Genomic DNA, 126,973 nt, shown 5'->3' with positions numbered 1-126,973 from the left:
TGGCCAACAAGGTGCAACCCCGTCTGTACTAAAAATACAAAAATTAGCCTGGTATGGTGTCACATGCTTGTGGTTCCAGCTACTTAAGAGGCTGAAGCAGGAGAATTGCTTGGACTCGGGAGGCAGAGGTTCAGTGAGCCAAGATCACGCCACTGCATTCCAGCCTGGGTGACAGAGCAAGACTCCGCCTCAAATAAATAAATAAATAAAAAGAAAGCCTATTGGATAGATTGAATATGAAAACATTAACTGCTCAAATAAATAATTCAGTGGTATAGGTTGGATATTAAAACTGATAAAGTTGAAAAAGCTATTACTGAGTTGAGGAAATAAGCCTAAAAAATTCATAAAAGTAATCAGTAATGGATAGAGAAGTAAATGAAAGAAAAGTTAATTAATATGGAGGGCAGAAGAATAAATGTCAAAACGCATCTAATAGTAGCCTTATAAGAAGAGAACATAGTTATTAAAAAGGAGAATGTACTTAAATAAGTAATCAATGAGAATTTCTCAGATTTTAAAAAATGACTTAAGATTTTAAGGTATTATAGTACACACACAGGAACAGGGACATATAAAACTGTGGAAGACAAGGAAAAAATATTTTAAAACGATCAGAAAGAAATAGCAGGTTACTTACAGAGGAAAAGTAATTAAACTGACATTGGATCTCTCAAACACCACACTGGAGGCAAGGATACAATGGTGTGTAATTAACTCCAAGGTGTTGAAAGAAATTTTTTTTTTTTTTGAGACAGAGTCTCCTTGTCACCCAGGCTGGAGTACAGTGGCATGACCTCGGCTCATTGCAACCTCTGCCTCCTGGGATCAAGCAAATCTCCTGGCTCAGCCTCCTGAGTAGCTGGGGCTACAGGCGCACACCACCACATCCGGCTGATTTTTGTACTTTTAGTAGAGATGGGGTTTGCCATGTTGGCCAGGCTGGTCTTGAACTCCTGACAGGTTATCTGCCCGCTTCGGCCTCCCAATGTGCTGGGAATGCAGGCGTAAGCCACTGGATCCGACCAAAGAAAGGAATTTTTGTATCGAGTGGAGTAAAGACAATGTCAGGCATGTAAGACTTCAGGAGATTGAAGACACAGGGAAATGTTAAAGGAAACAAGTATTTATTGCACTTATTAAAGACTGTAAGGAAGGGCCAGCTGCAGTGACTGATGCCTGTAATCCCAGCACTTTGGGAGCCCGAGGCAAGAGGATTGGTTGAGCCCAGGAGTTCAAGACCAGCCTGGGCAACATGGAAAAACCCCGACTCTACAAAAAATACAAAAATCCACTGGGCACATCAAGTTCCTGCATCTGCAGGGAATTAAAAAAAAATAGCTGGATTTGGTGGTACATACCTGTAGTCCCAGCTAGTCGGGAGGCTGGGGCAGGAAGATTGCTTGGAATCTGGAGTTTGAGGCTGCAGTGAGCTAGGATTGGGTCACTGCACTCCAGCCTGAGTGACAGAGTGAGACTTTGTCTCTGAAAATAAAATAAAATGAAAGATCGTAAGGACGATTTTACACAGAGGGGGGACTATTGTGATATGTACAGGGACCACTGCAATGGGATCTTGTGGTGGGAGAATGATATTGGGATCGACTTTAACTTGTCCACCAAGGACAAGTGGGGATTTGTAGTCAAGGAGTAGGAGCGGGCGGTCAGAAGATGGGAAATTACTTGGAGGAAACCTCAGGGGCAGGGGGATTCTGGCTAAACTGACTTGACAGGATTTTTGCTGAAACAGGCTAAATGGGCAGAGTCTGTGGATGAAGGACAGAGCCTGAGGTTAGGACCTAGTCAGAAACAGGACTCAGGAGCCTGAGTCAAGTTTGGTCAAAGGAGAGTGTCTGTCTGAAAGCATAAGCAATAAAGTCAACAGCAGTAAAATGAATGGATCACAAAGGAGAATTTTTGTGCATTACTAAGCAGGACTCTGCTTTAACCATTGTGAAAGTTGATTATGTGAAGTGAGTCATTCTTTTTTTTTTTTTTTGAGATGAAGTCTTGCTGTGTCACCCAGGCTGGAGTGCAGTGCGTGATCTCGGCTCACTGAAATCTCAGCTTTCTGGGTTGAAGTGATTGTCCTGCCTCAGCTTCCCGAGTAGCTGGGACTACAGTCATGTGCCTCACACTGGACTAATTTTGTATTTTTACTAGAGACAGGATTTTGTCATGTTGACCAGGCTGGCCTCGAACTCCTGACCTCAAGCCATCTGCCTTCCTTGGCCTCCCAAAGTGCTGGGATTTCAGGCGTATGCCACTGAAACCAACCTGTTTGAGTCATTTTTGACATTTTCAGAGTTGAGTGGCCAGGGGAGAAAGCACTCAGGGCACATTGCACCTGCTCCAAGAACTGAATTTTCCTCAAGGCTGGTGGCTGAAATGGCCTACTGCCACCCTAAGAACACTTTTACGTAGTAACTGGTGAAACAACCTGCAGTGACTCTAAGGCTTGTTTTACCTATTGTCTGCACTCACCAATCAGAGCTTCCAGCTCCCGAAAGCTTCTCTGGTGCCAATGGACTTGCTTTAAAAAATATAGGTAACATTTCTGTTTCTAATAAAACTCTCAACTTTCTCTTTGTTCTTTGGACATACCAAAGACCAGCCAGTTTGTTTGTATGCTTCAGATTGCAATTCTATTATTCTCAAATAAAATGTTTATAGATTCATGGCCAGGCGTGGTGGCTCACGCCTGTAATCCCAGCCGTTTGGGAGGCTGAGGCCAGTGGATCGCTTGAGCCCAGGGGTTCGTGACCAGCCTGGGCAACATGGTGAAATCCTGTCTGTATAAAAAATGTAAAAAATTAGCTGGATGTGGTGTTGCATGTCTGTAATCCCAGCTATTCCAGAGGCTGAGTCGGGGAGGCAGAGGTTACAGCGAGCCGAGATTGTGCCACTGCACTCCAGGGTGGGTGACAGAGTGAGACCCTGTCTTAAAACACAAAAACCAAAACCATAATATAACATCCTTAATATTGTAATTAAAAAAAGAGATTCATCTCCATAGGTTTTGACTTTGACATTTGTGGTGTCACAAGTGGGGTCCAAAGCTGACTCACCTTGGAGACATCAATGACCTCTGGAGCTATGGCGTGAGGTCTGCACACTTGGCCCCCTTGAGCCTTTGGCTTTTTTGGTTGCCTCTTTCACCCCTGGTGAGTCTCCCTTGGATCAAACTGCCATTTTCTGGGGGGTTGAGTAAGTTTTATTTGGGAATTTGTTAGGAAGGGTCTTTCTCTCTCTCCTGGTTATGAAACCTCCTCTTTTCTTTTCTTTTCCTTTCTTTTCTTGTCTTGTCTTTTTTCTCTTTTCTTCTTTTTTTGAGACAGTGTTTTGCTCTGTCGCCAGGCTGCAGTGTAGTGGTGTGATCTGGGCTCGCTGCAACCTTCACCTCCCAGGCTCAAGTGATTCTCGTGCATCGTCCTCCCGAGTAACTGGGATTATAGGCGTGCACCACTACGCCTGGCTAATTTTTGTATTTTTTAGTAGACATGGGGTTTCACCCCGTTAGGCGGGCTGGTCTTGAACTCTTGAGCTCAAGTGACCTGCCCGCCTTGGCCTCCCAAAGTGCTTGGATTACAGGCGTGAGCCACTATACCCAGCCAGAGACTGCCCGTTTAAGAGGGATTTTCTCCCTCCTGGTTATGAGGCCTGGTTACAGAGATTTTTCTGTTAGAGAAGGCTTCTCATGCTTCCTGATAAGTTTGCACTTTATTTTCAGAATCATTTGCATGCTTAGAGTTTAATTTGGCTTTTGTGTATTAGGCATTAAACCAAATCACCTAGATTAATTTGTTCACACACGGGCTCTCAAAGTTCAAAGGCATGCCAACATAGTTCCCTCTTTCTGGGACGTCAGCTGGTAATATGTGCCAACATTATGGGGATCATTCATGCAGTCTGTTTTCCTCAAAGTGAACTAAAATAATACAGTCCATATGGGACTCCTGTCTCGGTATCTTGAGGCTCCAGAACACATTCAAGACTCAAAGACTGCCTCACTGCAAAATACTGTCTAAAGCTAGCTGAGATTTTCTTCTCCAAAGCCTTCCCCTCTCCTTCCTTTACCGCTTCCTCTTTATCCTTCTTTAAGCAAAACTCTTTTCCCAAAACGCCTCAGCTACTCTGGCATACTGACTATTAAAATAAAGACAGTTGAAAAACATCAGATACAAATAAAATCACTGACCTTTGTAGTGTTTCTTAAAAGCAAAAGATGAAATTCCATGTAAAAGATCTCCTTCCTATAGTAAAAGGAAAGACAACACTCTTATCTTCAAGGATGAGGAATTGAGACCAAGAGAACACTATACAAAGCTTATGAGAATACCTCTTATCTTTTGGGCCTCCTCACATAATTCAGTCACATTTTACCGTTAATAATTCTTTGTCTAATTCAACATGTTGGTAACTGACTCAAACTGCTTTACCCAAAATTTGTGTCACCACCTTCATAAGATTACCTATTGAGGAGAAAAATCTTAAATAAAGTTTAGCCTTCTTCCATTTTGTCAGAAATTAGGTCCAACGTCTTTTATAAATTGGTGAGTTTGTATGTTTTACTGTCCCATAATCAAAATTCTAAAATGAAAGCTATCTTTGTTTATGTACGTATCCGTGTTTGGGTGTATTCATACATATGTACATGTGTTATGTTAAATGTGTCTACATGGTATAATCTGGAATCGTTGGCAAACAATTATTTAAAGAATCCTATTCAGATTGGCTTAAATAGGTGCTCGTATAAATATACAGTAATTAACTAAAATGCATTTAGTTCATGCAACTTCAATTAAATCTTTGAAAAATAAGTTGGTTTTAAAATTGTTGGTAAAATAAAATGATAAATGTTTTCAAAATTGTCAATACACATTTTTGGCTGGGTTTACTGGTTCTATATTTGTCTCTGTTAGATGTTTTAAGGTTATGAAACATAAACCTAACCTAAAAACAGAATGGTCTTTTATGTGTAATTATTTGATAAGTAAGACTAATTTAATATTGTGGGTGTAATAAAACAGCTGTATTTTCTGAGTTATTGGCAAAATACTCATATATTTAAGGTTTTTGCTCAGGTGAACACCTGACATTTACAGGCTATAAAAATGTTTTAATAGGAAAATAACTCGAAATGATGACTAGCTTTATTTATTTATTTATTTATTTATTTATTTATTTATTTATTTAGAGCAGAGTCTCCCTCCGTCGCCCAGACTGGAGTGCAGTGGTGCTATCTCGGCTCACTGCAACCTCTGCCTCCCAGGTTCAAGAGATTCTCCTGTCTCAGCCTCCCAAGTAGCTGGGACTCTAGGCATGCGCCCCCATGCTTGGATAATTTTTGTATTTTTAGTAGAGATGGGGCTTCGCTGTGTTGGCCAGGCTGGTCTTGAACTCCTGACCTCAAGTGATCTGCCCTTCTCAGCCTCCCTAAGTGCTGGGATTACAGACGTGAGCCACCACTCCCGGCCGACTGGCTTTGTTCAATATGTCAGTTTTCATAAGTAATCTAGGTATAATTGTTAAAATGAATAAATGAGGTAAATGTGAGATACAAGTTTATAAGTGAACTTTTCATGTAATTTGAAATTTTTTTTCACTTGCTCTTACCATATGAAGATGAAGATGAAATATTAAAGTCATGTTATGTTAGATTAAGTAATAGGTACTCACTAAATGCTGGGATTATTTCTAACTAAAAAAACAATGGATACAAATTGCTGAACATAAATACAAATTTGTTCTTGGCCCTTAAGTTTTATAAAAGACAAAAGGTATTTGGGTCTGTTAATAAAATGCCCTGTTCCACATGGAAAATTGTTCTCTAAAAATATTTTTAAAGATTATAAAATATATATTCATGAGATGTTAATATATAAGAATTCCAAACTTCTTCCTAGGTTTTTTCTAAAAATAAAGATTACTGAAAATTAAAAGTTCTTAGTATATGTAATTCTATATACAAAATGTGCAAAAAATAATTTTTATATGACAAAATTTTGTGTGGTCTGAGTGACAATACGTTTTTATCCTAACATAAAATGATTGGTTGTTTTAATATAAAAAATAGTGTATGGCCATACCACCCAGAATGTGCCAAATCTTGTCTAATCTCAGAAGTTAAACAGGGTTGGGCTTGGTTAGTACTTGAAATGGAGTCCAATATAAAAATGAAAATTTATATGGCTAAGGCGGGGGTAAAAAGTGATGGAATGTCTAGGCAAGTTGCTGAGGGTTTATGAAGGATGAACCTTGGGAAGGAAGTCTTATATATGATGAGACAGGTTGGGATGGAAAAGAAATCGTTTATCAGTTTTTCTAAAAATTGAACATTAATGTCAAGGGTGCACTGAAGCAGGGCGAGTCTGCTCCTCTCTGAGATAGGTTTTCTTAACATGTTGATCTGTTTTTCTTTACCTTTTAAATAATCAGTCTATAAAAACAGAGATTTTGCATTTTAAGGTAGTTTCTTAACTGTATTTATTAAGTTTTTGTTTTTGTTTATGTTTTCTGGAGTCTCGCTCTGTCGCCCAGGCTGGAGTGCAGTGCTGTGATCCAGCCAGTGCAGTGAGCGAGGTTGCTCACTGCAACCTCCACCTCTCAGTTCAAGCGATTCTCCTGTCTCAGCCTCCCGAGTAGCTAGGATTACAGGGACCCACCACCATGCCCTGCTAATTTTTGTCTTTTTAGTAGAGATGGGGTTTCAACATGTTGGCCAGGCTGGTCTCAAACTCCTGACCTCAAGTGATCTGCCTGCTTTGGCATCCCAAAGTGCTGGGATTACAGGCATGAGCCACCACACCCAGCTATAATTAGCAATAGTATAATAAATTTAGTTTGTACAATAGTTTTGAACCAAGATCCTAAGCCTGGGGGCCACCAGCTAAACAAATCAAAAGACTGTGTCTTTGAGCAGCATTTTAGGACTGGGTTGAATTAAAGCAGAGTGCCAACTCTATAAAAGGGAGCACTAGGTGAATTAAAGGATTTGGGGGTCAGGGTCTGTCAAGGGAAAAATGTAGACATTCAGGGGGTAAGAGTCTCATTGTGCTATGAAGACTTATTCTGATGTCTTGGGAAAAGCTGTCTACAGTGTGGAAATATCGTCTTCTCACCCTGATTTGTCGTTCGAATGTCTCTGGTTATGGCACTGGACAGTTTGGTGAACTTTTTATATGGTCCATACATCAGGCATAGGACTTGTTCCTTAAAATTTATGCAGTTTTATCTTATAGGACTTGTAAACCAAAAGTAAAATCCTAAGCCCCCGTGTCCCCGCAGCCATCTGAATGGACTTCCTCCTCAGCCAGGGCTCTTTCAAAATTTAACCTGAGAGCTGGTTTCAGGGCACGACAGGGAGTGGGAGTCAGACATGCCTCATTATACCTCTCTGGCGTCAACATCAACACAGACTTGAAGTCTGATAAGAAACGTTACGGCCGGGCACGGTGGCTCACAACTGTAATCTTAGCACTTTGGGAGGCTGAGGCGGGTAGATCACTTGAGGTCAGGAGTTCGAGACCAGCCTGACCAATATGGTGACACCCTGTCTCTACTAAAAACACAAAAATTAGCTGGGTGCGGTGGCAGGTGCCTGTATTCACAGCTACTCAGGAGGTTGAGACAGGAGAATTGCTTGAACCTGGGAGGTGGAGGTGGCAGTGAGCTGAGATCGCGCCACTGCGCTACGGCCTGTGTAACAGAGCGAGACTCCATCTGAAGAAAAAAAAAAAAAAAAAGAGAGAAACATGTTACAACCTATTCTCTCTGAAGCCTAGTACCTGAAGGCTTCCTCTGCAAATAAGAACTTGGCTCTCCACAATCCTTTATGTTAACTCTGGCATTCCTTTCTGTTGATCCTAGGGTTTTGTTTTGTTTTGTTTTGAAACAGAGTCTCTCTCTGTCACCCAGGCTAGAGTGCAATGGTGCTATCTCGGTTCACTGCAACTTCCATCTCCCAGGTTCAAGCAATTCTCCTGCCTCGGAGTAGCTGGGACCACAGGCGCAGGCCACTGTGCACAGCTAACATTTTGTCCTTTTAATAGAGATGGGGTTTTACCATGTTGCTCAGGCTGTTCTTGAACTCCTGGCCTCAAGTGATCCGCCTGCCTCGGCCTCCCAAAGTGCTGGGATTCCAGATGTGAGCCGACATGCCTGGCCTATTAATTAGGTTTCTGATTGCTTAGGAAAACTGAGCTTTGGAAAGGTTATGTTTTTAAGTCCATGTAACTTTCTGTATTGCTGTTGAAGTCTGTTGACTATCACTCTGGTTAAATGAGTGACTATTTTCTTTTTTCCCTTTTTCTTTTCTTTTTTTTAGAATTTATTTTTGGCCTGTGACACAGCACTCAGGAGGTCCTGAGAACATGTGCCCCTAAATGAGTGACTGTTATTTCATAGTGACCCGTGATCCTGTTTTGAACAAATGTTTTGAGCCTTTTAACATCTTTGACAAATTTCCCCCAAATCGAATTCTGTTTTAATTTATCTGTTGCTGTTGAACAAACTAATCAAATTCTAATTTAAGTCTTTTTAACCTGAAATTGACTTTGAGATTTACCAGTGAGGCCCCTGGAGAGCCTCAAAGAATGTGTCTCTCATTAGGCTTATTTGATATGCTAGATTATATGAAAAGCAATTTCAAATAAAATAATACTAATTGCTGTTTACACTTATGTAGATATGATACTGATGTTAATGTTATATGTTTACACTTATATAGATATGTTATTGATGTTAATGTTTACATGTTCTGAAGATCATATAAAATTTATAGAGGTCTGATGGTCCTGGTGTGATGCTATCAGTCATGATTCTGGTTGTTATCTTAAAATGCTGTATATAATAGAAATATCTGAACTTTCTTGTCAGTTATTGAACTTTCATCAGATTTTAGTCATCGCTCTTCTAAGTTTTTTCGTCTACAGTGCTGATTCTTCTCTAAAGGCATCTGGAATCAGATTCATAAAAAAGATTCTAGCCGGGCGTGGTGGCTCACGCCTGTAATCCCAGCACTTTGGGAGGCCGAGACGGGCGGATCACGAGGTCAGGAGATCGAGACCATCCTGGCTAACACGGTGAAACCCCATCTCTACTAAAAAGTACAAAAAACTAGCCGGGCGAGGTGGCGGGCGCCTGTAGTCCCAGCTACTTGGGAGGCTGAGGCGGGAGAATGGTGTAAACCTGGGAGGCGGAGCTTGCAGTGAGCCGAGATCCGGCCACTGCACTCCAGCCTGGGCGACAGAGCGAGACTCTGTCTCAAAAAAAAAAAAAAAAAGATTCTAACAAGTACTGTTGAATATAGATTTCTAATAACTTTCACATCAATGAACTGAATAATTGTTTTTCAAAACTCTAACAGAAACTGATGGGTTCATGCAACTGATCATCAAGATCAAGCAGAACGGCCGGGCGCGGTGGCTCAAGCCTGTAATCCCAGCACTTTGGGAGGCCGAGATGGGCAGATCACGAGGTCAGGAGATGGAGACCATCCTGGCTAACATGGTGAAACCCCGTCTTTACTAAAAAATACAAAAAACTAGCCGGGCGAGGTGATGGGCGCCTGTAGTCCCAGCTACTCGGGAGGCTGAGACAGGAGAATGGCGTAAACCCGGGAGGCGGAGCTTGCAGTGAGCTGAGATCGGGCCACTGCACTCCAGCCTGGGCAACAAGAGTGAAACTCCATTTCAAAAAAAAAAAAAAAAAAAAAAAGATCAAGCAGAAAAAAATTAATTACATGAGACTAAATAACTGATAAAGTTAATGTATTTTTGAACTTTATTTAAAACTTTATTTGTTCTTGGGCTGGGCACGGTGGCTCACACCTGTAATCTCAGAAGTTTGGGAGGCCGAGACAGGATGATCCCTTGAGTTCAGGAATTCAAGACCAACCTGGGAAATATAGGAGACTGGGATTCTAAAAAAAAAATTCACAAAATAAAAACTTTGTTTTTTACTTAAATGTTTTATTTGCCACATATAAGAAAATTTTCTGATGGGGTGTGGTGGTTCACTTTGGAAGGCCAAGGTGGGAAGATTGCTTGAGCCCAGGAGTTCAAGACCACCCTGGGCAACGTCGCAAAACCCTGTCTCTACAAAAAAATCAAAAAAAAAAAAATTAGCTGGGCATGGTGGTGCACGCCTGTGGTCCCAGCTACTTGGGAGGCTGAGGTGGGAGGATCACTAGAGTCGAGAGGCAGAGGTTGCAGGGAGCTGTGTTTGTACCACTGCACTCCAGCCTGTGCAACAGAACGCAACCCTTTCTCAAAAAAATGAAAAAAAAAAAAAAAAAGAGAGAAAATTTTCTCTGTTAAACTATCTATAGTTTGTAACAATTTGGTATACTTTTGTAAACTAAGATGGAAATGTTTGCTTTTTCTTTCTACTTGATTCCTCCAGAATTAGAAAACTATTTGCAAATATTCTTATGGCAATATGGTTATTTACACAGGTCCAGTAAAAACCTGCTCTTGGTGCCTCAGTCAACTCTAACATGGCAAAAATCTCCAGCCCTACAGAGATGGAGCAGTGCATTAAGTCCCTGATTGCTGTTTTGCAGAAATAGGCTGTAAAGGATGGTTACAACAGCATTCACCCCAAGATGGAGTTCCCAAGCTTCATGAATACAGACCTGGCTGCCTCCACATAGAACCAGAAGGGTGCCAATGTCCTTGACCACATAATGAAGAAACTGGACCTCACTAGTGATGGGCAGTTAGATTTCCAAGAATGTCTGCCTCTGATGGATGGCATGACTGTGGCTTACCGTGACTCTTTTCTCAAGGCTGCCCATTCCAAGAAGCAGATCTGAGGATCCCTTGGGCCTGGTTTCCAAGCCACCCCTTTTCCTTCCAGCCTTGCCATCACCATCTTCTCACAGCCCACATGTCCCCTGAGCCCAGCACACCCATCACCTCATGCAGGCCCTGCCTGCAGATAGTAATAAAACCATTCCCTCCCCCTGCCCACTTTCTTCTCCCCTCCTCTCCCCTCCTCTTCCCTCCTCTCCTCTCCTCTCTTCTCTCAAGCATATCCACCACCTCATGCAGGCACTGCATGCAAGTATACAGGTAGTAATAAAACCATACATCTCTTCTTTTCTCTTCTGTTTTCTTTTTGACATGGGGGTCTCCTTATGTTGGCCAGGCTGGTCTTGAACTCCTGGGCTCAAGTGGCCTCCCAAAGTTCTGGGATTACAGGTGTGAGCCATTGAACCTGGCCCATTTTTTTTTTAACACACACACACACACACACACACACAGAGAAAGACAGAGAGACACCTCTACTCGCTCTCTCTCTAGAGGGATACAATTATAAACATTGGTTATAGCGCTGGGCGCAGTGGCTTGTGCTTGTAATCCTAGCACTTTGGGAGGCTGAGGTGGGTGGATCACCTGAGGAGTTTGAGACTAGCCTGGCCAACATGGTGAAACCGCATATCTACTAAAAATACAAAAAAAAATTAGCCAGGCATGGTGGCACACGCCTGTAATACTGGCTACTCAGGAGGCTGAGGCAGGAGAATTGGTTGAACCCAGGAGGTGGAGGCTGCAGTGAGCTGAGATCTCACCACTGCACATCAGCCTGGGTGACAAAGCAAGACCCTGTCTCAAAAAGAAAAAAAAATAAAACATTGGTTATATTACCAAGGCTTTCATCAAAACGCATGGAATGGCTAACTTCAAGTGTTTTTAGCTTTACAGTGACTAAGTAAAAACAGCCACTTTTATTATTTTGAGATATGAACCATCAATACCTAGTTTATTGAGAGTTTTTAGCATGAAGGGCTGTTGAATTTTGTTGAAGGGCTTTTCTGCATCTATTGAGATAATCATGTGGTTTTTGTCTTTTGTTCTGTTTATGTGATGGATTACATTTATTGATTTGCATATGTTGAACCAGCCTTGCACCCCAGGGATGAAGCCAACTTGATTGTGGTGGATAAGCTTTTTGATGTGCTGCTGGATTCAGTTTGCCAGTATTTTATTGAGGATTTTTGCATCGATGTTCAGCAGGGCTGAACATCTAAAATTCTCTTTTTTTGTTGTGTCTCTGCCAGGTTTTGGTATCAGGATGATGCTGGCCTGTAAAGTCAGTTAGGGAGGATTCCCTCTTTTTTCTATTGTTTGGAATAGTTTCAGCCTCCTGAGTAGCTGTTACTACAGGAGCATGCCACCACGTTGAGCTAATTTTTGTATTTTTAGTAGAAATGGGGTTTCACCATGTTGACCAGGATGGTCTCGATCTCTTGACCTCGTGATCCGCCCGCCTCAGCCTCCCAAAGTGGTGAGAATACAGGCCTGAGCCACTGCGCCCGGCTGAGTTCTTGTTATCTACATATAGAATAGATCCAACTTTTTCCCATAAAATTACTAAAAACAGAAACTGCTCCGTTCCTGAAGTCTGCTGATGAAAAGAGACGAACTCTGGAAAACATTTGAAGAGATTTATTCTGCGCCAAATAGGAGTGACCATGGCCCATGACATAGCCTCAGGAGGTCCTGAGTTGCCCAAGGAGGTTGGGGTGCAGCTTGGTTTTATAGATTTTATGGAGACTCAATCAAATACATTTAAGAAATACATTGGTTTGGTCCAGAAAGGCAGGACAACTCCAAGCAGGGGCTTCCAGCATATAGATAGATTTAAACATTTTCTGGTTGACGATTGGTTGGGTTTATCTAAAAATCTAGGATGGGCCGGGCACAGTGGCTCATGCCTGTAATCCCAGCACCTTGGGAGGCCAAGGCAGGCAGATCACTTGAGGTCAGGTGTTGGAGACTAGCCTGACCAACGTGGTGAAACCTGATCTCTACGAAAAATACAAAAAAATTGTCTGGGTGTAGGGGCGGGCACCTGTAATCCCAGCTATTTGGGAGGCTGAGACACGAAAATTACTTGAGCCCGGGAGGCGAAGGTTGCAGTGAGTGCCAACGTGGTAAAATCCTGTCTCTACTGAAAATATAAAAATTAGCCTGGATTGGTGGTGGGCACCTGTAATACCAGCTACTCGGGAGGCTGAGGCAGGAGATTTTCTTGAACCCAGGAGGTGGAGGTTGCAGTGAGCTGGGATCATGCCACTGCACTCCAGCCTGGGTGACAGAGCAAGATTCCATCTCAATAAAATAAAATAAAAAACGATTGCTAAGTAGTTTTGTATTATGATCTCTGAGCTCCGTTCTTACTGCCTGTCTAATATTTGTTAAGCCAGTTCTCCAAACAGGATTAGTTTGGCCCAGTGCGTCAAGATGAATGCTAATACAGATGGGACTAATAACATGGAACTTGATGCTGAACTCCAGACAAACATGCCTGAATTTTTTTTTCCTTCTCTCCTCTTTTTGGCTCAAATGTGGCCCATGTCTCTGATACCGACTCCCTTACCTTTCCCTTGACATGGGACAAAGACAACCGGCCCAGGTCCATCCTGGCATGGAGTGACAATGAAGCCTCACTTTAAGATGGCTGATCAGTGAGGTTTTCAAAGAAAGATGCTGATCAAAAGAGGGAATGTGAAAGCTGATTGTGAGGATGAACCAGCTTTTCCAGGGCCAATGAGCCTCATTTCAAAACAATATGTAACATTTTTTCTTTCTAATAAAGCTTCCAACTTCTTTGTTTGTTGGACATACTGAAGACCACCTCAGTCCATGTATATGTCCTGAATTGCAATTTTGTGATTCCCGAATAGAGCATTTGATTTCAGGATTTGTCTCTATAATTTATTTTGACTTTGACACAATTAACCAGTATGATGTGTTTAAAGGTCGCCCCTCACCCTGACAGGGTGAGTATTATACTGAATTTAAAAACTCATTCTAGACTGGGCGTGGTGGCTCATGTCTGTAATCCCAGCACTTTGGGAGGATGAGGTAGGCAGATCACCCAAGGTAAGGAGTCCAAGATCAGCCTAATCTAATCTCTACAAAAAATACAAAGTTAGCTGGGCCTGGTGGCACATGCCTGTAATCCCAGCTACTCGGGAGGCTGAGGCAGGAGAATCGCTTGAACTCGGGAAGTGGAGGTTGCAGTGAGCTGAGATGGCACCTTTGTACCCCAGCCTGGGCAACAAGAGAGAAATTCCATCTCAAAAAAAAAATCATTTTGTTATAATCCTGATAATTGCTCTGCTTTGCATCTTACTATGGACTTGTTGGATAACTAGGTGGCTGTAAACTACCCAGAGAAAGATAGAAACAGCAGTGGAGATAATTAGAAAATTGTAGTTTTACTATAAAAGAATAACAATAGGGGGAAATTATAAGGGTAACAAACATAAAATTGAGATTTTTCCTGTTGTCAAAAGGGCAAGAAGAGACCTTTCCCCATTTCACTTTCCTTGGAGCATTTCCTTGAAAAATTTGAATTTGTAAATTCTTCCTTTGTTTGTTTTTGAGACAGAGTCTTGATCTGTCGCACAGGCTGAAGTGCAGTGGTGCGATCTCAGCTCACTGCAACCTCTGCCTCCTGGGGTCATGTGATTCTCCTACCTCAGCCCCCCAAGTAGTTGGGATTACAGGCATCCACCACCATGCCCGGCCAATTGTTGTATATTTGCTATAGACGGGGTTTCACCATGCTGGCTAGGCTGGTCTCAAACTCCTGACCTCATGATCCACCTGCCTTGGCCTCCCAAATTGCTGGGATTATAGACGTGAGCCACCGTGCCTAACCTCTGCTACCACTTTTGGATTGTATGAAACACTACACTTCAAAGTGTGGGATCTGGCTGCCCAGACAGCTGCCAAAGGGGCAGATTATGCAATCTAGAAGTGTGTGGGAGTTTGTGCCTGTGGGGTAAATTTTGACCAATAAGAAAAGGAACCAAGAGTGAGAGCCAGGTATGTAAATTGCCTCTCCTCTCCTCTCCTCTCCTCTCCCCACTGCACCATTCCAGGCATGGTTTCTCAGTATAGTCTGTCTAGAGGTGTCCTGTATGGCCCAAAGCCTGTTTCCTTGGGAACCTGAGCTAAAACAATGGGAATTCAAACACCCGAAGACAGTGTTAAGTGTTGTGGAGGACCTAGATCTGGGCAGAGGAAAATTATCCCAATAAGAAAATGGACAATTTGAAGATTTGGAATACAGGGAAGGACTAGAAGAACCAGTAGTAGTATAGCGTAGGAGTAATAATTTTGGAGAAAAAGGCAGTTCTGGTGATTTTTGCTGTGAACTGCTCAGCTCTGTAAAATATATATTTCTTTCTTTCCATAAGCCTCCCCTATGAAATCTTTCATAAAGTATCCTTTTAAAGCTCTCTATTGCCTGTGATGTGAATTTTCTTTTCTTTTTCTTTTTTTTTAGAGATAGAATCGCTGTCGTCCAGGCTGGAGTGCAGTGGGGCAATCTCAGCTCACTGCAATCTCCACCTCCCGAGTTCAAGTGATCCTCCTGCCTCAGCTGCCCTCATAGCTGGGAATACAGGTGCGCGCCAACAATGCATGGCTAATTAAAAATTTTTTTTTGGTAGAGATGGGGTTTCATCATCTTGGCCAGGCTGGTGTCAAAGTCCTGACCTCAGGTGATCCACCCGCCTCAGTCTCCCAAAGTGCTGGGATTACAGGCGTGAGCCACCGCGCCCAGCCTGTCAATTTTCTTTTGTAGAATAAAACAGATTGAGTCTTGTGCCAAAATGCAGGGTAAGCTGCACCCAGACAGGTAACAAAATATTATATACAGTAATAGATAAGGCCTACCAATAATAACCATTTAGAAAATCAAATTGAGAAAAATTACACGTTTATAGTGACAAAAGTACATAAAATATCTAAAACCAGATGATTGGAGCAAGATGACAGATAGATTCCGTGCCCCACTCAACATTCCATTGAACTGGGAAGAAAATGTTTTCAAGGGTCAATTCTTAACAGTAGAGGAAAACAAGAAAGCGTGTCAGTGGTCCACCAGAAATATTGAGGCATTCCAGGGAGACAGAGTAGATGGGATCAGACTGATAGAGAAACCCAAGGAGAACAGACCACAGCTCAAATCACTGTAGGTAAGAGATGCTGTTTGTTTTCTGAGACGGAGACTTACTCTGTCACCCAGGCTGGAGTGCAGTGGTGTGATCTCGGCTCACTGCACCTCCGTCTCCTGTGTTCAAGTGATTCTCCTGCCTTAGCCCCTGCATTAACTGGAATTCACAGGAGGCTGCCAGCACAGCCGGCTAATTTTTGTATTTTTAGTAGAGATGGGGGTTTCACCATGATGGCCAGGCTGGTCTCAAACTCCTGACATTAAGTGATCTGCCTGCTTCGGCCTCCCAAAGTGCTGGTGTTACAGCATAAGTCACCGCACCCGGCCAGGAGATGCTCTTTGTAACAGTCTCTGAAAAACTCCAAACCCTGAATCAAAAAATCACGGAGCAGGAAACGGCCTTAGGATAATCATCAGGTAGGTTAATTTAAAAGTTCATTTGAAATGTCTGAATCAGCCAGATTCCCCTCCAACACCACAGACAGTTTGGCTGGCAGTAGCCACTTTTGCCTCTAAGATGAAACTCTGCTAATTGCTCATTAAAGAAAGTGAAGGCCTGGTGAGGTGGCTCACACTTGTCATCCCAGCACTTTGGGAGGCTGAAGCAGGATTGACTGAGGCCAGGAGATCCAGACCAGCCTGGGCAACATACTGCATGCCGTTTCTACCAAAAACACAAAAATTAGCTGGGTATGGTGGCATGTGCCTGTAGTCCCAGCTAGTTCGGAAGCTGAAGTGGGAGAATCCCTTAAGCCTGGGAGACTGAGGTTGCAGTGAGCTGTACTTGCATCACTGCACTCCAGCCTGGGTGACAGAGTGCGATTCTGTCTCAAAAATAACACAAAAATGTGATGTATCAGGACTTGGTGTATCTTTAGCCCTTCACAGTAATAATGAAGGAGAGAAACACATTTGTGGAGAGGGGACCATGTTCACTCTTTATCCATGATAGACAGACAGTCAGGAGCTTTATATCCTCAAGGAACCTAAGGAAAAATGTTCCCTGTCATGACTCACAGTCTTCCAGCTACCCTTCCTTGCACCTGTCTTGTAGGGTGGGGAACCCAACTTATGGATCCCATCTTCCCAGGGAGAAAGAAAAATCAAATCCCTCAGTATCTCTTTTAGGGTATCCTCTCCTCTATTTGCGTGGAGGATAAGGCACTCAATATCTAGTATCGGAATATTACATTTGTGTAATACAGAACTATATTGGGATAAAATAGAATTTGTTTTCTGTGAGTCACAGGTAGAGGTACGTCCACACTGACCTGGGTGGCAGCCACCTCTTCCTGCAGTGCCAGGCAGGGCATGCTCACAGATCTGGGGAACCTCTGCTGCTCCTGGAGCCCCACAACCTCCTTCCTGGCACCCTGTCCCTCTGGTGGCTCTGACAGCCCACACTTGGCCTTGGGTCTCCCCTGCTTCTTTGCCTGCCCCTCTTCTGCCCACCCTGCATATCTCTGTCTCCCACTGTCCCCACTATGACCACGTTTGCCTCTCCCTCCCTGCACTCTCCCTCTCTGAGTGCTCCTTGTCTTGGGAAAATGAACCCAAAACCTCTACCTTGCAACTGGGGACAGAACCCGGGGCTTGTTCAATTCTCCCTCCCTCCATCACACACATCTGTCCTCCTTAATGTTTCTGAAGTCAGTGAGCTCCAAACTCAGCCCCTGGTGCACCTGCCAGCTGTGGGACCTGTGACAAGACGCCTACCATCTGTCTGGGACTCCGTCTCTCATCTATCATATAGGCATAATGATGATAGTGTCCTCCTTCCAAGGCTGGGGAGAACCAGGAGGCCTTGATGTCTTCATTCACACGCAATGGTTTGTTCGAAAACAGACTCCCCTCTGCCCTTCCCTTCCCCACATTTGTTTCCCCTCTGCACCATGTAACGGTACCTGTGAGAAAGAGCTGTCACATTCCAAATCATTGTCCCCACCCCAGCTCCCAGGCCCTTGGTTGGTGAGACCCTTGATGGGCAGTCTCATGCTTCTGTCCAGGGGACTTTCCCACCGTTGCTCCCCTGCATGGAGACTAGTGGACTCTTCTATTCCCTGTCCATCACAGGGTTTACCGTGCACGCATCTTCCTCATTCCTCCACATCACCCAGAGGACTATTTCATCTGTGTCTCCTCCCCCATACTCCCAAATGGGCCGTCCCAGCCCTAGAACCCGAAAATTGTTCAGAGCGTGAAGGCCAAGATGCCCAACCACCTGCTGCAGAATCCTGCTCCAGGACTGAAGTGTTTAGTCTCCATCAAAATAAAAACTGGAGGCCAGGCACGGTGCCTCATGCCTATAATCCCAGCACTTTAGGAGGCCATGGTGGGAGGATCGCTTGAGCCCAGGAGTTCAAGGCTGCATTGAGCTATGATCATGCCACTGCACTCCAGCCTGGACAGAGCAAGACCCCATCTCTAGAAAAAACAAACCAACAACTGGAAACATCCTCCTCTAGAATGGTGGTCAGGAACATCTGTCTGCCTTGTTCCCTGATGTCTCTCCAGCACCTAGAACAGCGCTCAGCACGAGGATGCACTCATTAGGGTTTTGTTGAATAAATGACTCCTTTGATACAGCCATTCCACTTCTAAGAATCTTTCCTAAAGAAATATTCACATACATGCACAGAGCTGTGTACACAATAACGAGAGCAGCAAAAACTGGGGAACGTTTGCAAATGTTTATTAACTGTCAATGACTGATAGAGGGGAGTCGGATGAGGGGAGTACATGCTGAACAGGAAATGGAGTGAGGGGGGCTTGAGCAGGATGCATGGCAATGGAGAAAAGCAGATGGGAGATGCTTATAGTGGTACTTGGTGTGTGTGTGTGTGTGTGTGTGTGTGTGTGTGTGTGTGTGTGTGTCTGTGTGGTGTAAATGCAGAGGAGAAAATCAGAAATTATACACTCAGACCTGACCTCAGTAGTCACATCTGGGGAGAAAGGAGGGTAGTTCTGTTCTATGGAGAGAATACCTGACTATACTTGTTTTCTGAGGTGGGTGCATGGATACACAAACCGAAATATGCATTAAGTATGTCTTGCTCATCAATGAAAACGGTAATATCTAACAGGATGGCACACTGCAAGAAAATACAACGGAAACGCTAACATCGAACTCTTGGCACACTAAGAAAAATGATGCTCAACTTTTCACTGTTGTGAACACTTGCTTTGACTTGCTATACACCTGATGACGAGGGGTCCACAGCCATGCCCATGTTCGTGAAAGGTCACCACGTTCTGCTTCTCATTGTGGGCATGTGTCATATCCCTGAGGCTGAGGCAAGAAGAGAGAAGGAAAGTAAGTGGCAGTGAGTTCCCACCGTGTGACAACTCAATCTCAAGTCCTCCTGACCTGCAGACCCTGCACACTCTGATTCTGCCCTACCTCAGGACCTGCACACGCCTTCCACGGTTCCTCGAAGTGAACCATCTGCTCATGCCACAGTGACTTCCTCTCCTGGGTTATCAATTCCTAGGCTAGAGGAAGGTGTGGCCCGCGTATCAGGGCTGACCTGGGGTTTGGGAACCCACAGCATCCTGGGTAGGGAGCATCCCTGGATATACAGAGCAGGGAGTAGAAAGAGTATGGGAAATCGGCCGGGCGCGGTGGCTCGCCCCTGTAAACCCAGCACTTTGGGAGGCCAAGGCAGGTGGATCACGAGGTCAGGAGTTTGAGACCAGCCTGACCAATATCTCTACCAAAAATACAAAAATTACACTGGTGTGGTGGTGCGCACCTGTAATCCCAGCTACTCAGGAGGCTGAGGCAGGAGAATTGCTTGAACCTGAGAGGCACAAGTTGCAGTGAGCCAAGATTGCACCACTACACTCCAGCCTGGGCGACAGAGCAAGACTCCCTCTCAAAAAGAAAAAAAAAAATAGAAAGAAAAGAGCATGGGAAATCTCATCATTCAGCCTCAATGCTGTACCCTAGAAAATTATGAGAAGGGAATGATTTCGGGAACAAGAGACAAGATGGGACACCGGTACCGTAACAGAATAGCACATCTGCAGGGATGTGGGGGATGAGCTGAAGGTTCACTTACGGAGTTACTCGTCGTCTTCCTCAGGGTCGCTGATCTCTTCATAAATCACCGGCTGCTTTCTCTCACGCAGTCTGTGGGTCCAGGCATGTTTCCCCCTTTTGGGTCCTATGATGGAGAAGAGTTGGAAGATGAGGGTTGGGTAGGTTGGAGAGTGTTAGGCTTTGTTTTCTCAAAAGGAGATGCCTCCCCGCTCCCAAGTGCCCATGGGCCTTCTTTACCCAGGTTTTCACATTCTCTGGCTTAGAGAGGCTGAGATCTTAAAGCCACACCAGTACAGTGCAAATGCCAGTTAAAGTTTTAGCTTCTGGCTCCTTCCGTTGTGAGGTTTAGATTCCCAACCTCTTCACTTACAGGAACATTCAACCATACCTCCTTTCATGCTGCATGTATTTGCTAAGGGCACACAGGCATACCTTGTTTTATGGCACATCGTTTTTATAGTGCTTTGCATATGCTGCAATTTTTTGGGGGGAATTCTCACCAATTTTACACTTTTCCATTATTATTATATCTGTTATTGTGATCTGTCATCAGTGAACTTTGATATTATTACTGCAATTGTTTTGTTGTTCTTTAGTCTTTTAAAATAATTTTTGTTTTTTATTTTTGTGGTTCCACAGTAGGTGTATATTCTTATGGGGTACATGAGATGCTTTGACACAGGCATGCCATGCGTAATAATCACATCATGGAATATAGGGTCTCCATGCCCTCAAACATTTATCCTTGTGTTACAAAAAATCCATTTACACTCTTTTAGTTTTTTAAAAAATGTACGATTAAGTTATTATTGACTATAATCACCCTGTTCTATGTAATTGTTTTGGGGGTACCAGGAACTGCACCCATAGAAGATGAGAAACTTAATTGACCAATGTTGTGTGTGGTCTGACTGCTCCACGGATGAGCTCTTCCCTGCTTCTCTTCCTTTTCTTGGGCCTCCCTATTTCCTGAGACATAGCAATACTGAAATTAGGACAGTGAACAACCCTACAATGGCCGCTAAGTGTTCAAATGAAAGGAAGAGTCGCATGTCTCTCACTTTAAATCAGAAGCTAGAAATGGCTAAGCTGAGTGAGGAAGGCATGCGGAAAGCCAAGACAGGCTGAAAGCTCCGCCTCTTGCACCAAACAGCCAAGCCGTGAATGCAAAGGAAAAGTTCTTGAAGGAAATAATAATACTAATACTCCAGTGAACACAAGAATAAGAAAGCAAAACTGCGTTACTGCTGAAATAGAGAAAGTTTGAGTGGTCAGGATAGAAGATGAAAACAGCTGCAACACTCCCTTAAGCCAGAGTCTAATTCAGAGCAAGACCCAAACCCTCTTCAAGTCCATGAAAGCTGAGAGAGGTGAAGAAGCTGCAGGAGAAACGTGTGAAGCTAGAAGAGGGTGGTTTGTGAGGTTTAAGGAAAGAAGCCGTCTCCATAACATAAAAGTGCAAGGTGAAGCAGCAAACCCTGATGGAGAAGCTGCAGCAACTTACCCAGAAGATCTAGCTAAGATCACTAATGGAGGTGGCTACACTAAACAACAGATTTTCAATGTAGATAAAATAGCCTTCTATTGGAAGGAGATGCCATCTAGGACTTTCATAGCTAGAGTGGATTGACTCCAACTTTGAAAGAAGTTCCACTGTGGGTAAAATGCTATCCAATAGCATCACATACTACAGAGAAATCCTTCAAGAAAGGGAGAGCTAATTGATGTGGCAAATTTCATTGTTGTGTTATTTTAAGAAACTGCCACAGCCACTCCACCCTTCAGCAACCAACACTTTGATCAGCCAGCAGCCATCAACACTGTGGCAAGACCCTCCACCAGCAAAAAGAGTGTGACTCACTGAAGGCTCAGAAGATTGTTAGCATTTTTAACAATGAATTATTTTAAAATTAAGGTATGTACATTTTTAGACATAATGCTATTGCACACTTAGTAGACTGCAGTATAGTGTAAACATAATGTTTTTATGCACTGCAAAACCAAAAATAAAAAATGTGTGTGACTCACTTTATTGCAGTGGTCTGGAACCGAACCTGCAATATCTCTGAAGCACATCTATATTGGGTATCAGGCATTGAACTGAGTAAGATATGATTGCAGGTCATCACAGATAGAATTGATTGAGCACCTTTCATGTCATCAGGCCTTCTAGATTAAATGTAATGTTTCCAAACAACTTATGAACTGTGATTCTTTATTTCCATCTTATGGACTAGGAACCTGGCGCTGAGGAAATTTGGAAGACTTGCCCCAAGTCACATGGTTTTTGTATGGGTGACAACTCAAGTCTATGTCTCTGGAAGTCATGTCTAACATCTCATCTGGAGCTGGGCGAGCTCCTCAGCCCAGCCTGGACCCAGGCTTGTCTGGGATCCATGCCACACACCCAGTCCCCACACCTGAACATAGCCAGGGAAGCCAGAGGGGTCGTTCCCAAATTGTTTCCTCTTACCAGATCTCTTGTTAATCTTCTCAGAGGTACTTGGTTTCCTCGGGGGGCACAGCTGTTTCCCACCATTTCGTGGGCCAGATGCCTCTGCCACTTGCTTCAAATCATTTTCTTTCTCTGCTGGCTTCTTGGGCATGATCTTTATAATGTGAAGGTCACAGATAAACAGTATCAGTGACATTTCTATAGTGCTTTAGAGCTTACAAAGCGTCTTCACATGCATTACCTTAATCAATGTTCTCAACAACACTGGGAGAGTTACATAGCCCTATATTAGGAGAAACCTGGGAGGTTAGAAGGGAAAGGAATGGCCTAAATGAATGGGCTTTCCAGGGATAGAATGCTTATCTTCACAGTCTTTTAAGACTGACATTCTTGCAAACAGCAAAAATCTCCATGTAATTGAGAGCGTCATATACAGAAGATTTGGAGAAGAATAGCATTCTAAGAATTCACAAGGTCTACAAAAGGAAGAGCTTCTATAAAATACAAGGGATCCCATATAAGCTTGTAGACAGCTACTGGGAGAGTAAATGTAAAAACATAGAGGGGGGACAAAAAACTGCTGGGAAAGATAGTGTGGGGAGATGAATACAGGGAAGGGAGAGAGAAAGAAATGGTTTGCTGAAATTAATCTAGGCAGCAAAGAAAGCAGTACCAGATATGACATACCACCCCACAGAGGCACCAACATTGAATGTGGAAATAAGTAAGGTGGTACCCATACCAATTTTGGTTACATTGGGATGTGTCACTGACCAACAGTCTTAACCTACTTTTTTTTTCCTTTTTTTTTCTTTTGACACGGAGTCTTGCTCTGTTGCCAGGCTTGAGTGCAGTGGCACGATCTCGGGTCACTGTAACCTCTGCCTCCCGGGTTCAAACAATTCTCCTGCCTCAGCCTCCAGAGTATCTGGGACTACAGGCAGGCTCTAACACGCGCCGCTAAGTTTTCTATCTTTAGTAGAGACGAGGTTTCACCAAGTTGGACACGTTGGTCTTGATATCTTCACCTCGTGATCCACCCGCCTCAGCTTCTCAAAGTGCTGGGATTACAATTGTGAGCCACCGCACCCGGCCCTTAAGCTACTTTTTATTCAGCTTCCTCACTTACAAAATAGTCAACAACACATGTAAAATAGGCTAAGGGAAAGTGCTCTCTGAGCTTGTAAACACTGTTTAAATGCAGTAATAATAAAAAAACTAATACTTTTGATGATCCTCTTTGAATTTGGTCTCCACACTGGCAACCCAACTCCCAGATTCCTTTACCCTCTAAACCAGAGTTGAATCTGCACTTGTGGGATCACTCATTCAGGAGCCTCCGAGGGATCCCCTGGGCTGGGACTGGGGCTTCCTGGATGCCCCAGGTGCAGACAAGGCCCTCAAGGAGCTCACAGTAGGGAGGGGCCAACAGTCAAAGCAATTCCTAAGCCATGCAAGTGGCCCCAGTAACAGATCAGAGGCCAGCTGGTCCTTCCTGTTGTGAGAGTGGGTGTCTCAGCTGAAGCACCAGCAGGCTCTATGGGGTAAAGCCCTAGTGAGCAACATCTGAACTTCATAAAAAAATGCAAACGTTAATGAGCTTTAAATGGCTTGGAACTCTGAATTAGACTACCACTGCCACTGCGCCCCAGGAAATTCTTTAAAATCTCTGTACCCCGATAGCCTCATTTTATTATTATGTTGCTGATAACTAGGATCTAAAACATGAACTATGTATGATTCTTTACTTCCATTTCATGGACCAGGAATCTGAAACTCAGAGAACTTAGAACATTTGCGCCAAGTCACATGGCTTTTCTATGGACGACAACTGAAGTGTGTGACTCATTATCATCTGGAGATAATAACAGAAACAACATCATAGAGGTCTTCTTAAGGATTAAATAAATTAACCCATGTGAACTGTTTAAAATAGTATCTGGCATCACTATGAAAACAAAAGAAGTATCAAGGATCACAACTGTTAGTATTATCAAGCTGTCGGTGCTACATCAGGTGTTGTGATACACATGGGGAGAAGGAGGCAGTGAGGGCATTTTTTATATTCTCCCACTGTTACCAGTGTTTGCATCTGTGGAGGGACAAAGCTTCTCTGGTCCTTTAGATTTGAGAGATACTCACCTTTGGGAAGATTCCCTGGAGCCTGCCGGAAGTCATCTGAGGATGTTCAACTGAAAGAGAATACATCAGAATTTTTCTTTGTTGGTAAAGATTTCCAAACTAGAGAGACTTCTGTAGTATCAGGGTATGCTGCAGCAGAGGGTTATGAGTCCACTCATTGTTGAGGAGTTATTTGAAATTTGCTTCTGAATTATGTTTAGTAATGGTTACTGCATTTATCTGTGGCATCAGCTCAGAATTATCCATCTTATGGTTTATCAAATGGGAACTAAATCCCATCACAGTCTCATCTTATTTCATTACGTGTCTTTTACTTTTTCCCAAATAGTTAAATTGATTGTTTAGGAATCTGAACTGTATCCACTCAAGATGTGCAACAGCTGAAAATCTCTCTACACTTGAAATGGGTGAATCTTATGGTATGCCAATTAAGCTGTTAAATGTGTGACGAACCCATGGATGACTTAGTCCAGTGGCTCTGAAATATTTTCAGTATAAAGACACTCCTTTAATGTCAAAAACTTGGCAGATACTCAAGCACTGGATTTTCAGACCTCTTATAGTGATTGTGGGAGATGGTAGAATCTGGCCTGTTTAGTTGGGGAGTAATAGGTCTATTGGAGACAGTTTGGACATTTTGACCTCGTCTTATAACTGTGTTCTCAGAGCAGAAGAGCAGGTAAACACATATGTCCCCTTTATATTGCTGAAATGCACAAAGATCTCTACTCAAGAACCCGTCTGTTTTTCACCCTATATTATCTCTGCTCACTGAGAAGTGGGAAAGCTCTCTGTGTGTTGGATAAGGGATCACTCTTTCAAACCCTCTTCCAAGCTCAACACGGAGAACAGGGGTTGTTGCAGAATGTGAGGACTATTTGGTTTTGATAAAATACAGAGAAACAGCGATCTTTATTACATAATGTGTTCATCACCCTCTCTTAAGATACTTATTCAATACCCACATGCTGTTAATGAAACAAACTCTGGAAGTTTTTGGCGGATCTACAGTTTTAACATTTTCTTTTTTTCACCTTTAACATTTTCTTAAATGTCCTTTGATTCATTAACAGTGCTTAGGAAGAACAACACGTTCTTTAAAAAAGAAATATTTCAAACCCACAGAAAAGTATGGGGAATAAAATTGAGTCCAGTCGGGTCTCAACATTACCTCACAGTTATCTTAGATCTGATTTATTTATTCAGAATATTAGCAATAGTATAAACAGTCCAGGAGTGGTAGCTCATGCCTGTAATCCCAGCACTTTGGGAGGCTGAGGCAAGTGGATCACCTGAGGTCATGTAGTTTGAGGTCAGACCGGCCAACATGGTGAAACCCTGTCTCTACCAAAAATACAAAAATTAGCTGGATGTGGGGGTGGGTGCCTGTAATCCCAGCTACTTGGGAGGTTGAGGCAGCAGAATTGCTTGAACCTGAGAGGTGCAGGTTGCAGTGAGCTCAGATTTTGCTATTGCACTCCAGGCTGGGTGACAAGAGCGAAACTCAAAAACAAAACAAAACAAACAAACAAAAAAAACCCAAAAAACGCAAAACATACTATCAATAAGTCACAGCTGAAGCTGTCTGTGCAGCACTCACCAATCCATGCCCTCCCTCCCTCCTCCACTACAGCCAGTCACCTTAATTTGATGGCTTTTTATTCACATTCAGGTTTGTATACATTTACCATTTACTTATTATCCATAAAAATATATTTTCTTGTTTTGCATGTTTTAGAATTTTATATGATTGGCCTCTGTAATTAATTTTCTGCATGCAATTTCTTTTTTCACTCAGCCCTGATGTGTATGAGGGAACAAACGTCTGAGGATCTTTCCCAGGTCGCTGAGCTGAAAAGCAACTGGGCTTGAGGAGACCCTTTCCAGCCCCTTCCCATCTACTCACCCTGATTCCCGCGGTTTCTATCGTTATCAAAATCATTCCTGTGGAAGTCTGCAGCCCGTTTACTACACATGAAAGGTGGGAGGGTGACCTTGAAACCTAGAAAGAAGCAAAATGTTTATTCTTTAAGAGACAAGCTTAGGCCTGGCACGGTGGCTCATGTCTGTAGTACCAGCACTTTGGGAGGCTGAGGCTGGAGGATTGCTTGAGGCGAGGCACTCAACACGAGCCTGGGCAACATAGAGAGACCTCTATATCTACAAAATATAAAATAAAATTAGTTCCGCATGGTGGCACGTGCCTGTAGCCTCAGCTTTTCCACAGGCTGGGCAGGAGGATTGCTTGAGCTCAGGAGTTCAAGGCTGCAGTGAGCTATGATTGCACTACTGCACTCTAGCCTAGGTGACAGAGTGAGACTGACTCATAGAAAAAAAAAAAGAGAGAGAGAGAGAGAGAGAGACAAGCCAAGATACGGAAGGGAGGGTATGTGTGTTGGTTGAGGGGATGGAGGGATGCCACAGAGACAGCTGGGCTCATCAGAAAAGACGGTATGAGCAGGATACAGGTATGAGCTCCACTGTGGCCAGTCCCTGCCCTCAGCCCTGCAGGATACAGAAGAGCAGAACACCCAGAAGCTGCCTTGCGATTTTTCCCTACACAAAATGAAAATGTGGGGTACTTTCTGTAGCCTAAGAAGTAGCCAAAGCAGGAAAAGGGATGCTCATGTGTCCCCAGACTTCTGTGTACCTAGAACTTTCTGTTACCTAGTTTAGTCATGACCTCATAGTTTATCTTCATATACACATAGATGATTTTCTCTGAGGCTTTCATCTTTTCCCACTCTTTCTTAGAGAAGTACTGGGCAATATCATCGAAGGCCTGGAAAAAAAAAAAAGAAATTCTGGCGGTGACTCAGCTAGGCATGTCTGCCATTCAGCTGGAGCCACTTCCTGTGTGCTGGATCTAGGAAGTGGGGATGATAATCCGTCCTGGTTGATGCCATGGTTAACCGAGAGAACATGGGGACCTACCCTAGCTTCTCCCCTGTCACACAGTAGGGCTTTAATGCTGCTGGCTGACTCTCTTCCCACCTTCCAGAGTGGACTGAGAGTCACCAAATGAAGTGCAAGATCACAGACTTGTCTCCAGGGATGCTAGGTGATGACAGAGCGAGGGTGGGAGGCTCCCAAGGGTCCAGATCTCCCCCGAGACCCTGCTCCTTGTCCCTAGTACCTCTGTCCTCTCCCCCTCAGAAACCTACTCACCCCACACTGTCCCCTGGGCCACTACTCTGCCCCCTCCAGGTCGCCTCACCTTTTGTATCTTCTCTGATATTTGAGCATCATCCCTGGGTCTCCTTGCAAAGGTGTTGTCTCCGTTCATGGCACCGGGAGCAGTCTGATCTGCAAGAGAAACAGCCTGAGTCTTTCCAGCCACAGGACCTTTGGTGCTCCGGGCAGGGTGGTGTGTGCCTGTAGTCCCGGAGCCAAAGGAATGATTTGAGTGAGTTTTTTTTTTTTTTTTTTTTTTTTTGAGACAGGTTTTCGCTCTGTTGCTTAGGCGTGTTGCAGTGGCATGACCCTGGCTCACTGTAACCTCCACCTCCCAGGTTCAAGCGATCCACCTCCTGTGGCCTCCAAAGTGCTGGGATTACAAGCGTGAGCCACCGCGCTCCGCCCAAATTTCTTAAGTTACTACAGAGTTCCTAGGAAAAATACCATACCTGAAAAAGTTAGAAACGGACAGGAAGGAGTTGAGATGGCGACCTGCCTCATATAAACACATTATTAACGCTAGATAAGAAATGCACCACGGGGGAGGGGATGGGTAGGAAGAAGGGAAGGAGAAAATCAGCGCACGCTTACCCTGATTGTGGAAGAATCAAAAGAGCAAATCAGAGCATGCGCACTCTGAACTTAAAGTAGCCAATCCAAGGGGATGCTTTTGGCGGGAAAATCAGAGTCTCCGCCCCGCTTTTGAGAAGGTTCTTTCCCTGGAGCCTGGACTGATAGACGCCAAATCAGCTTCGCTTGTTCCGCCTACTGTCCTGACTTCTAATTGGCCAGATGGAGTTCACTAACTGCCCTGATTGGTCCATCATCCTTGGGCAGTGACATTGCAGAATATTGTTGCCTCCTCCATCCACACTTTGTGTGACAAAGTAGGTGGTCCTCAGGTGCCATCAGGAGATTTTGATATCTCTGAAGACCGTCCCTGGATCTTGCGTTAAACATCTGTATTTTAGTCTGAACCATGGGAAGAAAACAATAGTCGATTTGTGATTTTTCTACTTGAAAGACACAATGTTTTCCAAACTAGCACATTTGCGGAGGTTTGCTGTGCTTCGTCGTGACATTCATTCTTCAGTGGCTTCTACATCTGTTGGAACTAAAAAATCCGTCCAAGGCCCTCCAACCTCTGATTGCATTTTTGGAAGGGAATCTAAGTATGGTGCACACAATTACCATCCTTTACCTGTAGTCCTGGAGAGAGGAAAAGGTATTTACTTACGGGATGTGATTGTGGTATTGATTACGTCCGCCTTGGCCAATCCTCCCACCTCGTTCTCAGTACTATAGGCATGCGCCACCTTGCCCACGTTTTTTTTTTTTTTTTTTGTAGTTAAAACCGGGTTTCTCTATGTTGGCCAGGCTGGCTTCAATCTCCTGGGCTCAAGAGATCCTCCCGCCTCAGCCTGGGGTCTACAGGCATGCACCACCTTGCCCACGGTATTTTTTTTTTTTTCAGTAGAAACCGGTTTCGCTATGTTGCACAGACTGGCCTCAATCTCCTGGGCTCAAGCGATGCTTCTGCCTCGGCCTCAGGACTACAGGCGTGTGCCATTCTGCCCTGATAATTTTTTTAGGAGAGACAGGCTTTCGCTATGTTGACCAGGCTGATATTGACCTTCTGGGCTCAAGCAATCTTCCCACCTCAGGCTCGGAACTACAGGGGTGAGCCACCCTGCCCATGCTATTTTTTGTTGTCCTTGTTGTTAGTAGAAATGGGGTTTCACTATGTTGGCCAGGCTGGCCTTGACCTCCTGGGCTCAAGCAATCCTCCTGCCTCAGCCTCGGGACCACAGGCATACACCACCCAGCCCCTTCTAATATTTTTAATTTTTCTAGTAGAGACAGTTTTGCTATGTTGTCCAGGCTAGTCTCTACCTCCTGGGCTCAAGTAATCCTCCCCCCTCGGCCTCGGGACTACAGGCATGCACCACCCTGCCTTTTGCTATTTTTCCCAGGCTGGTCTTGACCTCCTGGGCTCACTCAATGATTCGAACCCGGGAAGGGGAGGTTGCATTGAGCTGAGATCCCACCACTGCACTCCAGCCTGGGCCACAGAGATAAACTGTTGAAAAGAAAAGGAAGGCAAGGGAGAAGGGATGGGAGAAGGGAAGGGAAGGGAAGGGAGAAGGGAAGGGAGAAGGGAAGGGAAGAGGGAAGGGAAGAAAGGGAAGGGAAGACGGAAGGGAAGATGGGAAGGGAAGAAGGGAAGAGAAGAAGGAAGGGAAGGGAAGGAAAGGGAAGGAAAGGGAAGAAGGAAGGGAAGAAGGAAGGGAGGGAGGAAGGAAGGAAGGAAAGAAAGAAAGAAAGAAAGAAAGAAAGAAAGAAAGACAGACAGACAAGAAAGACCAGCTGAATCTCTGTAACAATAGTAAGCTTTGTGGTATTTTAACTTACTCTTGTCCCATCTCATGATCCCAGCTTGGTTCTGTTTATTGTTGATGAAATACATACAGGAGTGGCCAGAACTGATAGATGGCTAATTGTTGATCATGAAAATGTCAGACCTGATATAGTCCTCCTTAGAAAGGCCCTTTCTGGGGGCTGACAATCTGTGTCTGCGCTGCTGTGGAATGATGACATAATGCTGACCATTAAGCCAGAAGAACATGGGTCCACATACGGTGGCAATCCACTAGGCTGCCAAGTGGCCATCGTAGCCCTTGAAGTTTTAGAAGAAAACCTTGCTGAAAATGCAGAAAAAAATAGGTATTATCTTGAGAAATGAACCCATGAAGCTGCCTTCTGATGTTGTAACTGCTGTAAGAAGAAAATAATTATTTTATTTATTTATTTACTTAAGTCACAGGTTCACTGTGGTTGCCCAGGCTGGATTGCAATGGCGTGATCTTGGCTCACTGCAGCCTCTGCCTCCTGGGTTCAAGTGATTCGCCTGCCTCAGCCTCCTAAGTAGCTAGGATTACAGGCACGCACCACTATGCCTGGCTAACTTTTGTATTTTTTAGTAGAGACAGAGTTTCACCATGTTGGCCAGGCCGGTCTCAAACTCCTGACCTCAGCTGATCCACCCACCTTAGCCTCCCAAAGTGTTGGGATTACAGGTGTGAGCCACTGAGCCCAGCGAGGAAAAGAATTATTAAACGCTATTGTTATTAAAGAAACCAAAGATTGTGATACTTGGAAAGTGTGTCTAGACTTCAAGATAATGGACTTCTGGCCAAACCAACCCATGGCGACATCATCAGATTTCGCCTCCGCTGGTGGTCAAGGAGAATGAGATTCCAGGGTCCATCGTTATCATTAACAACACCATCTTGTTGTTCTGAGGGTAGCAGCTGTTTTCAGTGGTCGCTGGGAGCCGGCTGGAGAGACAGGTGGTCCTGTAAAAGCTCTGCTCTTAATGTGGGCACATCCCACTCCCATGTGTCTTCAAAACCTTTTTGTGGAATATGTGTTTTTTGCAGTTGATACATACTAGAACAACATTTATGAACTGGCCCTTTGCTTTGTAACGTAAGTAAGAGAACTTAATGGCATTTATATTCAGTGAATGTTTTGATGTGCATGTGTACTTTCTAAGGTGAAACACATCTATGTATATAGATAGCCTTTAAATCACATCCTTCAGTATAATTTATGTATGTTTTTATAATTTCCATGCTAGTATAAATGTTTTGTATTTGAAAATGTTATATCTGGGGTATTACATAAATGGCTTCACCTTATAAATTCAAATCATTGTTATCATTGAATTTTAGGAAGGATGAATAGTTAAGCATATATAAAATACCAATATTAAGTAAACCTGATGTTGGCTAACACCAGGATGTATTCTATGGATGTCATCATTTTCAATTAAGAATTAGTGTTTAACATTCCTGAATTGCTTTGAGTGCTTGATTAAAATTTGTAGAAAAATGTGTATTTATTTTTTATTCTTTTATTTTTTATTTTTGAGACCGAGTCTTCTTTGTCACCCAGGCTGGAGTGCAGTGGCGCGATCTCGGCTCACTGCAGGCTCCACCTCTGGGGTTCATGCCATTCTCCTGCCTCAGCCTCCCAAGTAGTTGGGACTACAGACGCCTGCCACCGCACCTGGCTAATTTTTTGTATTTTTAGTAGAGACGGAGTTTCACCGTGGTCTCGATCTCCTGACCTCGTGATCCACCCGCCTCGGCCTCCCAAAGTGCTGGGATTACAGGCATGAGCCATCGCGCCAGGCCGAAAAACGTTTATTTTTAGTATTTCTTTAAATTTTAAATAAAGCTTATATTTCAGAAAAAAAAAAAAATACAGAACACGGCCAGGTGCGGTGGCTCATGCCTGTAATCCCAGCACTTTGGGAGGCTGAGGTGGGTGGATCATTGAGGTCAGGAGTTTGAGACCACCCTGGCTAACATGGAGAAACCCCATCTCTACTAAAAATACAAAACTTACCAGGCATGGTGGCACGCACCTGTAATCCCAGCTACATGGGAGGCTGAGACAGCAGAATCGTTTGAACCTGGGAGGCAGAGGTTGCAGTGAGCTGAGATCGTGTCACTGCACTCCAGCCTAGGTGACAGAGTGAAAATCCCTCTCTGGAAAAAAAAAAAAGTTACAGAACATTTCCATCACCACAATGCTATCCCTTGTGCTACTCATTTTTACTAATACCCACTCTCCTCCCATCCACCATCCCTAACCCCTGGCAACTACTAATCTGTTTTTCATTTCTATAATTTTGTCTTTTCTATGATGCTGTACAAATGAAATCTTACAGTATGTAATGTTTTAGGGGCTTATTTCACTCAGCATAATTCCATGATGATTCATCCAAGATATTAATATTTTTGTATCAATAGTTCATTGTTGTTGTTTTTGTTGTCGGGACGGAGTCTCAGTCTGTTGCCCAGGCTGGAGTGCAGTGGCGTGATATCGGTTCACTGCAACCTCTGCCTCCCAGGTTCAAACGATTCTGCTGGTTCAAGCAATTTTACTGCCTCAGCCTCCTGAGTAGCTGTGACTACAGGCGCGCGCCAGCACGGCCGGGTAATTTTTTTTTTTTTAGACGGAGTCTCCCTCTGTCGCCCAGGCTGGAGTGCAGTGGCGCCATCTCTGCTCACTGCAAGTTCTGCCTCCCAGGTTCACACCATTCTCCTGCCTCAGCCTTCCGAGTAGCTGGGACTACAGGCGCCCGCCACCACCCCCGGCTAATTTTTTGTATTTTTAGTAGAGATGGGGTTTCACTGTGTTAGCCAGGATGGACTCGATCTCTTGACCTCGCGATCCGCCCGCCTCAGCCTCCCAAAGTGCTGGGATTGCATGCATGAGCCACTGCGCCCGGCCAGTTGTTCATTTTTATTATTGAGTAGTATTCCATGGTATGGAAGTACCACAGTTCAACCATTCGCTTATTGTAGGACATATTGATTATATCCAGCTTTTGACTATTACAAGTAAAACTGCTATGAACAATTATGTACAAGTTTCTGGATGGGCATACGTTTTAACTTCTCTGAAGTGTAATTGTTGAATTGTATGGTCATTGCATGTTTAGTTTTATAAGAAACTGCCAAACTGCTTTCCAGAGTGGCTGTAAGATTTTACCTTCCCAGAAGCATTTTACTAGATGTCCAGTTTCTCTGCATCCTTGTCACCATTTGGTGTTGCCACTATGTCTTTTATTTTAGCTATTGTAATAAAGTGTGTCGTGATACCTCATTGTGGTCTTAATTTGCATCTAATGAAGCGAATGAGTGTGGAATATCTTTTCATGTGCTTATTTGCTTATTTCCTCTTCAGTGAAATGTATGTTAATATCTTTTCATAATTTTCTAATCATATTATTTGTTTTTTTTACCATTGAGTTATTATTATTATTATTATTATTTTTTTTTTAGGCAGAGTCTTGCTCTGTTACCCAGGTTGGAGTGCAGTGGCATGATCTTGGCTCATTTCAACCTCTGCCTTCCAGATTCAAGCGATTCTCGTGCTTCAGCCTCCTGTGTAGCTGGGATTACAGGCGTGCATCATTATGCCTGTCTAATTTTTGTATTTTTAGTAGAGATGGTTTTTTGCCATGTTGCCCAGGCTGGTCTCAAACTCCTGGCCTCAAGGGATCTGCCTTCCATCCATCTCGACCTTTCAAAGTGCTGGGATACACCCGGCCTACCGTTGAGTTTTGAGAGTACTATACGTATCCATTATATATTCTGGATGTGAGTCCTTTCTTGAATATGTGGTTTGCAAACATTTTCTCCCAGTCCATATGTTGTTTTTTCATCCTTTTAACAGGGTTTCTTGCAGAGCAAAAGTTTTAAATTGGATGAAATCTAATTTACTTTTTTCCCTTATGGTTTATGCTTTTTGAACTGTTCACTATGCCCTAGATCTCAGACGTTTCTCCTATGTTTTCTTGTAAAAGTTTTTTTTTAGTTTTCTATTTCAGATTTAAATATATGATCCACTTGAGTTACTTTTTTGTATAAAGTTATGAAGACTAGGTCTTTTTTTTTTTTTTTTTTGGCCTATGGCTATGCAACTGCTCCAGCACCATTTGTTAAGCAGATGATCCTTCCTTCTTTTTGTCTCTTTGTGAAAAATCAGCGTGGGGCTCTTTCTAGGTTCTCTATTTTGTTCCAGTGATCTATGTGTCTATTCTTCTCCCAATACTACACAGTCTTAATTCCTGTGGCTATATAAGAAGTATTGAAATATGGTACAGCCATTCCTCCCACCTTATTCTTCTTTTTCAAAAATGGTCTTAGCTATATAAATATTTTTTGAGATGGAGTCTCACTTGTGTCACCCAAGCTGGAGCTCAGTGGGGTGATCTCGGCTCACTGCAACCTTCACCTCCGTGTTCAAGCAATTCTCCTGTCTCAGCTTCCCAAATAGCTGGGATTACAGGTGCATGCCACCACACCCGGCTGATTTTTGTATTTTTAGTAGAGACGGGGTATCGCCATGTTGGCAAAGCTAGTCTTGAACTCCTGACTTCGAGCGATCCGCCCGTCTCAGCCTCCCAAAGTGCTGGGATTACAGGCATGAGCCACCGTGCCCAGCGTTGTCTTAGCTATTGGCAATTTGTTACAGCAGCAATAAAAAATGAACACATATAGAAACAGATTAATCAGTGAAAAAAATAGAAAGTCAAGAAACAGACTGATTTATGTACAAACTTCAGCATGCATTTCCAAACAGTGGCCTAAAGATGGGTTGTATAATAAATGATTGCTTGACAAGTGTCTATGCATTTGAAAAAAAAAAGATTAAATCCTTACTTTGAACCACATAAAACAATAAATGCCAAAAATTCAGAGACTTAAATGTGAAAACGTGAAGTCATAAAGAATTAGATGAAAATTTAGGAAAATATTACAGTGTAAGACATCTTGAGTTGGCATAGGCACTTCCTGACATTACACCAAAGCTATGAACAATGCATCTGACATACTTAAAGATGTAAAAATTAAAGTATCATCTAGGTCAAAAGACACCATAAACAACTGTTTAAACAGGCAAATTTTGGAGAAAATGGTGAAGCATCAGCAGTAAAAGTAATCATCTCTAATATACAAAAAAGCTTTTGCATATCAGTAAGAGAAACTGGAACAGCCCAATGAAAAAATATGTTCAGGCACCGCACTACTTCACTGTATAGTAGAAAAGGATTACGAAATAGAAAGTATGAAAGTAAAATAATAAAGGAAATGGAGAATAGATCCCAGAAGTTTCACGGTTCATCCAATAGAAGTTCCAGACATACAGAATAGAAAGACTGGGCCGGGCGCAATGGCTCACACCTGTAATCCCAGCTCTTTGGGAGGCCAAGGCAGGCAGATCACCTGAAGTAAGGAGTTCGAGACCAGCCTGTCAAACATGGCAAAACCCTGTCTCTACTGAAAATACAAAAATTAGCCTGGTGTGATTGTGGGCGCCTGAAATCCCAGCTACTTGGGAGGCTGAGGCAGGAGAATCAGTTGAACCCGAGAAGCGGAGGTTGCAGTGAGCTGAGGTCTTGCCACTGCACTCCACCCTGGGTGACAGAGCAAAACTACGTCACAAAAGTGAAAGAAAAAAAAAAAGAAAAGAAAAGAAGACTGTAAAGACTAGAGAGAAGGCAGTACTTGAAAAAATAATGTTCTAGAATTTTCTGAACTGAGCAAAGACATGAATCTTCAAACTGAAAAGAGCCACCTAGCTCTGAGTCTGATTAACGCATGTGCACACACACCTGTGCGCATGCACACACACACCCCCTAGGAATAAAATTTCTAAGATAAAGATAAAATCCTGAAAGGTCCCAGAGAGAAAGAGAGAAGAGAGAATTTAATGGAGAAGTTTTTCAAGGAGCTGATTAAAAATAACTTTGGGCCAGGCGCAGTGGCTCATGCATATAGTCCCAGCATTTGGGAGGCTGAGATGGGAGGATTGCTTGAGCTCCGGAGTTTGAGACCAGCCTAACAAACAAGGCGAAACCCATCTCTACAAAAAATACAACAATTAGCCAGGTGTGTTGCCATGTGCCTGTAGTCCCAGCTACTTGGGAGACTGAGGCAAGAGAATAGCTTGAGTCCAGGAGATGGAGATTGCTGTGAGCTGAGATTGTGCCATTGCATTCCAGCCTGGGTGACAGAGCCAGACACTGTCTCCAACAAAACAAAACAAAACAAAACAAAAACAAACAAAAAAAGATGTACCTGGATATCTATATACCAGGTTAATCCAGAATGAGGTAAAAAAAAAATTTTAGAAAATTAATGAGACATATACCCTTCAGAAATAATTATTGGTGTACAGTCCTATGAGAAGAGAAAACTAAATTTAGGAGGAAGGAGGTGGTTTCAATAAGCAATGGTGAGGAGAAAAATAGTAAAATGTATTGAAAAGTGTAAACTTCAGATTGTAAACATAAAAAATTATAGTCTTAACTAAAATTCCTGGTATTATAAACATGGAAGATGGGAGGAGGGACAGGAAAGAAAAGAGAAGTTCTTTTGGTGTTCAAGGAATGGATACAGATGCTAATGAATGATAGAATGGTTAAAAGCACTAGCATTTCATTTGGTTTTATTTTAGACAGAGCCTCACTCTGTTGCCCAGGCTACAGTTCCATAGCACAATCATGGCTCACTGTAGCCCCAGCCTCCTCAGCTCAAGTGATCCCCCTGTCTCAGCCTTCCATGTAGCTGGGACTACAGGCATGCACCACCAAGCCTGGCTAATTAAATTTTCTTTTTTTGGTAGGTATTTTCTTTTTCTTGCTATGTTGCCCAGGCTGATCTTGAACTCTTGTCTTCAAGCAATCCTCCCACCTCTGCCTCCCAAAGGGGTGGGATTACAAGAGTGAGTCACTGTGCCCAGTTAACGCTAGTATTTTAGAGTACAGACTCTGGAACCAGACAGCTTGGGTTCAGTTTCTGGCTTCTCGACTTAGTAAGCTGTGTGACCTTGTGTAAGTCATATAACCTTTCTGTGTCTCAGACTACTCAAGAGTGAACTGGGGATAACCACATTATCTAACTCATTTGATTGCTATGATTAAATGGGGAAATACATGTAAAAAATTTAGAATAGTGCCTGTCATGTGGTTAAGTGGTATATATATTTTAGTTGTTGTCAGTAATGACTTCACATTACTTTCAAAATGTACAAGCATATCTGGTTCCAGAAGAAGATGGTGAACCAGCAATAGCTGCTGGCTTCCTTCCCAAACCCAACCCTGCAGATGCCACAGAAGAGGTGGGAAGTGGTTGGAGTTCAGAACAGTTCCCAGTAACAAAACCCTTGATGTTTGGCCCCACTGAAGGATGAGATAGCTTAGAGTGGGAAAAGGTCAGAGGCCACAGATGGAGGATCAGCCCAGGTGGAACTTTCTAAGTTGCATTCTTTATTCTCCTTGTTTTCTGGAAGGCTTATTACCTGTTCTGCGAACATATAGAGCAGACACTTGGCAGGGCTGGCCCAGTGCTAGCCCAAAGTGGCGTGATAACATTAAGGAATGGGGGCTTGGAAAGCTCCTAGAAAAAGTGCAGACTCATCAAAGCTGGCCAGTAACTGAGCATTCCTTTCCTACCTCTCCCTCTGCCCTCTGAGCTAGGCAACTACAACCAATATCATTCACCCGTAGACTCCCTTCACATTGTAAGGCAGAAATTCTGTAAGCTTCTGTAGGGGCTCATAGGCTAGAAATTGAAAAGAAGAATTGTCTCAGCTCAGCTCTAGAGGCTCTCTACTCTAAGTCCTATCAATCCAGAAACCCTGAAACTCACGTGGAATGTCTGGACTTACACATCTTCCCAATAACAAAGAGTTATATAGAAAAACTATCGGATAGGTCGGGCGTGGTGGCTCACACCTGTAATCCAGCAGTTTGGAAGGCCAAGGCGGGAGGATCACTTGAAGTCAGCAGTTTAAGACCAGCCTGGCCAACATGGCAAACCCCATCTCTACTAAAAATACAAAATTAGGTGAGTGTGGTGGTGCACACCTGCAACCCCAGCTACTCAGGAGGCTGGGGTAGGAGAATCACTTAAACCTGGGAGACAGTGGTTGCAGTGAGCTGAGAACACACCATTGTACTCCAGCCTGAGCAACAAGAGTGAAACTCCTTCTAAAAATAAATTTTAAAAAAGCTCAGGCGAGGTGGTTAACGCCTGTAATCCCAGCACTTTGGGAGGCTGAGGCGGGCGGCTTACTTGACGTCAGGAGTTCGAGACCAGCCTGCCAACATGGTGAAACCCTGTCTCTACTAAAAATACCAAAATTAGCCGGGCATAGTGTCACACGCCTGTGGTCCCAGCAACTCAAGAGGCTGAGGCAGAAGAATTGCTTGGACTCGGGAGGCACAGGTTCATTGAGCCAGGATCGTGCCACTGCACTCCAGCCTGGGCGAAAAAGCAAGACTCCATCTTACATAAATAAATAAATAAATAAATAAATAACCTGTTGTATAGCTTGGATATGAAACATTAAGTGCCCAAATAAATAATGCAGTGGAATAGGTTGGATATTAAAATGGATATAGTTGAAAAAGCAATGACTGAGCTGAGGAAATGCATCTAAGAAATTCATAAAAGTAAATGGTAATGGTAGAGATGAAGTAAATGATAGAAAAGTTAATTAATAGTGAGGATTGAAGAACAAATGTCAAAACACATCTAATAGTAGCCTTATAAGAAGAGAATATAGTCATTAAAAAGGAGAGTATACTTAAATGAGTAATGAATGAGAAGTTCTCAGATTTAGAAAAATGACTTAAGATTTAAAGGTATTATAGTGCACACACACACACACACACACGGGAACAGTGAAATGTACAACTGTGAAAGGCAAAAAATATTTTAAAAATTATCAGAGAGAAATAATAGCAGGTTACTTACACAGGAAAAATAATTAAACTGACATGGGATCTCTCAAACACCACACTGGAGGTAAGGATGCAATGGTGTAATAACTCCAAAGTGTTGAAAGAAAAGGATTTTTTTTTTGAGACAGAATCTTGCTTTGTCACTTAGGCTAGAGTGCAGTGGCATGATCTGGACTCAATGCAACCTCCGCCTCCTGGGTTCAAGAGATTGTCCTGCCTCAGCCTCCCGAGTACCTGGGGCTACAGGCACATACCACCACACCCGGCTAATTTTTGTATTTTACTTAGTAGAGATGGGGTTTCACCATGTTGGCCAAGCTGGTCTCAAACTCCTGACCTCAGGTGATCTGCCCACCTCAGTCTCTCAAAGTGCTGGGATTACAGGCGTAAGCCACTGCAAAAGAAAGGAATTTTTATATCGGATGGAGGAAAGACAACGTCAGGCACATAAGACTTCAGGAAATTGAAGACAGGGAAACGTTAAAACAAACAAGTATTTATTACACCTATTAAAGACTGTAAGGAAGGGCCAGATGCAGTGGCTTATGCCTGTAATCCCAGCACTTTGGGAGCCCAAGGCAAGAGGACTGGTTGAGACCAGGAGTTCAAGACCAGCCTGGGCAACATGGCGAGACCCTATCTCTGCAAAAAATACAAAAATTGGCCCGGCGTGGTGGCTCATGCCTGTAATCCTGGCCCTTTGGTAGGCGGAGGCTAGTGGATCACCTGAGGTCAGGAGTTTGAGACCAGCCTGGCCAACATGGCGAAACCCCATCTCTACCAAAAGTACAAACATTAGCTGGGTGTGGTGCCACATGCCTGTAATCCCAGCCACTCAGGAGGCTGGGGCAGAAGAATCACTTGAACCCGGGAGGCAGGGGTTGCAGTGAGCCAATATCACGCCACTGTACTCCAGCCTGGGCGACAAGAGCAAGAATCCGTCAAAAAAAAAAAAAAAAAAAAAAAAAAAAAAGCTGGATTTGGTGGTGCGTACCTGTAGTCCCAGCTACTGGGGAGGCTGGAGCAGGAAGATTGCTTGGGATCTGGAGTTTGAGGCTGCAGTGAGCTAGGATTGGTGAGCTAGGATTGGGTTACTGCACTCCAGCCTGAGTGACAGAGTGAGACTTTGTCTCTGAAAATAAAAAAAAGATCGTAAGGACGATTTTACTCAGAGCGGGGACTACTGTGCTAGGTACAGGGACCACTGCAATGGGGTCTTGCAGTGGGAGAGCGATATTAGGATCGACTTCAACTCCACCAAGGACAAGTGGGGATTTGTAGTCAGGGAGTAGGAGCGGGGTGTCAGAAGATGGGAAATTACTTGGAGGAAACCTCAGGGGCAGGGGGATTCTGGCTAAACGGACTTGACACGATTTTTGCTGAAACAGGCTAAATGGGCAGAGTCCCTGGATGAAGGACAGAGTCTGAGGTTGGGACCTAGTCAGAAACAGGACTCAGAGGAGCCTGACTCAAGTTTGGTCAAAGGATAGTGTCTGGTCTCAAAGCATAAGCATAAAGTCAACAGCAGTATAATGAATGGATTACAAAGGAGAATTTTTGTGCATTGCTAAGCAGGACTCGATTTACAATCATTGTAAAAGTTGATTATGTGAAGTGAGTCGTTCTTAGTTTTTTTAAAGTTCTTATTTGCAGAGGAAGCCTTCAGCTACTACACTTCAGAGAGAATTGGTTGTAACATGTTTCTTTTCGTTTTGTTTTGTTTTGAGTCGGAGTCTTGCTATGTTGCAGTGGCGAAATCTCCGCTCACTGCATCCTCCGCCTCTCAGGTTCACGCCATTCTTCTGCCTCAGCCTCCCGAATAGCTGGAACTACAGGCGCCAGCCACCACGCCCGGCTAATTTTTTGTATTTTTAGTAGAGGCAGGGCTTCACTGTGTTAGGATGGTGTCGATCTCCTGACCTCGTGATGCACCCTCCTCGGCCCCCAAAGTGCTGGGATTACAGGCGTGAGCCACCGCGCCCGGCCGTAACATGTTTCTTATCAGACTTCAAGTCTGTGTTGATGTTGATGCCAGAGAGGTAAAATAAGGCATGTCTGACCCCCACTTCCTGTCATGGCCTGAAACCGTCTCTCAGGTTAAATTTTAAAAGAGCCCTGACTAAGGAGGAAGTGCATTCAGATGGTTGGGGGCAGACGGCTTAGGATTTTATTTTTGATTTACAAGTCCTATGAAATAAAACTGCATAAATTTTAAGGAACAAGTCTTGTGCCTGATGTATGGACCACACAAAAAGTTCACGAAACTGTCCAATGCCGTAACCAGAGACATTTGAACGACAAATCAGGGTGAGAAGATGATGTTTCCACACTGTAGACAGCTTTTCCCAAGATGTCAGAATAAGTCTTCATATCATAATGAAACCCTTACCCCCTGAATGTCTACATTTTTCACTTGACAGAACCTGATCCCCAAATCCTTTACGTCACCTAGTGATCACCTAGTGGTCCCTTTTATAGAGTTGGCACTCTGCTTTCATTCAACCCACTCCTAAAATGCTACTCAAAGACTACAGGAGGCCTCATTCACTTCCTCCATAGTCTTTCCATTTGTTTAGCTGGTGGCCTCTAGGCTTGGGATCTTGGTTCAAAACCATTGTACAAACTAAATTTATTATACTATTGCTAATTATAGCTGGGTGTGGTGGCTCATGCCTGTAATCCCAGCACTTTGGAATGCCAAGGCAGGCAGATCACTTGAGGTCAGGAGTTTGAGACCAGCCTGGCCAACATGTTGAAACCCCGTCTCTACTAAAAAGACAAAAATTAGCAGGGTGTGGTGGTGGGCACCAGTAATCCCCACTACTCGGGAGGCTGAGGCACAAGAATCACTTGAACCTGGGAGGTGGAGTTTGCAGTGAGCAACCTTGCTCACTGCACTGGCTGGATCGCACCACTGCACTCCAGCCTGGGCGACAGAGTGAGACTCTGTCTCAGAAAACCAAAACCAAAACCAAAACCTAATAAATGCAGTTAAGAAACTATTTTAAAACACAAAATCCCCGTTTTTTCAGATTGATTATTTAAAAGATGAAGAAAAGCAGATCAACATGTTGAGAAAACCTATGTCAATCCTAGAGGAGCAGACTTGTCCTGCTTTCAGTGCACCCTTGACACTAATGTTCGATTTTTAGAAAAACTGATAATTTCTTTTCAATCCCAACCAATCTGATCACATATAAGACTCCCTTCCCAAGGCTCATCCTTCATAAACCCTTAGCAACTTGCCTAGACATTCCATCATTTTTTTTTACCCCTAGTCTTAGTCCTATAGTTTTTCATTTTTATATTGGACTCCAATCCAAGAACTAACCAACCCCGACCCTGTTTAACTTCTGAAATCAGACAAGGTTTGGCAAATTCAGGTGGTAGAGCCATAGACGTTTTTTGTTTTTTGTTTTTTTTGTTTTTTTTTGAGACGTAGTCTCATTCTGTTGTCAGGCTGGAGTGCAGTGGCGCGATCTCAGCTCACTGCAACCTCCACCTCCTGGGTTCAAGCAATTCTCCTGCCTCAGCCTCCCAAATAGTTGGGACTACAGGCGTTAGCCACCACACCCAGCTAATTTTGGTATTTTTAGTAGAGTCAGATTTTCATCATGTTGGTCAGGATGGTCTCAATCTCTTGACATCATGATCTGCCCACCTCTGCCCCTCAAAGTGCTGAGATTACAGGCCTGAGCCATCACTCCCGGCCTAGACTATTTTTAATATAAGGCAACCAATCATTTTATTTTAGGATAAAAATGTATTTATCACTCAGATCACACAAAATTTTGCCATATAAAAATTATTTTTTGTACATTTTGTATACAGAATTACATATACTAAGAACCTTTAATTTTTAGTAACCTTAATTTCTTTTCTTTTCTTTTTTTTTGAGACAGAGTCTTGCTGTGTTGCCCAGGCTGGAGTGCATTGGTGTAATCTCAGCTCACTGTAACCTCCACCTCCTGGGTTCCAATGATTCTCCTGCCTCAGGCTCCTGAGTAGCTGGGATTACAGGCACGGGCCACCACGCCTGGCTAATTTTTTTACTTTTAGTACAGACGGAATTTCACCACGTTGGCCAAGCTGGTCGCGAACTCCTGACCTCGTGATCCACCCGCCTCAGCCTCCCAAAGTGCTGGGATTACAGGCTTCAGCCACTGCACCCGGACGTAATCTTAATTTTTAGTAAAAATCTGGAAAGTAGTTTGGAATTGTTATATATTAACATCTCATGAATATGTACTTTATAATCTTTAAAAATATTTTTATAGAACAATTTTTTCATTATATTTTAAGTTCTAGGGTACATGTGCACAACAGGCAAGTTTGTTACATATGTATACATGTGCCATGTTGGTGTGCTGCACCTATTAACTTGTCATTTACATTAGGTATATCTCCTAATGTTATCCTTCCCCCCTCCTCCCACCCCATGACAGACCCCAGTGTGTGATGTTCCCCATCCTGTGTCCAAGTGTTCTCATTGCTCAGTTCCCACCTATGAGTGAGAACATGTGGTGTTTGGTTTTCTGTCCTTGCAATAGTTTACTCAGAATGATGGTTTCCAGCTTCATCTATGTCCCTACAAAGGACATGAACTCATCCTTTTTCATGGCTGCATAGTATTCCATGGTGTATATGTGCCACATTTTCTTAATCCAGTCTATCATTGATGGACATTTGGGTTGGTTCCAAGTCTTCACTATTGTGAATAGTGCCACAATAAACATACATGTGCATGTGTCTTTATAGCAGCATGATTTATAATCCTTTGGGTATATACCCAGTAATGGGATGGCTGGGTCAAATGGTATTTCTAGTTCTAGATCCTTGAGGAATCACCACACTGTCTTCCACAATGGTTGAACTAGTTTACAGTCCCACCAACAGTGTAAAAGTGTTCCTGTTTCTCCACATCTTCTCCAGCACCTGTTGTTTCCTGACTTCTTAATGATCACCATTCTAACTGGTGTGAGATGGTATCTCATTGTGGTTTTGATTTGCATTTCTCTGATGACCAGTGATGATGAACATTTTTTCATGTGTCTGTTGGCTGCATAAATGTCTCCTTTTGAGAAGTGTCTGTTCACATCCTTTGCCCACTTTTTGATGGGGTTGTTTGATTTTTTCTTGTAAATTTGTTTATGTTCTTTGTAGATTCTGGATATTCGCCCTTTGTCAGATAGGTAGATCGCAAAATTTTTCTCCCATTCTGTAGGTTGCCTATTCACTCTGATGGCAGTTTCTTTTGCTGTGCAGAAGCTCTTTAATTTAATTAGATTCCATTTGTCAATTTTGGCTTTTGTTGCCATTGCTTTTGGTGTTTTAGACGTGAAGTCCTTCCCCATGCCTATGTCCTGAATGGTATTGCCTAGGTTTTCTTCTAGGGTTTTTATGGTTTTAGGTCTAACATTTAAGTCTTTAATCCATCTTGAATTAATTTTTGTATAAGGTGTAAGGAAGGGATGCAGTTTCAGCTTTCTACATATGGCTAGCCAGTTTTCCCAGCACTATTTATTGAATAGGGAATCCTTTCCCCATTTCTTGTTTTTGTCAGGTTTGTCAGAGATCAGATGGTTGTAGACATGTGGTGTTATTTCTGAGGGCTCTGTTCTGTTCTATTGGTCTATATCTCTGTTTTGGTACCAGTACCATGCTGTTTTGGTTACTGTAGTCTTGTAGTATAGTTTGAAGTCAGGTAGCATGATGCCTCCAGCTTTGTTCTTTTTGCTTAGGATTGTCTTGGCAATGCAGGCTCTTTTTTGGTTCCATATGAACTTTAAAGTAGTTTTTTCCAATTCTGTGAAGAAAGTCATTGGTAGCTTGATGGGGATGGCATTGAATCTATAAATTACCTTGGGCGGTATGGTCATTTTCATGATATTGATTCTTCCTATCCATGAGCATGGAATGTTCTTCCATTTGTTTGTGTCCTCTTCTATTTTGTTGGGCAGCGGTTTGTAGTTCTCCTTGAAGATGTCCTTCACATCCCTTGTAAGTTGGATTCCTAGGTATTTTATCCTCTTTGAAAGAGTTGTGAATGGGATTTCACTCATGATTTGGCTCTCTGTCTGTTATTGGTGTATAGGAATGCTGTGATTTTTGCACACTGATTTTGTATCCTGAGACTTTGCTGAAGTTGCTTATCAGCTTAAGGAGATTTTGGGCCGAGACAATGGGGTTTTCTAAATATACAATCATGTCATCTGCAAACAAGGACAATTTGACTTCCTCTTTTCCTAATTGAATACGCTTTATAACAATTTTCTTTTTTGAGACAGAGTCTTGGTCTGTCCCCAGGCTAGAGTGCGGTGGTACAATCTAGGCTCACTGAAACTTCTGCCTCCTGGGTTCAAGTTATTCTTCTGCCTCAGCCTCCCGAGTAGCTGGGACTACAGGCACCTGCCACCATGCCTGGCTAATTTTTGTATTTTTAGTAGAGACAGGGTTTCACCATGTTGGCCAGAATGGTCTCAATCTCTTGACCTCATGATCCAACCACCTTGACTTCCCAAAGTGCTGGGATTACAGGCTTGAGCCACCGCACCCAGCCAGAACAATTTTCAATGTGGAACAGGGCATTTTATTAACAGATCCAAATATCTTTTGTCTTTTATAAAACTTAAGGGCCAAGAACAAACTTGTATTTATGTTCAGTGATTTGTTTCAGTTGTTTTCTTAGTTGGAAATGATCCCAACATTTAATGAGTACCTATTACTTAATCTAATATAACATTACTTTAAATTTCATCTTCCTATGATAACAGCAAGATAAAAAAAATTTCAAATTACATGAAAAGTTCATTTATAAACATGTATCTCACATTTACCTCATTGATTCATTTTTAACAATTATACCTAGATTACTTATAAAAACTGACATATTAAACAAAGCCAGTTGGCCAAGTGAGGTGGCTCATGCCTCCCCATCCAGGGACTCTGCCCATTTAGTCTGTTTTAATAAAATTCGTGTCAAGTCTGTTTAGCCAGAATCCCCCCGCACCTGATGTCTCTTCCAAGTAATTTCCCATCTTCTAACCCCCCGACCCTACTCCTTGACTATAAATCCCCACTTGTCCTTGGTGGAGTCGAAGTCAACCCCAATATCACTCTCCTACTGCAAAACCCCATTGCGGTGGCCCATGTACATATCATAGTACTCTCGCCTCTGAGTAAAATCGTTCCTAAGATCTTTTTTTTTTTTATTTTTTATTTTCAGAGACAGAGACTCAGGCTGGAGTGCAGTGACCCAATCCTAGCTTACTGCAGCCTCAAACTCCAGGGGTGAAGCAATTTTCCTGCCCTAGCTTCCCCAGTGGCTGGGACTACAGGTACACACCACCAAATGCAGCTATATATATTTTTTAATTCTCTACCAAGGCAGGAGAATTGCTTGGACTTGGGAGGCAGAGGTGCAGTGAGCCAAGATCACACTATTGCACTCCAGCCTGGGCGAAAGGGCAAGACTCCTTCATAAATAAATAAATAACCTGTTGGATACATTGGATATGAAAACATTAACTGCTCAAATCAATAATTCAGTGGAATGGGTTGGATATTAAAATGGATATAGTTGAAAAAGCAATTACTGAACTGAGGAAATGACCCTGAAGTATTCATAAAGTAATCAGTAATGGATAGAGATGGAGTAAATGAAAGAAAAGTTAATTAATAGGGAGGATAGAAGAATAAATGTCAAAACGCATCTAACAGTACCCTTATAAGAAGAGAATATAGTCATTAAAAAAGAAAGTGTACTTAAATAAGTAATGAATGAGAATTTCTCACATTTAGAAAAGTGACTTTTTTTTTTTTTTTTTTTTTTTTTTTTTTTTTTTTTTTGACAATTTCACTCTTGTTCCCTAGGCTGGAGTACAATGGTATGATCTTGCCTCACTGCAAGCTCTACCTCCCAGGTTCAAGTGATTCTCCTGTCCCAGCCTCCTGAGTAGCTGGGGTTACAGGCATGCACCATGATGCCCAGCTAATTTTGTATTTTTAGTAGAGATGGGGTTTCACCATGTTGGCCAGGCTGGTCTCTAACTCCTGACCTCAGGTGATCCTCCCACCTCAGCCTTCCAAAGTGCTGGGATTACAGGTGTGAGCTACCATGCCTGGTTTATCTGATAGTTTTTCCATATTACTCTTTTTTCCTGGGAAGATGTGTCAGCCCAGACATTCCACTTGAGTTTCAGGGTTTCTGGATTGATAGGACTTAGAGTACAGAGCCTCCAGAGCTGAGCTGAGACAATTCTTCTTTCCAGTCCCCAGCCTATGAGCCCCCAGAGATGCTTACAGGATTTCTGCCTTACAGTGTGGAGGGAGTCTATGGGTGAGTGATGTTGGTTTTAATTGCCTAGCTCAGAGGGCAGAGGAAGAGGTAGGAAAGGAATGCTCAGTTACTGGCCAGCTTTGATGAGTCTGCACTTTTTCTAGGAGCTTTCCAAGCCCCCTATTCCTTAATGTTATCACGCCACTTTGGGCTAGCACTGGGCCAGCCCTGCCAAGTGTCTGCTCTATAGTGTTTTCAGAACAGGTAATAAGCCTTCCAGAAAACGAGGAGAAAAAAAGAATGCAACTTAGAAAGCTCCACCTGGACTGATCCTCCATCTGTGGCCTCTGACCTTTTCCCACTCTAAGCTATCTCATCCTTCAGTGGGGCCAAACCATCAAGGGTTTTGTTACTGGGAACTGTTCTGAACTCCAACCACTTCCCACCTCTTCTGTGGCATCTGCAGTGTTGGGTTTGGGAAGGAAGCCAGCAGCTATTGCTGGTTCACCATCTTCTTCTGGAACCAGATATGCCTTTACATTTTAAAAGTAATGTGAAGTCATTACTAACAACAACTAAAATATATATACCACTTAACCACATGACACGTGCTATTCTAAATGCTTTACATGTACTTACCCATTTAACCATAGCAATCAAATGAGTTAGATAATGTGGTTATCCCCAGTTCACTCTTGAGTAGCCTGAGACACAGAAATGTTATATGACCTACACAAGGTCACACAGCTTAATAAGTTGAGAAGCCAGAAACTGAACCCAACCTGTCTGGCTGTTGGGGGAACCAGCCCCCTATATTTTAACGTAGGTTCTTTTCTATTTCCCTAAGTGTCAACTGGTCTGAGAAATAAAGAGAAAGATTACAAAGAGACAAATTTTACAGCTGGGCCTCCGGGGGTGCCATCACATATTGGTAGGATTGTGATGGTGACCCTGAGCCACAAAACCAGCAAGTTTTTATTAGGGATTCCGAAAGGGGAGGAGTGTATGAATAGGGAGTGTGTCACAGAGATCACATACTTCAAAGGGCAATAAAAGATCACAAGACAAAAGGGCAGAGCAGGATCACAAGGCAAGGGCAAAATTAGAATTACTGATGAGGGTCCATGTCCTGTTGGGCACACATTGTCTTGATAAACATCTTAACAGGAAACAGGGTTCGAGAGCAGACAACCGGTCTGACTAGAATTTACCAGGCTGGAATTTCCCAATCCTATTAAGCTTAAGGGCACTGCAGGAGACCAGGGTGTATGTCATCCCTTCTCTCAACTGCATAAGACAGACGCTCCCAGAGTGGTTGTCTATAGGCCTACCCCTGGGAATGCATTCCTTCCCCAGGGTTATCAGTTATTAATATTCCTTGCTGGGAAAAGAATTCAGTGATATTTCTCCTACTCACACGCCCGTCCTCTGTGAGAAGGCTCTCTGTGAGAAGAAAATTAAGACTCTACTCTGCCCGACCACACAGGCAGTCAGAGCTTATGGTTATCTTTCCTTGTTCCCTGAAAATTGCTGTTTTTCTGTTCTTTTTCAGGGTGCCCTGATTTCATATTGTTCAAACACCCATGTTTTACAACCAGATTTCATATTGTTCAAACACAAATGTTTTACAAAAAATTTGTACAGTTAATGCAATCATCACAGGGTCCTGAGGCAACAATAATCCTCAGTTTATGAAGATGACAGGATTAAGAGATTAAAGTAAAGACAGGCATAGGAAATTATGAGTACTGATTGGGGAAGTGATAAACGTCCATGAAATCTTCACAATTTATGTTCAGAGATTGTAGTAAAGACAGGTGTAAGAAATTATAAAATTATTAATTTTGATAACTAATAAATGTCCATGAAATCTTCACAATTTATGTTCTTCTGCTGATGCTTCAGCTAGTCCCTCCGTTCAGGGTCCCTGACTTCCCGCAACATTTGGCTGCAGAGTTTGTACTCTAAAATACTACTATTAACTGGACACAGTGACTCACGCCTGTAATCCCACCACTTTGAGAGGCAGAGGTGGTAGCTTTGTTTAAGGACAAGAGTTCAAGATCAGCCTGGGCAACATAGCAAGACTCTGTCTCTACCAAAAAATAAAAAAATAATTAGCCAGGGATGGTGGTTCATACCTGTAGTCCCAGCTACATGGAAGGCTGAGGCAGGAGGATCACTCGAGCTGAGGAGGCTGGGGCTACAGTGAGCCATGATTGTGCTATGGAACTCTAGCCTGGGCAACAGGGTGAGGCCCTGTCTAAAATGAACCAAAATAAAATGCTAGTGTTTTGACCATTCTACTGTTCTATCATTCACTGGCATCTATATCCATTCCTTGAACACCAAAAGAACTTCTCTTTTCTTTCCTGTCCCTCCTCCCATCTGACAAGTTTATAATACTAGGAATTTTAGTTCAAGACTGTAATTTTTAAAATTTATAATCTAAAGTTCACACTTTTCAATACATTTTACTATTTTTCTCCTCACCATTGCTTATTGAAACCACCTCCTTCCTCCTAAATTTAGTTTTCCCTTCTCATGGAACTGTACACCAATGATTATTTCTGAAGGGTATATGTGTCATGAATTTTCTGGAATATTTTTTCCCTCATTCTGGATTATCCTGGCTGTATATAGATATCTAGGTTCAACTTTTTTTTATTTGTTTGTTTTTGTTTTGTTTCATTTTGTTTGAGACAGTGCCTGGCTCCATCACCCAGACTGGAATGCAGTGGCACCATCTCAGCTCATGGCAATCTCCACCTCCTGGACTCAAGTGATTCTCCTGCCTCAGCCTCCCAAGTAGCTGGGACTACAGGCAAATGGCACCACACCTGGATAATTGTCGTATTTTTTGTAGAGATGGGTTTCACGTTCTTGGCCAGGCTGGTCTCAAACTCCGTAGCTAAAGCAATCCTACCATATTGACCTCCCAAAGGGATGTGACCACAGGCGTGAGTCACTGCGCCTGGCCCAAAGTTATCTTTAATCAGCTCCTTGAAAAACTTCTCCATTGCATTTTCTCTTCTCTCTTTCTCTCTGGGACCTTTCAGGATTTTGTCTTTATCTTAGAAATTTTACTCCTAGAGGGGGTGTGTGTGTGTGGGGTTGGGGCGGAGGAGGGGTGCACATGTGTGTGTGTGCACATGTGTGTTAATCACTCTCAGAACTAGGTGACTCTTTTCAGGTGAAGATTCATGTCTTTGTTCAGTTCAGAAAATTCTGGAACATTATTTCTTCAAGTACTTCCTTCTCTCCAGTATTTCTATTCTTTCTTTCTTTCTTTTTTTTTTTGATGAGGAGTTTTGCTCTGCCACCGAGGGTGGAGTGCAGTGGCACAACCTCAGCTCACTGCAACCTCTGCCTCTGGAGTTAAAGTGGTTCTTCTGCCCAGCGTCCCAAGTAGCTGGGATTTCAGGCACCCACCACACACCGGGCTAATTTTTGCATTTTTAGTAGAGACAGGGTTTCACCATGATGGCCAGGCTGTTCTTGAATCCTGACCTCAGGTGATCTGCCTGCCTCAGCCTCCCAAAATGCTGGGATTACAGGTGTGAAACACCGTGCCTAGCCCAGTCTTTCTATTCTGTATGCCTGGAACATCTATTGAATGAATGTTGAAACTTCTGGGATCTATTCTCCATTTCCTTTATTATTTTCCTCTCATCCTTTCTATTTTGTAATCCTTTTCTGCTATATGGTGAAGTAGTGCCATGCCTGAACACATTTTTTTCATTGGGCTGTTCCAATTTCTCTTACTGATATGCAAAACCTTTGTTATATATTAGAGATGGTTACTATTAATTTACTGTGGATGCTTCACCAGTTTCTCCAAAATTTGCCTGTTTAAACAGTTGTTTATAGTGTCTTTTGACTTAGATGATACTTTAATTTTTACATCTTTAAGTATGTCAGATTCATTGTTCATAGCTTTGGTGTAATGTCAGGAAGTGCCTATGCCAACTCAAGATGTCTTACACTGTAATACTTTCCTAAATTTTCATCTAGTTCTTTATGACTTCACGTTTTCACATTTAAGTCAGCGAATTTTTAGAATTTATTATTTTATGTGGCTTAAAGTAAGGATTTAGTCTTTATTGTTTCAAATGGATAGACGCTTGTCAAGTAATAATTTATTATACAATGCATCTTTTGCCCACTGTTTGGAAATGCATGTTGAAGTTTGTACATAAATCAGTCTGTTTCTTGATTTTCTATTTTTTTCACTAATTAATCTGTTTCTATGTGTTCATTTTTTATTGTTGCTGTAACAAATTGTCAATAGCTAAGACAACGCTGGGCACAGTGGCTCATGCTTGTAATCCCAGCACTTTGGTAGGCCGAGGCAGGTGGATCGGTTGAGGTCAGGAGTTCGAGACCAGCCTTGCCAGCATGGCAAAACCCCGTCTCTACTAAAAATACAAAAATTAGCCTGGTGTGGTGGTGGGCGCCTGAAATTTCAGCTATTCAGGAAGCTGAGACAGGAGAATCGTTTGAACATGGGAGGCAGAGATAGCAGTGAGCTGAGATCACCCCATTGCCTTCCAGCTTGGGTGACACAAGTGAGACTCCTCAAAAAATATTTATATAGCTAAGACCATTTTTGAAAAAGAAGAAGAAGGTGGGAGGAATGGCTGTACCATATTTCAATACTTCTTATATAGCTACAGGAATCAAGACTAGGTAGTATTGGGAGAAGAATAGACACATAGATCACTGGAACAAAATAGAGAACCTAGAAACAGCCTCACACTAATTTTTTACCAAGAGACAAAAAGAAGGAAGGATCGTCTGCTTAACAAATGATGCTCGAGCAGTTACATATCTGTAGGCAAAACAACAACAACAACAACAACAACAAAAACCCTAATTTTCATACGTTTATATATATCTCAAGTGGATCACAGATTTAAATCTAAAATATAACACTAAAAAAACTTTTACAAGAAAGTGTAGGAGAAACGTCTGAGATCTAGGGCATAGTGAATGGTTCAAAAAACATAATCCATAAGGAAAAAACTAAATTAGATTTCATCCAATTTAAAACTTGTGCTCTGTAGAAACTGTGTTAAAAGGATGAAAAAACAGGGTATAAACTGGGAGAAAATGTTTATAAACCACATATCCAACAGAGGACTCACATTAAGAATATATAATGGATATGCATAGTACTCTCAAAACTCAACGATATGCCGGGCATGGTGGCTCACGCTTGTAATCCCAGCACTTTGGGAGGTGGAGGTGGATGGTGGGTAGATCCCTTGAGGCCAGGAGTTTGAGACCAGCCTAGGCAACATGGCAAAACCCATCTCTACTAAAAATACAAAAATTAGACAGGCATGATGATGCACGCCTGTAATCCCAGGTATGTGGGAGGCTGAGGCACAAGAATCACTTGAACCTGGGAAGCAGAGGTTGCAGTGAGCCAAGATCATGCCACTGTATTCCAGCCTCGGTAACAGAGCCAGACTCTGTCTCAAAAATAAAACAAAACAACAGTAAAAACAAACAAACAAATAATTCAATTAGAACATTATGAAAATATATGAACATACATTTCACTGAAGAGGAAATAAGCAAATAAGCTCATGAACGGATGTTCAACATTTATTTGCTTCACTAGATGCAAATTAAGACCACGATGAGGCATCACTACACACTTATTACAACAGTTAAAATAAAAGACATAGTGACAATACGAAATGCTGGAAAGGATACAGAGAAACTGGATATCTAGTAAAATGTTGCTGGGAAGGTAAAATCTTACAGCCACCATGGAAAGCAGTTTGGTAGTTTCTTATACAAGTAAACATGCAATGACCATATAATTCAACAATTACACGTCAGAGAAGTTAAAATTTATCCCCATCCAGAAATTTGTACATAATTGTTCACAGCAGCTTTACTTGTAATAGCCAAAAGCTGGAAATAATCAATATGTCCTACAGTAAGTGAATGGCCAAACTGTGGTACATCCATACCATGGAATACCACTCAGTAATAAAAATGAACTATTGGCCGCGTGCAGTGGTTCATGCTTGTAATTCTAGTACTTAGGGAAGCCGAGGCAGGCAGATCATGAGGTCAGGAGGCAAGTAGATCATGAGGTCAGGAGTTCGAGACCAGCCTGGCTAATATGGTGAAACTCTGTATCTACTAATAATACAAAAATTAACAGGGCGTGGTGGTGTGCACCTGTAGTCCCAAGTACTTGGGAAGCTGAGGCACAAGAATTGCTTAAACCTGGGAGGCAGAGGTTGCAGTGAACCAAAACCTTGCCACTGCACTCCAGCCTGGGCAACATAGTGAGACTCCATCTCAACAACAACAAAAATATGAACTATTGATACACAAATATTAATATCTTGGATGAATCTCCAGGTTATCATGTGGAGTGAAATAAGCCTCTAAAATGTTATATACTATGAGATTTCATTTGTACAGCATTCTAGAAAAGACAAAATTGTAGAAATGAAAAACAGATTAGTGGTTGCCAGGGGTTAGGGATGGTGGATGGGAGGAGAGTGGGTATTACTAAAAATGAGTAGCACAAGGGATAGCATTGTGGTGATGGAAATGGTCTGTACCTTTTTTTTTTCTTTTTTTAAAATTCCAAGACTGAGTCTCACTTTGTCACCCAGGTTGGAGTGCAGTGGCAGGATCTCGGCTCGCTGCAACCTCTGCCTCCCAGGTTTGAACCATTCTCCTGTCTCAGACTCCCATGTAGCTGGAATTACAGGCACGTGCCACCATGCCTGGCTAAGTTTTGTATTTTTTTAGTAGAGATGGGGTTTCACCATGTTGGCAGGCTGGTCTCAAACTCCTGACGTCAAGCGATCTGCCTACCTTGGCCTATCAATGTGCTGGGATTACAGCCATGAACCACTGCACCTTGCCATGTTCTGTATCTTTTTTCTTCTGAAATATATGCTTTATTTTAAATTTAAAGAAAAGAAATATTTAAAATAAACATTTTTTTCCCACAAATTACAATCAAGCACTCAAAACAACTTAGGAATTTTAAACACTAATTCTTAATTCAAAGTAATGACATCCATAGAATACATTCTGGCATTGGCCCAATATGAAGTTTACTTAATATTGGTATTTTACATATGACTAACCATTCATCCTTCCTAAAATTCAACGATAAAAGTGATTTGACTTTACAAGGTGAAGCCTTTTATGTAGTACCCCAGAGATAACTTTTTCAAATACAAAACATTTATACCAGCAAGGAAATTATAAAAACATATATAAAGTATACTGAAAGATGTGATTTAAAGGCTGTCTGTATATATAGATGCATTTCACCTTAAAAAGTACGCTTGCACATCAAAATGCTTTCACTGAATATAGATGCCATTACATTCTCTTACTTATATTACAAAGCAAACGGCAGGTTCATAAACGTAGTTCTATTATGTATCAACTGAAAAAAATGGATATTCCACAAAAAGGCTTTGGAGATACATGGGAGTGGAATGTGCCTACATTTAGAGCCAAGCTTTTACAGGGAGTCAAGCTCCCATGGACCACTGAAAACAGCTGCTACCCTCAGAATGACAAGATGGTCTTGTTAATGATTTCACTGGACTCTCAAATCTCCTCTTCCTTGATCACTAGTGGAGGCGCAAACCTGATGATGTCACCATGGGTTGGCTTGGCCAGAAGTCCATTATCTCGAGTCTTAGAAACACCTTCCAAGCATCACGATCTTTGGTTTCTTTAATAACAATAGTGTTTAATACTTCTTTTCCTCACTGGGCATGGTGGCTCACCCCTGTAATCCCAGCATTTTGGGAGGCCTAGGCAAGGGGATCCATTGTTTTCTTAGCTGGAAATGATCCTGGCATTTAGTGAGTACCTATTACTTAATCTAACATAACATAACTTTAATATTTCATCTTCATATGGTAAGAGTAAGAGAAAAAAAGATTTCAAATTACATGAAAATTTCACTTATAAACATGTATCTCACATTTACCTCATTTATTCATTTTAACAATTATACCTAGATTACTTATGAAAACTGACATATTGAACAAAGCTAGTCGGCCGGGGGTGGTGGCTCACGTCTGTAATCCCAGCACTTAGGGAGGCTGAGAAGGGCAGATCACTTGAGGTCAGGAGTTCAAGACCAGCCTGGCCAACACAGTGAAATCCCACCTCTACTAAAAATACAAAAAGTATCCAAGCATGGGGGCGCATGCCTAGAGTCCCAGCTACTTGGGAGGCTGAGAAAGGAGAACCTCTTGAACCTGGGAGGCAGAGGTTGCAGTGAGCCGAGATAGCACCACTGCACTCCAGTCTGGGCGATGGAGGGAGACTCTGCTCTAAATAAATAAATAAATAAATAAATAAATAAATAAAGCTAGTCATCAGTTCGAGTTATTTTCCTGTTAAAACATTTTTATAGCCTGTAAATGTCAGGTGTTCACCTGAGCAAAAACCTTAAATATATGAGTATTTTGCCAATAACTCAGAAAATACAGTGGTTTTATTACACCCACAATATTAAATTAGTCTTACTTATCAAAGAATTGCACATAAGAGACCATTCTGTTTTTAGGTTAGGTTTATGTTTCATAACCTTAAAACATCTAACAGAGACAAATATAGAACCAGTAAACCCAGCCAAAAATGTGTACTGACAATTTTGAAAACATTTGTCATTTTATTTTACCCACAATTTTAAAACCAACTTATTTTTCAAAGACTTAATTAAATTGCATGAACTAAATGCATTTTAGTTAATTACTGTATATTTATATGAGCACCTATTTAAGCCAATCTGAATAGGATTCTTTAAATAATTGTTTGCTAACGATTCCAGATTTTACCATGTTGACACATTTAACATAACACATGTGCATATGTATGAATACACCCAAACACGGATACGTACATAAACAAAGATAGCTTTCATTTTAGAATTTTGATTATGGGACAGTAAAACATGCAAACTCACCAATTTATAAAAGACATTGGATCTAAATTATATTTCTGACAAAATGGAAGAAGGCTAAACTTTATTTAAGATTTTTCTCCTCAATAGGTAATCTTATGAAGGTGGTGACCCAAATTTTGGGTAAAGCAGTTTGAGTCAGTTACCAACATGTTGAATTAGACAAAGAATTGTTAACGGTAAAATGTGACTGAATTATGTGAGGAGGCCCAAAAGATAAGAGGTATTCTCATAAGCTTTGTATAGTGTTCTCTTGGTCTCAATTCCTCATCCTTGAAGATAAGAGTGTTGTCTTTCCTTTTACTATAGGAAGGAGATCTTTTACATGGAATTTCATCTTTTGCTTTTAAGAAACACTACAAAGGTCAGTGATTTTATTTGTATCTGATGTTTTTCAACTGTCTTTATTTTAATAGTCAGTATGCCAGAGTAGCTGAGGCGTTTTGGGAAAAGAGTTTTGCTTAAAGAAGGATAAAGAGGAAGCGGTAAAGGAAGGAGAGGGGAAGGCTTTGGAGAAGAAAATCTCAGCTAGCTTTAGACAGTATTTTGCAGTGAGGCAGTCTTTGAGTCTTGAATGTGTTCTGGAGCCTCAAGATACCGAGACAGGAGTCTCATTTGGACTGTATTATTTTAGTTCACTTTGAGGAAAACAGACTGCATGAATGATCCCCATAATGTTGGCACATATTACCAGCTGGCGTCCCAGAAAGAGGGAGCTATGTTGGCATGCCTTTGAACTTTGAGAGCCTGTGTGTAAATAAATTAATCTAGGTGATTCGGTTTAATGCCTAATACACAAAAGCCAAATTAAACTCTAAGCATGCAAATGATTCTGAAAATAAAGTGCAAACTTATCAGGAAGCATGAGAAGCCTTCTCTAACAGAAAAATCTCTGTAACCAGGCCTCATAACCAGGAGGGAGAAAATCCCTCTTAAACGGGCGGTCTCTGGCTGGGTATAGTGGCTCACGCCTGTAATCCCAGCACTTTGGGAGGCCAAGGCGGGCAGGTCACTTGAGCTCAAGAGTTCAAGACCAGCCCGCCTAACGGGGTGAAACCCCATGTCTACTAAAAAATACAAAAATTAGCCAGGCGTAGTGGTGCACGCCTATAATCCCAGTTACTCGGGAGGACGATGCACGAGAATCACTTGAGCCTGGGAGGTGAAGGTTGCAGCGAGCCCAGATCACACCACTGCACTGCAGCCTGGGCGACAGAGCAAAACACTGTCTCAAAAAAAGAAGAAAAGAGAAAAAAGACAAGACAAGAAAAGAAAGGAAAAGAAAAGAGGAGGTTTCAAAACCAGGAGAGAGAGAAAGACCCTTCCTAACAAATTCCCAAATAAAACTGAACTCAACCCCCCAGAAAATGACAGTTTGATCCAAGAGAGACTCACCGGGTGGGGGGAAAGAGGCAACCAGAAAAGCAAAAGCTTAAGGGGGCCAAGTGTGCAGACCTCACACCATAGCTCCAGAGGTCATTGATGTCTCCAAGGTGAGTCAGCTTTGGACCCCACTTCTGACACCACAAATATCAAAATCAAAGACTATGGAGATGAATCTCTTTTTTTAAACTACAATATTAAGGATGTTATATTATGTTTTTGTTTTTGTTTTCTGTTTTAAGACAGGGTCTCACTCTGTCACCCACCCTGGAGTGCAGTGGCACAATCTCAGCTCACTGCAACCTCTGCCTCCCGGACTCAGCCTCTGGAATAGCTGGGATTACAGGCATGCACCACCACATCCAGCTAATTTTTGTATTTTTTTGTGGTGACAGGGTTTCACAACATTGTCCAGGCTGGTCACGAGTGCCTGGGCTCAAGTGATCTGCCAGCTTCAGCCTCCCAAAGGGCTGAGATTACAGGGTGAGCCACCACGCCATGCCATGAATCTATAAACATTTTATTTGAGAATCATAGACACAAACTGACTGGTCTTTGGTATGTCCAAAGAACAAAGAGAAAGTTGAGAGTTTTATTAGAAATAGAAATGTTACCTATATTTTTTAAAGCAAGTCCATTGGCACCAGAGAAGCTTTTGGGAGCTGGAAGCTCTGATTGGTGAGTGCGGACAATAGGTAAAACGAGCCTTAGAGTCATTGCAGGTTGTTTCAGCAGTTACTACGTAAAAGTGGTTTTAGGGTGACAGCAGGCCGTTTCAGCCACCAGCCTTGTGGAAAATTCAATTCTTGGAGCAGGTGCAATGTGCTCTGAGTGCTTTTTCCCCTGATCACTCAACTCTGACATAGTTGTGTATGCCAAGAATGACTCAATGCCTGGATTGTGGTGGAGCACGCCTGAAATCCCAGCACTTTGGGGGGCCAAGGTGGGCAGATGACTTGAGGTCAGCAGTTCCAGACGAGCCTGGTAAACATGGCAAAACCCTGTCTCTAGTAAAAATACAAAATTAGTGGGGTGTGGTGGCACGTGACTGTAGTCCCAGCTACTCGGGAGGCTGAGGCAGGAGAATCGCTTCAACCCACGAACCTGAGGTTTCAGTGAGTCGAGATTATGCACTGCACTCCAGCCTGGGTGACACAGGGAGACTTCATCTAAAAAAACCACACACACACAAAAAAACAAAACAAACAAACAAAATGAAAAAACCAAGCAAACAAAAAATCAACTAAGAATGGCTCACTTCCCATAATCAACTTTTACAATGATTAAAGCAGAGTCCTGCTTAGCAATGCACAAAAATTCTCCTTTGTGATCCATTCATTATACTGCTGTTGACTTTATTGCTTATGCTTTCAGACAGACACTATCCTTTGACCAAACTTAAGTCGGGCTCCTCTGAGTCCTGTTTCTGACTAGGTCCCAACCTCAGGCTCCGTCCTTCATCCAGGGACTCTGCCCATTTAGCCTGTTTCAGCAAAAATCCTGTCAAGTCCGTTTAGCCAGGATCCCCCTGCCCCTGAGGTTTCCTCCAAGTAATTTCCCATCTTCTGACTCCCTGACCCTACTCCCTGACTACAAATCCCCACTTGTCCTTGGTGGAGTTGAAGTCGATCCTAATATCACTCTCCTGCTGCAAGACCCCATTGCAGTGGTCCCTGTACCTAGCACAGTAGTCTTTTACTTTTACTAGAGTAAAATCGTCCTTACGATCTTTTTTTTTTTTTCATTTTCAGAGACAAAGTCTCACTGTGTCACTCAGGCTGGAGTGCAGTGACCCAATCCTAGCTCACTGCAGCCTCAAACTCCAGAGCCCAAGCAATCTTCCTGCCCCAGCCTCCCGAGTAGCTGAGACTACAGGTGTGTACCACCATACCCAGGTTTTTTTTTTTTTTTTTTTTTTTAACTCTCTACAGACCGAGGAACTTGATATGCCCATCTAATTTTTGTATTTTCTGTAGAGTTGGGGTTTCGCCATGTTGCCCAGACTGGTCTTGAATTTCTGGGCTCGATGAATCCTCTTGCCTTGGGCTCCCAAAGTGCTGGGATTACAGGCATGAGCCACTGCAGCTGACCCTTCCTTACAGTCTCTAATAAGTGCAATACATACTTGTTTGCTTTAACATTTCCCTGTGTCTTCAATCTCCTGAAGTCATATGCCTGACATTGTCTTTACTTCACCCGATATAAAAATTCCTTTCTTTCGTCGGGCGCAGTGGCTTATGCATGTAATCCCAGCACTTTGGGAGGCCAAGGCGGGCAGAAAACCTGAGGTCAGGAGTTCCAGACCATCCTGGCCAACACAGCAAACCACCATCTCTACTAAAAGTACAAAAATTAGCTGGGTGTGGTGGTGTGCACCTGTAGCCCCAGCTACTCAGGAGGCTGAGGCAGGAGATTTGCTTGAACCCAGGAGGCAGAGGTTGCAGTGAGCCGAGATCACGCCACTGCACTCCTGCCTGGGTGACAATGTGAGACTCTGTCTCAAAAAAAAATCATTTTTTTCAACATCTTGGAGTTATTACACCATTGTATCCTTGCCTCCAGTGTGGTATTTGAGAGATCCGATGTCAGTTTAATTATTTTTCCTCTGTAAGTAACCTGCTATTTCTCTCTGATCATTTAAAAAATAATTTTTGTCTTTCACAATTTTACATTTCACTGTTCCTGTGTGTGTGTGTACTATAACATCTTTAATTCTTAAGTCATTTTTTTAAATCTGAGAAATTCTCATTGATTACTTATTTAAGTACACTCTCCTTTTTAATAACTATATTCTCTTCTTACAAGACTACTATTAGATGTGTTTTGACATTTATTCTTCTATCCTCCCTATTAATTTTTCTTTCTTTTACTTCTTCTCTATCCATTACTGATTACTTTTATGAATTCTTTAGACGCATTTCCTCAGCTCAGTAATTGCTTTTTCAACTATACCAGTTTTAACATCCAACCTATTCTGCTGAATTATTTATTTGAGCAGTTAATGTTTTCATATCCAATGTATCCAATAGGTTTCGTATTTATTTATTTATTTGTTTATTTATTTAAGACAGAGTCTTCCTCTGTTGCCCAGTCTGGAGTGCAGTGGCGCAATCTTGGTTTATTGAACCTGTGTCTCCTGAGTCCAAGCAATTCTACTGCCTCAGACTCTTGAGTAGCTGCAACCACAGGCATGTGATGCTGTGCCAGGCTAATTTTTTTGTTTTTAGTAGAGACGGGGTTTCTCCTTGTTGGCCAGGCTGGTCTCGAACTCCTGACCTCAAGTGATCCACCTGCCTCGGCCTCTCAAAGTGCTGGGATTACAGGCGTGAGCCACTGTGCCTGGCCTTTTAAAAAAGATTTTATTATTTAAAAAAAATTTTTTTATTTTTTACAGAATTTCACTCTTGTTTTCCAGGCTGGAGTGCAATGCTGTGATCTCACCTCACTGCAACCTCCACCTCCCAGGTTCAAGTGATTCTCCTGCTCCAGCCTCCTGAGTAGCTCGGGTTACAGGCATGCACCACCACATTCTCTCATTCATTAACATCTGTATCCATTCCTTGAACACCAAAAGAACTTCTCTTTTCTTTCCTGTCCCTGCTCCTATCTTCCAAGTTTATAATACCGAGAATTTTAGTTCAAGACTGTAATTTTTAAAATTTACAATCTGAATTTATACTTTTCAATAAATTTTACTATTTTTCTCCTCACCATTGCTTACTGAAATCACCTCCTTCCTCCTAAATTTAGTTTTCCCTTCTCATAGAACTGTATACCAATGATTATTTCTGAAGGGTATATGCGTCATGAATTTTCTGGAATATTTTCCCCTCATTCTGAATTATCCTGGCTGTATATAGATATCTAGGCTCAACTTTTTTTGTTGCTTGTTCTTGTTTTGTTTTTTTTTGAGACAGTGCCTGGCTCTGTCACCCAGGCTAGAATGCAGTGGCACAATCTCGGCTCACTACAATCTCCACCTCCTGGACTCAAGCAATTCTCCTGCCTTAGCCTCCCAAGTAGCTGGGACTACAGGCACGTGGCACCACACCTGGTTACTTGTATTTTTTGTAGAGATGAGTTTCGCCTTGTTGGCCAGGCTGGTCTCAAACTCCTGAGCTCAAGTGAGCATCCGTTCTTGGTGCCCAAAGTGCTGGGACTACATGCATGAGCCACTGTGCCTGGCCCAAAGTTATTTTAAATCAGCCCCTTGAAAAACTTCTCCATTGCATTCTCTCTTCTCTTTTTCTCTCTGGGACCTTTCTGGATTTTATCTTTATCCTAGAAATTTTACTCCGAGGGGGTGTGTGTGTGTGGGCTTGTGTGCCTGCAGGTGTGTGTGCACATGTGTGTTAATCAGGTTCAGAACCAAGTGGCTCTTTTCAGTTTGAAGATTCATGTCTTTGTTCAGTTGAGAAAATTCTAGGACATTATTTCTTCAACTAGTGCCTTCTCTCCAGTCTATTTTTTTTTTTTCATTTTTGAGATGGAGTTCTGCTCTGACCCTGAGGTTGGAGTGCAGTGGCAGGACCTCAGCTCACTGCAATATCTGCTTCCTGGGCTCAAGTGATTCTCCTGTCTCAGCCTCCCCAAGTAGCTGCGATTTCAGGCACCCACCACCACACTGGGCTAATTTTTGTATTTTTGGTAGAGATGGGGTTTCACCATGTTGGACAGGCTGGTCTCAAACTCTTGACCTCAGGTAATCTGCCTGCCTTGGCCTCGCAAAGTGCTGGAATAACAGGCATGAGCCACTGCACCTGACCCAGTCTTTCTATTTTTTACCTCTGGATCTTCTATGGATGAACGTTGAAAGTTCTGGGATCTCTTCTCCATTTCCTTTATTATTTTCCTTTCATACTTTCTATTTCGTAATCCTTTTCTGCTATACGGTGAAGTAGTGCCATGCCTGAACACATTTTTTCACTGGGTTGTTCCAGTTTCTCTTATTGATATGGAAAAGCTTTGTTATATATTAGAGATGGTTACTGTTAATTTATTGGGGATCCTTCATTTTCCCCAAAATTTGCCTTTTTTTTTTTTTTTTTTTTTGAGACAGAGTCTCACTCTGTTGCCCAGGATGGAGTGCAGCGGTGCGATCTCGGCTCACTGCAAGCTCCACCTCCCAGGTTCACACCATTCTCCTGCCTCAGCCTCCTGAGCAGCTGGGACTACAGGTGCCCACCACCACACCTGGCTAATGTTTTGTATTTTTAGTAGAGACGGGGTTTCACTGTGGTAGCCAGGATGGTCTTGATCTGCTGACCTCATGATCTGCCCGCCTTGGCCTCCCAAAGTACTGGGATTACAGGCATGAGTCACCGCGCCTGGCCTAAAATTTGCTTTTTTAAACAGTTTTTTATGGTGTCTTTTGACTTAGAAGATACTTTAATTTTTACATCTTTAAATATGTCAGATTCATTGTTTATAGCCTTGGTGTAATGTCAGGAAGTGTCTATGCCAACTCAAGATGTCTTACACTGTAATATTTTCCTAAAATTTCATCTAGTTCTTTATGACTTCATGTTTTCACATTTAAGTCTCTGAATTTTTAGAATTTATTATTTTATGTGGTTGAAAGTAAGGATTTAATGTTTATTTTTCCAGATGGATAGACACTTGCCAACAATCTGTTTTTATACATCCCATCTTTTGCCCATTGTTTGGAAATGCATGCTGAAGTTTGTATATAAATTAGCCTGTTTCTTGAATTTCTATTTTGTTTCACTAATTAATCTGTTTCTATGTGTATTCATTTTTGGTTGTTGCTGTAACAAATTGTCAATGGCTAAGACAACACTGGGCCCGGTGGCTCACGCCTGTATTCCCAGCACTTTGGGAGGCTGAGATGGGCAGATCACTTGAGGTCAGGAGTTCAAGACCAGCCTGGCCAACATGGCAAAACCCTGTCTCTACTAAAAATACAAAAATTAGCTGGGTGTTGTGGCGTGCACCTGAAATCCCAGCTACTTGGGAAGCTGAGGCGGGAGAATCACTTAAACCTGGGAGGCGGAGGTTGCAGTGAGCCGGGATCACCCCACTGATCTCCAACTTGGGTGACCCAAGTGAGACTCCATCTCAAAAAATATTTATATAGCTAAGACAATTTTTGAAAAAGAAGAATAAGGTGGGAGGAATGGCTCTACCATATTTCAATACTTCTTATATAGCTACAGGAATCAAGACTATATACTATTGGAAGAAGAATAGACACATAGATCACTGTAACAAAATAGAGATCCTAGAAGTAGCCCCACACTGATTTTTTACTAAGAGACAAAAATAAGGAAGGATCATCTGCTTCACAAATGGTGCTGGAGCAGTTGGAGAGCCATAGGCAACAACAACAATAACAACAGAAAGTCTTAATGTTCATACCTTTATACAAAAAAGTAAGTCAAGTGGATCATAGATTTAAATCTAAAATATAAAACTAAAAAAGGCCGGGCACGGTGGTTCATGCCTGTAATCCCAGCACTTTGGCAGGCCAAGGTGGCCGGATCACGAGGTCAGGAGATCCAGACCATCCTGGTTAAAATGGTGAAACTCCGTCTCTACCAAAAATACAAACAAGTTAGCCCGGCGTAGTGGCAGGTGCCTGTAGTCCCAGCTACTTGGGAGGCTGAGGCAGGAGAATGGCGTGAACTTGGGAGGTGGAGCTTGCAGTGAGCCGAGATCCTACCAGTGCACTCCATCCTGGGCAACAGAGCGAGACTCCATCTCAATAAATAAATAAATAAATAAATAAATAAAATAAAATAAAATAAAAAACTAAAAAAAAAACTTTTACAAGAAAATATAGGAGAAACGTCTGAGATCTAGGGCATAGTGAATGGTTCAAAAAGTATAATACATAAGGAAAAATATAAATTAGATTTCATCCAATTTAAAACTGCTATGCAAGAAATCTTGTAAAAAGGATGAAAAAATAAGGTATGATCTGAGAGAAAAAGTTTGCAAACCACATATCCAATAAAGGACTCACATCCAGAATATGTAATGGATACGTATGGTACTCTCAAAACTTGATGATAGGCTAGGCGTGGTGGCTCACACTTGTAATCCCAGCACTTTGAAAGGTCGAGGTGGACGGAGGGCAGATCCCTTGAGCCCAGGAGTTCACGACCAGCCTGGGCAACATGGCAAAAACCCATCTCTACTAAAAATACAAAAATTAGACAGGCATGATGATGCGTGCCTGTAATGCCAGCTACTCGGGAGGCTGAGGCACGAGAATCACTTTAACCTGGGAGGCGGAGGTTGGAGTGAGCCAAGATCATGCCATTGCACTCCAGCCTGGGTAACAGAGCAAGACTCTGTCTCAAGAAAAAAAATAATAAAAACCTCAATGGTAAAAAATACAAACAAATAATCCAATTAGAAAATCATGAAAGGATACATTTCACTGAAGAGGAAACAAGCAAACAAGCACATGAAAAGATGTTCAACATTCATTTGCTTCACTAGATGCAAATTAAGACAACGATGAGGTATCACTACACACTTATTACAATAGCTAAAATAAAAGACATAGTGACAACACCAAATGGTAACGAGGATGCAGAGAAACTGAACACCTCATTAAGTGCTGCTAGGAAGGTAAAATCTTACAGACACTCTGGAAAGCAGTTTGGTAGTTTCTTATAAAACTAAACAATGCAATGACCTTACAATTCAACAATTACACTTCAGAGAAATTAAAATTTATGCCCATCCAGTAGCTTGTACATAATTGTTCATAGCAACTTTACTTGTAATAGCCAATAGCTGGAAATAATCAATATGTCCTACCATAAGTGAATGCTCAAACTGTGGTACATCCATCCTCTGGAATACTACTCAGTAATAAAAATGAACTATTGGCAGGGCACAGTGGCTCACCCTGTTATCACAGCACTTTGGGAGGTCGAGGCTGGCGGATCATGACGTCAGGAGTTCAAGACCCGCCTTGCCAGTATGTTGAAACCCTGTCTTTACTACTAATACAAAAATTACCCGGGCGTGGTGGCGCGCACCCATAGTCACAGCTACTCAGGAGGCTGAGGCTGGAAAATCACTTGAACCTGGGAGGCGGAGGTTGCAGTGAGCTGAGACACTGCATTCCAGCCTGGGTGACAGAGTGAGACTCTGTCTCAACAACAACAACAACAACAACAACAACAACAACAACAACAACAAACTGTTGACACACAAATATCAATATCTTGGAGAATCTCCATGGAATTATGCTGAGTGAAATAAGCCCATAAAACGTTATATACTATAAGGTTTCACTTGTATAGCATTGTAGAAAAGACAAAATTGCGGAAATGAAAAACAGTAGTATAAGGGACAGCATTGCGGTGATGAAAATGTACTGTACCTTTTTTATTTTCCCCCCGAGAGGGATTCTCACTCTGTCACCTAAGCTGTAGTGCAGTGGCACAATCTCTGCTCACTGCAACCTCTGCCTCTCGGGTTTGAGCTGTTCTCTTGTCTCAGCCTCCCATGTACCTGGGACTACAGGCAGGTGCCACCATGCCCGGCTAATTTTTGTATTTTTAGTAGAGATGGGGTTTCTCCATGTTGGCCAGGCTGGTCTCAAACTCCTGACCTCAAGTGATCTGCCCACCTAGGCCTCCCAAAGTACTGGGATTACAAGCATGAACCACTGCACCTGGCCATGTTCTGTATCTTTTTTTTATTTTCTGAAATATAAGCTTTGTTTAAAATGTAAAGAAATATTAAAAATAAACATTATTTTTTACAAATTATAATCAAGCACTCAAAACAGTTTAGGAATGTTAAACACTAATTCTTATTCAAAATAATGACATCCATAGAATATATCCTGGTGTTGGCCAGTATAAAGTTTACTTAATATTAGCATTTTATAGGCCGGGTGCTGTGGCTCACGCCTGTAATCCCAACACTTTGGGAGGTTGAGGCGGACGGATCACGAGGTCAGGAGATTGAGACCATCCTGGCTAACATGGTGAAACCTCATCTCTACTAAAGATACAAAAAACTGGCCAGGCGTTGTGGTGGGCATCTGTAGTCCCAGCTGGGGACTGGGGAGGCTGAGGCAGGAGAATGGTGTGAACCCAGGAGATGGAGCTTGCAATGAGCCGAGATCGAGCCACTGCACTCCAATCTGGGCGACAGAGCGAGATTCCGTCTCAAAACAAAAACAAAAACAAAAACTAAACAAAACAAAAAAGCTAGTATTATATATATATATTTTATATATGCTTAACCATTGATTCTTCCTAAAATTCAATGATATCAATGATTTGACTTTATGAGGTGAAGCCTTTTATGTAATACACTAGAGATAACTTTTTCAAATACAAAACCTTTACACCAGCAAGGAAAGTATGAAAACATATATAAAGTATACTGAAAGGTGTGATTTAAAGGCTGTCTGTATATATAGATGCATTTCACCTTAGAAAGTACACATGCACATCAAAACACTTTCACTGAATATAGATGCCATTACATTCTCTTACATTACAAAGCAAATGGCAGGTTCATAAACGTTGTTCTATTATGTATCAACTGAAAAAACATACATTCCCCAAAAAGGTTTTGAAGACACATGGGAGTGGAATGTGCCCGCATTAAGAGCAGAGCTTTTACAGGACCACCTGTCTCCAGCAGGCTCCAGGGACCACTGAAAACAGCTGCTACCCTCTGCATGACAAGATGGTCTTGTTAATGATTTCACTGGACTCTTGAATCTCATCCTGCATGAACATCAGCAGAGGTGAAACCTGATGATGTCACCATGGGTGGGCTTGGCCAGAAGTCCATAAACTCGAAGTCGTAGACACACCTTCCAAGCATCACAGTCATTGGTTTCTTTAATAGCAATAGCATTTAATAATTCTTTTCCTCCCGGGCACAATGTCTCACAACACTTTGGGAGGCCAAGGCAGGTGGATCACCTGAGGTCAGGAGTTTGAGACCAGCCTGGCCAACATGGCGAAACCCTGTCTCTAATAAAAATACAAAAATTAGCTGGACATAGTGGTGCATGCCTGTCATCCCAGCTACTCAGGAGGCTGAGGGAGAAAAATCGCTAGAACCCAGGAGGCAGAGGTTGCAGTGAGCCGAGATCGCACCATTGCAATCCATCCTGGGCAACCAGAGTGAACCTCTGACTCAAAAAAAAAAAAAAAAAAAAAAAAAGAATTCTGTTCCTCTTATGGCAGTTACAACATCAGAAGGTAGCTTCATGGGTTCATTACTCAAGATAATACCCATTTTTTTCCCTGCATTTTCAGCAAGATTTTCTTCTTCTAAAACCTCGAGGGCTGCAATGGCCATTCAGCAGCCTAGTGGATTGTCACCATGTGTGGACCCATGTTCCCCTGGCTTAATGATCAGCATTATGCCATTGTCCCACAGCACTGCAGACACAGAGTATCAGCCCCCAGAAAGGGCCTTTCCAAGGACTGTATCAGGTCTGACATTTTCATGATCAACAGCCAGCCATCTACCGGTTCTGGCCAATCCTATCTGTATTTCATCAGCAATGAACAGAACCAAGCTGGGAGCATGAGATGGGACGAGGGTAAGTGAAAAATACCACTAAGCTCACTGTTCTTATGGAGATTCAGCTGGTCTTCCTTCCTTCCGTCCTCCCTCCCTCCCTCCCTCCCTCCTTTCGTTTTTCTTTCTTTTCTTTCTTCTCTTTCTCTCTTTCTCTCTCTCTCTCTCTCTTTCTCTCTCTCTTTCTCTCTTTCTTTCTCTTTTTTCAGTCTTGCTCTGTCGCCCAAGCTGGAGTGCAGTGCTGTGCTCTCAGCTCAATGCAACCTCCATTTCCCGGGATCAAATTATTGAGCGAGCCCAGGAGGTCAAGACCAGCCTGGGAAAAATAGCAAAAGGCAGGGTGGTGCATGCCTGTAGTCCCCAGTCCGAGGCGGGAGGATCACTTGGGCCCAGAAGGTAGTGACCAGCCTGGACAACATAGCGAAATTATCTCTAATAGAAAAATTAAAAATATTAGTAGGGGCAGGGTGGTGTGAGCCTGTAGTCACAAGGCCGAGGCGGGAGGATTGCTTGAGCCCAGGAGGTCGAGGGCAGCCTGGCCAACATAGCGAAACCCCATTTCTACTAACAACAAGAACAACAACAAAAAAGCATGGGTGGGGTGGCTCACCCGTGTAGTTCTCAGGCCAAGGTGGGAGGATTGCTTGAGCCCAGGAGGTCGATACCAGCCTGGCCAACAAAGCAAAAGCCTGTCTCTCCTAAAAAATGAATGAATGAATGAATGAATGAATGAATGAATAAATAAATAAATAAAAATGAGCAAGGCAGAATGGCACATGCCTGTAGTCCTGAGGCTGAAGTGGAAGCATCATTTGAGCCCAAGAGATTGAGGCCAGCCTGGGCAACATAGCGAAACCCGGTTTCTACTAACATGAAACAAAACAAAACAAAAAATTGCTTGGGCAGGGTGGTGCATGCCTGTAGTCCTGAGGCCAAGGCGGGAGGATCCCTTGAGCACAGGAGCTTGATGCCGGCCTGGCCAACATAGCAAAACCTGGTTTCTACTACTAAAAAAAAAAAAAAAAAAGCATGGGCAGGGTGGTGAATGCCCTTAGTCCTGAGGCCAAGGTGGGAGGATCGCTTGAGCCCAGGACGTCGAGACCAATCTGGCCAACACAGCGAAACCATCTCTATTAAAAAATCAAAAAATAAAAAATATTAGTGGGGGTGGGATGGTTTACGCCTGTAGTCCCAAGAACGAGGCGGGAGGATTGGCCAAGGCAGATGTAAACAACACCACAATCACATCCCATAAGTAAATACAGTTTTCTCTCGCCAGGGCTACAGGTAAAGGATGGTAATTGTGCGCACCACACTTAGATTCCCTTTCAAAAATGTAATCAGAGGTTGGAGAGCCTTGGACTGTTTTCTGAGTTGCAACAGATATAGAAGCCACTGAAGGATGAACGCCACAACTAAGTACAGCAAACCTCCCAAATGTGCTAGTTTGGAAAACACTGTGTCTTTCAAGCAGAAAAATCACAGATGACTATTTTTTTCTTCCCATGGTTCAGATTAGAATACAGATTTTTAACCCAAGATCCAGGGACGGTCTTCAGAGAGATCAAAATCTCCTGACGACTCCTGAGGACCACCCACTTTGTTGCAGTGGTGACAAAGTGTGGCTGGAGGATGAGACATTATTGTGCAATGTCACTGCCCAAGGATGATGGACCAATCAGGGCAGTTAGTGAACTCCATCTGGCCAATCAGAAGTCAGAATAGTAGGCGGAATAAGCGAAGCTGATGTGGCTTTTATCAGTCCAGGCTCCAGGGGCAGAACCTGCTCAAGGTGAGGGTGGAGACTCTCATTTTCCCGCCGAAAGCATCCCCTGGGATTGGCTACTTTCAGTTCAGAGTACGCATGCTCTGACTTTCTCTCTCTTTCGTTTCTTCCACACTCAGAGGACACACGCTCTGATTCTCTCGATTCTTCCAAAATCAGAGTAAGCATGCGCTGATTTTCTTTTTTCATTCTTCCTACCCCTCTCCTCCTCCGTGGTGCGTTTGTTATCTAGTTTTAATAAGGAGTGTATATGAAGCAGGTCGCCATCTCAAATCCTTCCTGTCAGTTTCTAACTTTTTCAGGTATGGGATTTTTCCTAGAAACTCTGTAGTAACTTAAGAAATTTGGGCTGGGTGCGGTGGCTTATGCTTGTAATCCCTGCACTTTTGGAAGCCACAGCTGGTGGATCGCTTGAACCCACGAGGCGGAGGTTGCAGTGAGCCATGATCACGCCAGCGTACCCCAGCCTGGCAACAGAGCTAGACCCTGTCTGAAAAAAAAAAAAAAGAATAGAAGCTCACTAAAATCTTTCATGCTGGGCTGATGTGATCCTCTTGCCTAGGCCTTGGGACCACAGGGGCGCACCACCCAGCTTCTGCTAATTTTTTTTTTTTTTTTTTTTTTTAGTAGAGATGGTTTCACTGTGTTTGCGGGCCTGGTCTCAAGCTCCTGGGCTCAGGCGATCCGCCACCTCGGCCTTCCAAAGTGCTGGAATGGTACAGACCTGCTCCCCAACCCCCGGCTAACTTTTTGTATTTTTCGTAGATACGGGAGTTTTGCTATGTTTCCCAGCCCGGTCTCGACCTCCTGGGCTCAAGCGATCTGCACGCCTTGGCCTCCCAAAGTGCTAGGATTACAGGCGTGAGCCACTGCGCCTGGCTGATTGATGCATCTTGAAACGCCCCACATTCTCTCTAAGTGATGGCGGGCTCTTACAGTCTCAGAAATTCCAGCTCTCTTCCTTCTAATAATTTACAAATCACCCAGTAATAGCCTCTAAACACGTTCATTGTAGTGATGCTCATTTCTCTTCAACAGAACAGAATCCCCCATCCCTCTGCCTGATCAGATCCATCACCAGAGAGACCATGTTATCTCTGGGACTCACTTCCCTTCCTTTATTTATTGAGTGGGGGTGTCAGAATGTCCCCACTGAATAAAATTACACAGTCACATCCCTGCCTCCCCAACAAGGGTCTGTACATCTTTTAGGGTAAGCCTAGCCCCCAGGAAAACTACTAACAACAGTAGCCAAACCCCTCTCAAAGACTCAAGGCTGCCTTGCCCATAAGAAACCTGTCATCCCAAATCAATACTTCTCCCAGAGACCCTTGGCTCCCTGTTTTCATCTCACTTCTCCCCATGTTCTTACTCAGGGACAGATAAGCCCTGGACGGAGAAATGCAGCACCTGATTCCAGGTGACTAAGTGTGGCCGGCCTTCACTGATTTCTCCCTCCACAGGACCAAAGGTCCTGCGGCTGGAAAGACTCAGGCAGTTTCTCTTGCAGGTCAGACTGCTCCCAGTACCATAAACGGAGACGACGCCTTTGCAAGGAGACCTAGGGTTGGTGCTCAAATACCAGAGAAGATACAAAAGGTGAGGTGACCTGGAGGGGGCAGAGTAGTGGCCCAGGGGACAGTGTGGGATGACTAGGTTTCTGAGGAGGGGAAGACAGAGATAATGGGGACAAGAAGCAGGGACTTGGAGGAGATCTGGACCCTTGTGAGTTTCCCATCCTTGCTCTGTCATCACCTAGCATCCCTGGAGACAAGTCTGTGACCATGCACTACATTTAGTGAATTTCAGTTCATTCTGGAAGGTGGGAAGAGAGCCAGCCAGCAGCGTTAAAGCCCTACTGTGTGGCAGGGGAGAAGCTAGGGAAGGTCCCCCATGTTCTGTCAGTTAGCCATGGCATCAGCCAGAATGGTATATCATCCCTACTTCCGAGATCCAGCACACAGGAAGTGGCTCAATCTGAATGGCAGACATGCCTAGCTGAGTCACTGCCAAAATTTCTTTTTTTTTTTTCTAGCCCTTTGATGATATTGCCAAATACTTCTCTAAGAAAGAGTGGGAAAAGATGAAATACTCGGAGAAAATCATCTGTGTGTACATGAAGAGAAAGTATGAGGCCATGACTAAACTAGGTAACAGAAAGTTCTAGGTACAGACAAGTCTGGGGACATATGAGCATCCCTTTTCCTGCTTTGCCTACTTCTTAGGCTGCAGAAAGTACCCCACATTTTCCTTTTGTGCAGGGAAAATCGCAAGGCAGCTTCTGAGTGCTCTGCTCTTCTGTGTCCTGTCAGGGCTGAGGGCAGGGGCTGGCCACAGTGGAGCTCGTACCTGGATCCTGCACGTTTCTCTCCCATGGGCGTCTTTTCTGATGAGCCCAACGGTCTCTGTGGCATCCCGGCAACTCCCTCCATCCCCACCCCACACACACTGACCCCTACCTTCTCTCGGCTTGTATCTTTCTTTTTCTTTTTATTCTTTTTTGAGTCAGAGTCTCAGTCTGTCACCTAGGCTAGAGTGCAGTAGTGCAATCATAGCTCACTGCAGCCTCGAATTCCTGGCCTCAAACAATCCTCCAGCCTCAGCCTCCCAAAGTGCTGGTACTACAGACATGAGCCACTGTGCCAGGCCTAAGCTTGTCTCTTAAGGAATAAACATTTGGCTTCTTTCTAGGTTTCAAGGTAACCCTCCCACCTTTCATGCGTAATAAACAGGCCACAGACTTCCAGGGGAATGATTCTGATAATGACTGTAACCGCGGGAATCAGGGTGAGTAGATGGGAAGGGGCTGGAAAGGGTCTCCTCAAGTCCAACTGCTTTTCAGCTCAGCTACCCGGGAAAGATCCTCAGACATTTGTTCCCTCATACACATCAGGGCTGAGTGAAAACAAAATGCATACAGAAAGTTAACTACAGAGGCCATTCATATAAAATTTTAAAACATGCAAAACAAGAATATTTATTTTTATGGAAAATAAGTAAGTAGTAAATGTATACAAGCATGAATGTGAATAAAAAGACATCAAATTAAGGTGACTGGCTGTAAGTGGAGAAGGAGGGAGGGCAGCGATTGGTGAGTGCTGCACAGACAGCTTCAGCTGTGACTTGTTGATAGTGTGTTTTGTTTGTTTTTGTTTTTGAGATGGAGTTTCGCTCTTGTCGACCAGGCTAGAGTGCAATAAGGCAATCTCAGCTCACTCCAAATTTCACCTCCCGGGTTCAAGTGATTCTCCTGCCTCAGCCTCTGGAGTAGCTGAGGTTACAGGCGCCCGCCACCACACCCAGCTAATTTTTAAATTTTTGGTAGAGGCGGAGTTTCATCATGTTGACCAGGCTGGTCTCAAACTTCCTGACCTCAGGTGATCCACCCGACTCAGCTTCCCAAAGTGCTGGGAATACAAGTGTGAGCTACCACTCCCGGTCTGTTTGTAGTATTTCTAATATTCTGAATTAATAAATCAGACCTAACATAGCTGTGGGGTAATGTTGAGATCCGACTGGCCTCAATATTATTCCCCATACTTTTCTGTGTGTTTGAAATATTTCGTTTTTAAAGGACATGTTGCTCTTCCTAAGCACTGTTAATGAATCAAAGGACAGTTAAGAAAATGTTACAAGTGAAAAAAAAAAAAAAAGAAAGCAAATGTTAAAACTGTAGATCTGCAAAGACTCCCCGAGTTTGTTTCATTAACAGCATGTAGGTATTGGATAGGTATCTTAGTAGTAGGGGTGATGAACACATTATGTAAAAAAGGCTGCTGTTTCTCTGTATTTTATCAAAACCAAATAGTCTTCTCATTCCCAAAGAACCCTGATTCTTTGTGATGAGCTCGGAGGTGAGTTTGAAAGAGTGATCCCTCATCCAACACACAGAGAGCTTTCCCACTTGTCAGTGAGGAGAGATAACATGGGGTGATAAAACGACAGGTTATTGGGTAGAAATCTTTGTACATTTCAGGAATATAAAGGGGACATATGTGTTTACTTGCTCTTCTGTTCTGAAAACACAGTTATAAGACAAGGTCAGAATGTCCAAACTGTCTCCAATAGACCCCAACTAAACAGGCCAGATTCTACCACCTCCCACCATCACTATAAGAGATCTGAAAATCCAGTGCTTGAGTATCTGCCAAGTTTTTGACATTAAAGGAGTGTCTTTATACTGAAAATATTTCAGAGCCACTGGACTAAATCATCCATAGTTCATCACACATTTAAGAGCTTAATTGACATACCATAAGATTCACCCATTTCAAGTGTACAATGATTTTCAGTTGTTGCACATCTTGAGTGAATACAGTTCAGATTCCCAAACAATCAATTTAGTTATTTGGGAAAAAGTGAAAGATATGTAATGAAATAAGATGAGACTGTGATGGGGTTTAACCCCCATTTGATAAACCATGAGATGGAAAATTCTGAACTGATGCCACAGATAAATGCACCAACCAGGACTGAACATAATTCAGAAGCAAATCTCACATAACTCCTCAACAATGAGTGGATGGAAAACCCTCTGCTGCAGAATGCCCTCATGCGACAGAAGTCTCTCTAGAGTTTGGAAATCTTTACCAACAAAGAAAAATTCTGATGTATTCTCTTTCAGTTGAATGTCCTCAGATGACTTTCGGCAGGCTCCAGGGAATCTTCCTGAAGGTGAGTATCTCTCAAATCTGAAGGACCAGAGAACCTTTGTCCCTCCACGGATGCGAACACTGGTAAGAGTGGGAGAATATCAAAAATGCCTTCACTGCCTCCTTCTCCCCATGTCTATCACAACAACTGATGTAGCATCAACAGCTTGATAATACTAAGAGTTGTGATCCTTAATACTTCTTTTGTTTTCATAGTGATGCCAGATAGTATTTTAAACAGTTCACATGGATTCATTTATTTAATCCATAAGAAGACCTCTATGATGTTTCTATTATTATCTCCAAATAATAAAGAGTCACACACTTCGGTTGTCATCCGTATAAAAGCCATGTGACTTGGTGCAAATCTTCTAAGTCCTCTCAGCTCCAGATTCCTGGTCCATGCAATGGAAGTAAAGAATCATAGTTCATGTTATAGATCCTAGTTATCAGCGACATAATAATAAAATGAGGCTGTCGTGGTACAGAGATGTTAATGAATGTTCCTGAGGTGCAGTGGCAGTGGTAGTCTAATCCAGAGCTCCAAACCATTTAAAACTCATTCATGTTTGCATTTTTTTATGAAGTTTGGATGTTGCTCACTAGGGCTTTACCTCATAGCGCCTGCTGGAGCTTCCATTGAGACACTCACTCTTGTAACAGGAAGGACCAGCTGGTCTCTGCTGTGTTACTGGGGCCATCTGCATGGCTTAGGAATCGCTTTGACTGTTGGCCCTTCCTTACTGTGAGCTCCTTGAGGGCCTTGTCTGTACCTGGAGCATCCGGGAAGCCCCCATCCCAGCCCAGTGATCTCTCGGAGGCCCCTGAATGAGTGACCCTACAACTGCAGATTCAACTCTGGGTTAGAGGGTATAGGGATCTGGGAGTTGGGTGGCCAGTGTGTAGACTGAATTCAAAGAAGGATCATGAAAGGTATTAGTTGTTATTATTACTACATTTAAACAGTGTTTACAAGCTCAGAGAGGACTTTCCCGTAGCCTATTTTACATGTATTGTTCACTATTTCATAAGTGAGGAAGTTGAATAAAAAGTAGCTTAAGAGCCAGGCACAGTGGCTCAAGACTGTAATCCCAGCACTTTGGGAGGCCGAGGTGGGCGGATCACGAGGTCAAGAGATCAAGACCATCCTGCCCAACATGATGAAACCATGTCTCTACTAAAAATACAAAACTTAGCAGGGTGTGGTAGCTCCTGCCTGTAGTCTCAGCTACTCTGGAGGCTGAGGCAGGAGAATCGCTTAAACGTAGGAGTCAGATGTTGCAGTGAGTTGATATCATGCCACTGCACCCCAGCCTGGCAACAGAGCATGACTCCGTCTTAGAAAAAAAAAAAAAAAAAAAAAAAAAGAAAGAAAAAAAAGTAGCTTAAGGTTGTTGGTCAGTGACACATTCCAATGCAAGCAGAATTGGTATGGGTACCACTTCACTGAATTCCACATTCAATGTTGGTGCCTCTGTGGGGTGGTATGCCATATCTGGTACTGCTTTCTTTGCTGCTTAGATTAATTTCAGCAAACCATTTCTTTCCTTCTCCCTTTCCTGTATTCATCTCCCCACACTATCTTTCCCAGCAGTTTTTTGTCCCTTCTCTATGTTTTTACATATACTCTCCCAGCAGCTATCTACAAGCTTATATGGGATCCCTTGTATTTTACAGAAGCTCTTCCTTTTGTAGACCTTGTGAATTCTTAGAATGCTATTCTTCTTCAAATCTTCTGTATATGACACTCTCAATTACATGGAGAATTTTGCTGTTTGCAAGAATGTCAGTCCTAAAAGAGTGTGAAGATAAGCATTCTAGCTCTGGAAACCATATTCACATAGGCCATTCCTTTCCCATCTAACCTCCCAGGTTTCTTCTAATTTAGGCCTATGTAACTCTCCCAGTGTTGTTGAGAGCATTAATTAAGTTAATGCATGGGAAAATGCTTTGTAAGCTCAAAAGCACTATAGAAATGTCACTGATACTGTTTATCTGTAACCTTCACATTATAAAGATCATGCCCAAGATGCCAGCAGAGGAAGGAAATGATTCGAAGGGAATGTCAGAAGCATCTGGCTCACAAAACAATGGAAAACAGTTGTGCCCCTTGGGAAAACCAAGTACCTCTGAGAAGATTAACGCAACATCTGGTAAGAGGAAGCAATTCGGGAACAACCCCTCTGGCTTCCCTGGCTATGTTCAGGTGTGGGGACTGGGTGTGTGGCATGGATCCCAGACAAGCCTGGGTCCAGGTTGGGCTGAGGAGCTCGCCCAGCTCCAGATGAGATGTTAGACATGACTTCCAGAGGCACAGACTTGAGTTGTCACCCATAGAAAAAACCACGTGACTTGGGGTAAGTCTTTCAGATTTTCTCAGCTCCAGATACCTAGTCCATAAGATGGAAATAATCATAGTTCATAAGTTGTTTGGAGGCATTAAATTAAATCTAGAAGGCCTGATGACGTGAAAGGTGCTCAAGCAATTCTATCTGTGATTACCTAGGATCATATCATACTTAGCTCAGTGCCTGATACCCAATATAGATGTACTTCAGAGATATTGCTGGTTTGGTTCCAGACCACTGCAATAAAGTGAGTCACAGACTTTTCTTTTTTTTGGTTTGGTAGTGCATAAAAACATTGTTTCTACTATAGTGTAGTCTACTAAGTGTGCAACAGCATTATGTCTAAAAATGTATATACCTTAATTTTAAAATAATTCATTGTTAAAAATGCTAACAATCTTCTGAGTCTCCAGTGAGTCACACTCTTTTTGCTGGTGGAGGGAGGGTCTTGCCTCGGTGGTGATGGCTGCTGGCTGATCAAGGTGGTGGTTGCTGAAGCTTGGAGTGTCTGTGGCAGTTTCTTAAAAGAACACAACAATGAAATATGCCACATAGATTAGCTCTCCCTTTCATGAAGTATTTCTCTGTAGTATGTAATGCTATTGGATAACATTTTACCCACAGTAGAACTTCTTTCAAAGTTGGAATCAATCCTCTGTAGCTATGAAAGTCCTGTATGGCATCACCTTCCAATGGAAGGCTATTTTATCTACATTGAAAATCTGTTGTTTAGTGTAGCCACCTTCAACAGTGATCTTAGCTAGATCTTCCAGATAACTTGCTGCAGCTTCTCCATCAGGGTTTGCTGCTTCACCTTGCACTTTTATGTTATGGAGACGGCTTCTTTCCTTAAACCTCATGAACCAACCTCTGCTAGCTTCACACGTGTCTCCTGCTGCTTCTTCACCTCTCTCAACTTTCACGGACTTAAAGAGAGTTTGGGTCTTGTTCTGAATTCGACTTTGGCTTAAGAGAATGTTGTGGCTGGTTTCACCTTCTATCCTGACCACTCAGACTTCCTCTATTTCAGCAGTAAGGTTGTTTTGCTTGGTTATTCATGTGTTCACTGGAGTATTAGTATTACTATTTCCTTCAAGAACTTTTCCTTTGCATTCACGGCTTGGCTGTTTGGTGCAAGAGGCCGAGCTTTCAGCCTGTCTTGGCTTTCAGCATGCCTTCCTCACTCAGCTTAGCCATTTCTAGCTTCTGATTTAAAGTGAGAGACATGCAACTCTTCCTTTCACTTGAACATTTCGGGGCCATTGTAGGATTGTTCACTGTCCTAATTTCAGTATTCCTGTGTCTCAGGAAATAGGGAGGCCCAAGAAGAGGAAGAGAGACCCGGGACAGCTCACTGGTGGAGCAGTCAGAACACACACAACATTGGTCGATTAAGTTTATCATCGTCTATGGGTACAGTTCCTGTTACCCCCAAAACTATTACAAACAAGAGGGTGACTATAGTCAATAATAACTTAATTGTACATTAAAAAAAACTAAAAGAGTGTAAATGGATTGTTTGTAACCAAGGATAAATGGTTGAGGGGATGTATACTCGATTTTCCATGATGCGATTATTACGCATGGCATGCCTGTATCAAAGCATCTCATGTACCCCATAAGTATATACACCTACTGTGGACCCACAAAAATAAAAAACAAAAATTATTTTAAAAGACTAAAAAACAGTAAAAACAATTGCAGTAATAATATCAAAGCTCACTGATGACAGATCACATAATAGATATAATAATAATGGAAAAGTGTAAAATTGGTGAGAATTTAAAAAAAAATTACAGTATCTGTGAAGCACTATGAAAATGAGGTGCGATAAAACAAGGTATGCCTGTGTGGTCTTAATAAATATGTGCTGAATGAAAGGAGGTATGGGTGAATGTTCCTATAAGTGAAGAGGTTGGGAATCTAAGCCTGACAAGGGAAGGAGCCAGAAGCTAAAACTTCAATTGGCATTTGGCCTGTATTAGTGTGGGTCTAAGGTTTCAGCCTCTCTAAGCCAGAGAATGTGAAAACCTGGATAAAGAAGGCCCATGGGCACTTGGGAGCGGGGAGGCATCTCCTGTTTTTTGAGTAAACAGAGCCTAACACTCTCCAGCCTACCCAACCCTCATCTTCCAACTCTTCTCCATCATAGGACCCAAAAGGGGGAAACATGCCTGGACCCACAGACTGCGTGAGAGAAAGCAGCTGGTGATTTATGAAGAGATCAGCGACGCTGAGGAAGATGAAGAGTAACTCCCTAAGTGAACCTTGGATTCATTCCCCACATCCCTGCAGATGTGCTATTCTGTTATGGTACTGGTATCCCATCTTATCACTTGTCCCCCAAATCATTCCCTTCTCATAATTTTCTAGGGTACAGCATTGAGGCTGAATGATGAGATTTCCCATGGTCTTTCTACTCCCTACCCTTTATATCCAGGGATGCTCCTTACCCAGGATGCTGTGGGATCCCAAACCGGAGGTCAGCCCTGATACACGGGCCACACTTTCCTCTAGCCTTGGAATGGATAAAACAAGTGAGGAGGTCACTGTGGCATGAGCAGATGGTTCACTTCAAGGAACCGTGGAAGGCGTGTGCAGGTCCTGAGGTAGGGCAGAATCGGAGTGTGCAGGGTCTGCAAGTCAGGAGGACTTGAGATTGAGTTGTCACGCTGTGGGAACTCACTGCCACTTACTTTCCTTCTCTCTTTTTGCCTCAGCCTCAGGGATATGACACATGCCCATGATGAGAAGCAGACCTTGGTGACCTTTCACAAACATGAGCATGGCGGCGGACCCCTTGTCATCAGGTGTATAGCAAGTGAAAGCAAGTGTTCACAACAGTGAAAAGTTGAGCGTCATTTTTCTTAGTGTGCCAAGCGTTCCATGTTAGCATTTCCCTTGTAGTTTCTTGCAGTGTGCCATTTTGTTAGATATTAGCATTTTCACTGATCAGCAAGACATACTTAATGCATATTTCGGTTTGTGTATCCATGCATCTACCTTAGAAAACAAGTATTGTCAGGTATTCTCTGCATAGAACAGCACTACCTTCCTCTCTCCCCAGATGTGACTACTGAGGGCAGTTCTGAGTGTTTAATTTCAGATTTTTTCTTCTACATTTACACACCACACACAAACACACACACACACACACACCAAGTACCACTATAAGCATCTCTCGTCTGCTTTTCCCATTGCCGTGCATCCTGCTCAAGCCCCGCTCACTCCGTTTCCTGTTCATCATGTACTTCCCTCATCCGATTTTCCTGTATCAGTCTCTGACAGTTAATAAACATTTGCAAACATTCCCCAGTTGTTTGCTCCTCTCATTACTGTGCACACAGCTCTATGCACGTGTGTGAATATTTCTTTAGAAAAGATTCTTAGAAGTGGAATTGCTGCGTCAAAGGAGTCATTTATTCAACAAAAACCGAATGAGTACTTACTCGTGCTGAGCGCTGTTCTAGGTGCTGAAGAGACATCAGGGAACAAGGCAGACAGATGTTCCTGACCACCATTCTAGAGGAGGATGTGTCCAGTTGTTGTCTTTGTTTGTTTGTTTGTTTGTTTCTTCTAGAGATGGGGGGTCTTGCTGTGTCCAGAATAGAGTGCAGTGGCACGATCATAGGTTAATGCAGCCTTGAACTTGTGGGCTCAAGCAATCCTCCCACCTCAGCCTCCAGAGAAGCTGTGACTACAGGCACGCACCATCATGTTCCACTAATTTTTTTGGGTTTTGTCAAGAAAGTCTCGCTCCGTTACCTAGGCCAAAGTGATCCTCCCACTTTGGCCTCCTAAAGTGTTGGGATTACAGGCATGAGCTGCCGCACCTGGCCTCCAGTTTTCATTTTGATAGAGACTATACACCTCATTCCTGGAGCAGGATTCTGCAGCAGGGGGTTGGACATCTTGGCCTTTGCTCTCTAGATGATTTTCGGATTCTATGGCTGGGACTGTCCATTTGGGAGTATGTGGGAGGAGACACAGATGAAATCGTCATCTGGGGAACGTGGAGGAATGAGGAAGATGTGTTCACTGTAGACCCTGTGATGGACAGGGAATAGAAGAGTCCACTTAGTCTCCATGCAGGGGAGCAATGGTGGGAAAGTCCCCTGGACAGAAGCATGAGACTGCCCATCAAGGGTCTCACCAACCAAGGGCCTGGGGTCTGGGGTGGGGACGATGATTGGGGAATGGGACAGTTCTTTCTCACAGGTACCACTGCACAGTGCAGAGGTGAAACTGTTGTGGGGAAAGGAAGGGCAGAGCTGAGTCTGTTTTAGAACAAACCATTGTGTGTGAATGGAGACATCAAAGCTCCATTCACACACAATGGACTTGAAACACCAGACCTGAGTGGAGGCAGGATTGGAGCAGTTTGACCATCCGTGGCCCATCACCTTGGCCTCCTGGACCTCCCCAGCCTTGGAAGGAGGACACTATCATCATTATGCCTATATGATAGATGAGAGACGGAGTCCCAGACAGATGGTAAGCATCTTGTCACAGGTCCTACAGCTGGCAGGTGCAGGAGGGGCTGAATTTGGAGCTCACTGACTTTAGAAACATTAAGGAGGACAGATGTGTGTGATGGAGGGAGGGAGAATTGAACAAGTCCCGGATTCTGCCCCCAATCACAATGTAGAGGCTGTGGGTTCATTTTCCCAAGACAAGGATCACTTGGACAGAGAGAGTGCAGGGAGGGAGAGGCAAACGTGGTCATAGTGGGGACAGTGGGAGACAGAGATATGCAGGGTGGGCAGAAGAGGGTCAGGCAAAGAAGCAGGGGAGTCACAAAGCCACATGTGGGCTGTCACAGCCACCAGAGTGAGAGGGTGCCAGGAAGGAGGTTGTGGGGCTCCAGGAGCAGCAGAGGTTCCCCAGATCTGTGAGCATGCCCTGCCTGGCACTGCAGGAAGAGGTGGCTGCCACCCAGGTCAGTGTGGACGTACCTCTACCTGTGTCTCGGAGGAGACAAATTCTATTTTATCCCAATATAGTTCTGTATTACACAAATGTGACATTCCGATACTAGATATTGAGTGCCTTATCCTCCATGCAAATAGAGGAGAGCATGCCCCAAAAGAGATACTGAAGGATTTGATTTTTCTTTCTCCCTGGGAAGATGGGATCCATAAGTTGGGTCCCCCAGCCCACAAGACAGGTGCGAGAAAGGGTGGCTGGAAGATTGTGAGTCATGACAGGGAACATTTTTCCTTAGGTTCCTTGGGTATATAAAGCTCCCGACTATCTATCGTGAACAGATAAAGAGTGAACATGGTCCCCTCTCCACAAATGTGATTCTCTCCTTCACTATTACTGTGAAAGACTGAAGGTACACCAAGTCCTGATATATTACTTTTTTTTGTTGTTTGAGACAGGATCTCACTCTGTCGCCCAGGCTGCAGTGCAGTGATGCAAGTCCAGCTCACTGCAGCCTCGATCTTCCAGGCTCAAGGGATTCTCCCACTTCAGCTTCCATTCTAGCTGGGACTACAGGCACATGCCACCACACCCAGCTAATTTTTGTATCTTTGGTAGAGACGGCATCCACTATTTTGTCCAGGCTGGTCTGTATCTCCTGGCCTCAGTCAATCATCCTGCCTCAACCTCCCAAAGTGCTGGGATGACAAGCGTGAGCCACCTCGCCAGGCCTTCATTGCTTTAATGTACAATTATCAGAATTTCATCTTAGAGGCAAAAGTGGCTACTGCCAGCCAATCTGAGTGTGGTGTTGGAGGGGAATCTGGCTGATTCAGACATTTCAAATGAACTTTTAAATTAACCTACCTGATGACTATCCTAAGGTCTTTTCCAGCTCTGTTTTTTTGTTCTTGTTGTTTGTTTGTTTGTTTGATTCAGGGTTTGGAGATTTTCAGAGGCTTTGCTACAATGAGCATCTCCTGGGCGGGCGCGGTGACCCACGCTGTAATATCAGCACTTTGGGAGGCCGAGGCAGGCAGATCACTTGAGGTCAGGAGTTGGAGACCAGCCTGGCCAACTGGGTGAAGCCCCCATCTCTACTAAAAATACAAAAATTACCTGTAGTGGTGGCTGGCCTCTGTGAATTCCGGTTACTGCGGGGAGTGAGGCGGGATAATCACTTGAACCTGGGAGACAGAGGGTGCAGTGAGCCGAGATCATACCACTGCACTCCAGCCTGGGCGACAGAGTAAGTCTCTGTCTCAAAAAACAAACAGCATCTCTTTCCTACAGTGATTTGAGCTGTGGTCTTGTCTTCTTGGGTTTCTCTATCAGTCTGATCCCATCTACTCTATCTCCCAGGAAAGCCTCAATATTTCTGGTGGACCACTGACCTGTTTTCCTATTTTCCTCCACTGTTAAGAATTGACCCTTGAAAACATTTCTTCCCAGTTCAATGGAATGTTGAGTGGGGCACGGGATCTATCCACCATCTTGCTCCAATCATCTGGTTTTAGATATTTTATGTATTTTTGTCACTACATAAGTGTAATTTTTCTCAATTTGGTTTTCTAAATGGTTGTTATTGGTATGTAGAAAACCTATCTATTATTGTATATAGTATTTTGTTACCTGTCTGGGTGCAGCTTCCCCTTCATTTTGGCACAAGACTCAACCTGTTTTATTCTCCAAAAGAAATGTGACAGGCTGGGTGCAGTCTGCGATTACATGCCTGTAATCCCAGCACTTTGCTAGACTCAGGCGGGTGGATCACCTGAGGTCAGGAGTTCGAGACCAGCCTGGCCAAGATGGTGAACCCCCCTTCTCTTCTAAAAATACAAATAAAAAAATTAACCAGGCATTGGTGGTGCATGCCTGTAGTGTCAGATACCAGGGCAGCTGAGGGGGGAGGATCTCTTAAACTCAGGAGGCAGAGATTGCAGTGAGCCGAGATCAGGGCACTATACCTCAGCCCGGGCGACAGAGCCTCTATCTCTAAATAATAAAGAAAAAGAAAAAAAAAAAAAGAAAATTCACTTCAGAGGCAATAGATATCCCACAGGCACGAACTCCCCTACACTTCTAGATTGCATCACCTGCCCTTTTGGCAGCTGTCTGGGAAGCCAGATCCCATACTTGGATGCGTAGTATTTCATACAATCCAAAAGTGGTAACAGAGGCCAGGCATGGTGGCTCACACCTGTAATCCCAGCACTTTGGTAGGCCAAGGCAGGCGTATCATGAGGTCAGGAGTTGGAGACCAGCCTGGCCATAATGGAGAAACCCCGTCTCCACTAAAAATACAGAAATTAGTTGGGCATGGTGGTGTGCGCCTGTAATCTCAGCTACTCGGGAGGCTGAGGCAGGAGAATCACTTGAACCTGCGAGGTGGAGGTTGCAATGAGTTGAGATCACACCAGTGCATTCCAGCCTGGGCAACAGAGGAGATTCTGCCTGAAAAACAAACAAACAAAAAAAAGCAAAACAAACAATCAAAAGTCCAGATATGTAGGCAATTGGCCTGGCTGTACAGCAGCAGCCAAGGGTGAACACTAAATGCTCCCAGGCAAGTCCTAAGTTCACCAAGTAATTGGAGTACCCACCTGTGTTAATTAATTGCCTTTATCTGAAGGAAAAATAAAACTCATATCTCTATGACAAGCAGGTGCTTACAGCTTGGAGCAAGGCACCTAGGCTAAACTCCCCAGGTGACAGGGAGACAAGGACATCATCTTCCTTGATGTTCACATTTCAAAGAGATGGCTCCAAGGACCTGAAGATAGACATTCTTAGGGGCTGGGCATGGTGGCTCATGCCTATAATCCCAACACTTTGAGAGACTGAGGCTGGAGGATCACTTGAGGCCTGGAGTTCAAGTTCAAGACATTCCTGGGTTCTAGGGTGGCCAGAGGCTTACAGATCAAAGGAAGAATTTACAAATACAACTTTTCTGAAGGAAATGCTCTGAGGAAAGTGAAATGGAGAAAGGTCTCTTCTTCCCTTTTGGCAACAGGAAAAATTCAATTTCGTGTTTAGTTACCCTTACAATTTTCCCCTTTTGTTATTGTATGATAGTAACACTGCAATTTTCTAATTATCTCCACTGTGGTTTCTATCTTTCTCTGGGTAGTTTACAGCCACCTAGATATCCAACAAGTCCACAGTAAGATGCAAAGCAAAGCAATTATCAAGATTGTAAGAGAATGATTTTTTTTTTTTTTTTTTTTCCCGTGATGGAGTTTCACTCTTGTTGACCAGGCTGGAGTGCAATGGTGCGATGTTGGCTCACTGCAACCTCTGTCTCCTATGTTCAAGTGATTCCCCTGCCTCATCCTCCCAAGTAGCTGAGATTATAGGCATGTGCCACCACGCCCAGATACTTTTGTATTTTTTTAGAGATGGGATTTCACCATTTTAGCCAGGCTGGTCTTGAACTTCTCACCCCAGGTGATTCACCCACCTTGATTTCCCAAAGTGTTAGGATAACAGATGTGAGCAACCATGCCCGGGTTAGAATGAGTTTTTAAATTCAGTATAATACTGACCTTGTCTGAGGGCGGGGCGACCTTTAAACACATCATACTGGTTGATTGTGTCAAAGTCAAAATAAATTATAGAGACAAATCCCTAAATCAAATGCTCTATTCAGGAATCACAAAATTGCAATTCAGGGCATACACATGGACTGGGGTGGTCTTCAGCATGTGCAACGAATGAAGAAAAGTTGGAAGTTTTATTAGAAAGAAAAATGTTACATATTGTTTTGAAATGAGGCTCATTGACCCTGGAGAAGCTGGTTCATTCTCACAATCAGCCTTCACATTCCCTCTTTTGATCAACATCTTTCTTTGAAAACCTCACTGATCAGCCATCTTAAAGTGAGGCTTCATTGTCACTCCATGCCAGGATGGACCTGGGCCGGTTGTCTTTGTCCCATGTCAAGGGAAAGATAAGGGAGTCGATATCAGGGACATGGGCCACATTTGAGCAACAAAGTGTCCAGAAGGAAAAAAAAATTCAGGCATGTTTGTCTGGAGTTCAGCATCAAGTTCCATCTTGTTAGTTCCATCTATATTAGCAATCATCTTGATGCCCTGGGCTATCATTATTTTGTTGGGAGAACTGGCTTAACAAATATTAGACAGGCAACAAGTACGGAGCTCAAAGATCATAATACCAAAATAAGTAGCAATTATTTTATTTTATTATTTCATTTTATTTTATTGTGATGGATTCTTGCTCTGTCGCCTAGGCTGGAGTGCAGTGGCGTGATCCCGGCTCACTGCAACCTCCACCTCCTGGGTTCAAGCGATTCTCCTGCCTCAGCCTCTTGAGTAGCTGGGATTACAGGTGCCCACCAGCATGACTGGCTTATTTTTGTCTTTTCAGTAGAGACGGGGTTTCACCATGTTGGCCAGGCTAGTCTCAAATTCCTGACCTCAAGTGATTCACACTCCTTGGCATCCCAAAGTGCTGGGATTACAGGCCTGAACCACCGCACCCATCTATAATTAGCAATAGTATAATGAATTTAGTTTTTCCAATAGTTTTGAACCAAGATCCCAAGACTAAGGGCCACCAGCTAAACAAATCAAAAGACTGTGGGGGAAGTGAATGAGGCCTCTTGCAGTCTTTGAGTAGCATTTTAGGACTGGGTTGAATTGTAGCAGAGTGCCAACTCTATAAAAGGGACCACTAGGTGAAGTAAAGGATTTGGGCGTCGGGTTCTGTCAAGTGAAAAATGTAGACATTCAGGGAGTAAGAGTCTCGTTATGATAGGAAGACTTATTCTGATGTCTTGGGAAAAGCTGTTTACAGTGTGGAAACGTCAACTTCTTATCCTGATTTGTCGTTGGAATACCTCTGGTTATGGCACTGGACAGTTTGGTGAACTTTTTGTGTGGTCCACACATCAGGCAGCAGACTTGTTCCTTAAAATTTATGCACTTTTATCTTATAGAACTTGTAGATCAAAAATAAAATCCTAACCCCTGCCATCCTGCAAGCATCTGAATGGACTTCTTCCTCAGCCAGGGCTCTTTTAAAATTTAACCTGAGAGATGATTTCAGGCCATGACAGGAAGTGGGGGTCAGGCATGCCTCATTACACCTCTCTGGCATCAACATCAACACAAACTTGAAGTCTAGTAAAAAACGTGTTACAACCTAGTCTCTCTGAAGCCAATACCTGAAGTCTTCCTCTGCAAATAAGAACTTGGGTTTCCACAGTCCTTTATCTTAACCCAGGCATTCCTTTCTGTTGATCCAAGGGTTTTGTTTTGAGATGGAGTCTCTCTCTGTCTACCAGGCTGGAGTGCAATGGGCAGAATCTTGGCTCATGCAACCTTTGTCTCCCGGGTTCAAGCAATTCTTATGCCTCCTGTAGCTAGGACCACAGGCATGGGCCACCATGTCCAGCTAATATTTTGTCCTTTTAGTAGAAAAGGGGGTTTGCCATGTTGCTTAGCCTGGTCTTGAAGTCCTGGCCTCAAGTGATCCGTCTGCCTCGGCCTCCCAAAGTGCTGGGATTCCAGGCATGAGCCATCATGCCTGGCCTACTAATTAGGTTTCTGATTGCTTAGGAAAACTGAGCTTTGAAAGGGTAAGTTTTTAAGTCCATGTAACTTTCTGGATTGCTTTTGAAGTCTGTTGACTATCACTCTGAGTGATATATTATGATGATCATGATGAAATAATGAGTGACTATTATTTCACAATGACCTGTGATCCTGTTTTGAACAAATGTTTTGAGCCTTTTAACACCTTTGACAAACTTCCCCCAAATCCAATTCTTTTTAAATTTATCTATTGCTGTTGAACAAACTAATCAAATTCTAATTTAAGTCTTTTTAACCTGAAATTGACTTTGAGATTTACCAGTGAGGCCCCTGGAGAGCCTCAAAGAATGTGTCTCTCATTAGGCTTATTTGATATGTTAGATTATATGAAAAATAATGTCACATAATAAAAAATACTAATCGCTGTTTACATTTACATAGATATGTTATTGATGTTAGTATTCTGAAGATCCTATAAAATTTACAGAGGTCTGATGGTCCTGGTGTAATGCTATCAATCATGATTCTGGTTGTTATCTTAAAATGCTCTATATAATAGAAATAACTGAATTTTTTCTTATTTTGAACCTTTCATCAGATTTTAATCATTACTGTTCTAAGCTTTATCATCTACAGTGCTGATTCTTCTCTAAAGGCATCCAGAATCAGATTCATAAAAAAGATTTTAACAACTACTGTTGAATATAGATTTGTAATAACTTTCAGATCAATGAATTAAATAAATTATTCTTCAAAACTCTAATGCAAACTGATGGGTTCATGCAACTGATTATCAAGATCAAGCAGAACAAACATTAATTATACGAGGCTAAATAACCAATAATGTTTTATGACCTTCATTTAAAACTTTATTTATTCTTTATTTATTCTTGGGCTGGGTGCAGTGGCTCACACCTCTGATCCCAGCACTTTCGGAGGCTGGGACAGGAGGATCCCTTGAGTGCAGGAGCTCAAGACCAACCTGGGAAAATATAGGAGACCAGGTTTCTGAAAGAAATTAAGAAAATAAAGCTATATTTGTTTTTTACCTAAATGTTTGGTTTTCCACATTTAAGACAATTTTCTGGTGGGGTGCGGTGGCTCACTTTGGAAGCCAAGGCAGGAGGATCACTTGAGTCCAGGAGTTTAAGACCAGTCTGGGCAACATGGCAAAATCCTGTCTCTACAAAAACAGAAACAAAATGATTAGCTGGGCATGGTGGCACGCGCCTGTGGTCCCAGCTACTTTGCAGGCCAAGGTGGGAGGATCACTTGAGCCAGGAGGCAGAGGTTGCAGGGAGCCGTGTTTGCACCAGTGCACTCCAGCCTGTGCAAGAGGGCACAACCTTTCTCAAAAAAATGAAAAAAAATTGAAAAATTTTCTCTGTTAAACTATCTATAGTTTATAATAATTTTGTGAAGTATACTTTTGTAAACTAAGATGGAAATGTTTGCTTTTTCTTACTACTCAATTCCTCCAGAATTCGAAAACTATTTGTAAATATTCTTATGGCAATATGGTTATTTACACAAGTCCAGTAAAAACCTGCTCTTGGTGACTCATTCAACTCCAAAATGGCAAAAATCTCCAGCCCTACAGAGAGTCCCTGATTGCTGTTTTCCAGAAATAGGCTGGAAAGGATGATTACAACAGCATTCACTCCAAGATAGAGTTCTGAAGCTTCATGACTAGAGAACTGGATGCCTTCACAAAGAACCAGAGGGCCCCAGTGTCCTTGACCACAAGTTGAAGAAACTGGACCTCACTAGTGATGGGCAGCTAGATTTCCAAGAATTTCTGCATCTGGTGGATGGCATGACTGTGACTTACCATGACTCTTTTCTCAAGGCTGCCCATTCCAAGAAGTGTATCTGAGGATCCGCTGGGCCTGGTTTCCAAGCCACCCTCTTTCCTTCCAGCCTCACCATCACCATCTCCTCACAGCCCACACATCCCCTGGGCCCAATACACCCACCATCTCATGCAGGCCCTGCCTGTGGGTAGTAATAACCATTCCCTCCCCCGTGCTGCTCCACCCCCACCCTCCCCTGTCCTCCTCCTCTCCCTCCCATCCCCCTTCTCCCCCTCCCCTTTTTTCCCCTTTCCTCTCCTCTCCTCCTTTCCTCTTCTCTTCTCTCAAGCACACCCACCACCTATGCAGGCCCTACCTGCAGGTAGTTATAAAACCAACCTTCCTTCCTTCCTTCCTTCCTTCCTTCCTTCCTTCCTTCCTTCCTTCCTTCCTTCTTTCTTTCTTTCCTTCCTTCCTTCCTTCCCTCCCTCCCTCCCTTCTCTCTCTCTTCTCTTCTCTTCTCTTCTCTTCTCTTCTCTTCTCTTCTCTTCTCTTCTCTTCTCTTCTCTTCTCTTTCTTTCTTTCTTTCTTTCTTTCTTTCTTTCTTTCTTTCTTTCTTTCTTTCTTTCTTTCTTTCTTTCTTTCTTTCTTTCTTTCTTTCTTTCTTTCTTTCTTTCCTTTTTCTCTTTCTTTCTTTTTTTAGCAATGGGAGTCTAGTTATGTTGCCCAGGTTGATCTTGAACTTCTGGCCTCAAGTGGTCTCCCAAAGCACTGAGATTTTAGGTGTGAGCCATTGCACCTCACCCCCCCTTTTTTTTAAACACACACAAAAAAATCTGCTCTCTCTTTGTGGACAGATACAATTAAAAACATTGGTTATAGGGCCGGGCATGGTGGATCACACCTGTAATCCCAGCACTTTGGGAGACTGAGGTGGGTGGATCACCTGAGGTCAGGAGTTTGAGACCAGCCTGGCCAACATGGGAAAACAATATCTCTACTAAAAATTTATATATATATATATATATATATATATATATATATATATATATATATGGCAGGGCATGCTGGTGCACATGTGTAATCCTAGCTACTCAGGAGGCTGAGGCAAGAGAATTGCTTGAACCCAGGAGGTGGAGGCTGCAGTGAGCTGAGATCTCACCAGTATGGGTGACAGAGCAAGACTCTGTCTCAAAGAGAAAAAAAAAATTGGTTATATTACCAAGGCTTTCATCAAAATGCGTGGAATGCCTGACTTCAAGTGTTTTTAGCTTTACAGTGGGTAAATAAAAACGGTCACTTTCTGGCAGGCCCAGGAGCCTTAAGAATGTAGGTGAAATCTAAAGTCGGCTTTGGTTTCACTTTCTATCCTCAAAAGGTTTTTAAATTTGAGATTCCTAAGTGATCAATGTATACAGAAAAGTTATGTTGCTAAAGAAAAGCTCTAATAGATCAGTTATTAGATTGTAACTCTCTGCATTATTTCGAGTTCTTATTATTTTTTTTTTCTTTTCTTTTCTTTTTTTTTTTTTTTTTGAGACGGAGTTTCACTCTTGTTACCCAGGCTGGAGTGCAATGGCGCGATCTTGGCTCATAGCAACCTCTGCCTCTCGGGTTCAAGCCATTCTCCTGCCTCGGCCTCCCGAGTAGCTGAGATTACAGGCATGTGCCACCACGCCCGGCTAATTTTTTTTTTGGTATTTTTAGTAGAGATGGGGTTTCTCCATGTTGGTCAGGCTGGTCTCAAACTCTGGACCTCAAGTGATCCGCCTGCCTTGGCCTCCCAAAGTGCTGGGATTACAGGTGTGAGCTACGGTGGCTGGCCTGTTGTTGTTTTTGAGACAGAGACTCACTCTGTCACCAGGCAGGAGTGCAGTGGTGGGATCTCGGCTCACTGCAACCTCCGCCTCCCGCGTTCAAGTGATTCTCCTGCCTCAGCCTCCTGAGTAGCTGGGACTACAGGCGCCCGCCGCCACGCCCGGCTAATTTTTGTATTTTCCGTAGAGACGGTGTTTCACCATGTTGGCCAAGATGGTCTCGATCTCTTGACCTCGTGATCCAGCCGCCTCAGCCTCCCAAAGTGGTGGGATTATAGGTGTGAGCCACTGTGCCCAGCTAGACTAGACTAATCCTACTTTTCCCCATAAAATTACCAAAAACAGAAACTGCTGTGTTCCTGATGTCTCCAGATGAAAAGAGACAAACTCTGGAAAACATTTGAAGAGATTTATTCCGAGCCAAATAGGAGTGACCATCGCCCATGACACGGCCTCAGGAGGTCCTGAGTTGCCCAGGGTGGTCAGGGTGCAGCTTGGTTTTACAGATTTTGTGGAGACTCAGTCAAATACTTTTAAGAAATACATTGGTTTGGTCCAGAAAGCCAGGACAACTCGAAGCAGGGGCTTTCAGCTTATAGGTAGATTTAAACATTTTCTGGTTGACAATTGGTTGGGTTTTCTAAAAACCTAGGATTGGCCGGGCACAATAGCTCACACCTATAATCCCAGCACTTTGGGAGGCCGAGGCAGATGAATCACCTGGGATCAGGAGATCGAGACCAGCCTGGCCAACATGGTGAAACCTGGTCTCTACTAAAATAATAAAAAAAAAAATTAGCTGGATGTGATGGCGGGTGCCTGTAACCCCAACTACTGGGTAGACTGAGACAGGAGAATTACTTGAATCCGGGCAGCAGAGGTTACAGTGAGCTGAGAATGCACCATTGCACTCCAGCCTGGGCAACAGATCTAGATTCTACCTCAAAACAAAAGCAAACAAACAAACAAAAATGCACTGGATCAACAGAAAGGAATGTCTGGGTTAAGACAGAGGATTGTGGTGACCTAAGTTCTTATTTGCAGAGGAAGCCTTCAGGGACTAGACTTCAGAGAGACTAGGTTGTAACATGTTTCTTATGAGATTTAAGTCTGTGTTGATGTTGATGCTAGAGAGGTACCATTATACCTGATATATGTATGTCTGACCCATACATCCTGCCATGGCCTAAACCGTCTCTCAGGTTAATATTAAAAGAGCCCTGGCTGAGGAGGAAGTCCATTCAGATGCTTATGGGGAGGAGAGGTGCTTGGGATGCTATTTTTGGTTTACAAACACTATAAGATAAAACCGCAAATGGTTTTTTTTTTTTTTTTTGAGACAGAGTCTCACACTGTCGCCAAGGCTGGAGTGCAGTGGCGAGATCTCGGCTCACTGCAATCTCTACTTCCCAGGTTCAAGCGATTCTCCTGCCTAACCTCCCGAGTAGCTGGGACTACAGGCACATGACACCATCCTCGGCTAATTTTTTGTATTTTTAGTAGAGGCGAGGTCTCACTGAGTTACCCAGGATGGTCTTGATCTCCTGACCTCATGATCTCCTCACCTCGGCCTCCCAAAGTACTGAGAACCACTGCACTCAGCCAAACTGCATAAATTTTAAGAAACAAGTCTCATGCCTGACGTATGGACCACACAAAAAGTTCAACAAATTGTCCAATGCCATAACCAAAGACATTCCAATGACAAATCAGAATGAGAAGTTGATGTTTCCACACCGTAGACAGCTTTTCCCAAGACGTCAGAATAAGTCTTCGTATCATAATGAGACTCTTGCCCCCGAATGTCTACATGTTTCACTTGACAGAACCTGACCCCCAAATCCTTTGACTCACCTAGTACTCCCTTTTGTAGAGTTGGCACTCTGCTTTAATTGAACCCAGACCTAAAATGCTACTCAAAGACTGCAAGAGGCCTCATTGACTTCCCCCACAGTCTTTTGATTTGTTTAGCTGGTGGCCCTTAGTCTTGGGATCTTGGTTCAAAACCATTGGATAAACTAAATTTATTATACTATTGCTAATTATAGCTGGGTGCGGTGGCTCATGCCTGTAATCCCAGCACTTTGGGATGCCAAGGAGGGCTGATCGCTTGAGGTCAGGAGTTCGAGACCAGCCTGGCCAACATGGTGAAACCTCGTCTCTACTGAAAATACAAAAATTAGCCAGGCGAGGTGGTGAGCACTTGTAATCCAAGCTACTCGAGAGGCTGAGGCAGGAGATTCACTTGAACCCAGGAGGTGGAGGTTGCAGTGAGCCGAGATCACACCACTGCACTGCAGCCTGGACAACAGAGTAAGATTGCATTGCAATAAAATGAAATGAAATGAAATGAAATGAAATGAAATAAAATGAAATAAAATAAAATAAAACAATTGCTAATTACTTTTGTATTATGATCTTTGAGCTCCATTCTTGTTGCCTGTCTAATATTTATTAAGCCAGTTCTCCCAACAGGAAAATGTTGACCTGGTGCTTCAAGATGAATGCTAATATAGATGGGACTAATAAGATGGAATTTGATGCTGAACTCCAGACAAAGCTGGCTGAGTTTTTTTTTTCTTCTGGCCTCTTTGTGGCTCAAATGTGGCTCATGTCTGTGATATTGACTCCCTTACCTTTCCTTTGACATGGGACCAAGACAACCGGCCCAGGTCCATCCTGGCATGGAGTGACAATGAAGCCTCACTTTAAGATGGCTGATCAGTGAGGTTTTCAAAGAAAGATGTTGATCAAAAGAGGGAATGTGAAAGCTGATTGTGCCAATGAACCAGCTTCTCCAGGGCCAATGAGCCTCATTTCAAAACAATATGTAACATTTTTCTTTCTAATAAAACTTCCAGCTTCTCTTCATTAGTTGCACATGCTGAAGATCACCCTAGTCCGTGTGTATGCCCTGAATTGCAATTTTGCGATTCCCAAATAGAGCATTTGATTTAGGGATTTGTCTCTATAATTTATTTTGACTTTGAACCACTATGATGTGTTTAAAGGTCATCCTGCCCCTACAAGGTGAGTATTTTACTGAATTTAAAAATTCTTTCTAGGCAGGGCATGGTGGCTCACGTCTGTAATCCTAACACTTTGGGAGGCCGAGGTGGGCAGATCTCCTGGGGTAAGGAGTTCAAGACCAGCCTGGCTAAAATGGTGACACTGCATCTCTACAAAAAATACAAAATTAGCTGGGCATGGTGGCACATGTCTGTAATCCCTGCTACGCGGGAGGCTGAGGCAGGAGAATCACTTGAACGCAGGAGACAGAGGTTGCAGTGAGCTGACATCGCACCATTGCACTCCAGCCTGGGTAACAAGAGTGAAACTCCGTCCGGAAAAAAAAAATCATTATATTATAATCTTCATAATTGCTTTGCTTTGCATCTTACTATAGACTTGTTGGATATCTAGGTGGCTGTAAACTACCCAAAGACAGATAGAAACAGCAGTGGAGATAATTAGAAAACTGCAGTATTACTATAAAAGAATAACAATAGGGGGAAATTGTAAGGGTAACTAAACACGAAATTGAATTTTTCCTGTTGCCAAAAGGGAAGAAGATATCTTTCCCCATTTCACTTTCCTTAGAGCATTTCCTTCAGAAAAGTTGTATTTGTAAATTCTTCCTTTGATCTGTAAGCCTCTGTCCACCGTAGAACCCAGGAATGTCTTGAACTTGAACTCCAGGCCTCAAGTGATCCTCCAGCCTCAGCCTCCCAAAGTGTTGGGATTACAGGCATGAGCCACCATGCCCAGCCCCTAGGAATGTCTATCTTCAGGTCCTTGGAGCCATCTCTTTGAAATGTGAACATCAAGGAAGATGATGTCCTTGTCTCCCTGTCACCTGGGGAGTTTAGCCTAGGTGACTTGCTCCAAGCTGTAAACACCTGCTTGTCATAGAGATATGAGTTTTATTTTTCCTTCAGATAAAGGCAATTAACTAACACAGATGGGTACTCTAATTACTCAGTGAATTTAGGACTTACATGGGAGTTTTCAGTTTTCACCCTTGGCTGGTGCTGTACAACCAGACCAATTAGGTACATACCTGGACTTTCTGAAATCTGCTACCACTGTTGCGTTTGTTTGTTTGTTTTGTTTTGTTTTTGAGAGTGAGTCTCTCTCTGTCATCCAGGCTGGAGTGTAATGGTGCGATCTCAGCTCCGTACAACCTCTGCCTCTCGGGATTAAGCGATTCTCCTACCTCAGCCTCCTGAGTAGCTGGGATTACAGGTGCACGCCACCATGCCCAGCTAAATTTGTACTTTTAGTAGAGACAGGGTTTCACCATGCTAGCCAGGCTGGTCTCAAACTCCTAACCTCATGATCCGCCTGCCTTGGCCTCCCAAAGCGCTGGAATTACAGGCGTGAGCCACCATGCCTGGACTTTGCTACCACTTTAGGATTGTATGAAACACTACACTTCAAAGTGTGGGATCTGGCTTCCCAGACAGCTGCCAAGGGGGCAGATGATGCAATCTAGAAGTGTAGTGGAGCTAGTGCCTGTGGGTTGAATTTTGACCATTAAGAAAAGGAACCAGGAGTGAGAGCCAGGTACGTAAATTCCCTCTCCTCTCCTCTCTTCATGTACCATTCCAGGCATGGTTTCTCAGTATAGTCTATTCAGAGGTGTCCTCAATCATCCAAATTCTGTTTCTTTGGGAACCTGAGCTAAAACAATGGGCATTCAAACAGCCGAAGACAGTGTTAAGTGTTGTGGAGGACCTAGATCTGGGCAGAAGAAAATTATCCCAATAAGAAAATGGACAATTTGAGGATTTGGAATAGAGGGAAGGACTAGAAGAACCAGTAGTAGTATGGCGTAGGGGTAATAATTTTGGAGAAAAAGGCAGTTCTGGTGATTTTCCCTGTGAACTGCTCAGCTCTGTAAAATATATACTTCTTTCTTTCCATCAGTCTCCCCTATGAAATCTTCCATAAATTATCCTTTTATAACTATCTATTGCCTGTGAAGTGAATTTTCTTTTTTTCTTTTTATTTAGAGATAGAATCTCTGTTGCCCAGGCTGGAGTGGAGTGGTGCCACCTCGGCTCACTGCAATCTCCTCCTCCCGAGTTCAAATGATCCTGCTGTCTCAGCTGCCCTAGTAACTGGGAATATAGGCGTGCACCACCAGGCCCGGCTAATTTTATTTTTATTTTTTGTATTTTTAGTAGAGATGGGGTTTCACCATCTTGGCCAGGCTGGTCTCAAACTCCTGACCTCAGATGATCCACACACTGCGGCCTACCAAAGTGCTGGGATTACAGGCATAAGCCACCGCACCCAGGCTGTCAGTTTTTTTGTTTGTTTGTTTTGAATAAAACGGATTGAGTCTTGTCCCAAAATGCAGGGGAAGCTGCACCCAGACAGGTAACAAAACATTATATACAGTAATACATAGGTTGTCTACATACCAATAATAACTATTTAGAAAACCAAATTGAGAAAAATTACACTTATATCCAGTGACAAATATACATAAAATATCTAAAACCAGATGATTGGACCAAGATGGCAGATAGATCCCGTGCCCTACTCAACATTCCATTGAACTGGGAAGAAAATGTTTTCAAGGATCAATTCTTAACAGTGGAGGAAAATAGGAAAACGGATCGGCGGTCCACCAGAAATATTGAGGCATTCCTGGGAGATAGAATAGATGGGATCAGACTGATAGAGAAACCCAAGGAGACAAGACCAAAGCACAAATCACTGTAGGAAAGAGATGCTGTTTGTTTTTTGAGACAGAGACTTACTCTGTCGCCCAGGCTGGAGTGCAGTGGTGTGATCTCGGCTCACTGCACCCTCTGTCTCCCAGGTTCAAGTGATTCTCCCGCCTCACTCCCCGCAGTAACCGGAATTCACAGAGGCCAGCCACCACTACAGGTAATTTTTGTATTTTTAGTAGAGACGGGGGTTTTGCCATTTTGGCCAGGCTGGTCTCCAACTCCTGACCTCAAGTGATCTGCCTGCCTCGGCCTCCCAAAGTGCTGATATTACAGCGTGGGTCACCGCGCCCGCCCAGGAGATGCTCATTGTAGCAAAGCCTCTGAAAATCTCCAAACCCTGAATCAAACAAACAAACAAACAACAAGAACAAAAAAACAGAGCTGGAAAAGACCTTAGGATAGTCATCAGGTAGGTTAATTTAAAAGTTCATTTGAAATGTCTGAATCAGCCAGATTCCCCTCCAACACCACACTCAGATTGGCTGGCAGTAGCCACTTTTTTCTCTAAGATGAAACTCTGATAACTGTTCATTAAAGCAATGAAGGCCTGGCGAGGTGGCTCACGCTTGTCATCCCAGCACTTTGGGAGGTTGAGGCAGGATGATTGACTGAGGCCAGGAGATACAGACCAGCCTGGGCAAAATAGTGGATGCCATCTCTACCAAAAATACAAAAATTAGCTGGGTGTGGTGGCATGTGCCTGTAGTCCCAGCTAGAATGGAAGCTGAAGTGGGAGAATCCCTTGAGCCTGGGAGATCGAGGCTGCAGTGAGCTGTAATTGCATCACTGCACTGCAGCCTGGGCAACAGAGTGCTATCCTGTCTCACAAAAACACTAAAAAACTAATGTATCGTTGGGCGTAGTGGCTCAGGGCTGTAATCCCAACACTTTGGGAGGATAAGGTCAGCGGACCACGAGGTCAGGAGATTGAGATCATCATGGCTAACACAGTGAAACTCCGTCTCTACTAAAAATACAAAAAATTAGCTGGGTGTGGCGGCACGTGCCTGGATTCCCAGCTAGTCAGGAGACTGAGGTGGGAGAATCACTTGAACCTGGTAGGCAGAGCTTGCAGTGAGCCAAGATCTAGCCACTGTGCTCCAGCCTAGACGACAGAGTGACATTCTGTCTCAAAATAATAATAATAATAATAATAAAGTAACGTATCAGAACTTGATGGAACTTCAGCCCTTCACAGCAATAGTGAAGGAGAGAAACACATTTGTGGAGAAGGGACCATGTTCACTCTTTACCCTGGATAGACAAATAATCAGGAGCTTTATATACCCAAGGAACCTAAGGAAAAACGTTCCCTGTCACGACTCACAATCTTCCAGCCACCCTTTCTTGTAGGCTGGGGGACCCAACTTATGGATCCCATCTTCCCAGGGAGAAAGAAAAATCAAATCATGCTCTCTTCTATTTGCATGGAGGATAAGGCACTCAATATCTAGTATCAGAATGTTATATTTGTGTAATACAGAACCATGTTGGGATAAAATAGAATTTGTTTCCTCTGAGACACAGGTAGAGGTACGTCCACACTGACCTGGTTGGAAGCCACCTCTTCCTGCAGTGCCAGGCAGGACATGCTCACAGATCTGGGGAACCTCTGCTGCTCATGGAACTCCACAACCTCCTTCCTGACACCCTCTTCCTCTGGTGGTTGTGACAGCCCACACTTGGCCTTGGGTCTCCCCTGCTTCTTTGCCTGACCCTCTTCTGCCCACCCTGCATATCTCTGTCTCCCACTGTCCCCACTATGACCATGATTGCCTCTCCCTCCCTGCACTCTCTCTGTCCGAGTGATCCTTGTCTTGGGAAAATGAACCCACAGCCTCTACCTTGTGACTGGGGACAGAACTGGGCTTGTTCAATTCTCCCTCCCTTCATCACACGCACCTGTTCTCCTTAATGTTTCTAGAGTCAGTGAGCTCCAAACTCAGCCCCTCCTGCACCTGCCAGCTGTAGGACCTGTGACAAGATGCCTACCATCTGTCTGGGACTCCGTTTCTCATCTATTATGTAGGCATAATGATGACAGTGTCCTCCTTCCAAGGCTGGGGAGGTCCAGGAGGCCAAAGTGATGGGCCACGGATGGTCAAACTGCTCCAATCCTGCCTCCACCCAGGTCTGGTGTTTCAAGTCCATTGTGTGTGAATGGAGCTTTGATGTCTCCATTCACACACAATGGTTTGTTCTAAAACAGACTCAGCTCTGCCCTTCCTTTCCCCACAATTGTTTCCCCTCTGCACCGTGCGGTGGTACCTGTGAGAAAGAACTGTCCCATTCCCCAATCATCGTCCCCACCCCAGTCCCCAGGCCCTTGGTTGGTGAGACCCTTGATGGGCAGTCTCATGCTTCTGTCCAGGGGACTTTCCCACCGTTGATCCCCTGCATGGAGACTAAGTGGACTCTTTATTCCCTCTCCATTACAGGGTCTATCGTGCACGCATCTTCCTCATTCCTCCACGTTCCCCAGATGATGATTTCATCTGTGTTTCCTCCCACATACTCCCAAATGGACGGTCCCAGATCTTTAACTTGAAAATTGTTCAGAGAGCGAAGGCCAAGATGCCCAACCACCTGCTGCAGAATCCTGCACCAGGACTGAAGTGTATAGTCTCCATCAAAATAAAAACTGGAGGCCAGGAGCGGTGACTCACACCTGAATCCTAGCACTTTAGGAGGCCATGATGGGAGGGTCGCTTGAGCCCAGGAGTTCAAGGCGGCATTGAGCTATGATCATGCCACTGCACTCCAGCCTGGACAGAGCAAGACCCCATCTCTAGAAAAAACAGACAAACAAACAAACCAACAACTGGAAACATCCTCCTCTAGAATGGTGGTCAGGAACATCTGTCTGCCTTGTTCCCTGATGTCTCTCCATCACCTAGAACAGCGCTCAGCACAAGGATGCACTCATTAGGTTTTTGTTGAATAAATGACTCCTTTGACCCAGAAATTCCACTTCTAAAAATCTTTCCTAAAGAAATATTCACACATGTGCAGAGACCTGTGTCCAGAATAATGAGAGGAGCAAACAACTGGGAAACGTTTGCAAAGTTTTATTAACTGTTATTGACTGATACAGGGGAATCAGATGAGGGGAGTGCAAGAAGATGGGAGATGCTTATAGTGTTACTTGGTGTTTGTGTGGGTGTGTGTGTGGTGTGTAAATGCAGAGGAAAATATCTGAAATTAAACACTCAGAACTACCCTCAGTAGTCACATCTGGGGAGAGAGGAGGATAGTGCTGTTCTATGCAGAGAATACCTGACTGTGCTTGTTTTCTAAGGTAGGTGCATGGATACACAGAACGACATACGCGATAAGTATGTCTTGCTCATCAATGAAAATGCTAATATCTAACAGAATGGCACACTGCAAGAAAATACAACGGAAACGCTAACATCGAACTTTTGCCACACTAAAAAAAATGATGCTCAACTTTTCACTGTTGTGAACACTTGCTTTCACTTGCTATACACCTGATGGCAAGGGGTCCACAGCCATGCCCATGTTCGTGAAAGGTCACCAAGGTCTGCTTCTCATCACGGGCATGTGTTATATCCCTGAAGCTGAGGCAAGAAGAGAGAAGGAAAGTAAGTGGCAGTGAGTTCCCACCGCGTGACAACTCAATCTCAAGTCCTCCTGATATGCAGACCCTGCACACTCTGATTCTGCCCTACCTCAGGACCTGCACACGCCTTCCACGGTTCCTTGAAGTGAACCATCTGCTCATGCCACAGTGACTTCCTTGTCTACGTTATCAATTCCTAAGCTAGAAGAAGATGTGTCCCGCATATCAGGGCTGACCTGGGGTTTGGGAACCCACAGCATCCTGGTTAGGGAGCATCGCTGGATATACAGGGTAGGGAGTAGAAAGAGCATGGTAAATCGGCCGGGCACAGAGGCTCACGCCTGTAAACCCAGCACTTTGGGAGACCAAGGCAGGTGGATCACGAGGTCAGGAGTTCGAGACCAGCCTGACCAACATGGTGAAAGTTCATCTCTACTAAATATACAAAAATTAGCTGCGTTTGGGGGTGCACACATGTAATCCCACCTACTCAGGTTGCTGAGGCAAGAAAATCACTTGAACCCCAGATGTGGAAGTTGCAGTGAGGCAAAATCGCCCCACCACATCCAGCCTGGGCAACAGAGCAAGAATAATCCCTCCAAAAAAAAAAAAAAAAAAGAAAAAAGAAAGAAAGAGAAAGGGGAGTTTCATCATTCAGCTTCAATGCTGTATCCTAGAAAAGGGAATGATTTGGGGAACAAGTGACAAGATGGGATACTGGTACCATAACAGAAGAGCACATCTGCAGGGATGTGAGGGATGAGCCGAAGGTTCACTTATGGAGTTACTCGTCATCTTCCTCAGCGTCGCTGATCTCTTCGTAAATCACCAGCTGCTTTCTCTCACGCAGTCTGTGGGTCCAGGCATGTTTCCCCCTTTTGGGTCCTATGATGGAGAAGAGTTGGAAAGTGAGGGTTGGGTAAGTTAGACAGTGTTAGGCTCTGTTTACTCAAAAAAAGGAGATGCCTCCTTCCTCCTAAGTGCCCATGGGCCTTCTTTATCCAGTTTTTCACATCCTCTGGCTTAGAGAGGCTGAGATCTTAGACCCACACCAGTACACTGCAAATGCCAGTTAAAGTTTTAGCTTCTGGCTCCTTCCCTTGTTAGGTTTAGATTTTCAACCTCTTCACTTACGGGAACATTCACCCATACCTAGCTTCCATGCTGCACATATTTGTTAAGGGCTTGCAGTCATACCTTGTTTTATGACACCTCATTTTTATACCGCTTCGCAGATACTGCAATTTTTTTTTGAAATTCTCACCAATTTTACACTTTTCCATTATTATTATATCTGTTATGGTGATCTGTTATCAGTGAGCTTTGATATTATGATTGCAATTGTTTTGTTGTTCTTTGGTGTTTTAAAATAATTTTTGTTTTTTAGTTTTGTGGGTACATAGTAAGTATATATTCTTATGGGGTACATGAGATGCTTTGATACAGGCATGCCATGGGTAATAATCACATCATGGAAAATAGGGTCTCCATCCCCTCAACCATTTATCCTTCTGTTACAAACAATCTATTTACACTCTTTTAGTTTTTTAAAATGTACAATTAAGTTATTATGACTATAGACACCCCTTTGTGAGTAATTATTTTGGGGGTACCAGGAACTGCACCCATAGACGATGACAAACTTAATCGACCAATGTTGTGTGTGTTCTGACTGCTCCACCAATGAGCTGTTCCCTGTCTCTCCTCCTTTTTTTGGGCCTCCCTATTTCCTGAGACACAGCAACACTGAAATTATGACAGTTAAGAATCCTACAATGGCCACTAAGTGTTCAAATGAAAGGAAGAGTCACATGTCTCTCGCTTTAAATCACAAGCTAGAAATGGCTAAACCTGGTGAGGAAGGCATGCTGAAAGCCAAGAGAGGCTGAAAGCTTGGCCTCTTCCACCGAACAGTCAAGCTGTGAATGCAAAGGAAAAGTTCTTGAAGGAAATAATAATACTAATACTCCAGTGAACACACAAATAAGAATGCAAAGCAGCCTTACTGCTGAAATAGAGAAAGATTGTGTGGTGAGGATAGAACATGAAACCAGTCACAACATTCCCTTAAGCCAAAGTCTAATTCAGAGCAAGACCTGAACTCTCTTCAAGTCCATGAAAGCTGAGAGAAGTGAAGAAGCTGCAGGAGAAACGTGTGAAGCTAGTAGAGGTTGGTTCGTGAGGTTTAAGGAAAGAAGCCGTCTCCACAGCATAAAAATGCAAGGTGAAGCAGCAAACCCTGAGGGAGAAGCTGCAGCAAGTTATCAGGAAGATCTAGCTAAGATCACTGATGAAGGTGGCTCCACTAAACAACTGATTTTCAATGTAGATAAAATAGCTTTCTATTGGAAGGAGATGCCATCTAGGACTTTCATAGCTAGAGAGGACTGACTCCAACTTTGAGGAAGTTCTACTATGGGTAAAATGCTAACCAATAGCATCACATGCTACAGAGAAATCTTTCATGAAAGGGAGACCTAATCTATGCGGCAAATGTCATAGTTGTGTCCTTTTAAGAAACTTCCACAGCCACTCCAGCCTTCAGCAACCACCACCTTGATCAGCCAGCAGCCATCAACACCGAGGCAAGACCCTCCACCAGCAAAAAGAGTGTGACTCACTGAAGGCTCAGAAGATTGTTAGCATTTTTTATCAATGAATTATTTTAAAATTAAGGTATGTACATTTTTAGACATAATGCTATTGCACACTTAATGACTATAGTATAGTGTAAACATAAAGTTTTTATGCACTGCAAAACGACAACAACAAAAAAAATGTGTGACTCACTTTATTGCAGTGGCCTGCAATATATCTGAAGTACACATGTATTGGGTGTCAGGCATTGAGCTGCGTAAGATATGATCCCAGGTAATTACAGACAGAATTGCTTGAGCACCTTTCATGTCATCAGGCCTTCTAGATTTAATTTAATGCCTCCAAACAATTTATGAACTCTGACTCTTTATTTCCATCTTATGGACTAGGAATCTGGAATTGAGAAAATTTGGAAGACTTGACCCAAGTCATGTGGTTTTTTTATATGGATGACAACTCCAGTCTGTGTCTCTGGAAGTCATGTCTAACATCTCATCTGGAGTTGGGTGAGCTCCTCAGCCCAGCCTGGACCCAGGCTTGTCTGGGATCCATGCCACACACCCAGTCCCCACACCTGAACATAGCCAGGGAAGCCAGAGGGGTTGTTCCCGAATTGTTTCCTCTTACCAGATCTCTTGTTAATCTTCTCAGAGGTATTTGCTTTTCCCGGGGGGCACAGCTATTTCCCATCGTTTTGTGGGCCAGATGCTTCTGGCACTTCCTTCGAATCATTTCCTTCCTCTGCTGGCTTCTTGAGCATGATCTTTATAATGTGAAGGTCACAGATAAACAGTATCAGTGACATTTCTATAGTGCTTTAGAGCTTACAAAGCATCTTCACATGCGTTATCTTAGTCAGCGTTCTCAGCAATGCTGGGAGAGTTACCCTCGCCTAAAGTAGGAGAAACCTGGGACATGGGGAGAAAAAGGCAGTGAGGGCATTTTTTATATTCTCCCACTCTTACCAGTGTTTGCATCCATGGAGGGACAAAGGTTCTCTGGTCCTTTGGATTTGAGAGATACTCACCTTCAGGAAGATTCCCTGGAGCCTGCCGAAAGTCATCTGAGGACGTTCAACTGAAAGAATACATCAGAATTTTTCTTTGTTGGTAAAGATTTCCAAACTCTAGAGAGACTTCTGTTGCATGAGTGCATTCTGCAGCAGAGGGTTATGAGTCCACTCACTGTTGAGGAGTTATTTGAGATTTGCTTCTGAATTATGTTTAGTCCTGGTTGATTCATTTATTGGTGGCATCAATTCAGAATTATCCATCTCATGGTGTATCAGATGGGGACTAAACCCCATCACAGTCTCATCTTATTTCATTACATATCTTTTACTTTTTCCCAAATAATTAAATTGATTGGTTGGGAATCTGAACTGTATCCACTCAAGATGTACAACAACTAAAAATCACTGTACACTTGAAATGGGTGAATCTTTTAGTATGTCCATTAAGCTGTTAAATGTGTGATGAACCATGGATGATTTAGTCCAGTGGCTCTGAAATATTTTCAGTATAAAGACACTCCTTTAATGTCAAAAACTTGGCAGATACTCAAGCACTGGATTTTCAGACCTCTTATAGTGATTGTGGGACACTGTAGAATCCGGCCTGTTTAGTTGGGGAATAATAGGTCTACTGAAGACAGTTTAGACATTCTGACCTTGTTTTACAATTGTGTTGTCAGAGCAGATGAGCTCACATATGTCCCCTTTATATTCCTGAAATGCTCAAATCTCTCTACCTAAGAACCTGTCTTTTTTTCACCCTATGTTATCTCTCGTCACTGACAAGTGGGAAAGTTCTCTGTGTGTTGGATAAGGGATCACTGTTTTAAAATCTCTTCCAAGCTCATCACGGAGATTCAGTGTTGTTTGAAAATGAGAAGGCTATTTGGTTTTGATAAAATACAGAGAAACAGCAATCTTTGTTATATAATGTGTTCATCATCCTCTCTGTTAAGATACTTATGCAATACCTACATGCTGTTAATGAAACATACTCTGGAAGTTTTTTGCGGATCTGTGATTTTAGTATTTTCTTTCACTTGTAACATTTTCTTAACTGTCCTTTGATTCATTAGCAGTGCTTAGCAAGAACAACATGTCATTTAAAAAAGAAATATTTCAAACACACAGAAAAGTATGGGGAATAATATTGAGTCCAGTCAGATCTCAACATTACCCCACAGCTATGTTAGATCTGATTTGTTTATTGAGAATATTAGAAATATTACAGACAGGGAGGGAGTGGGAGCTCACGCCTTTAATCCCAGCACTTCGGGAGGCTGAGGCAGGTGGATCACCTGCGGTCAGGAAGGTTGAGACCAGCCTGCCCAACATGGTGAAACCCCGTCTCTACCAAAAACACAAAAATTAGCTGGGTATGGGAGCAGGCGCCTGTAAGCCCAGCTACATGGGAGACTGAGCAAGAAGAATCGCTTGAATCTGGGAGGTGAAGGTTGCCTTGAGCTGAGATTGACCTATAGCACTGCAGACTGGGCGATAAGAGCAAAACTGTATCCAAAAAAAAAAAAAAAAAAAAAAAAAAAAAAAAAAAAAGAGAAAAGAAAAGAAAAGAAAAAGAAAAAGATCTCTCCCAGGTAGCTGAGCTGAAAAGCAGTTGGGCTAGAGAAGACCACCCTTTCCAGCCCCTTCCCATCTACTCACCCTGATTCCCACGGTTACAGCCATTATCAGAATCATTCCCCTGGAAGTCTGCGGCCCGTTTATTATGCACGAAAGGTGGGAGGGTGACCTTGAAACCTAGAAAGAAGCAAAATGTTTATTCTTTAAGAGACAAGCTTAGGCCTGGCATGATGGCTCATGTTTGTAGTACCAGCACTTTGGGAGGCTGAGGATGCAGGAAAAGTTGAGGCCAGGAGCTCGAGACGAGTCTGGGCAACAGAGAGAGACCACCGTATCTACAAAATATAAAATAATATAAGTTGGGCATGGTGGCACGTGCCTGTAGCCTCAGCTACTCCAGGGGCTGGGCAGGAGGATTGCTTGAGCCCAGGAGTTCGAGGTTGCAGTGAGCTGTGATTGCACTACTACACTCTAGCCTAGGTGACAGAGTGAGACTCTGACTCAAAAAAAAAAAAAAAAGAGAGAGAGAGACAAGCCGAGGGAAGGAAGGTGCGGTTGGTGGCAGGGTGCCGAGATGCCACAGAGACAGTTGGGCTCATCAGAACAGACGCCTATGGGAGAGAAACGTGCAGGATCCAGGTATAAACTCCACTGTGGCTAGTCCCTCCTCTTAGCCCTGACAGGACACAGAAGAGCAGAACACTCAGAAGCTGCCTTGCGATTTTTCCCTGCACAAAAGGAAAATGTGGGGTACTTTCTGCAGCTAAGAAGTAGCCAGAGCAGGAAGAGGGATGCTCATGTGTCCCCAGACTTGTCTGTACCTAGAACTTTCTGTTACCTAGTTTAGTCATGGCCTCATACTTTCTCTTCATGTACACATAGATGATTTTCTCCGAGGCTTTCATCTTTTCCCACTCTTTCTTAGAGAATTATTTGGTAACATCATCAAAGGTCTAGGAAAAAAAAAAAAAGAAATTTTGGCAGTGACTCAGCTAGGCATGTCTGCCATTCAGCTGGAGCTGCTTCTTGTGTGCTGGATCTGGGAAGTGGGGATGATAATCCGTCCTGGTTGATGTCATGGCTAACTGAGACAACATGGGGGATCTTCCCTAGCTTCTCCGCTGCCACACAGTAGAGCTTTAATGCTGCTGGCTGGCTCTCTTCCCACCTTCCTGAATGGAGTGAGAGTCACCAAATGTAGTGCACGGCCACAGACTTGTCTCCAGGGATGCTAGGTGATGACAGAGTGAGAGTGGGAGGCTCCCAAGGGTCCAGATCTCCCCCGAGACCCTGCTCCTTGTCTCCAGTATCTCTGTCCTCCCCTCCTCAGAAACCTAGTCACCCCACACTGTCCCCTGGTCCACTACTCTGCCCCCTCCAGGTCACCTCACCTTTCGTATCTTTTCTGGCATTTTAGAAGCAACCCTGGGTCTCCTTGCAAAGGCGTCATCTCCATTCATGGCACCGGGACCAGTCTAACCTGCAAGAGAAACTGCCTGAGTCTTTCCAGCCGTAGGACCTTTGGTCCTGTGGAGGGAGAAATCAGTGAAGGCCAGTCACACTCTGTCACCTGGAATCAGGTGCTGCATTTCTCCATCCGGGGCTCATCTGTCCCTGAGTAAGGACATGGGGAGAAGTCAGATGTAAACAGGGAGCCAGGGGTCTCTGGGAGAAGTATTGATTGGGGATGACAGGTTTCCTATGGGCAACGCAACCTTGAGTCTTTGGGAGGGGGTTGGCTACTGTTGTTAGTAGTTTCCCTGTGGCTAGGCTTACCCTGAAAGATGTACAGACCCTTGTTGGGGAGGCAGGGATGTGACTTTGTAATTTTATTCAGTGGGGGCATTCTGACACCCCCACTCAATAAATAAAGGAAGGGAAGTGAGTCCCAGAGATAACATGGTCTCCCTGGTGATGGATCTGATCAGGTAGTGGGATAGGGGGTTCTGTTCTGTTGAAGGGAAATGAGCATCGCTAATATGAACAGATTTAGAGGCTATTACTGGGTGATTTGTAAATTATCAGGAGGAAGAAGGCTAGAATTTCTGAGACTACAAGAGCCTGCCATCACTTAGAGAGAACGTGGGGTTTTTCAAGATGCAGCAATCAGCCAGGCGCAGTGGCTCACGCCTGTAATCCCAGTAGTTTGACAGGCCAAGGCGTGCAGATTGCTTGAGCCCAGGAGGTCGAGACGAGCTTGGGAAACACAGCAAACCCCCTTGTCTACAAAAAATACAAAAAATTAGCTGGGAGTGGTGGCACAGGCCTGTGATATTGCAGCACTTTGGGAGGCCAAGGTGGGCGGATCACTTGAGCCCAGGAGGTAGGAAGTTGAAACCAGCTTGGTCAATATAGCAAAACCGTGTCTACTAAACAAACAAACAAACAAACAAACAAAAATTAGCAGGGGCCAGGTGGTGAGCACCTGTAGTCTCAAGGCTGAAGCGAGAGGATTGCTTGAGCCCAGGAGGAATGATTTGAGTGAGCTTTATTTTTTTTTCCTTTTGAGACAGGGTCTCACTCTGTTGCCCAGGTTGGGGTGCAGTGACCTGATCTTGGCTCACTGCAACCTTTGCCTCCCGGGTTCAAGCGATCCACCACCTGTGGCATCCAAAAGTGCAGGGATTACCCGCGTGAGCCACCTCTCCCGCCCCAAATTTCTTAAGTTACTACAGAGTTCCTGGGGAAAATCCCATACCTGAAAATGTTGGAAACTGACAGGAAGGATTTGAGATGGCGGTCTGCCTCATATACACTCTTTATTAAAACTAGATAACAAATGCACCACTGGTGGAGGGGTGGGGGAGAGGTTCGAGGAGGGGTAGGAAGAATGGAAAGACAAAATCAGTGCATCCTTACTCTGATTTTGGAAGTATCGAAAAAGACAGAAAGTCAGAACATGCGTACTCTGAACTTAAAGTAGCTAATCCCAGGGGATGCTTTAGGTGGGAAAATCAGAGTCTCTGCCCTGGCTCCCCGCCTCCCGCCCCTTCCCGTTTGGGAAGGTTCTGTCCCTGGAGGCTGGACTGATAGACGCCACATCAGCTTCGCTTATCCTGCCTACTGTTCTGACTTCTGATTGGCCCAATGGAGTTCACTAACTGCCCTGATTGGTCCATCATCCTTGGGCAGTGACATTGCAGAATGTTGTCGCCACCTCAGCCACATTTTGTCGTGGCGTTCATTCTTTAGTGGCTTCTACATGTTGCAACTGAAAAAAACAGTCCAAGGCCCTCCAACCTCTGATTACATTTTTGAAAGGGAATCTAAGTATGGTGTGCACAATTACCATCCTTTACCTGGAGCCCTGGAGACAGGAAAATGTATTTACTTATGGGATGTGATTGTGGTGTTGGTTACATCTGCCTTGTCCAATCCTCCCGCCTCGATCCCCAAACTACATCCATGCACCACCCCGCTCCAACTAATTTTTTTTTTTTTTTTTTTTTTTAGTAGAGCCTTCTTTGCTATGTTGGCCAGGCTGGTCTAGACCTCCTGTGCCCAAGCGATCCTCCCGCCTCAGCCTCAGGACTACAGGCATGCACCGCCCTGCCCAGATTTTTTTTTTAAATTAAATTATTTATTTATTTATTTATTTAGTGGAAACTGGGTTTCACTATGTTAGCCAGGCTGGCCTTAACCTCTTAGGCTCAAGCAATCCTCCCGCCTTGGCCTCGGGACTACAGGCTCACACCACCCCGCTCCCACTGAAATTTTAAGTTTTCTAGTAGAGACAGTTTCGTTATGTTGTCAAGGCTGGTCTCGACCTCCTGGGCTCAAGCCATCCTCTTGCCTTGCTCTCTGGACTATAGGCCTGCACCACCCTGCCTATTGCTATGTTTCCCAGGCTGGTCTCAACCTCCTGGGCTCACTCAATGATTTGAACCCGGGAAGCAGAGTTTGCACTGAGCTGAGATCACACCACTGCACTCCAATCTGGGTGACAGAGCCAGACTGTCTCAAAAAAAAAAAAAAAAAAAAAAAAAAAAGAAAAAAGAGAAAGGAAAGAAAGAAAAGAAAAGAAAAGAAGAAAGATGGAAAGAAGAAAGGGAGGGAGGGAAGAAAGAAAGAAAGAAAGAAAAAAGAATGAAAGAAAGAGAGAAGGTAGGAAGGGAAAGAAGGAAGGAAGGAAAGAAAGAAAAAGAAAGAAAGAAAAAAGGAAAGAAAGAAAGAGAAAAAACTAGCTGAATCTCTGTAAGAACAGTAAGCTTTGTGGCATTTTAACTTACACTCATCCCAGCTCATGCTCCCATCTTGGTTCCGTTCATTGCTGATGAAATACAGACAGGATTGGCCAGAACTGGTAGATGGCTGGTTGTTGATTATGAAAATGTCAGACCTGATACAGTCCTCCTTGGAAAGGCCCTTTCTGGGGGCTGATAATCTGTGTCTGCCATGCTGAGGAACAATGACATAATGCTGACCATTAAGTCAGGGGAACATGGGTCCACATACTGTGGCAATCCACTAGGCTGCGAAGTGGCCATTTCAGCCCTTGAGGTTTTAGAAGAAGAAAACCTTGCTGAAAATGCAGAAAAAATGGGTATTATCTTGAGAAATGAACCCATGAAGTTACCTTCTGATGTTGTAACTGCCATCAGAGGAAAATATTTATTTATTTATTTATTTATTTATTTATTTAGAGTCAGAGGTTCACTCTGGTTGCCCAGGCTGGAGTGTAATGGCGCGATCTTGGCTCACCACAACCTCCATCTCTTCGGTTCAAGCAATTCTCCTGCCTCAGCCTCATGAGCAGCTGGGTTTACGGGCACGAGCCAGTATTCCTGGCTATTTTTGTACTTTTAGTAGAGATGGGGTTTCACCATGTTAGCCAGGCTGGTCTTGAACTCCTGACCTCAGGCTATCCACCCGCCTAGGCTTCCCAAAGTTTTGGGATTACAGGTGTGAGCCACCATGTCCGGTGCGGAAAAGAATTATTAGTCTCTAATGTTATTAAAGGAACCAAAGATTGTGCTGCTTGGAAGGTGTGTGTAAGACTTCGAGATAATGGACTTCTGGCCAAGCCCACCCATGGTGACATCATCAGGTTTCTCCTCCACTGGTGGTCAAGGAGGATGAGAGTCGAGAATCCATAGAAATCATTAACAAGACCATCTTGTCTTTCTGAGGGTAGCAGCTATTTTCAGTGGACTCTGGGAGCCAGCTGGAGACAGGTGTTCCTGTAAAAGCTTGGCTCTTAATGAGGGCATATTCCACTTCCATGTGTCTTCAAAACCTTTTTGTGGAATATATGTTTTTTTTCAGTTGATACATAATAGAACAATGTTTATGAAGCTGCTGTTTGCTTTGCAATGTAAGAAAGGGAAAGTAATGGCATACTTTCTAAGGTGAAACGCACCTACGTATACAGACAGCCTTTAAATCATGTCCTTTAGTATACTTTATATATGTTTTTATAATTTCTTTGCTGGTATATATGTTTTGTATTTGAAAAAGTTATCTCTGGGGTATTAAATAAAAGGCTTCACCTTGTAAAGTCAAATCACTGTTAGCATTGAATTTCAGGAAGGATGAATGGTTAGTCATATGTAAAACACCAATATTAAGTAAACTTCATATTGGGCCAATGCCAGAATGTATTCTATGGATGTCATTACTTTGAATTAAGAATTAGTGTTTAAAATTCCTAAATTGTTTTGAGTGTTTGATTGTAATTTGTGAAAAAAATGTTTATTTTAAATATTTCTTTAAATTTAAAATAAAGCATGTATTTCAGAAGAAAAAAGATACAGAACATGGCAAGGTGCGGTGGTTCACGCCTGTAATCTCAGCACATTGGTAGGCCAAGGTAGGCAGATCACTTGAGGTCAGGAGTTTGAGACCAGCCTGGCCAACATGGTGAAACCCTATCTCTACTAAAAATACAAAAATTAGCCAGGCGTGGTGGCACATGCCTGTATTCCCAGCTACACAGGAGTCTGAGACAGGTGAATGGCTCAAACCTGGGAGGCAGAGGTTGCAGTGAGCTGAGATCCTGCCATTGCACTCCAGCCTGGGTGACAAAGTGAGACACCATCTTGGAATGAAAAAAAAAAAAAAAAAAGGTACAGACATTTCCGTCACCACAATGCTATCCCTTGTGCTACTTGTTTTTAGTAATACCGACTCTCCTCCCATCCACCATCCCTAACCCGTGGCAACCACTAATCTGTTTTTCATTTCTACAATTTTATCTTTTCTAGAATGCTGTACAAATGAAATCTCATAGTACATAACATTTTAGAGGCTTATTTCACTCAGCATAATTCCCTAGAGATTCATCCAAGATATTAATATTTGTGTATCAATAGTTCATATTTTTGTTGCTGTTGTTGAGACAGAGTCTCACTATGTCGCCCAGGCTGGAGTGCAGTGGTGCGATCTTGCCTCACTGCAACCTCTGCCTCCCGGATTCAAGCGATTCAGGTGCCTCAGCCTCCTGAGTAGCTGGGACTACAGGTGCACACCACCAAGCCCAGCTAATTTTTGTATTATTAGTAGAGATGGGGTTTCACCATGTTGGCTATGCTGGTCTTGAACTCCTGACCTCATGATCTGCCTGTCTTGGCCTCCCAAAGTACTGGGATTACAGGCGTAAGCCACCGTGCATGACCAATATTTCATTTTTATTACTGAGTAGTATTCCATGGGATGGATGTACCACAGCTTGACCATTCACTTATTGTAGGACATATGGATTATTTCCAGCTATTGGCTATTACAAGTAAAGCTACTATGAATAATTATGTACAAATTTCTGGATGGGGATAAATTTTAACTTCTCTGAAGTGTAATTGTTGAATTGTAAGGTCATTGCATGTTTAGTTGTATAAGAAACTACCAAACTGCTTTCCAGAGTGGCTGTAAGATTTTACCTTCCCAGCCGCATTTTACAAAATGTCCAGTTTCTCTGCATCCTTGTCACTATTTGGTGTTGTCAGTACATCTTTTATTTGAGCTGTTGTAATAAGGGTGTAGTGATACCTCATCATGGTCTTAATTTGCATCTAGTGAAGCAAATGAATGTTGAACATCTTTTCATATACTTCTTTGCTTATTTCCTCTTCAGTGAAATGTATGTTCATATCTTTTCATAATTTTCTAATTGGATTATTTGTTTGTTTGCTTTCATCCATGTTTTGTTTTGTTTTTGAAACAGAGTCTTGCTGTGTTACCCAGGCTGGAATGCAGTGGCATGATCTTGGCTCATTCCAACCTCTGCTTCCCAGGTTCAAGCGATTCTCATGCCTCAGCCTCCCGCATAGCTGGGATTACAGGCGCGACCCATCATGCCTGTTTAATTTTTGTGTTTTCAGTAGAGATGGGTTTTGCCATGTTGCCTGGGCTGGTCTCGAACTCCTGGCCTCAAGGGATCTACGCTTTGTCCACCTCGAACTCCAAAGTGCTGGGATTTCAAGCGTGAGCCACCACGCGCAGCCTACCGGTGAGTTTTGAGAGTACTATACATACCAGTTATATATTCTGGATGTGAGTCCTCTGTTGGATATGTGGTTTGCAAGCATTTTCTCCCAGTTTATACCCTGTTTTTTCATCCTTTTAACACAGTTTCTACAGAGCCAAAGTTTTAAATTGGATGAAATCTAATTTATTTTTTTTCCTTATGGATTATGTTGTTTGAACCGTTCACTGTGCCCTAGATCTTAGACATTTCTCCTATGTTTTCTTGTGAAAGTTTTTTCAGTTTTATATTTTACATTTAAATCTATGATTCACTGGGTGTTGGGGTTTTTTTCTTCTGTATAAAGGTTTTTTTTTTTTCTTTCTTTCTTTTTTGCCTATGGATATGCAACTGCTCCAGCGCCACTTGTTAAGCAGGCGATCCTTCCTTCTTTTTGTCTCTTTGTAAAAAATCAGTGTGGGGCTATTTCTACGTTCTTTTCTAGGTTCTCTATTTTGTTCCAGTGATCTACGTGTCTATTCTTCTCACAATACTACAGTCTTGATTCCTGTAGCTGTATAAGAATTATTCAAATATGGTAGAGCCATTCCTCCCACCTTATTCTTCTTTTTCAAAATTTGTCTTAGCTACATATATATATTTTGAGATGGAGTCTCACTGTAGTCGTCCAAGTTGGAGCTCAGTGGGGTGATCCCGGCTCACTTCTATCTCCGCCTCCTGTGTTCAAGGGATCCTCCTGTCTCAGCCTCCTGAGTAACTGGGATTACAGGCATGTGCCATCACACCCGGCTAATTTTTGTATTTTTAGTAGACACGGGGTTTCACCATGTTAGCCATGCTGGTCTCAAACTCCTGACCTCAAGCGGTCCGCTCATCTCAGCCTTCCAAAGCGGTGGGATTACAGGCATGAGCCACCGCGTCCAGCATTGTCTTAGCTATTGCCAATTTGTTACAGCAACAATACAAAATGAATACACATAGAAACAGATTAGTGAAACAAAACAGAAAATCAAGAAAGAGACTAATTTATGTGCAGACTTCAGCATGCATTTCCAAACAGTGGGCAAAAGGTGGGTTGTATAATAAATTATTGCTTGACAAGTGTCTATCCATTTGAAAAAATAAAGATTAAATCCTCACTTTAAACCACATAAAATAGTAAATTCTAAAAATTCAGTGTGAAAACATGAAATCATAAAGAACTACATGAAAATTTAGGAAAATATTATAGTGTAAGACATCTTGAGTTGGCATAGGCACTTCCTGACATTACACCAAGGCTACAAACAATGAATCTGACATAAAGATGTAAAAGTTAAACTATCATCTAAGTCAAAAGACACCATAAACAACTGTTTAAAAAGGCAAATTTGGGGGAAAATGGTGAAGGATCCGCAATAAATTAAAAGTAACCATCTCTAATATACAACAGAGCTTTTGCATATCAGTAAGAGAAACTGGAACAACCTAGTGAAAAAAATGTGTTCAGACATGGCACTTCTTCACCGTATAGCAGAAAAGGACTATGCAATAGAAAGTACGAAAGAAAAATAATAAAGGAAATGGAGAATAGATCCCAGAAGTTTCAATGTTCATCCAAGAGAAGTTCCAGAGATAGAGAATAGAAAGACCGGGCCAGGGGCAGTGGCTCACGCCTGTAATCCCAGCACTTTGGGAGGCAGGCACATCACCTGAGGTGAGGATTAGAGACCAGCCTGGCCAACATGGTGAAACCCCATCTCTACTGAAAATACAAAAATTGGCCCGGTGGGGTGGTAGGCGCCTGAAATCCCAGCTACTAGGGACACTGAGGCAGGAGAATCACATGAACTCCTGAGGCGGAGATTGCAGTGAGCTGAGGTTGTGCCACTGCACTCCAGCCTGGGTGACAGAGCAAAACTCCGTCAAAAAAAAAAAAAAAAAAAAGAAAGAAAAGAAAAGAATAGAAAGACTGGAGAGAAGGCAGTACTTGAAGAAATAATGCTCTAGAATTTTCTCAACTAAACAAAGACATGAATCTTCACCTGAAAAGAGCCACCTAGTTCTGAGTATGATTAACACACATGTGCACACACACACATGGGTGTACCCCCGCCCCCCCCACCCCCACACACCGTAGGAGTAAAATTTCTAGGAGAAAGATAAAATCCTGAAAGGTCCCAGAGAAAAAGAGAAGAGAAAATGCAATGGAGAAGTTTTTCAAGGAGCTGATTAAAGATAACTTTGGGCCGGGCGCAGTGGCTCATGCCTGTAGTACCAGCATTTGGGAGGCTGAGACGGGAGGATTGCTTGAGCTTAGGAGTTCGAGACCAGCCTGGCCAACAAGGCGAAACCCATCTCTACAAAAAATACAAGTAGCCAGATGTGGTGCCACATGCCTGTAGTCCCAGCTAATTGAGAGGTTGAGGCAGGAGAATCGCTTGAGTCCAGGACGTGGAGATTGCAGTGAGCTGAGATGGTGCCACTGCATTCCAGCCTGGGTGACAGAGCCAGACACTGTCTCAAAACAAAACAAAACAAAAACAAACAAACACAAAAAGGTGAACCTAGATATCTGTATACAGCCAGGATAATCCAGAATGAAGGAAAAAATATTCAGAAAATTCACGACACATATACCCTTCAGAAATCATTATTGGTATACAGTTCTATCAGAAGGAAAAACTAAATTTAGGAGAAAGGAGGTGATTTCAATAAGCAATGGTGAGGAGAAAAATAGTAAAATGTATCGAAAAGTGTAAACTTTAGACTGTAAATTTAAAAAATTGCAGTCTTGAACTAAAATTCCCAGTATTATAAGCTTCAAAGATGGGAGGAGGGACAAGAAAGAAAAGAGAAGTTCTTTTGGTGTTCAAGGAACACCAACATGGCAAAACCCCATCTCTACTAAAAATATAAAATTAGTTGGGCGTGGTGGTGCACACCTGTAACCCCAGCTACTCAAGAGGCTGGGGCAGGAGAATCACATGAACCTGGGAGGCGGAGGTTGCAGTAAGCTGAGATCACACCATTGCACTCCAGCCTGGGCAACAACAGTGAAACTCCGTCTAAAAAAAATAAATAAAAAAAGGCCGGAGGTGGGGGCTTATGCCTGTAATCCCAGCACTTTGGAAGGTCAAGGCAGGAGGATCACCTGAGGTCAGGAGTTCAAGAACAGCCTGGCCAATAAGAGTGAAACTCTGTAAAAAAAAAAAAAAAAAAAAAAAAAAAGGAAGGACAGGCACCGTGGCTCACGCCTATAATCCCAGCACTTTGGGAGTCTTAGGCGAGTGGATCACCTGAGGTCAGGAGTTCGAGACCAGCCCGCCAACATGGTGAAACCCTGTCTCTACTAAAAATACAAAAATTAGCCTGGCATAGTGTCACAGGCCTGTGGTTCCAGCTATTCAAGGGGCTGAGGTAGAATTGCTTGGACTCGGGAGACAGAGGTTCAGTAAGCCAAGATCGTGCCACTGCACTCCAGCCTGGGCAACAGAGGAAGACTGTCTCAAATAAACGAAGAAATGAATAAATAAATAAAAAGAAAACCTATTGGATATGAAAACATTAACTGCTCAAATAAATAATTCAGTGGAATAGTTGGATGTTAAAATTGATATAGCTGAAAAAGCAATTACTGAGCTAAGGAAATGCATCTAAAGAATTCATAAAAGTAATCAGTAATGGATAGAGAAGAAGTAAATGAAGGAAAAGTTAATTAATAGGGAGGATAGAAGAACAAATGTCAGAACACATCTAATAGTAGCCTTATAACAAGAAAATATAGTCATTAAAAAGGAGAGTATATTTAAGTAATGAATGAGAATTTCTCAGATTTAGAAAAATGGCTTAAGAATTAAAGGTGTTATAGTACACACACACAGGAACAGTGAAATGTAAAATTGTGAAAGACAAGGAAAAAATATTTTTAAAATGATCAGTGAGAAATAGCAGGTTACTTACAGAGGAAAAATAATTAAACTGACATTGGATCTCTCGAACACCACACTGGAGGCAAGGATACAATGGTGTAATAACTCCAAACTGTTGAAAGAAAGGATTTTTTTTTTTTTTTTTCTGAGACAGAGTTTCGCTTTGTCACCAAGGCTGGAGTGCAGTGGCATGATCTTGGCTCACTGCAACCTATGCCTCCTGGGTTCAAGCAAATCTCCTGCCTCAGCCTCCTGAGTAGCTGGGGCTACAGGCACACACCACCACACCTGGCTAATTTTTATACTTTTAGTAGAGACAAGGTTTCGCCATGTTGGCCAGGCTGGTCTAGAATTCCTGACCTCAGGTGATCTGCCCACCTCGGCCTCCCAAAGTGCTGGGATTACATGCGTAAGCCACTGAACCAGACGACAGAAAGGAATTTTGATATCAGGTGGAGTAAAGACAATGTCAGGCATGTAAGACTTCAGGAGATTGAAGACACAGGGAAATGTTAAAGCAAACAAGTATTTATTGCACTTATTAAAGACTGTAAGGAAGGGTCAACTGCAGTGGCTAATGCCTATAATCCTAGCACATTGGGAGCCCGAAGCAAGAGGATTGGTTGAGCCCAGGAGTTCATGACCAGCGTGGGCAACATGGTGGAACCCCGTCTCTAGAAATAATACAAAAATTAGCCGGGCACATCAAGTTCCTGGGTCTGTAGAGAATTAAACAACAACAACAACAACAACAAAAATAGCTGGATTTGGTGGTGCGTACCTGTAGTCCCAGCTAGTCGGGAGGCTGTGGCAGGAAGTTTGGTTGGGCCTGGAGTTTGAGGCTGCAGTGAGCTAGGATTGGGTCACTGCACTCCAGCCTGAGTGACAGAGTGAGACTTTGTCTCTGAAAATAGAGAAAAGATCATAAGGACGATTTTACTCAGAGCGGGGACTACTGTGATAGGTACAGGGACCACTGCAATGGGGTCTTGTGCTGGGAGAGTGATATTGGGATCGACTTCAACTCCACCAAGGACAAGTGGGGATTTGTAGTCAGGGAGTAGGAGCGGGGGGTCAGAAGATGGGAAATTACTTGGAGGAAACCTCAGGGGCAGGGGGATCCTGGCTAAACTGACTTGACAGGATTTTTGCTGAAACAGGTTAAATGGGCAGAGTCCCTGGATGAAGGACGGAGCCTGAGGTTGGGACCTAGTCAGAAACAGGACTCAGAGGAGCCTGACTCAAGTTTGGTAAAAGGAGAGCGTCTGTCTGAAAGCATAAGCAATAAAGTCAACAGCAGTAAAATGAGTGGATCACAAAGGATAATTTTTGTGTATTGCTAAGCAGGACTCTGCTTTAACCATTGTGAAAGTTTATTATGTGAATTGAGTCGTTCTTTTTTTTTTTTTTTTTTAGATGAAGTCTCACTGTGTCATCCAGACTGAAGTGCAGTGCGTGATCTTGGCTCACTGAAACCTCAGCTTTCTGGGTTGAAACGATTCTTCTGCCTCAGCCTCCTGAGTAGCTGGGACTATAGTCACGCGCCACCACACCCCACTAATTTTGTTTTTTTGCTAGAGACAGGGTTTTTGCCATGTTTACCAGGCTGGTCTTGAATTCCTGACCTCAAGCCATCTGCCCCCCTTGGCCTCCCAAAGTGTTGGGATTACAGGCGTGCTCCACCACAACCCACCTGAATTGACTCAATTCTTGACATACACAACTATGTCAGAGTTGGGTGGCCAGGGGAAAAAGCACTCAGGGCACATTGCACCTGCTCCAAGAAGTGAATTTTCCACAAGGCTGGTGGCTGAAATGGCCTACTGCCATCCTAAGACCACTTTTACTGTGTAACTGCTGAAACAACCTGCAATGACTCTAAGGCTCGTTTTACCTATTGTCCGCACTCACCAATCACAGCTTGCCAGCTCCCGAAAGCTTCTCTGGTGCCAATGGACTTGCTTTAAAAAATATAGGTAACATTTCTGTTTCTAATAAAACTCTCAACTTTCTCTTTGTTCTTTGGACACACCAAAGACCAGCCAGTTTGTGTGTATGCCTCAGATTATGATTTTATGATTCTGAAAGAAAATGTTTAGAGATTCATGGCCGGGCATGGTGGCTCACGCCTGTAATCCCAGCCCTTTGGGAGGTCGAGGCTGGCGGATTGCTTGAGCCCAGGGGGTCGTGACCAGCCTGGACAACGTGGTGAAACCCTGTCTCTACAAAAAATACAAAAAATTAGCTGGATGTGGTGTTGCATGTCTGTAATCCCAGCTATTCCAGAGGCTGAGTAGGGGAGGTAGAGGTTGCAGTGAGGCGAGATTGTGCCCCTGCACGTCAGGGTGGGTGACAGAGCGAGACCCTGTCTTAAAACAAAAGAACCCCATAATATAACATCCTTGATATTGTAGTTATGAAAAGAGATTCATCTCCATAGTCTTTGACTTTGATATTTGTGGTGTCAGAAATGGGATCTGAAGCTGACTCACCTTGGAGACATCAATGACCTCTGGAACTATGGCATGAGGTCTGCACACTTGGCCCCCTTGAGCTTTTGCTTTTCTGGTTGCTTCTTTCCCCCGTGGTGTGTGTTTCTTGGATCAAACTGCCATTTTCTGGGTGGTTGAGTTCAGTTTTATTTGGGAATTTGTTAGGAAGGGTCTTTCTCTTCCTCCTGGTTATGAAACCTCCTCTTTTCTTTTCCTTTCTTTTCTTTTCTTGTCTCTTTTTCTCTTTTCTTCTTTTTTTTTGAGACAGTGTTTCACTCTGTTGCCCAGGCTGCAGTGTAGTGGTGTGATCTGGGCTCACTGCAACCTTCACCTCCAGGCTCAACTGATTCTCGTGCATCGTCCTCCTGAGTAACTGGAATTACAGGCGTGCGCCACTACGCCTGGATAATTTTTATAGTTTTTAGTAGAGATATGGTTTCACCCAGTGAGCCAGGCTGGTCTTGAACTCCTGACCTCAAGTGATCTGCCCATCTCGGCCTCCCAAAGTGCTGGAATTATAGTCGTGAGCCAACACGCCCAGCCAACTGGCTTTGCTTAATATGTCAGTTTTCATAAGTAATCTAAGTATGATTGTTAAAATGAATAAATGAGGTAAATGTGAGATACATGTTTATAAAGTGAACTTTTCATGTAATTTGAAATGTTTTTTCTCTTGCTCTTACCATATGAAGATGAAATATTAAAGTTATGTTATGTCAGATTAAGTAATAGGTACTCACTAAATGCCAGGATCATTTCCAACTAAGAAAATAACAGATACAAATCGCTGAACATAAGTACAAGTTTGTTCTTGGCCCTTAAGTTTTATAAAAGACAAAACGTATTTGGATCTATTAATAAAATACCCTGTTCCACATTGAAAATTGTTCTATAAAAATATTTTTAAAGATTATAAAATATATATTCATGAGATGTTAATATGTAACAATTCCCAACTACTTCCTAGGTTTTTACTAAAAATTAAGGTTACTAAAAATTAAAAGTTCTTTGTATATATAATTCTATATACAAAATGTAAAAAAATAATTTTTATATGACAAAATTTTGTGTGGTCTGAGTGACAATACGCTTTTTTCCTAAAATAAAATGATTGGTTGTTTTAATATAAAAAATAGTCTATGGCCATACCACCCAGAATGTGCCAAATCTTGTCTAATCTCAGAAGTTAAATAGGGTCGGGCTTGGTTAGTACTTGGAATGGAGTCCAATATAAAAATGAAAATTTATACGGCTAAGACTGGGGGTAAAAAAATGACAGAATGTCGACCGGGCGCGGTGGCTCACGCCTGTTATCCCAGCACTTTGGGAGGCCGAGGCGGGCGGAACACAAGGTCAGGAGATCGAGACCATCCTGGCTAACATGGTGAAACCCCGTCTCTACTAAAAATACAAAAAATTAGCCGGGTGTGGTGGCGGGCGCCTGTGGTCCCAGCTACTTGGGAGGCTGAGGCAGGAGAATGGCGTGGGTCTGGGAGGTGGAGCTTGCAGTGAACCGAGATCGAGCCACTGCACTCCAGCCTGGGCGACAGAGTGAGACTTCGTCTCAAAAAAAAAAAAAAAAAAAAAATGACAGAATGTCTAGGCAAGTTGCTGAGGGTTTATGAAGGATGAGCCTTGGGAAGGAAGTCTTATATATGATGAGATAGGTTGGGATGGAAAAGAAATTGTTTATCAGTTTTTCTAAAAATTGAACATTAGTGTCAAGGGTGCACTGAAGCAGGGCGAGTCTGCTCCTCTCTGTTTGAGATAGGTTTTCTTAACATGTTGATCTGTTTTTCTTTACCTTTTCAATAATCAGTCTATAACAACAGAGATTTCGCATTTTAAGAAAGGTTCTTAACTGTGTTTATTAAGTTTTTGTTTTTGTTTTCTAAGATGGAGTCTCGTTCTGTCGCCCAGGCTGGAGTGCAGTGGTGCGATCTAGCCAGTGCAGTGAGCTAGGTTGCTCACTGCAACCTCCACCTCCTGGGTTCAAGCGATTCTCCTATCTCAGCCTCCCAAGTAGCTGGGATTACAGGAGCCCACCACCATGACTGGCTTACTTTTGTATTTTCAGTAGAGACGGGGTTTCACCATGTTGGCCAGGCTGGTGTCCAACTCATGACCTCAAGTGATCTGCCTGCCTTGGCATCCCAAAGTGCTGGGATTACAGGCGTAAGCCAACGCACCCAGCTGTCATTAGCAATAGTATAATAAATTTAGTTTGTACAATAGTTTTGATCCAAGATCCGAAGCCTAAGGGCCGTCAGCTGAACAAATCAAAAGACTGTGGGGAAAGTGAATGAGACCTCTTATAGTCTTTGAGTAGCATTTCAGGACTGGGTTGAATTAAAGCAGAGTGCCAACTCTATAAAAGGGAGCACTAGGTGAAGTAAAGGATTTGGGGATCAGGTTCTGTCAAGTGAAAAATGTAGACATTAAGCAGGTAAGAGTCTCATTATGATATGAAGACTTATTCTGGTGTCTTGGGAAAAGCTGTCTACAGTGTGGACACATCAACTTCTCATCCTGATTTGTTGTTGGAATGTCTCTGCTTATGGCATTGGACAGTTTGGTGAACTTTTTGTGTGGTGCATACGTCAGGCATGAGACTTGTTCCTTAAAATTTATACAGTTTTATCTTATAGGACTTGTAAAGCAAAAATAAAATCCTAAACCCCTGCGTCCCTGCAACCATCTGAGTGGACTTCTTCCTCAGCCAGGGCTCTTTTAAAATTTAGCCTGAGAGATGGTTTCAGGCCATGACAGGAAGTGGGGGTCAGACATGCCTCATTATACCTCTCTGGCATCAACATCAACACAGACTTGAAGTCTGATAAGAAACATATTATGGCCGGGCGTGGTGGCTCACAACTGTAATCCTAGCACTTTGGGAGGCTGAGGCAGGGGGATCACCTGAGGTCAGGAGTTTCAGACCAGCCTGACCAATATGGTGACACCCTATCTCTACTAAAAATACAAAAATTAGCTGGATGCAGTGGCAGGCGCCTGTAATCCCAGCTACTCAGGAGGCTGAGACAGGAGAATCACTTGAACCTGGGAGGCAGAGGTTGCAGTGAGCTGAGGTCACACCACTGCATTCTGGCTTGGGCAACAGAGCGAGACACCATCTGAAGAAAAAAAAAAAAGAAACATGTTAACAACCTGTTCTCTCTGTAGCCTAGTACCTGAAGGCTTCCTCTGCAAGGAAGAACTTGGGGCTCTGCAATCCTCTATCTTAACCCTGGCATTCCTTTCTGTTGATCCTAGGGTTTTGTTTTGTTTTGTTTTGAGACGGAGTCTGTCTCTTTCGCCCAGGCTGGAGTGCAATGGCGTGATCTCCGCTCACTGCAACCTCCGTCTTCCAGGTTCAAGCAATTCTCATGCCTCGGAGTAGCTGCGACCACAGGCACAGGCCACCGCACACAGTTAATTTTTTGTCCTTTCAATTGAGATGGGGTTTTACCATGTTGCTCAGGCTGGTCTTGAACTCCTGGCCTCAAGTGATCTCCCTGCCTCAGCCTCCCAAAGTGCTGGGATTCCAGGTGTGAGCCAACACGCCAGGCCTATAATTAGGTTTCTGATTGCTTAGGAAACTGAGCTTTGGAAGGGTTATGTTTTTAAGTCCACGTAACTTTCTGTATTGTTGTTGAAGTCTGTTGACTATCAATCTGGTTACATGAGTGACTATTTTCTTTTTTCCCTTTTTCTTTTCCTTCTTTTAGAATTTATTTTTGGCCTGTGACACAGCACTCAGGAGGTCCTGAGAACATGTGCCCCTAAACGAGTGACTATTATTTCACAGTGACCCGTGATCCTGTTTTGAACAAATGTTTTGAGCCTTTAAACATCTTTGACAAACTTCCCCCAAATCAAATTCTGTTTTAATTTATCTGTTGCTGTTGAACAAACTAATCAAATTCTAATTTAAGTCTTTTTAACCTGAAATTGACTTTGAGATTTACCAGTGAGGCCCCTGGAGAGCCTCAAAGAATGTGTCTCTCATTAGGCTTATTTGATATGCTAGATTATATGAAAAGCAATGTCAAATAATAAAATAATACTAATTGCTGTTTACACTTATGTAGATATGATATTGACGTTAATGTTATATGTTTACACTTACATAGATATGTTATTGATGTTAATGTTTATATGATCTGAAGATCATATAAAATTTACAGAGGTCTGATGATCCTGATGTGATGCTATCAGTCATGATTCTGGTTGTTATCTTAAAATGCTCTATATAATAGAAATATCTGAACTTTCATGTCAAATATTGAACTTTCATCAGATTTTAATCATCACTATTCTAAGTTTTTTCATCTACAGTGCTGATTCTTCTCTAAAAGCATCTAGAATCAGATTCATTAAAAAGATTCTAACAAGTACTGTTGAATATAGATTTCTAATATCTTTCAGATCAATGAACTAAATAATTTTTTTTCAAAACTCTAACAGAAACTGATAGGTTCATGCAACTGATCATCAAGATCAAGCAGAACAAAAATTAATTACATGAAGCTAAATAACTGATAAAGTTAATGTATTTTTGACCTTTTTTAAAAACTTTATTTGTTTGTTGGCTGGGTGCGGTGGCTCATAGCTGTAATCCCAGCACTTTGGGAGGCTGAGACAAGAGAATCCCATGAGTGCAGGAGTTCAAGACCGACCTGGGAAACATAGGAGACCCAGTTTCTAAAAAAAATTAAGACAATAAAAACTTTCTTTTTAATTAAATGTTTTGTTTTCCACATATAAGAAAATTTTCTGGTGGGGTGGGGTTGCTCACTTTGGAAAGCGAAGGAGGGAGGATCGCTTGAGCCTAGGAGTTCAAGACCGTTCTGGGCAACATGGCAAAACCCTGCCTCTACAAAAAATACAAAAAAAATTAACTGGGCAAGGTGGCACACGCCTGTGGTCCCAGCAACTTGGGAGGCCGAGGTGGGATGATCAGTTGAGCCAGGAGGCAGCAATTGCAGGGAGCCGTGTTTGCACCACTGCACTCCAACCTGTGCAACAGAGCACAACCCTTTCTCAAAAAGATGAAAAAAAAAGAGAAAATTTTCTCTGTTAAAGTATCTATAGTTTATAACAATTTGGTTAAGTATACTTTTGTAAACTAAGATGGAAATGTTTGCTTTTTCTTTCTACTGGATTCCTCCAGAATTCGAAAACCATTTGTAAATATTCTTATGGCAATATGGTTATTTACACAGGTCCAGTAAAAACCTGCTCTTGGTGACTCATTCAACTCCAACATGGCAAAAATCTCCAGCCCTACAGAGACACAGCAGTGCATCGATTCCCCAATTTCTGTTTTCCAGAAATAGGCTGGAAAGGATGGTTACAACAGCATTCACCCCAAGATGGAGTTCCCAAGCTTCATGAATACGGAACTAGCTGCCTTCACAAAGAACCAGAAGCGCCCCAGTGTCCTTGAACACATGGTGAAGAGACTGGATCTCACTAGTGATGGGCAGTTAGATTTCCAAGAATTTCTGCATCTGATGGATGGCATGACTGTGGCTTACCGTGACTCTTCTCTCAAGGCTGCCCATTTCAAGAAGCGGATCTGAGGATCCCTTGGGCCTGGTTTCCAAGCCACCCCCTTTCCTTGCAGCCTTGCCATCACCATCTCCTCACAGCCCACACGTCCCCTGGGCCCAGCACACCTACCACCTCATGCAGGCCCTGCATGCAGGTAGTAATAAAACCATACTTCTCTTCTCTTTTCCTTTATTTATTTATTTTTTTGAGATGGGGGTCTCATTATGTTGGCCAGGCTGGTTTTGAACTCCTGGGCTCAAGTGGCCTCCCAAAGTTCTGGGAATACAGGTGTGAGGCATTGAACCTGGCCCCCCCCTTTTTTTTTAGGCACACACACACACACACACACACACACACACACAAAACCACCAAAAAAGCAACAACAACAACAACAAAACACCTCTGCTCTCTCTTTATAGAGGGATACAACTGAAAACATTGGTTATAGGGCTGGGCAAAGTGGCTTGCGCCTGTAATCCCAGCACTTTGGGAGGCTGAGGCAAGTGGATCACCTGCAGTTGGGAGTTTGAGACCAACCTGGGCAACATGGTGAAACCACATGTCTACTAAAAATACAAAGTTAGCCAGGCTTGGTGGCACACGCCTGTAATCCTGCCTACTCAGGAAGCTGAGGCAGGAGAATTGGTTGAACCCAAGAGGCGGAGGCTGCAGTGAGCTGAGATCTCACCACTGCACATCAGCCTGGGCGACAGATCAAGACCCTGTCTCAAAAAGAAAAAAAAATGAAACATTGGTTATATTACCAAGGCTTTCATCAAAATGCAAGGAATGGCTAACTTCAAGTATTTTTAGCTTTACAGTGAGTAAATAAAAACGGTCACTTTCTGGCAGGCCCAGGAACCTTGAGAATGTAGGTGAAATCTAGAGTCTGCCTTGGTTTCACTTTCTGTCCTCAAGAGGTTTTTAAATCTGAGATTCCTAAGTGATCAATATATAGAGAAAAATTACGTTGCTAAAGAAAAGTTCTAATAGACCAGTTATTAGATTGTGGCTGTCTGCATTGTTTCGAGGTCTTGGTTTTTTGTTTGTTTGTATTTGAGACGGAATCTCTCTGTCACCAGGCTGGAGTGCAGTGGCGCGATCTTGGCTCACTGCAACCTGCACCTCCCCTGTTTAAGCGATTCTCCTGCCTCAGCCTCCAGAGTAGCTGGGACTACAGGCGCACGCCACCATGCCCAGGTAATTTTTGTATTTTTAGTAGAAATGGGGTTTCACCATGTTGGCCAGGATGGTCTTGATCTCTTGACCTCATGATCCACTCACCTCAGCCTCCGAAAGTACTGGGATTACAGGCATGAGCCACTGCGCCCAGTCGAGTTCTTGTTATCTACATATAGAATGGACTAATTCCAACCTTTCCCCATAAAATTACTAAAAACAGATTCTGCTCCATTCCTGAAGTCTGCTGATGAAAAGAGTTAAACTCTGGAAAACATTTGAAGAGATTTATTCTGAGCCAAATAGGAGTGACCATGGGCCATGACGCAGCCTCAGGAGGTCCTGAGTTGCCCAAGGAGGTTGGGGTGCAGCTTGGTTTTATACATTTTATGGAGACTCAATCAAATACATTTAAGAAATACATTGGTTTGGTTCAGAAAGGCAGGACAACTCAAAGCAGGGGCTTCCAGCTTGTGGGTAGATTTAAACATTTTCTGCTTGACAATTGGTTAGATTTATCTAAAAACTTGGGATGAGCCAGGCATGGTGGCTCACGCCTATAATCCCAGCACTTTGGGAGGCCAAGGTAGGCAGATCACCTGAGGTCAGGAGTTTGAGCCTAGCCTGCCCAACATGGTGAAACCTGGTCTCTATGAAAAATACAAAAAAATTAGCCAGATGTGGTGGCAGGTGCCTGTAATCGCAGCTACTCTGGAAGCTGAGGCA

The 126,973-nt window shown here is 43.1% G+C and overlaps 2 protein-coding genes and 5 pseudogenes across 3 annotated transcripts; 4 read left to right on the top strand and 3 right to left on the bottom strand.

The window, feature by feature from the left end:
- Positions 1 to 18,705: 18,705 nt before the first annotated feature.
- On the bottom strand, positions 18,706 to 27,903 carry LOC102123260 (protein SSX4-like). 2 transcript variants are annotated; one of them, XM_045383233.2, is made up of 8 exons: positions 27,835 to 27,903; positions 27,285 to 27,399; positions 26,524 to 26,619; positions 24,618 to 24,667; positions 22,494 to 22,629; positions 20,912 to 20,989; positions 20,040 to 20,144; positions 18,706 to 19,267 (listed from the first exon to the last, which is right to left on the bottom strand). In XM_045383233.2, exons 1-7 carry the CDS (start codon positions 27,901 to 27,903, stop codon positions 20,044 to 20,046), a joined length of 645 nt encoding a protein of 214 aa, XP_045239168.2. In that variant the 3' UTR covers positions 18,706 to 19,267; positions 20,040 to 20,043. The 2 variants fall into 2 exon arrangements, with proteins under 2 accessions (XP_045239168.2, XP_073885294.1); XM_074029193.1 differs by lacking the exons at positions 18,706 to 19,267; positions 20,040 to 20,144; positions 20,912 to 20,989 and adding an exon at positions 22,050 to 22,096.
- Positions 27,904 to 28,823: 920 nt separating this feature from the next.
- Positions 28,824 to 31,096, top strand: LOC102122022 (ornithine aminotransferase, mitochondrial-like; annotated as a pseudogene).
- A 23,868-nt stretch (positions 31,097 to 54,964) lies between these two features.
- On the bottom strand, positions 54,965 to 70,248 carry LOC102121629 (ornithine aminotransferase, mitochondrial-like; annotated as a pseudogene).
- A 753-nt stretch (positions 70,249 to 71,001) lies between these two features.
- On the top strand, positions 71,002 to 79,351 carry LOC102121259 (protein SSX5-like). Its single transcript, XM_005593759.3, has 8 exons — positions 71,002 to 71,066; positions 71,544 to 71,679; positions 72,116 to 72,230; positions 72,772 to 72,867; positions 74,705 to 74,754; positions 76,750 to 76,885; positions 78,389 to 78,466; positions 79,233 to 79,351. The coding sequence occupies exons 1-8, from the start codon at positions 71,002 to 71,004 to the stop codon at positions 79,331 to 79,333; spliced, it is 777 nt and encodes a 258-aa protein (XP_005593816.2). The 3' UTR covers positions 79,334 to 79,351.
- A 21,934-nt stretch (positions 79,352 to 101,285) lies between these two features.
- LOC102120884 (protein SSX2-like) lies at positions 101,286 to 107,152 on the bottom strand (annotated as a pseudogene).
- A 1,370-nt stretch (positions 107,153 to 108,522) lies between these two features.
- Positions 108,523 to 110,820, top strand: LOC102120500 (ornithine aminotransferase, mitochondrial pseudogene; annotated as a pseudogene).
- Positions 110,821 to 124,779: 13,959 nt separating this feature from the next.
- Positions 124,780 to 125,097, top strand: LOC102120115 (protein S100-A11 pseudogene; annotated as a pseudogene).
- The last annotated feature ends 1,876 nt before the right edge of the window (positions 125,098 to 126,973 follow it).

The sequence above is a fragment of the Macaca fascicularis genome, chromosome X, assembly GCF_037993035.2.
Source record: "Macaca fascicularis isolate 582-1 chromosome X, T2T-MFA8v1.1".
Taxonomy (NCBI): Eukaryota; Metazoa; Chordata; class Mammalia; order Primates; family Cercopithecidae; genus Macaca; species Macaca fascicularis.
Note: the sequence above shows the minus strand (reverse complement) of the source record. Positions and strands in the feature narration are given on the sequence as shown.

What these genes read in the sequence shown, in the direction of transcription:
- LOC102123260 (XM_045383233.2), bottom strand. Translation starts at nt 27,903, where the DNA reads ATGAACGGAGACAACACCTTTGCAAGGAGACCCAGGGATGATGCTCAA. An exon ending in TGAGGTCATGACTAAACTAG is followed by an intron (nt 26,620 to 27,284) that starts GTAACAGAAAGT and finishes GCTTCTTTCTAG; the next exon opens with GTTTCAAGGTCACCCTCCCA. An exon ending in TAGAAACCGCGGGAATCAGG is followed by an intron (nt 24,668 to 26,523) that starts GTGAGTAGATGG and finishes ATTCTCTTTCAG; the next exon opens with TTGAACATCCTCAGATGACT.
- LOC102121259 (XM_005593759.3), top strand. Translation starts at nt 71,002, where the DNA reads ATGGCGGGCTCTTACAGTCTCAGAAATTCCAGCTCTCTTCCTTCTAAT. An exon ending in CTGTAACCGCGGGAATCAGG is followed by an intron (nt 72,868 to 74,704) that starts GTGAGTAGATGG and finishes ATTCTCTTTCAG; the next exon opens with TTGAATGTCCTCAGATGACT. An exon ending in GAAGATTAACGCAACATCTG is followed by an intron (nt 76,886 to 78,388) that starts GTAAGAGGAAGC and finishes CCTGTGTCTCAG; the next exon opens with GAAATAGGGAGGCCCAAGAA.